This window comes from Glandiceps talaboti, chromosome 23 (genome assembly GCF_964340395.1).
Source record: "Glandiceps talaboti chromosome 23, keGlaTala1.1, whole genome shotgun sequence".
Classification (NCBI taxonomy): Eukaryota; Metazoa; Hemichordata; class Enteropneusta; family Spengelidae; genus Glandiceps; species Glandiceps talaboti.
This window is the reverse complement of record NC_135571.1, coordinates 11,077,698-11,221,876: the sequence shown is the minus strand read 5'-3', so window position 1 is coordinate 11,221,876 and position 144,179 is coordinate 11,077,698. Positions and strand designations below refer to the sequence as shown.

At 34.9% G+C, this 144,179-nt stretch overlaps 9 protein-coding genes across 11 annotated transcripts in view; 4 read left to right on the top strand and 5 right to left on the bottom strand.

The window, feature by feature from the left end:
- Positions 1-2,111: 2,111 nt before the first annotated feature.
- On the top strand, positions 2,112-24,872 carry LOC144452590 (synaptotagmin-7-like). Its single transcript, XM_078143711.1, has 8 exons — positions 2,112-2,287; positions 8,562-8,856; positions 11,187-11,325; positions 19,406-19,557; positions 19,898-20,016; positions 22,894-23,063; positions 23,391-23,505; positions 24,304-24,872. The coding sequence occupies exons 1-8, from the start codon at positions 2,251-2,253 to the stop codon at positions 24,612-24,614; spliced, it is 1,338 nt and encodes a 445-aa protein (XP_077999837.1). The 5' UTR covers positions 2,112-2,250; the 3' UTR covers positions 24,615-24,872.
- A 10,433-nt stretch (positions 24,873-35,305) lies between these two features.
- LOC144453087 (ADP-ribosylation factor GTPase-activating protein 2-like) lies at positions 35,306-55,575 on the bottom strand. 2 transcript variants are annotated; one of them, XM_078144363.1, is made up of 14 exons: positions 55,283-55,575; positions 52,556-52,674; positions 51,412-51,484; positions 50,827-50,958; positions 49,749-49,953; positions 46,760-46,890; positions 45,988-46,124; positions 45,086-45,214; positions 44,119-44,259; positions 43,658-43,798; positions 43,131-43,242; positions 42,313-42,522; positions 40,626-40,680; positions 35,306-39,332 (listed from the first exon to the last, which is right to left on the bottom strand). In XM_078144363.1, exons 1-13 carry the CDS (start codon positions 55,349-55,351, stop codon positions 40,663-40,665), a joined length of 1,617 nt encoding a protein of 538 aa, XP_078000489.1. In that variant the 5' UTR covers positions 55,352-55,575; the 3' UTR covers positions 35,306-39,332; positions 40,626-40,662. The 2 variants fall into 2 exon arrangements, with proteins under 2 accessions (XP_078000489.1, XP_078000490.1); XM_078144364.1 differs by lacking the exon at positions 40,626-40,680 and having other exon boundaries at positions 55,283-55,571.
- On the top strand, positions 54,517-65,413 carry LOC144453088 (periodic tryptophan protein 1 homolog). The gene is made up of 12 exons (XM_078144365.1): positions 54,517-55,707; positions 56,404-56,781; positions 57,430-57,515; positions 58,981-59,077; positions 59,690-59,797; positions 60,101-60,219; positions 60,860-61,024; positions 61,621-61,682; positions 62,464-62,575; positions 63,338-63,508; positions 64,459-64,606; positions 65,042-65,413. Exons 2-12 carry the CDS (start codon positions 56,529-56,531, stop codon positions 65,248-65,250), a joined length of 1,530 nt encoding a protein of 509 aa, XP_078000491.1. The 5' UTR covers positions 54,517-55,707; positions 56,404-56,528; the 3' UTR covers positions 65,251-65,413.
- Positions 65,414-70,428: 5,015 nt separating this feature from the next.
- LOC144452734 (E3 ubiquitin-protein ligase TRIM45-like) lies at positions 70,429-72,777 on the bottom strand. Its single transcript, XM_078143882.1, has one exon. The coding sequence runs from the start codon at positions 72,775-72,777 to the stop codon at positions 70,429-70,431; it is 2,349 nt and encodes a 782-aa protein (XP_078000008.1).
- An 8,269-nt stretch (positions 72,778-81,046) lies between these two features.
- Positions 81,047-83,398, bottom strand: LOC144452733 (E3 ubiquitin-protein ligase TRIM45-like). The gene has a single exon (XM_078143880.1). It carries the CDS (start codon positions 83,396-83,398, stop codon positions 81,047-81,049), a length of 2,352 nt encoding a protein of 783 aa, XP_078000006.1.
- Positions 83,399-85,767: 2,369 nt separating this feature from the next.
- Positions 85,768-93,599, bottom strand: LOC144452625 (uncharacterized). Of its 2 annotated transcripts, none has more exons than XM_078143746.1 (8): positions 93,456-93,599; positions 92,748-92,905; positions 91,740-91,905; positions 90,582-90,802; positions 89,870-89,980; positions 88,823-88,952; positions 88,012-88,120; positions 85,768-87,267 (listed from the first exon to the last, which is right to left on the bottom strand). In XM_078143746.1, the coding sequence occupies exons 2-8, from the start codon at positions 92,861-92,863 to the stop codon at positions 87,128-87,130; spliced, it is 993 nt and encodes a 330-aa protein (XP_077999872.1). In that variant the 5' UTR covers positions 92,864-92,905; positions 93,456-93,599; the 3' UTR covers positions 85,768-87,127. The 2 variants fall into 2 exon arrangements, with proteins under 2 accessions (XP_077999872.1, XP_077999873.1); XM_078143747.1 differs by lacking the exon at positions 93,456-93,599 and adding an exon at positions 93,167-93,407.
- A 371-nt stretch (positions 93,600-93,970) lies between these two features.
- On the top strand, positions 93,971-106,969 carry LOC144453025 (T-complex protein 11-like protein 1). Its single transcript, XM_078144290.1, has 10 exons — positions 93,971-94,079; positions 98,727-98,919; positions 99,411-99,543; positions 100,045-100,165; positions 100,624-100,844; positions 101,550-101,692; positions 102,474-102,703; positions 103,142-103,317; positions 103,835-104,001; positions 104,492-106,969. The coding sequence occupies exons 2-10, from the start codon at positions 98,748-98,750 to the stop codon at positions 104,791-104,793; spliced, it is 1,665 nt and encodes a 554-aa protein (XP_078000416.1). The 5' UTR covers positions 93,971-94,079; positions 98,727-98,747; the 3' UTR covers positions 104,794-106,969.
- A 1,378-nt stretch (positions 106,970-108,347) lies between these two features.
- LOC144452942 (wee1-like protein kinase 1-A) lies at positions 108,348-120,652 on the top strand. Its single transcript, XM_078144174.1, has 9 exons — positions 108,348-109,045; positions 110,726-110,792; positions 115,165-115,334; positions 115,861-115,982; positions 116,687-116,833; positions 117,324-117,452; positions 117,930-118,015; positions 118,890-119,203; positions 119,873-120,652. The coding sequence occupies exons 1-9, from the start codon at positions 108,435-108,437 to the stop codon at positions 119,988-119,990; spliced, it is 1,764 nt and encodes a 587-aa protein (XP_078000300.1). The 5' UTR covers positions 108,348-108,434; the 3' UTR covers positions 119,991-120,652.
- A 20,146-nt stretch (positions 120,653-140,798) lies between these two features.
- Positions 140,799-144,179, bottom strand: part of LOC144452621 (deoxyribose-phosphate aldolase-like) — an 18,850-nt gene continuing 15,469 nt past the window's right edge. Inside the window, exon 8 of the mRNA XM_078143744.1 lies at positions 140,799-143,636. Within this exon, the coding sequence (XP_077999870.1) occupies positions 143,430-143,636 (207 nt within the window). The 3' untranslated portion in view covers positions 140,799-143,429. The remainder of the gene's footprint in view (positions 143,637-144,179) is intronic.

Sequence of the window (144,179 nt, the reverse complement as noted above, 5' to 3'; positions counted from 1 at the left end):
ATTCGTGGCGCAAACTCTTTTCTCATCATTATGCTGTAAAAATATTTCTGATGGAAAAAAACTTTCATGAACAGTAACTGTTGACAAATAACCGAGGCCCACAATATAACAATATGTAATATTATGCAAATGAATGTACTACCAAACAAGAGTGACTTCTCACATAACATATTTTTTGTTGCGAAGTAAAAAGTAAAAAAAAACAGGGACACCCTTATTGCCTTGAATCCAGACTAGCTCGGATTGAGGGAAGTTCTAGCGACGTTAGGAAAAACGGCGTTTTTAGTTGAGGGTCCAATCTAAGAATTGACATCGGACATGCTCCTGTACGGTTATTTGTTTTTCTGATAAGAGGCGATCGAAAAATGTACTACCAGCGCCTGTATGTATATTGGCGATCGCCTTACATCAGTCATGGCGGCGGCGACAACACTTGTTAACAAACGGAGTATTTCTTTCATCACGGAAGTTATAAAAATAGGGAGGGTTGAGAGCATGCAAACTGTATAGAGAAGCTGGGAAAGGGTTTGTTACCAGGAATCCAATAAAAAGAAGATAGAGAGGAGGAAAAGGAGAGGCAGAGAAACATGAAAAAGATGATTTTTCTTTTACAGTTTTTACTTCTTCTTTTTTTTAATCAACCGACCGACCGACCGACCCAGAGTTGCAGAGAAACATAAAAAATAGGATAACCCTTAGGTCGGTAACGGATACTCACAAAAGAACAATATACGTACGTAAGAGCTTAAAAAATCGTGCCGAGTACGCTACATCGGATTTTAATCAGATAGGGTTCAACGAATCATTTATGACACTTAAATGTACGGCTCTAGCCCTCTAGACAAAGTTGACTCTTTGAACCCGTGTTCATGTAGTTGTAGTATATTGAATGGGTCGGAAGCGGAGGGGAACACATGAAAAATTAATAAGCTTAATTATGGGCGAGTGACAATTAAAAGTATATACTTAGGCCAAAACTGTATTTTGAAAAGTTATTCAACGGACAACAAGCCAAACACTTTGGGTAGGTAGGTAGGTCGATTTTTTTAAAATAAAAAACAATGGTTGGAAAAGTGTGTATATGACAATTGGTCATATTGTAACACAGTCTCTACATATATCCCGGTTGTACTTTATTCAGTCATTTTGATATTTCATCTTTCGTTTAGTTGACTATCTGGCAAGAGCTTCCTTGCCACCATTCTACAGTTCGTGCACAATGGATATCACAACAGCTTAGCTAGCTGTATATGTAAATCCGCTCATGCATGCACCATCACAGTTTAGTAAAACAAAGTTGATAAAAATGATATATTAATCAACTCCTTCCTCTTATCCGGGCGGATCCTATGTGTTTATCTGTGTGTGTGTGTGTGTGTGTGTGTGTGTGTGTGTGTGTGTGTGTGTGTGTGTGTGCATGTGTGTGTGTGATGTATGTATGTATGTATGTATGTATGTATGTATGTATGTATGTATGTATGTATGTATGTATGTATGTTTTATATCGTAATTACAACATGTTACACCCATTTCTTTTTAGTTATACAATTCCTTTTCCCATTTATTTCAATAATGGGTTCGTGTTTACTTTGCTTTTTTATACAGATTTGTAATGCGCCTAATCTCTGCAAGCACTGCTCGAGGCACTAAAGTAAAAAAAACAACAACATTACTGTGTGGTGGAGGGTCTATGAGCACAGCATATGAGAACGAGTCGACTGCAGCTGCGACAAACGGCTTCGAATTCTCGTCTGCGTTTCGTTCTCGTAAGCTCTGCTTATTCTCGCTACTCAGTTTGATATAATTTAATGGATACCTTATATTTGTGGCCTTTTCTATCTTACCCCCCCCCCCCCCCGCGCTTACTTATATGGAAATGTATCTAACATATAACGTTTAGTTTTAGTTGTGTATCCTGAAAACCAGTTGGATAACAAAAATATTTGTTCTTGCAAAATTGTATTCAAATTAGAATAATCAAAGAAATGTGACATAAGCTTATTCTTGGCCAATAATTAAAGATGAACTTTGCCTTGTGGCTAAACACCAGAGGGCGTTCTATTGTGAACCGCACCCGAGCATCTTTGAATCTATTGAAATGGTCAGCTAACGTCTGAAAAGCGTACAGGTCACATTTTGACCCCTCAACAACTTCCTTTGAATCCACGTCACGACTGTCTGGTTAAGTCTAACGTTATGGTGAACCCTACAAAATTGTCTCGGAGGTAATTTCCGTCTTGAAGCGCCAAAATGTTGGCCGTGGCCGAACAGGACAGTGAACTCCACGGTAAGTTATAGTTTTACTATATTCACGTACACAGCTTGGACAATCAGTAATCATGTTGATATCTTTCTCGTAATGATCACGCCTGTGGTCGGATTACTTCAACACTGTTGTGTTTTTATACGGTTAACAATGTATACACAGAGAATTGGGACGAGATTGGTAAAATTCACTAGCACAGCAGTGGTGACAAATCACGCCATAAGTTGGCTGCAGCCACCGCAATCGATACCGTTGCAAATTCTGTGAATGGATGCATGTTGTCGCTTGCATTGTTTTCGGCATGCAATGCCGTCTGACTGGATTGTAACCAAACGTGACAGTTCCTATAATATTGTGTATGTCACCAACAATGTTAGACGTTACATCTATAAATTGGTAGATTTCCTGTACGTCGAAATCACAGCCGGTATTAGCGTATAATATCAATAGTTTGGAGGTCACCTTTCGCGAATCAATACCCGATTGTGTTAATTACATTACTAGACACCTTGTTGTTATGACGCACGGTCTGTCGAATGCCGTGGTAATTTGATTATGGTTGGGCGATAACAACACGACGAGAGTCCGGATATTACTACCACGTCAAGGGTTATTTGATAACATAAACCTGGTATTATTTTCGTGCCCGTGGTCAGGTAGCCACATCGTACAACAGGTGTTAATACACTTTCAAACGAACTTTGCACTGTTTCATTTTGAAAATAGTCTTGAACGACGCGACGTCCACTTGAAAACATTTTGAGGTATTCTATGAATAGCCAAGCAAGGGAGAAGAGATAACACCCGGATAGACACCCATGTGGATACCAATGCTTAATAAATAAATAAATAAATAAATAAATAAATAAGATAACCTAGAATACCACAATTTTTACTGCAAATCGATCTTCTACTTAAAAACCAAAAACTTGTCAATCAATACTGTGTTTGTTTGTTTTTTGTTTGTTTTTCTTCCACCTGTGTTGTTTTTTCTGTTTTAACCCAATCTGATTAAAATCTAGTGTGGTAAGACAACTTTATTTTTTTGATTAAATTCTATTTCCTTCATTTATTGTAGTTTGTTTGTAGTTTCCCCCCCCCAGGGGGGGGGGGGGGGGCTGTTACAATGGGCTCTGTCCGTGTGTCTGTTTGTCCATCCATTCATGCATCCTTCGTAATACATTATTTCTAAGACATGCAATGTCCATTTTCTTTCAAACCTGGCACAAAGGTGATATATCATATTGGACATATGCACATCAATTTGTTTTTTGATATATGCAAATTTGACCAAATGGCCACCATATTAGTAGTTTAAAAAATCAAGTTAACGGCATTTATACTAATACATAGACACTCCATTCAAGTGTCTACCCCTATATTATCAGATGCAAGCTATCTTTGGAGACCTTGACCTTTGACCTTGACCTTCAAGGTCAGTTATCAAAATCAAGCCAATTTCTGCTTATCATAGTATCATAGCAGTATTTATATATTGTCAATTCTTTTAAATTATGTTTACAAGTGATATGCCTTGACCTGGATCTTCAGGTTCAGTTTCTAAATATTCAGTATTTATTTTTGGCCATCGCTTTTTTCTTAGCAGTGTTCCCTCTTAGCCAATTTGACGCACCACTGACACACACAATTTCTAGTGACACACCAAAATTTGGTGTTCTCCTATCTCTTACTATGTGGTGACTCACAAGAAATGCCAGTTTTTCTCATTTTGACTCACAACAACAAAATTTGGCTAGCATTAGAGGGCACACTGTAATGAGGGGGATGTGTCTTCTATGAAGACTTATCAGTTTTATTGTTTTGGGAGTGAGCACCTTCAGTTCATGTTTGTTTGTGAAGTCAAGATTCTAATTAGCACTTGTTCATTCCTGCAATAGGGGGAATTGGTAGTGAAAGTGTTAATTAAGGAAAATCAAGAAGAAATAACGAGGAAACACCTTGGGGTCCACTTTTTATAGTCACCCATGTGGACAGCCTCACTGGTGTCAAAGCTGAATTATGAAGAAATAGATAAATAAATAAATAAATACGTAACAAGCTAGAACACACATCAACTTTTATTGTAATTTCCATAGTTGTAAGGTAATTCCTTACCAGATGTAAAATTTGGTTAAGTACAGATGGTATATATTTGGTTTCTCGTCCAGAAAATTTAGGCAAACAGTGTAAGTGCAGTAGACATATTTAAAAGTGCACTTCATAGTACAGTGTAAACATAGTTATGGAAGCTGAATGCCTTCATCCCATCATTTGCATAATTGCATTTTTTAATTAAATCTACAGGAAATTAACTGTCAAAAACTAACAAGCAAAATTAAGTAGTGTGAACTAATAATGTAATCGCTGACATCAGAGCATGGAGAATGGAACCTGTCATAAACAGAGAAAATAAACACCAGAATTGGATTAAGAACACTTGGTATGTACAGCATGCTGGAAGTAGGCAGACTTGTATTACATTTCACTTTTTGATGAGAACAGTTTTATGGCCTCTTTGCATAATAATTCATGTACACAAACAAATTTAAAGGTCTGTCATGTACATCAGGAGTGAACAAATCATTTTGTGAACTGGTGGTCCCCGGACCAGTGCCTTAAAAAATCCAGTGGTCCTGCTGAAAGTCGGAATTAGTGGTCCAAGGTCTCGCTAATGTGAAACATTAAATCTTACCTATGAATCTGTATATTCAGATGACTTTTTAACATAGTTACGACGGACCAGACAAGGTGAAATTTGTGTGGTCCGTCCAATAAAATTGCTAGTCCTGAACCCAGGACCAGTGGATTTCTTCACCCCTATACATGAAATGAGGTTATAAAATTGTTATTACCAAACCATGAAATGTAATACAAGTCTCTGCTGTTCCACCATGTTGTGCCAATTAATCCATCTCATTTGTTCAACTTTCCCTCTTTGTAACAGATTCTGTTTATCCACAGTCTGATGTCTGAAATTGTAGATGGTTTAAAATCTACAAGACATTGGTTCAATTAAGTTTCGTCACTACCGTCTATTCCTGAATGGCTGACGTCTTTGAGTAAGATTTGAACCACAAATATGTGCCACTGTATAATTAGGGAACTGTTAGGATAGAGGTTTCAATGTGAAGGACCTTAATCCTATGTGTGCCTTAGTTAACCCAGCTGTATAGTTGGGGATCTGGTAGGATAGAGGTTTCAATGTGAAGGACCTTATCCTATGAGTACCTTAGTTAACCCAGCTGTATAGTTGGGGATCTGGTAGGATAGAGGTTTCAATGTGAAGGACCTTATCCTATGTGTGCCTTAGTTAACCCAGCTGTATAATTAGGGAACTGTTAGGATAGAGGTTTCAATGTGAAGGACCTTATCCTATGTGTGCCTTAGTTAACCCAGCTGTATAGTTGGGGATCTGGAAGGATGGTTTCCCATATGAAGGATTTAGCCTTATGTGTTACAGAGCTGCAGTGGATGTATGCCCCCCCCCCCCCCCCCCCCCCCCGGGGGGGGGGGGATTGAATTGATTGTGTCATTGGGTTGGCATAGGCCTTTGCCAGGGGATATACTTGTACAATCAAGACCATGGAAGACTGGAACCTGTTACAAACAGGGAAAGTAAACAACTGAATTGGATTAATAACACTTGGCACAGCATGTTGGAACAACAGAGACTTGACTACATACCATGGTTTGATAAGAACAGTTTTGTGGTCTCTTCTGTACCAATTGCCAGGGGAAGTTCAAATTTGTTTGTGAACATGAACTATTAGGTAAATAGGCCACACAACTGTTCTTATCAAATGATGAAATGTAATACTTGTCTCTCTGTATTTCCACCATGCTGTGCCAAGTGTTATTAATCCAATTCATTTGTTTACTTTCACTGTTTATAACACAGTGGTTCCATTTGTCCATGGTCTGATGTCTGTGATTGTACAATGTTCTGAGAGTGCATCGTCACAAACCAATGGCCTATTTTACGGTACCGTTTTTATTTCGAAATGTAGCAGAAGAAATAACAGCTCTGGTTTGCGAGAATGTGAGAGTGAGTTTCAGCTGGCATGAGAAATGAACAGAGTGAGTCACATCTAAGTCTTTTATGACACATAGATTATGTAACAGATACTTAGGATTACCTGAATAGCAAGGTATTGACAATGTCAACAACGCTACATTGTCCACAAGAATTTCTCCTTTGTTTGGTTTCACAAGGTCTTTATCCAGGATATGACGTCTGTATGTGTATTTTAACATAATGATAAAAAACAACCATATATTTGTGAAGTTGTGAAGTTCTTTGTAGACATTGGTCCTAGCTCCAATAAGTTTTACAGTGTCTATATTAATGTACTGTTTAGACCCTCATATTTCGCCTGCATAGTTTAAAATAGGTTTGACCAGGGAATCAAATAATTTGAAGTATTAAGAGATAATGAAGTATATTTTGACAACTATAACAAAATTTATGCAAAAATAATCATGTTTTTGTTGGCTTGTTGTAGAAGCTGACACTTTAACTTTTGTCTCTCATAAAAGCATGTTTCTCTCTTAGCCAGTGTGCAACCAACTTTAAAAACGTCTGTTTTGGTTTTGTGTCACACTTTCAATATTAGCCAACCTGTAGACTTGTTACAAACAGGAAAAGTTAACACTTGGCACAGCATGTTGGAAGTAGAGAGACTTGTATTACACACCATGGTTTGATAAGAACAGTTTTATGGCCTCTTTATGTGTACATGAAATGCCAGGGGAACTTCATATTTGTTTGTGAATGTGAACTACATGTAAAAGAGGCCATAGAACTACATGTTCTTATCAAATGATGAAATTTAATAATCAGGCATGCATGCTGTGCAAATCCAATTCAGTTGTTCACTTTCCATGGTAGTAGCAGATTCCCCATGCTTTGATGTCAGCAGTTGCAGTGTTGACTCAAATAATTCTATAGACAACTTTCACTGTCATGTAAAGTTGACCCAAATAACAGAAAGGTTGCCACTAACAACAACTTGTATTGTAGCAAACCAAAGCAATGACTCACATCTCATGTTTCCACAAATGAATGGTGTATTTATAAGACGATATTTTTCTGTAGTAGTTGCAGACTATAAGAATGAGTGGGTGCCAGTGTGAGATATTTGCATTCATGCTTGCAGTATTTTCTGCTGTACTTTCACTTGTTACACTTGTGAAAATATAAAGGCAGAAAACACTGCAAGCACTCATGCAAATACAATGTACCACACTTGCACTCATGTGTCATGGGGTTCTGTTATATCTTACAAGCCAAGTGATGATTTCAATATTGAAGTGGGGCAAGTAAGCTACATAAACATTTGTTTAAAAATAGCTGATTCAAAAATTTAACATGTAATTATTTAGTGAGGTTATCTTGCTATTAAAGTTTCACCAGTATGTGACATTTTTTCAATAAACAATAAAACCCCACTACCATATTTAATATCATTCAATGTTATATACATTCACCAAGTCTGCAACTGTTTTGTGAGCTCTCAAGGTGAAATTTGAACAGTAAGTTTAACCAGTGTTTATTTTTGTTGTGCTAAATTTTTCACTGATGAATATCGAAGATTGATGTTTATTAAGAAAATGGGATTTAATTTTGATGATTTGATAATTTGGGTGTTTTTATTTGAATGACTTTTTCTGTCATGTCTACTCAAGTAGCTAGGCTGCAGAGTAAATAAATAGTTACCACCAGAGAGTCACCTTTTTGGTGAATATTTGTTGCGAGTGAATTTTTCCAGTATCAGAAGCTAAACAATTTGTTGCTTTCTGTAAAAAGATTACTTGGGAAGATTTACCTTTTTTAATGATAAATTGATATTGTGAAATAGCTGTTGTGTGTATAGCCTATGGAATAATTAGTGCTGTCACCCTAAAATCAGACATTGGTAAGGCAAAAAAAAAATTGTTTCTGGTCAGGACCTTTTATCTAAAGTGGTGCGACGACTCAATTTTTAAAATCTCAACAATCCTGTCACTCAGTCTACTTTTTATGGCAGTTACTGTTCTTTTTATTCAATACTTTAGAGCAAGTGTGTATATGGGGCAGATGTCATTTTCTTGTTCATAATTGACTGCAGTTGTCTTCACTGAAGTAGGGAGTGTTATCTTTGTGTTTCCCCTCAGATCTGCAAACTGTATGGGCTGGACAAACACAAAAAAGAGCGGTGTCACGAAGGTATTTAAGTGATGCGCACTGACCGCAAACAATTCTTTTCTTTTTTTGCCAAGTGAATGATTTTTTTTTCTTTCTAATTGTCTCTTCTAGGTTCCTTTTCGACGCTAACTATCGTTTCATCGGTTGGATTTCTACTATGTCTGGCTGTCTCACTTGCAATCTGTGGAGGGTGTTTTAACCGTATCAAACATACATTCCGACGTTTCTTTGCCAAACGTCATGCTCCAAAGTTTACATTTACAAAGGATGAAACAACGCATTTGAAATCAGAAACACAGGGACATGTTTCTGTTGAACATGAACATACAACACCCCAGCCTTATTTACATGTCTATCCACAGAAACCTAAACACAAGTCTCCAGTTTTATCAAGGAAAAGTATAGCGTAAGTTTCCATTTTATCACTTTATCCGTATTTATACCAGGGAGGGGTACCAGTGGCCAGCTCTGATAGAGGTTTGTGGCCTCTGGAGATGGTACCAGTGGCCAGCTCAGATAGGGGTGTGTGACCCCGGGGTGCACTAACAGTGGCCAACTCTGATAGGGATGTGTGTCCTCTGGGGGTGGTACCAATGGCCAGCTCTGATAGGGATGTGTGGCATTCGGGGGTGGTACCAGTGGCCAGCTCTGATAGGGGTGTTGTGGCCAGTGCTGGAAACCCCAGGCCCCATTTTAGACCCGCTTTGACCAAAAATCAATACCCCATTTAGACCATTACAGGATTCTAAAAGATGGAAGTTTAGACCTAAATACATTTTCCTTATGAAACAACATTTTGGGGCAATTAATGGTAGTTATGATTTGGACAATGGACCACATTTCAGACCAAGCAAAATAAAAAATAATGCAAAGTGGAGGCTGTTTTAGACTCTTCAGCTCATCAAAAAAACAACAGATCCCATTTTAGACCAAAGGGCTAGAAAACACACCCCAAAGGACAGCATATACGTTTATTCAAATGAAGGGAGTAGCCCCCCTCCACCTGGGATTTATACCGTACGCAAGCCAAGTTATTGTCTTTGAACAGAAAATATGGATTATACAAAATTTATACCCAGGTCATTCTACATCATCACACCCTGTGTACATCATCACACCCTGTGTACATCATCACACCCTGTGTACATCATCACACCCTGTGTACACCATCACACCCTGTGTACATCATCACACCCTATGTACATCATCACACCCTGTGTACACCATCACACCCTGTGTACATCATCACCCTGTGTACATCATCACACCCTGTGTACATCATCACACCCTGTGTACATCACACCCTGTGTACATCACACCCTGTGTACATCATCACAACCTGTGTACATGTACATCATCACAACCTGTGTACATCATCACACCCTGTGTACATCATCACAATCTGTGTACATCATCACACCCTGCATATATCGCACCCTGTGTACATCATCACACCCTGTGTACATCATCACACCCTGTGTACATCATCACACCCTGTGTACATCATCACACCCTGTGTACATCATCACAACCTCTCTACACCATCACACCCTGTGTACATCATCACACCCTGTGTACATCATCACACCCTGTGTACATCATCACACCCTGTGTACATCATCACACCCTGTGTACATGTACATCATCACAACCTGTGTACATCATCACACCCTGTGTACATCATCACACCCTGTGTACATCATCACACCCTGTGTACATGTACATCATCACAACCTGTGTACATCATCACACCCTGTGTACATCATCACACCCTGTGTACATCACAACCTGTGTACATTGAAGGTTCTGTGGTGCTTGAAATGCAAGTTTAAACATTCCAAATCACCATTATTTTACCTGATTTACATACATCATGTTTGAGGAAGTATATATTATATTATTCACAAATATTTTTTTTTATTCTGTTGAATATTTTCATAACCTAAGGGGTTATCATTACTCGTCTAGTGACTCATAGTGACAAGACCCCTCATGAAAAAAAAAATATTTAGGAATACCATCTAATTATAGATCTGTGACTTTCAATCTGTCTAATTTTTTTGCGTGTTTGTGCACTTGACAGTTCCATTGAGGGTGTGCACTCGACAGCTCCACCCCTGCTATCGAGGATGCAATAATGTCATTAGTTTACAACATCACTTTTTCTCTGAGTGCACTTAAATTTAGCACAGCTTGTGATGGCATTCAACACATATTTCAGCACGAGTCACGGCCTGCTATTTAAGGCAAACAACATTGTCAATCCTAATAGTCAAGTCCTGCTACAATATTTATAAAACCATAGTTTGGGTCTTAAGGTCACAACATATCGCACCCTTCTGGTGGTTAAATGCATGTGAATAGAATTGTTTAAAATTGACTTGATAGCCCCACCCCTGATTTTACAACATCAGTTCGAGTGCAGTTAGATTTAGCACAGCTTGTGATGGCATTCAGTATATATTACAGTGTGAGCCAAGGCTATTTGAGGCAAACAACATTGCTTTTATCCTAATAATCAAGTCTTTTGCCAATATTCATAAAACCTTCACCGCATATCGCACACGTCTGGTGACATGGCATGTTAACAGAAGTGTTTTAAATCTTCACCATTTCAATCCGCTCTCTCTACCAGTGGGTATTTGTTTGTACACAAATAACTGCAACTTTTATAGCAAAAGATTATTGAAATGTTTCCATCTGAAATAACAAGTACATAAATATTCACACGTTTAGGTTTGAGAGTCCATCGAGGAAAGCTACTTCTTTAGAAAACATTCCACACAATACAGACGGTATGGACGATGGGTCAACATCAGACACGTCCACTACGCCAAGTTTATCACTCGCAACACTCAGGGAATCTCTTGGTCTGGTAAGTATTTGGAACAATTCTTGCTATCGTAAACATTCTTGACAAAAAACCCAAAAAACCTAGATTTGATAATTCATGAACACAGTTCCTGTATTAATAAGTATTCAGAGATTTTGAGCAATGAAGTATTTTACACAGATTTTGAGGCAGTTACCAAAATACAGTACATATACAGTCATAGTTCTTGAACCAACCGTGATGGTCCTTTTCAAGAAACTTAAAGTCCTACATATATAGCATTTATAAAGAAATGCATAAGGATCTTTTGAGACAGTCCGATAGATGTAATCCGACGTTTCGAATAAAAATTCCTTTTCAAGGTATAAGGCAAGACATAGTTGGTAAATACCTGACTATATCTGGAATAGAACGACAACCGCGTGAAATTAACGGTTAAACGTGTAAAAAGTTCTAAAATTCTCACACCAAAAAGAGCCCAATAGAACACACTTGAAATATAAAACACACACACGCACACACACACACACACACACACACACACACACACACCAGTATGTACGTACGTACGTACATACATACATACACAAACAAAAAATAATAATAAAATCACAAAAATTGTGAAGTCTCGCGAGAAATAGTGGATGTGAAAACTGACATCAACTTAGAAAGACAATATAAAACTATTCTTCCAATCTGTAAGGCCAAATAAAAACTGTTGTGTGGTTCTGTGGTTACCCGACCCCACCTAGTGTTTCACACCGACCCTAAACTTTTTGGACGTATTCAAAAGAAAATAATAAAATTGCAAAAATTGTGAAGTCTTGCGAGAAATAGTGGATGCGGAAACTGACATCAACTTAAAAAGACAATATAAAACTGTTCTTCCAATCTGTAATGGCTGTACATCTGATGAGAAGAAACCAATAACACAGAGACCATATGGAAAACAACGGAAAACATAACTACCTGAACTAGACACTCACATATGAAAAAAAATATAATAAAATAAACTATCTGCCTACCCCACCTATTCTAAAATTGAGTGAAATCAGAACTACACAATTTTTTTTAGGCCTGACTATAACAGCTAAATACAGTTGTGATGTGACATCATTGTCGCTATTTTTGACATAACTGATGTCTAATTATTGGTATTTTAACAATTTTCAGTGAATATATTGTTGGTTGTCTGATCCAAAAAATTAAAAAATAAAAACTCCAGTTATAGCTACTAGCAGCTTTTATGTTTTAATATCAGAATATGTCTAAGACTTGGTGCCAGTACAGAGCATATCAGAAGGATGTCGAATGTTACATTTGAGTGAGAAAAAATGCACAGAAAATAATAAATATTAAAGTGCAAGCTGCTGTTTTCAGGCAATCCAAATATTAGGTGAGTGACTTCTGGTACGAAATGTCACACTGTGATTTAACATTTCAATAAGTCTGACAAAAATTTATGAACAAAGTGACAATATGAAGCCATCGCTATTGTTAACTGCTTTTCAAATGTTTTATGTGTGTAGCCAAAAGAAGATTACGAGAATATGTAAAAAAAGGGTGAGATTACGGTGTGATGAAATGGCTAAACAACATCTGCATAATATTATTTATTAAAGTCATTCAAACTGCTTACCCTAAACATGGTAACAGATGCAACACGCATCACATTGTTAAGAGTTCGCTTAATAAAATGAAAAAGCGTATTCCAAAGTACGTAGTAACTTTATACCAGAACAGCATAAATTGAATGACATGTATATTTTGATCTTACGTCAGCTGATGATTCATAAGCCTAACAAATGAAATTGTTTGGTTCCAATTACGCTCGATTTTAGAATAGGTGGGGTTGGTACATTTTTTATTTTAAATATTAAAAAAAAAAATGTCATATGTGAGTGTCTAGTTCAGGTAGTTATGTTTTCTGTTGTTTTCCATATGGTGTCTGTGTTATTGGTTTCTTCCCATCAGATGTACAGCCATTACAGATTGGAAGAACAGTTTTATATTGTCTTTTTAAGTTGATGTCAGTTTCCGCACCCATTATTTCTTACGAGACTTCACAATTTTCGCGATTTTATTATTTTTTTCTCAAATACGTAAAAAAAATGTTCAAGAGCCGGCAGTAAAAAACTGGATGTGGTCGGATAACCAGAACCAAATAATTTTTTTAGGCCTTGTTCATCTGCTATTTAATGGATTTAATAACTAAATTAGTTGACAGATTTCAAGAAATTAATTTATCTTTACTTTTTCATTTTCATTTAAGATTTTTTTGTGTGATTTCATTGACAACACAATGTGTATGAGTTGGATGGTTTAAAAACTGAGGTAAATTCATAAAATTTTTAAAATTTGTCAAAATTTTTGGAAATTTCCTGCACTCCAAAAACAGAGGAGGTACTTAAAGTAGAGACACCGAGGAATGTTATTTCCTACTACATGTACTACAATGCCTCCCTCTATGGTGATGACTTGATCATGGTTATTACACAACAGTCATCTGCATCTCTTATTTCACAAATACACTTACATTTACATTCCAACCAGGTCACAGTGGTTGGTTGTCAGGGGCAACATACTATTAAGTAAAATATTTACATCATCCAATATATTTGACTGACAGTTGCCTCACGCTATGGTCCTTATATGTAATGATAAAGAGTGAACACAATGACAATCTTTCAGCTTAAAATTGTGGAACCAGATACAAAACATAGTCTGGCTTGACAAAAATCTAACTAACAGTGTTATATTTTGTGACCTGGCTCCAAATCTTACTAACATTGCTGCATTCATTGTCTGGCTCAACAAAAATCTTACCAACACTGCTACATTTTATCGTCTGGTTCAACAAAAATCTCACCAACACTGCTACATTTTATCATCTGGCTCAACAAAAATCTTACCAATATTGCTACATTTTATCATCTGGTTCAACAAAAATCTTACTAACATTGCTACATTTTATCATCTGGTTCAACAAAAATCTTACCAACATTGCTACATTTTATCATCTGGTTCAATAAAAATCTTACTAACATTGCTACATTTTATCTTCTGGTTCAACAGAAATCTTACCAACAGTGCTACATTTTATCATCTGGCTCAACAAAAATCTTACCAACACTGCTACATTTTATTGTCTGATTCAACAAAAATCTTACCAACAGTGCTACATTTTCTTCACTGGCTATACAAAATTCTTACCAACAGTGATATTTGTCTAGCCAGATGATAAAATGTAGCAATGTTGGTAAGATTTTTGTTGAGCCAGATGATAACAATGTAGCAGTGTTGGTGAGGTTTTTGTTGAACCAGACGATAAAATGTAGCACTGTTGGTAAGATTTTTGTTGAGCCAGATGATAAAATGTAGCACTGTTGGTAAATTTTTGTTGAGCCAGACAACTATTTGTTTCTTTTGGGTTTTGTGATTTTAATTGTATATATAGTACAAAATATTTTAATGAAATACTCTAGCATTTTTTTATCCCCTGTAATAAAGCAAGGTGATATTTGGCTATATAAAAAACAAGCCATCTCACTGCTGTCCACAAGTAGGTGTTAAGTATGTGTCAGCTACTAATGTGTGTCTTTATGGCTTGTTAAAATAAATATCAAAGTTCAGACACACAGATGTGTGGGATGAGGTGTCTGTGATTTAAGACACTTGTCATGTATCTACATGTATTTGAAGCAAAACTTAACAAACATTGAAAATATTGATGTGTATGCCAAATCATGATTGTGATTCGCTGATTAATCTCTTTCAATTTGTATTCAAGACAGTGGCGTGGAGAGTTTCCGTTATCAAATCAGTATAGTGATATGTAGACTATTTCACAGCATCGGGAGCATCGCTAGTAGAAAACTGCTGTTTTGCGTGTATACCGATATCTACCACATACTTGTACACTATCTAATATCCTTGTACTGTGCTCCCTTATCGAGTACGTAAGACTAACTATTCGTTGACATGTTATCGCGACCCACTGCTTTATTGTGATGGTCCCGTCGGTCCCGTTGCAATAACACGTCAAGGAATGGTTTGTCAAGCCCAAAGGGACTGTCGCAATAAAGCGGTGGGTCGCAGTAACACTGTGGGTTGCAGTAACACAGTGGGTCACAATAACACGTCAAGAAATGGTTTGTTGGGCCCAAAGGGACTGTCGCAATAATGCGGTGGGTCGCAGTAACACGGTGGGTCGCAGTAACACAGCAAGGAATGGTTAGCCCTATGTATTTGATAAGGGCAGACAGTACACGGATATTAGATAGAGTATTAGTATGTGGTAGATATCGGTACATACAAAACAGCCGATTTCTACTAGCAACAATCCCAAGGCTGTGAGTGAGCCTAAGTGAAATGTAATACATTTTTTTCACTTGTCTTTCTGTATTTTCACTGACAATTATTCTTTTTGCGCATGGGTCAGTGGCCAAAAAACAAAATAAATTGTATGTATATATAGGTCCATAAAATAAAGTTTTGGTATTACGTTAGGTGAGATGTAAGAAATATTGTGTTGCCTAATTGAAACTCTATAGTCACCCTGTTTTGGAAGTACGTTAGGTGAGATGTAACAAATATTGTGTTGCCTCATTGAAACTCTATAGTCACTCTGTTTTGGTAGTACGTTAGGTGAGATATAACAAATATTGTGTTGCCTCATTGAAACTCTGTAGTCACTCTGTTTTGGTAGTATTATGGCCATCATACAAAGGCAATGTAGGCCCTCCTTTGTAAAGTTGATAGCTAGCCAGCTAGCATTCAAGGTTTATTAAGCATGTCAAAATGCCACCTCTTTAAGTATATTGTTAAAAGTATGGGTGAAAAAAGAAATATGGGGAACTCTGTAATATGTGAGCATAATAAACACAATCACCCATCCCCCACCCACCCCCACCCCACACCACACACAGAAAGCAGTTTATTTGTATTTAGTTCAGTTCAAAAAACTTTATTTTTTGCATGTAAAATTATTAAAAACATGGAAAATTGTCTTCTGTTACCCGGACAAGTCTCCTGGCAATTTATTTTTTCATATTTTAATTTGACTTCATTCTGTATTTGTATGTTATTTCTTTTTGTACCATGCTAGCATTGGACATTTATCATTTGGTAAGAATGTGTGTGTGTGTGTGTGTGTGTGCGTGTGTGTGTGTGTGTGTGTGTGTGTGTGTGTGTGTGTGTGTGTGTGTGTGTGTGTGTGTGTGTGTGTGTGTGTGTGTGTGCATTTATGCGTGTGTGTGTGTTTGTGTAACAGAAAACACCGCAAGCATGAGTTCAAATACCCCTGAGACACACATTGGCAATAATGTACCATGAGATTCTGTTATTAATATTATTACACAATTTCCGTAAAATATTCACTGTCTCTTTGCCCACTCATTTGCATATCATTTGCATATAGGTATGCAATAATATTGATATTGCGCTGCAGTGCAAATACATTTAGTATGTGAGTGCACTGTTGCAAGTAATCAACTACTTATGTCATGAATATATTTTGGCTGCTTTGTAGCGTAATATTTACCTGTTATCTAGTGTAGTATTTACCTAATACTTACTTTTACAGCAATATGTAAAAATTAACATTTTTATCTTATACAGCATTTAGACTAAATACAGCACTTGTATGTAACTAAGTAACACTGTCTGTGGGTTGTCATGATTCAACTATAATGGGGGTAAAATCAATTTATAGTTGCCAAGGGACATATTATTATTATGAAATGGTGTGTGGGTTTTTTATTTTATTTTATTTTCTTGTTTTTTGATTGAAGTAATTCAAAAAATGAAATGTAAAATGAAATAAAATCCTGACCTTACCTACCCTATTTTCTCAAGTCATGTTATCGTAAACAAACTATTATTTTTTTTTTTTTATTTGGCCTTGGCATGCAGTAAGTTGATTTGTTGAATAATGAGGCACTTTGAGAATAAAATAATCTCTAATAGAATAACTACCAGATTACATGCATGTTTAATATGCATGTATTCAATTATAGTATTTTATCTATTTGGCTCATAATTGATTACCATGACAACATCTTATTTAAATGATCACTGCTATATCTATGAATATTTCATAGCTCATTAAAGTTCCTGTTTATCAAATGTTAGTCATTATAGTGTGCATGGTTTAATGATACTAAAATGATGGTAAATTTCCGGTCAATATGTTGTATGTGAATTGAGTGTGTTTATAATGTAGATCGTCAGTCACTCAGCTAGTATTGTGGTGCATTTACTTTTAAAGTCACACTGCCCTCTACATGTATGGTAGACCGGAGATTTGGCTATCAGGCTTGAAAATGGCATTCACAGTATGTTGAATGAGTCAGATAGCTAAGTTTTTTAGCTAATATTGAACAAGGTTATATATTCTGCTGGTGATAAAATGGCCTTCATTTTAAAATATTATAAACCAAACTGAGGAATCTCTTCAGATGTACACCCCTAAGCTGACTGATGCACCACTGATGCACACAATTTCTAGTGATGCACCAAAATTTGATGTTCTCTTATCTCTTACTGTGTGGTGACCAGTGTGCCCTCTAAGCCAATTTGACCCACCACTGACACACACAATTTCTAGTGATACACCAAAATTTGGTGTTCTCCTATCTCTTACTATGTGGTGACCAGTGTGCCCTCTAAGCCAATTTGACGCACCACCGACACACAAAATTTCTACTGACACACCAAAATTTGGTATTCTCCTATCTCTTACTATGTGGTGACCAATGTGCCCTCTAAGCCAATTTGACATGTCACTGACATACACAATTTCTAGTGACTCATCACCACAATTTGGTGTTTTTTTCTACCCCTTACTATGTGGTGACTCACAAGAAATGCCAATTTTATCATTTTGACTCACAACAACAAATGTTACCTTTCATTAGAGGGTGCACTGGTTACTAGCATAATATTAAAACTTTTGTCATTTTCTGGGTTACACCTAGTGAGGAATGATAATGTAGAATGCACGCAATAACAAACACATCTAATGTTAGTTCTACTAGTAACCCTCTTCAATGCCATATAACATTACACCATATTGGATTTTGGTGTTGTACAAATCTTTTGATTGATTGATTGAGTGAGTGAGTGACTGACTGACTGACTGACTGACTGACTGACTGACTGATTGATTGATTGATTATAAATCTGGTTATAGAGCTTGGTGTCACAGTTTTGCTGAAGTTAAAGTTCCTTAATTATTCATCTTATTGGCATTTTAAGAAAGCAATATTTTTTTTAATTTCTCGGGGTATTGGGTCACACTTTGTCTTCTCCTTAATTTGTAGAGTATGAATGTAAAGTCACATGCATATCTAATAGACTGGTTTAGTTTATGTCGTAGAACTTAGGGAGACTGGTTTAGTTTATGTTGTAGAACTTAGGGAGACTGGTTTAATTTATGTCATAGAAGTTAAGGGGAATACCACTCCAGGAAATAAGGTGTCATTTCATCATTTAAAATCACATAAATTTCACACAATTGCCAAGAAACGCTAATCTGTAAGGTACCGTACGCCGTGATGGGGCGCCCTCACACATCAGTTAATCCCTCCCACAGAGGAGGCTGGTGAGGGCAGAATGACACACCGTATCTACTATCTCACAGTTCAAATGAAACTCCATTTGGTGTTTCTTTAACTTTAGACAGTGAGATAGTTTATACATTGTGTCATTCCACCCTCTTTATTTTACATTAGTTTATAGATTTGATATATGTAATGCATACATGCAATGTATTTGTTGATATCTAAGGTGAAAATTATGAAATACTTACCGTAGTGGTTTATGTGATATGACCATAGAGGGCACTATATAATTCATGTACATTCACATATATGTTACATACTTGTGTTTCCACTATAATAAACAAAAAAGAGAAAATAAACTGCATTGTGACCATAGCTGTCACTATTTTAGTCATGTGTACATTCACATATTGTTATATTTTCTGTGATGATGAACAAAAGAAACCATGACATGGCTTTAGAGCACAATATGAGTCATGTATACATTCGCACAAGCGTCTAGTACTGAACAACGCATCTAATTCAAGCGTCTAGTATTATGTTTTTCCTTCATTTCACAGACAAAAGAGCATGAGGGTAAGGATGAAACGGATAGTGCAGCTGTAGATCACGGCCTGGGAAGAATTCAGTTTCAAGTTTTCTATGACTTCACAGAACAAACCTTAGTTGTTAAGATTTACAAGGCAGTGAATCTACCTGCAAAGGATTTCAGGTAAGTCATATCTAGAGGTCAGAGGTCAACAGTTACTATCAGAGTCATGTAATTTCTTAGTATGTGAAACAGTTGTGAAAACAATGGCAGTTATTGGTAGTGTTCCACTACCGAAAAGAAGTGTTTTCAAAAATGGTAACTTTAACTCTTTCTCTTTCATTTCTATATCATCAAAAAGTCGTAACGCAGTAAAAATAATAATCTGTTTCGATAAGTTTGAATGAACTGAAAATACAAGAATGAGTCATTTTTGTTACAGACTTAAAAGTCTTTCTTTCCTGAAGTGGTGTTCCCAAACTTCACTAAACTTATAATTTAATTTCTTTATTTTTTATTTCAGCGGCACGAGTGATCCTTTCGTTAAAATCCTACTCTTACCAGATAAAAAACATAAACTGGAAACAAAAGTGAAAAGGAAAAAACTAAGTCCAACATGGAATGAAACGTTTCTGTTTGAAAGTAAGTTTGATTGTTAGATACGATAACTTGCTCGTAATATCATACACAGCTCGTAATATCGTACACAGCTTGTAATATCGTACAGCTCGTAATATCGTACACAGCTCGTAATATCGTACAGCTTGTAATATCATACACAGCTCGTAATATTGTACACAGCTCGTAATATCGTACACAGCTCGTAATATCGTACACAGCTCGTAATATCGTACACAGCTCATAATATCGTACACAGCTCGTAATATCGTACATCTCGTAATATCATACACAGCTCATAATATCGTACACAGCTCGTAATATCGTACACAGCTCGTAATATCGTACACAGCTCGTAATATCGTACACAGCTCATAATATCGTACATAGCTCATAATATCGTACACACACCGTGAAGAGTGCCGAATTTCCAGTGTGTAAATATATTTTGTAGCTGTATACATGACAAATCAAATCAAATTGAATTTTAGGTCCACACCCAAAAACAGCGCCCTCAGTGGCGATCATGACTGCAATACTTATGGATAAGATCGACCACTGATTAACATGTACAATATCTCATTATTAGTATTTTAACACTTTTCAGTTCATATATTGTGTTTGGCTTATTGAAAAACGATACTACATGATAACATTTGAGTCCGACTGTTACTGTTACTTTAAAAGCTTCCACCACAGACAGTGGAGAAGAAACACTGTCTATCCTTCCATAGATATAAACAAACTGATAAAAGCATCATGTGAACCTACATTAAAGGCACCCGCTGTTGTTTTTGTATCAGTTGTATCATTCTTTTTACTAAAGTTTGTCTGTGCGTGAAGTCTCTACTCAGCTCACTTCATTCAAGTAAATGCACCGGTGTTTTTTCACAGGTTGTAAAATAATCTCTTATCAATTCCACGTTCTTAATACCATGCTGTAGATAGCTTATTTGCATAATGATGACAGAATTCATGTAGGGCTAAAAATCTTTCACATTAAATCATGCAAATGTCTGCCCAGACATAAAATTTGTTCGACATACCTAGTTACTGTCTATATTTTTGTTGCTAGGGATCTGAGGTTGGTGTGTGAAGTTAACATCTGGTGCATTTTAAATCCACTCAGTGTAATATTAAATATTCCTTGCGTTATATTTTGACAACAGCTTGCATAAAATCTTGAAATCCCACCCGGATTTAATCATCTGACTGGCACATCATGTTTTGTCTCCATGCATTTCATGTTTTGTATAGTTTATTTTTCTCAGTCCAGAAATGCCACGCTAAAAATGAATCTAATTGCTAAATTTATAAAAATTTTAGAGTGATGTGTAATATGGGAGAGAATTTTTAAATAGTGTTCTTCTAATGCCATGTAATTAATTTAATTCAAAGAAATATGACTTCACCAAAATTAACATGTAATAATATAACACATGCAGCAGTTGTCTGCAACCCTTGTAGCAGTTGTCTAGAGATGCTGCGACACATGCAGATGTTGTGTAGATATGCTGCAACCTGTGCAGCAGTTGTGTAGATATGCTGCAACCCTTGTAGCAGTTGTGTAGAGATGCTGCAGCCCTTGTAGCAGTTGTGTAGATATGCTGCAACACATGCAGCAGTTGTGTAGAGATGCTGCAACACGTGCAGCAGTTGTGTAGAGATGCTGCAGCCCCCGTGTAGCAGTTGTGTAGATATGCTGCAACCCTTGTAGCAGTTGTGTAGAGATGCTGCAACCCGTGCAGCAGTTGTCTAGAGATGCTGCAACCCTAGTAGCAGTTGTGTAGATATGCTGCAATCCTTGAAGCAGTTGTCTAGAGATGCTGCAACACATGCAGCAGTTGTCTAGAGATGCTGCAACACATGCAGCAGTTGTCTAGATATGCTGCAACCAGTGCAGCAGTTGTCTAGGTATGCTGCAACCATTGCAACAGTTGTCTAGAAATGCTGTTGATCAGAATGTCATTTTGTCAGTAGTAGAGAATTAATACTGGCTTTTAAGGTGCCGAAGTCTTCTTGTCATCACACTACCAAACCAACATGTATTTGATACAAAATTTATATTGGGTGCCTTTGATGTAGATTCACGACATGCTTTTGTCACTTTATGTCTGTGAAAGTTAGTAATATGGTGTACCAACAGGAAATTGATAATACAGCGACCCTCGCTCAAATTGGGGGTATCATCACCTCATAGTACCGCTTTGTTCCTAGTATTCTGTAGACGTATAAATCAGGTATGTTTTTTGTATTGTTCAGACATCGAGGAAAGCAGCAGTGCTCTATGATTAACCAAGTAACCTATACCATGTATACCTGTCTAAGCTTTGACAGACATAAACAAACTGATAAGAACATGATATGAACCTACATTTTGTATTAGTGTACATGTAATTGCCAGTAGGCCTTGCCATGGTGGCGCTCTACTTCCTGTCTGTGTGTACCTTGGGGGTATACATAGTATAGATTACTCAGATTAATCATAGAGCACTGCTGCTTTCCTTGATGTCTGAAATATACAAAAAACATCCCTGATTTACATGTCTACAGAATACTAGGAACAAAGCTATTAAGAAGAGGTACTATGAAGTGATGATACCCCCAATTTGAGCGAGGGCGCTGTATTCTCAATTTCCTGTTTGCAGTCTGAAATGACCTGTTTGGTAGTGTGATAGCGAGAAGACATTTCGGCACTTTCAAAGTCAGTTTGAAATGTCAACCCCTAGTAAAACAACATTCAGATCAGATACATCTCCAGACAACTGCTTGAATGGTTGTAATTTTAGTTTGTGTTAGCTTATCAGTTTGTGCTAGCTTGTTAAAAATTGACTTGCTATCATTGTACTCTTTGTGATACCCTCAATTTTTATGCCATATATTTTGTACATTTATTTATAGAATTTCCTTACAATAAACTACAAGAACGTGTTCTTCACCTCCAAGTTTTGGATTATGATAGATTTAGTAGAAATGATCCCATTGGTGAAGTCAACCTTCCATTGGCTGAACTAGATCTCACTACTCCAACCACACACTGGAAAAGTTTGGTCCCATGCAAAGGGTCAAAGGTTAGTATTCATATGATTGATTGTGATTGGTCAATATTTTTTGAACATTGTCTCTAATAGGGAACTTGCAAACCCGCCATGTTGAATGTTGCATCATGGGAAATGAGATAATAAATACTAATCAAATAGTATTGTAAACAATAATGTTACATTGTTTGTAACCACAAATAATCAATTCATAGTTACCCTGACCATTGTGGGAGGTTAATTTTATCAGTAGCTCCAGATTAGGTATTACGATAACCATAGATAATCCCATAGTCCTTTGCGTCTGAGCATGCTCAGTCTGTTTTATGAGATGCTCACTTGGATTTCTTGTATTTTCAGGACCCCCTAGGTGACTTATTAGTATCACTATGCTATGCACCCACTGCAGGAAGAATAACCATTGTTGTAATGAAATGTCGAAATCTCAAATCCATGGATATAACAGGAAAATCAGGTAATGTTGGAATCTCAAATAATGGGAAAATCAGTTAATGAAGTGTCGAAATCTCAAATCCATGGATATAACAGGAAAATCAGGTAATGAAATGTGAAAATCTGAAATCTATGGATATAATGGGAAAAGTGACTTATGAAATGTCAAAATCTCAAATCCATGGATATAACTGGTAAATCATTGATTTAAGTTACACTTCATCTCAGCTAAAGAAAATCACATATTTACAAGACAAATTAAATTTACCTAATGCACTCACAGGTAAAACAGCGAGGGATCGCCGAACGTCTGTGCGTATCATACACACTTTATGTTCCCTACGAACAATTTAGATAGACAAGAAACAGGCTTCCCACAGACCACTCAATACAAAAACAAACAACACCACATTCCTGCCGACAAGCAGGCACTGTATGTGTACACACATATCACTTGTAACTTTGAATCAATACACTTGTACTTGTATGTGTCAAAATCTGAGCCTGCAATGCAATGACTTTCAATAGCTTCTTTGTTCCAAGGACGATGTGTGTGTGTTTGTGTATCAGTAGGGGTCAGATGATGTTGTTTATATTTGTATTGAGTGGTCTGTGGGAAGCCAGTTTCTTGTCTATCTAAATTGTTCGTAGGGAACATAAAGTGTATGATACGCACAGTCATTCGGCGATCCCTCGCTATTTTACCTGTACAGTATGGTAGCTGGAGTTCTTACCCAGAAAGTTTTTTGCATATGTATGCAGCTACAATAAACACAGTGCAGAAATAGATAGAATCCTTGTATTATTTTTTGTATTACAGACCCTTATGTGAAGATATGGCTGATGTATAAAGGCAAGAGGGTTGAGAAGAAAAAGACCCAAACCAAGTACCGTAATTTAAACCCTGTGTTCAATGAGTCCTTCATTTTCAATATAACAGTAGATAAGTTAATGGACACTGCATTCCACATATCAGTCATTGACAGAGACAGACTTGGACGCAATGATTTGATAGGTGGGATCATAATCGGACCAAAAGCCGGCCCTCAGGAAACAAAACATTGGAATGACATGCTGTCCAAGCCACGAGCTCCAATCGCAGAGTGGCATACGCTGAAAGAGATGGCATAATGAATGTTAAGCTGGAAGTCTCAGAGCAGCATATGTAGTGAGCTGTGATCACAGAGCAGTATATGTTAAAAGAGATGGCATTCGTTTGGAGTTGTAAAGTTTGCAAACTGGAAAAACAAAGGAAATCAGCAGACGACCATAGAGGGCGCACTTAATGTTGTGGAGAAGTAATTAGGCAACGAGGAATTGAACAATTGAGTACAGAGGCATTTGAGGGCACAACTACTAGGTGGAAAAACTATAAGCGTCGCAAAAGAAGGAAATTCCTTCCTAATGGAAAAGACTTCAGACGTGAAATGCAAAAATAACTAAAACTACAAATCCAACTCATTATGTAGCCACAGAAAGCATACAGTTTGGAGTCAGGGACTAACAAACATTTGAAGACTTGGCCACTGGGCATATGAACTTAAGGTCAAGAGAACAACTTTAAAAAACAACAGAATTCAGTACATTGCCATAGAGGGCGTACATTCAGGAATTGACTTAATTTTCAAATGTGTATAAGCTGAGTTTATGTCCTGTATTTTCTACTTGTAATAGTGTACTTACTACAGAATACTTAACCATTACTTGCTATCGACAGCACTCAATTTATGGTACATGTACTTTGGCATAATATATTAACATAATGATAACATAATTTGGGCATAGTTTTTAGGAAACCTTGCTATTGTCATTAAACCTGCTGCGACATCAGAAGATTATTAAGATGCAATTGTATGGCATGTATCAGCATTAATATTACACTGAAGGTTTCAAATGAAAATTCATCTACGTATCAAATTGAATTTTTGTTCCAAACACAAACACAAACTTGAAAATTGTACCATAATTTTTTGTCAGCACACTTCAGTCTTTGTCAACAGATTGACCCACTATTTGGTACACTTGACCTTATGGACACGTGAGCCTAATAAAGGGGTCATAGATTCAAAAGTTCAATTCGATGCCATGGTTTACCAACACAGATGAATTCCATTTCAAGTTACACTGTGCTTTCAATAGGGAACTTGCAAACCCGCCATGTTGAATGTTGCATCATGGGAAATGTGATCTCATGGGGGACATGTGAGTCTATATTATACTGTTTTCACAGAAGGTAATAGATTCTTAGGGGTAATGAATATTCATTGTTCAACCATTGCGTAAACAGGTCTACTTACTCCCATGATGCAATGTGGCCTAAGGCAAAGATGCACAAATGGAGACAACTTCAACTTGATGTTTCTCTGAAATTGAATATAATATAGGTGATGTAAAACTATGATATGACTCTCCAGAACCCAAAGTTCATGAAAATGCCTTTATTTTGTGGAGTGGTGTTCCCCTTTAAGTTATAACCCAGTAGTACATTCAAATGGTCATAAACTCAGCCTGTGCCACTTTATAAAGTAACTTTTAAAAGACAAGAAATAAACCTAACACAATACCAGCACCACTTTTTCACGTTTTTATATTGTATAGTAGACCACATGGTAAGACATTACCGAACACATAGAGCCATTATTTAAATTTATTTTATTGTACTGTGTATTTTTTTGTATATTATATCAGTCTTAGAGATTATCAATCTTTCCTTCAGTTCCTAGTTGTACATTATAGGAGCAATAATTTGTATTTTGCTGAACTTTGGGTAAAATATGATTTGTACTTACCACTGGACTATAAATACAGGATATTTCTAAGAACTTGAATCAGGTTTCTTACTATTCAGACATTGAACAAAATAAGGAGATTTGTTTGCAAAACCTGTACAGCACTGCCCATGTGTGTATTGATCATTTTACAGTAGTGCTTCATTCAGTCTACCCAACACTAACATTTTACTGTAGTGCTACATCCAGTCAGCTACACTGTAACATTTTACAGTAGTGCTACACCCAGTCAGCTACACTGTAACAGTTTACAGTAGTGTTACATCCAGTCTACCCTACACTAACATTTTACAGTAGTGCTACATCCAGTCAACACTACACTAACACTTTACAGTAGTGCTACATCCAGTCTACCCTACACTAACATTTTACAGTAGTGCTACATCCAGTCTACCCTACACTAACATTTTACAGTAGTGCTACATCCAGTCAGCTACACTGTAACATTTACTGTAGTGCTACATCCAGTCAGCTACACTGTAACATTTACTGTAGTGCTACATCCAGTCTACCTTACACTGTAACATTTTACAGTAGTGCTGCATCAAGTCTACCCTGCACTGTAACATTTTACAGTAGTGCTACATCCAGTCTACACTACACTAACATTTTACAGTAGTGCTACATCCAGTCTACCCTACACTCTAACATTTTACAGTAGTGTTACATCCAGTCTACCCAACACTAACATTTTACATTAGTGCTACATCCAGTCTACCCAACACTAACATTTTACAGTAGTGCTGCATCCAGTCTACCCTACACTGTAACATTTTACAGTAGTACTACATCCAGTCTACCCTACACTGTAACATTTTACAGTAGTACTACATCCAGTCTACCCTACACTGTAACATTTTACAGTAGTACTACATCCAGTCTACCCTACACTGTAACATTTTACAGTAGTGCTACATCCAGTCTACCCTGCACTGTAACATTTTACAGTAGTGCTACATCCAGTCAGCTACACTGTAACATTTACTGTAGTGCTACATTCAGTCTACCCTACACTGTAACATTTTACAGTAGTGCTACATTCAGTCTACCCTGCACTGTAATGTAGCTAGTCCCACGCTAACATTTACATCTTGTATACAACACTTTGGCAGTATGTAACTTTATATACAACTTCAGTCAAGGTCAAGACTAACTATTAAACGGTATCTAAGCAACCATGGAATCACGTCACATGCTGTAAATGGTCTTTTTATTTTGTTCTGAGAGATAGTATGACAGAACACCATGATGTGCAAGTGTGGCATATTAGTCAAAGTATTTGCACTAATGCTTGCAATGTTCTGTGCGGGCGTACTTTCGTGAGTTTACCAAGTGAAAGTGAAGCAGAAAACATCACAAAGCACAAGTGCAAATGCTTTTGAGTACACCATACTGGAACTCATGTGGCATGTGGTTATGTTATTATTACATATGTTTATCCAAAACATGAAACGATTGTGTCCTCATTTGCATATCATTTGCATTCATGTATACAATAATGTTTTCAGTATTAAACTGCAACGTAAATACCATAAGTATGCAAGTGCACCAGTACAAGTAAATGATATGTAAGTCTACAGTTAGGCTAATTTCTGTCTGCATGTGCATGGACCCAATATCTGAAAAACTTCTGCATCAATATTCAAATGAAACTTGAGACCTGCTTACCAAGAGTCACAAGAACTATTTATTTTATTTACTATTTAGTTTTGTTAAATATTGTATGCACTAATAATGATAATTTGCATGAATAATGATTTTTAGTAATTTTGCATTCTCTCTCTCTCTCTCTCTCTCTCTCTCTCTCTCTCTCTCTCTCTCTCTCTCTCTATCTCCCCCCCAAAAAAATTTTGTGTTATTTGCTAATTAATTATAGCAAAGTGTGTGTTCTAAGCTTACAATCTTTCGATTTAATGGGTAATTTGTTATAATAAACGATATGCTCAAATCAAGGGATAATTCAATCATGTATTGTAGCTGGGAATTCACTCTAACGCACATACGTTAAGCCAGCTACATGCAGCGCTACATGCGCCAGCTAGTTGTAGGGAGCCCTCTAAGGGCAGCTGGGTATTTCTTTCGTTTGCCGTGGCGTCCATCAATTACCCATCATGCTCTGTGAGCTGCCGCTCGCACTCTTCAAATGCAGCGCCACCTTGCGATAATTTCATCCCTCCACTCACAGCGCCTCCATCCATTGAAGAAATGACCGCAAGGAGGCGCTGCACATGGCGAGTGGTTCAGTCGATGTGTTTTCGGACACTTTCACCCACTTATGCCACCCTGTGAAATGTCGGACAGACCAAGAAGGGAGTATCCAGCTTGCCACGTCCACCTAGTCAACCACCCGGGCCCGTCAAGTATTTTTTGTTGCCATATCAGGACTAATCCACACATTTTTGACAGCATGAGTGCCAACGGTAACTGTGTGACCTCATCATCTAGTATCACCCCAGGCTCAGACCACTTTGTTAGTGGTTAGTTGTCTGAGCCCCAGGCAGGGATCCGGGACCGACCCTGCTTCCCGGGCCACAAGTTCGACTCCAGTCGCCAGTTCCTCTATCTCTAGTCAAAGGACAGAATTCATTCAAATTGGGGTGATGGCATACTGAAATGAATAGAACTGAAATGTGAAATCGCTACAAATAAGCCAACAATCGACTCCCTTCGCAAAGAAAAACTTATTACCAAGAGTGAAAGGATTAGGAACTCAAAAAGAGCGTACTACTTCTACTTGATTCTCTCCAGCCTCTTCAACTACTAGGCCACTGGGTCAGCAGAATGAATGTGACTTGGACCATGCTTGGACAAAGCCATTTCAACCAGTTCAGAAAGGAGAGGTAAGCAGTTCTAACTTCCGGTTCTTACTAAACTTAGTACTGCCCTTGTCATTCCCGTAAGAAAAGGATGCCTACATCTGGTGCAACAAGAATATCAAGCAAACAGGTGTTCTGCAATATCCCCTGGCCCCATGAGTACACTCACAGTCACAGCGAGTAATTCATCATTCACTAATATTTCTATTTCTTAGTGACCTAAGGGGCCTTTGTCAATACGAGTCCCTAAACGAGTAGTGGCAACCCTTAGGTCACGAGTATTTTCCGACTGAAATTTCAGAAGAAAAATATTGAAGAATAACATAATTATACCAGCATCAGTAATATCAAAGAAAAGTCGAGAAAAGTAATGGCAATTTTGAACGTTTTAACTCGTGTTTCGAACACAGCAGATCCAGTGACATAGATACGTGTTATCATCAACAAGAGTATACATTCCATATTTTTTGTTAAACTTGGCTTGTGCATGGTATGATATCACATATATACATAGTTGACATTAAACTTGAGCATTTATGTTGACAGGTTGATTTGGTAGCTTGACCTAGCTTGACCTAGCTTGTCATAATCTATAAACTAATAGAGTGCCTCATTACTTACAGTGTGGTTATAGTGCTGATAGTAATTCCTCCGTTTGCTTCTATTAAACAATATTTTACTATAGCTAGCGAGTGATTCAAAATTTCTTTAAAATTTAAGATTCAGCTCTACATAGTAAATGTTTAACATTAATACATCTATATGTCTACCAGCTCAATTTATAAAAGTTCTGTAAATATGATCTTTCTGTGATATTTTTGCTTGAATAATTAGGTGTGGTCGAAGTCACGTGAGAATCTGTTCCAAATTGAAATATTAAATAAAAACTGCGTTTGTTAGATATTGAATTAACTGCTGATATCTACTCCTGGGTGTAAAATTTGTGTGACATTACTCAATTTACTGATATTCAGTATCTTGAAATCAAATAATCATGGAACCATTAGTTGGGGAGCCAAGGGTAAGCTGGTGGAAATTTTGGAAATTTGACAAAGACAGAAGATATCGATTCATAACCGTGACTGTACTTTTTGCTGGACTAGTTGCCATAGCAGCAGCAGCAGCAGTTGCAGTTGTCATGGCAGGTATGGGTTGACAGTTAATCTATCTAGGTCTCTGTATATGTGTGTGTGTGTGTGTGTGTGTGTGTGTGTGTGTTTGTGTGTGTATGTGTCACATTGTGTGTGTGCATGTTGTGTGTATGTGTGCATGTGTGTGCGTGTATGCGTGTGTGCGTGTGTGTGTATGTGTATGTGTGTGGGTATGTATGTATTTGTGTGCATGTGCACGTGTGCATGCATGCATGCGTGTGTACGTGTGTGTGTATATATATATGTATATTTATACACATGCATGCATGTATGCATAACTTTCTTCTTTATAACTTAAAGTTTAAACTCTGATAATGATATCATATCAGATATCCCCAAAAGATAAAGGTGGAGAACATAGTAACTCATAAACAAACAAACAAACAAAATATGGCACCGTAGTGTGTCACAGTATACAACAGATATTTTTGGGGACATTAATAACAGAGCAAAATGTTGTGTTCAGTGATCTTCAACATACCCTACACTCATAACTATAGTATTGCAGTAGACAGACAGCGTACTTCAATCAATATTACGTTCTACTTCTAGAGAAAAAACATCCTTGGTCTATCAAAGAAACACTGTTTGGAACTGAGCCATTGAATGATGAAGACGTAGGAATAAGTCTAATGACAACGAGACCAACAACAGAGTATCTGATACCTCGTAAGTTACTCCTCTCTGAGTATAACTATTACAACTGTTGACATCAGACCATGGATGAACAGAACCTGTTACAAACATGGAAAGTAAACAACTGAATTGGATTAATAACATTTGGCACAGCATGTTGGAAGCACAGAGACTTGTATTACATTTCATGGTTTGATAAGAACAGTTTTATGGCCTCTTTACATAAAAGCTCACATTCACAAACAAATTTCCACTTCCCCTGGCATTTCATGTACACATGAAGAAGAAGGTGTACGTGCGTCAGTGGCGCTTCAAATTGGCTTAGATTCGAGGGCACACTGCATGAGAGGTATATTGTAAAACCAATATGGTATTGCCTTGAATTTCAACTCTCTAGTCTCTCTGGGTGAATCATTACACTGCCAGGAACTAACTTGGCATTTTAATACAATTGAAAATACTTCTGCCTTTTTACCACATGACCAATTCATCTTATTTATTTTCTTTTAGTAAAAACAACGTCTCCAACATTTGCCCCCATTACCACAAGTACGTCAACTATTAATGAGAAACATGTCGGTGAGTTTCCCATCTTGTTTTTTATTTTGCCACATTTGTCATTGTGTTTTGCTTGATTGTTGCCAGGTTGTTGAGATTTAGACAGAAATAGACTGATTCTCAGTACTGTGATTGGTTTATTACTTGAGTATTCCGCAACAGAGTGACAGAGACATGGTACTGACACGGTCTTTTGATCAGAGAGGGACCACGGTGCAGACTTTATATGCAGTGATAGTACAGTTTTGTTTACTTAACTTGTGTCTGCCTTAATCTCAAACAAAGTGATGGTGTGATTGATGCTGGAGTACTTGGTGTATTGGCATATTCCACAAAAAGAAGAAATCGGACCATGATGCAGACTGGTTCAGTGTAGATTTGTACAAAATATGATTTGACTTCTCTGTTTTCAGAATGCAAGGAATGGAGTACAGTGTCATACCCTATAGCTGAGTTTGAATACAAGTTTTTAAAACCACCATCGTCATCTATCAAACATGTCGTGTTCAGAGAAAAGGAGGCAGAAGAAGCAGAAATGAGTGTACCTGATAAGAATGTACCAGTAGAGTACGCCGACGAATTGCAGGAACTGGCGCATGGAAATGGTGTCGTGGGTGAGAATGTGGTGAATAAGGTCGCAAAGCCACTGCCGCACAGAAATGACGTAATTAAAGAGGAGAAGCACTATGCAGAGTACGCAACCCAGTTGCCGCATGGACGTCATATCGCTGATACGAGTAATTACGCAAAACAAAATGTGCATAGGAGTAGCGTCGACAAGAAGAATATTCTCATGGAATATATCAACCAACTAACACAAGAATATGGAGACACTGGGGAAATGCCGGGAAAGGACGAGAAGCAATTGCTGCATGGATATGGAAACTATCCCACTGAAATGAATATGTATGCAGAAAAATTAGCACATATGAATGACATTATTAAAGCAGGGAGTCCATTCGAGGAATATGTCAATCAACTAGCGCAAGAATATGGAGTCTCTGATAGGAAAGTGCTCGCGAAGTATGCAAATCAACTGATGCGAGAGAACGAAGACAAGGATACGAGTTTATTACGTAATTATGCGAAGCGACTAGTGAAAGGAAATCACATGGTTCAAGACGAAAGTCAATTTTCGGATTATGGATACGTTAGCCATCCAGGATACAGAGATGATGCATTTGATATGAAAGGGTTATTGGCGAAATATGCAAAACAGTTGGCAAAAGGACATGAAACTCGTGACAGGAGTTTGTTGGTGAAATTTGCCAAGCATTTGGCAGGAAGAAATGATGGCTTTCGAGAGAAAAGTCCATTGAAGAAATACGCCAACCAACTAGGGAATGGAAACAACTTCTTTGACTCGAGAAACAGAATGTATGCCAAAAACGGCAACAGGTGGGCTAAGAGGAAGGACTTTTTTGAAAAGGAGAATCCGTTTTCCGCATATGCCAAGCAACGGGTAGAAGGGAACCACCAGTATGGTAAAGAAATGTTAGGGAAGTATGCTGACCAAACGGTCCAAGAAAATGACATGTATGGGAAAAATTTGTTGGGAAAATATGGCAGCAAACTGGTGCAAGGATACGACTCTGGTGTGAAAAATCCATTGGAGGAATACACCAACCAACAAACATATGGCAAAAGTGACCTGTCTCCAGAGAAGAAGCTGCCAGCAGACTATGTCAACCAATTAGCTGATGGAAATATTGCCACAAAAGAGGAATTGTTTGGAAAATATGCGAATCACTTGGCCCACAAAAATGATGCCTTGAAGGAAAATTTCTTGGCAAAATATGGAAGAGATACACCAATCACTAGTACATCAACCAAGAAATGGCAGGAGTTCTGGATCACGTACGACTATGGCACCATCAAAGTTGGCGATAGCGCCATCGACGTTGGAGATAATGGTGATGATGCATACTCGGAGTGGAGTGATGAAAATCCAAAACCGATCATATACATTGGTTATTTCACAGGCTTAGAAGTAACCACTCACTATAAGTTATGTCGAAATTAATGCCACAATATGTAACAGCCAGTACATTTGAGAAAACTGTCAAAATATTACCATAGTCATGCCGAGAATACTTCCAACTGAAATTACCATATTCAGTGTAGATCAAATTTGACTTTAGGGAGTCATTCTCTTTCTCACCTATAAATCATTAAATGGTCTCGTCCCTCAATATCTTACTGAAGTTATCGTAGTTAACAACCCTGCAAGATCTTTACGCTCAAGTCATCAAACAACACTCAAGGTTCCCGTGCAGTGCAACACTTAAATCATACAGAGATACAGTGTGCCCTCTAAGTTTTGTTGTTATGAGTCAAAATGAGAAAAACTGTCATTTCTTGGGAGTCACCACATAGTAAGAGATAGGGGAACACCAAATTTTAGTACGTCACTAGAAATTGTGTGCATCATTGGCATGTCAATTTGGGTTAGAGGACACACTGGTCACCTCATAGTAAGAGACAATCTGATTAAAATCCGATGTAGATGTCGGCTAATCGTGCATTGCTATCTTACCATCGTTATTTAGCTTGAATTGACCTTCGTAGTAGATGTTTACGTTTTTAGCCGGATCGCCTCCTCTACGCTAAAAACTTAAACATGTACTACGAAGGTCAATTCAAGCTAAATAACAAAGGTAAGATAGCAATGCACGATTAGCCGACATCGATATCGGATTTTAATCAGATTGAGTAAGAGATAGGGGAACACCAAATTTTGGTGCATCACTAGAAATTGTGTGCGTCAGTGGCATGTCAAATTGGCTGAGAGGGCACTTTTAAATTGAACACTGTGGAGATAGGTCTTTCAACCACACCGCCACAATTAATTCTGTGGAACCAACTACCAAATACTGTCCGCTCTGCACCAAATATTGAGACTAGCTTTCAAGTCAAAACTAAAGACATCTTTTTGAGAGAGTTTATTTGTGACAGTATCTATTGTGACGTGCCAGTTAGCATCACTTGATAAAACCTATATTAATCTGTTTAGCATATATCAAAATTAGAATTTTACTATTTGTTCAGAATAAACGCAGCTATTTAAAAGTACCAGCAACATTTTTATTAGATTCTTGTAACCGATGAGAGATATGAGGTTAGAGTAGGCCTTGCTTACAGCTACAACTACCGACATCAGACCTTGGACAAACAGAACCTGTTATAAACAGGGCAGGTAAACAATTGAATTGGATTAATAACACTTGGCACAGCATGTTGGAAGTACAGAGGCTTGTATTACATTTCATGGTTTGATAAGAACAGTTTTATGGCCTCTTTATGTGTACATGAAATGCCAGGGAACTTCTAATTTGTTTGTGAACGTGAACTATTATGTAAAGTGGCCATAAAACTGTTCTTATCAAATGATGAAATGTAATACAAGTCTCTGTACTTCCAACATGCTGTACAAAGTGTTATTAATCCAATTCAGTTGTTTACTTTCCCTGTTTGTAACACGTTCCGTTCATCTACGGTCTGATGTCTGCAGTTGTAAAATGATATAGGCTTGGTTTTTCACTCTTGCAACATGACACTCTCAGACAACTTCTAATGCTAAAGAAACAATTACTTAGGTGCCGTGCACAGTGGGAATGTAGAAGTAGTCAAGTTGAAATGTGGATTATCAGTTAGAAAATAAACAATTGCAACCATTAAAATCATCAAGTCCATATGTAATGTTTTCATTAGAAGCCTGTTTTACTGCACTGTGAACAAGTAGCAATGCTTATCAGTGTTCAATGTGATTGGGTAAAGGATCCTGCTGTGTTTGTGCCACTTTAAGTACGTACACCCTTATCCCATTTATAATTTTTTCTGGTAGTAATATAGGCTGGACATACACAAATAGATGTTGAAAATCATTTTATTTACTCTTCAGAAATACTGTGAAGCAGACAATAACTAAAATACATTGCAAGAGTTCAAAGTTCAGTATCTGATTTACAAGCCCATTTTGCCAATGAAAACAATAAAAATTAGTATTTGTACAAGATTATTTCATTGAAATTTCCATCCATGCTTTATACTACCACAGGGCCAAGATAACATATACAGATGATAGAATTACTGGTCTGAATTTATGTACAAAATTACAGCAGACTCAGGGTCGGTGTTGTGTTTCATTGATGTTTTTTGTACATAAAGTTAGGCATATTTTTTTACCCAAACCATAGAGAGTGGAAGGCAAACCTTCCACTGTCTATGCCCAAACTAACAATAACAGAGGTACCACATACACAGCAAGATTTTGTACCTCATTACATTGATGTTGTCTGTGTTTGTATAAAACTGTTGTGTGTCATTCGTGAAGTGTCATGCCAAGCGCCATGCCAACTGTCACAGCAAGTGTCATGCCAATTGTCACATGAAATGTCACACCAAGTGTCATGCCAAATGTCATATGAAATGTCACACCAACCCTTTTTCCCCTGTTATTGGTACACTTATTGGTTAAGGGAAAGATACTTTGTAAAAACTTGGAAGTGTGAAAGGAGATTAAATGCATTGGTTTCACTCACTTTTACTTATCAGTACACAGCTGGCATTAATCAGAACTTAGATGGAAGTGACATATAGACCTTGGCTGGCAATTTGCAGTAAGTGTGTTGCCTTAACTGTTTCTATTGTTGTTTTAGTTGTATAACAGTATAAGCAGTTGACAATATGTTTAACCCCTTCAATACTGAAAACATTCCCACCAAAATTTGTTTGGACAAAATTCTAGTTTTATGTAAGTTTTTGGCATATATCAACTTCATTTTAGACTGAAATTAAAGATATGTTACTTCCTAATAAAAGTAATATTATTGTAATTATGAAAATATTCATATAAATTGGGTCCCCATATTATTTAAAACTCGTCTCTAGTCATGGAAGGGTTAATGGAAGTTCCCTAGCAAGGCCTATACTTCACTTCAACCTAAGTTCTGGTCGACATCAACGCCATACTGCTAAGTGAAAGTGAATTAACCCTTACATTCCTAGAGACGACATTGGAATAAATAGAAACTTGATTGTAAGAACATTTTCTAAAATTTAAGAATATTACTTCATTGGGAAGTAATATTTCTTGAATTGTGGTCTAAAATAAAGTTGATCTTTTTGCAAAAATTACAGAGAAACAAGAATTTTTGTTCAAAAATTTTGGCGGGAAAGTTTCTAGTCCTGAAAGGGTTAAGCCAATATATTTTATCTGGTTTAACATCTAAAATTTTATTAAACATAGTGAATTGACAAGGTAGCCTTTCCCTTTAAAAGTTGCAAAAATATTGATAACGTAGTTGTAGTGGTAGGAATGATTCAATCTAATGATGTGATATGTAATAAAATGTTTAGTCTGCATTTAAGTTGATAAGAAGGAAAGTTAAAAACATGTTACTACCAAACTAGAGAGACTGTAGTTTCAATTAGGCGACACATATTTTTTTTACATCTTGCACGTCTTAACGAATTATATAACAAAAAATAAACATTAATAGCACACTAGCATTTAAAGATATAATAAACCGATAACATGCAAGCATGTACAATGATACATTTTATCTCACTGTGAACACAAATTAACATTACGGTTAGATGAAACAAGGAAGATTCAAACACAAAACTTTGTGTTCACACTCCGATAATATGTAACATTTCATATGCATGTGCACTCAATATCTGTAATTGGAACGAAAATATGACATAAAAACATTGTGTCATCTCATTGAGACTTTATATATTTCTCTGTAGTTTGGTAGTATACACTGATATAAATCTCTCCAAATCAAATGTTTTCTGGCACCTGTGACATTTAAATCCATTCTGCATCAAAAAAAAAAATAATTCTCTACCAGTTTGTTTCAGATATCGGACTCTTTAAAATATAATAAGCAAAAATTAAATAAAATCCTAAAAGATTGGTCTTAAATACAGTTTGTCTATTTTTTAGTGTATGTTTAGCAGTAGGTTACCTTTCTAGGCTAAAATTTCTGCATAGAATAGAAATCAGATTTGGTAAAACTTGAATTAAAAGATAGTTTCTATCAAAGTTCTCATACCCTGCTGTATCAAGCAATCTTTTCCAAATGTCACCAAAGCTATGTTTGGATAAATTTCATAATGTTATGCCACTTTCCTGTGCAAGTATAGACCAAACACTACACAAGGTCTATCGCACAAGAAGGACACAAAATTCTGTCATTTTTGGTGATTTTTTTAACTTTTTGGAAATTTTCATCCTAATTTTGGACAGAAATTTCAAAAATGTTACAACTGTATGAATTTATGCCAAAATATTTGTTCAAAGCGTTCCCTGCCGTGATATCATCAAAAATTCAATATTCTCTTTCATGACACTGGACTGAGGTGGTTGTTTGATACGGAAGGATATAACACAATATTTATCTGGTCTATCGTATTCGACCACTGTGAAAAGGAATATACTCTGAAGTTGATGTCGTACAAGAACCAAAAATGCAAATATGTATGTGTAGACAATGTAAATTTTCTTTCATGCACCCAATTTTTTTTTCTTTTCTTTTCTTTTCTTTAACAAAATGAAGTGAATAGATCAATACATTCTATCAAAAGATCTCTAACTTGGGTTCATTGACCTTGCTGTCAGAGAAAATACAGCAAAAGTTTCAACAATATTTTGTATATTCTTTGTGGGAAATTATACCAAGAAAAATTAATGCTGGAATATCCCTTCAGAATGATGTCTCATTTGTATGCAAACTTGACAGCAAACCCTGTAGTTATAAGAAAAGATTCTATTGGCTATCCAGGTCAAAAATTCATAAACACTATCCATTTTTGACCAATGAACATCCATCTTATATGACACAAAATTATTCAAAGTTGCAGACTTTAGATAGAAAAGATTCTATTGGATATCCAGATTCTGAATTCATAACCTTGGCCAGTTTCAACCAATGAAAATTCATGACACAAAATGATTCAAAGTCGCAGACTGTAGAGATACACAAGATTTTATTGCATATCCAGGTTTTGAATTCATTACATTGTCCAGTTTCAACCAATCAAAAGTTATTTTATATGACACAAAATGATTCAAAGATGCAGACTGTAGATAAAAAGATTCTATTGGCTATCCAGAGTCAGAATCAATTTTGACCAATGACCATCCATCTTATATAACACAAAATAATTAAAAGTTGCAGATTGTAGATAGAAAAGATTCTATTGGCTATCCAGGGTCAGAATTCAATATATTGTCCATTTTTGACCAATGAACACCCATCCCATACAACACAAAATGATTCAAAGTTGCAGACTGTAGATACAAAAAATCCTATTGGCTATCCAGACTCAGAATTCAATATATTGTCCATTTTTGACCAATGAACATTCTTTTTATATGACACAATTTTTGAAATGCACACACAATACATGATGAAATAAAATACATAATATTAATAATTCAAGTATTTGACATTAAAATGATAATCCCCCTAAAAATATATACCTTGAAATATTAATTTAACGTTGGCAATATACCCATACAATACAAGTAACATTAAAATTTTAAATAATCGACCCAAATGTTTCTTATGATATTTTTTTCAAAATCATGGAAGCCGTACATTATTTAATAATGGGTTTTCTTTCAAAATAATATATATTCTGTGAGGTCTATTTAATTGTACCAGCACAAGGCCACTTGTTCTCCTCTTACCCCTTTCCCCCTCCCCCTCCCTCCAAATGCCACAGGATTTTTAAATTGAATCTGTTGATTCCTAATGAGTTGAGTCTTTCCCTCGTTACTATTAAACCATCCATCTTGTTCCTGTTTGACATAAACAAAAGTATCTTCTTGTAATGATGTATGAGGGCAGTCTTCAATGATGTTGACAAGTGTTATGCGCCATAGTCCTGCAATAACAGAATCACGTGTTGTAGAAGTCGTCAGAAAGTCAAAATACAATCAATACAAGACATGAATTGGTGCTTGTTGACATGACAAGTGAGTCTTGTTGGGTGAAGTTTTGAGTAGCGATGATGAAGACAAAATTAAATCCTAGGATATGACTGAATGGCAAGGGTAGGTATGTGAGGGGAGACTGACAACTAGCAATATTGTGCAAACTTTATCATAAATATTAGGGTTGTGTTAAGCTGTCATAACTATATGGATTCCCGAGTTCTGCATCATGTTGTACTAAGATGATTAGTATGTAAATTATCTCATTAACATTCAAACTTTATCGTATTTTTGCATCGATCAGTAACATATGAATTCCTTTCATTGGTACTTAGACTAGTATGCAAATCATCACATTAATATGCAAACTCATAGTATTATTGCATTCATCAGTAATCGATGGATTCGTAAGTTCAATATTTGGTACTTAGACTAGTATGCAAATCATCACATTAATATGCACACTTTCTCAATGTTATTGCATTCTTCAATCCATTGATTCCTTAGTTCAATATTTAGTTCTCAGACTAGCATGCAAATCATCTCATTAATATGCAAATTTGTTATAATGTTGTGGTTGCATATCTAGATTATATAAATATGTGAATTCCTGAGTTCAATATTATTTGGTAGTTAAACTAGAATGCTAATAATCTCATTAATATGCAAATAATCTTATCAATATGTAAATACCCTCACTGACGGTGTATGTATGTGAATTAGTAATCCACGATGCAAACAATCAAATAATGCAAATCAATTTATTTCAAAATGTTGGCATCCTTCGACTGACAACATAAAATGGAATTCAATTAAACAAGAGCCAAGATACAAAATATTACAAACATACATACATAAGGGAATAACCATCCATAACATTCAGAGAAATTAACATTGACCCGTTATACCGTGTATCCAAGTTTTATATCAAGTACGGTACTCCATACAATAGTAACTAACATAAATACTACAACAAATATGTAAACATGCAAACGGAATATCGAAAAACTGACAATTTGACCTTACATGCAGAAACGATCGAAACACAAACTATGAATTAAAACGTACACTAGAAATTCCTTGACCCCAAATCACCTATAGTGAATTCTAGAATTCCCTGTACATGCCATTTATACATAATTAAATGCATTTAATATGCAAATTAATTAAATACGCATAATATACAAATTAAATCTAAAATCATTGGAACATATAAATTACACTGCATTAATTGCAATAATTACTTTGATCTTCTGGCAGAAACTACAGAAAAGCGATTGCTCAGCTGCCATAGCGATCCTAAAAAGGTAAATTAATAGGAAATGGTCAAATTAACTAAGGAGATTAGACTAAAACTATGCAAACTAGGGAAATCTTTAAAAAATAAATGTTTACAGCAAGCAAAGGAACATGAATGAGTTGGGTTCTTGTAATCTGATATGATCTTTAGCCCTGCCAACCCCTGTATTGCTACAATTGACCAATCCACTAACAGAAAAGTAGACCAAACCATTGGCATACAGGGAATGACATGGCCAAAGCTTGTTTGACTTCCAATTCCAACCTCAGGTAGATAGGGTTTGCATTTATGCATATGATGTAAAGATTAGTGACTTGAATGAGTAAGACAGTGCTTTGGGAAATATTTGATGAATTCTTCAGACTCAAAGAGTTCCAGATATTTTTGGTATTTTTTAAAATGCTGGATGGGGTTACAGATGATTCTGTATTTTTGACAATGCTGGAAGGGTTATGATTTAGAGGTTGTTTTGCAGTTTTGAAACTGTTGTAGATATCGTAGCTGAGGTAGGAGGAGATCCTAGAATGCATGGATTACATACTATTAGAATGAGTAACACTGAAGTAAAGCACTTTCTCTATGTGCTACACTCATTTATAGCATTCATATCAAGTGTAAAAGTATATTGTTTCAATTGGTTTATTTAGAAGCCTAGCATGTGGCCTTTCTAATGTGGACAATTAGGAAATGAAACAGTATACTTTTACACTTGATATGGATGCTATAAATTACTGGTACATACAGAAAATGTTTTAATTTGGTGTTATGGGTTGTAAAATTTCTAGTTACAGCAATATGAGCATAGAGCAGATGCAAACTATACCAAATGCCAAAAAAATGGCACCAAAAAAGTAGCATGGAACTAATATTACTACGAGGAAATGTACATGACAGTGAGGGGTAAGAATTAAAAGTTTGATGCCCATATCATCATGTAATGAAATGTCAAACTTTCTGAAGTAAATTTACAACAGTCAATGAAACATCCACATGCTTGAGTTCATCGATAGAATGTTGACATGCTTGGGGAGTTCATAAAAAGAATATCTCCTTGCTTGGGGAGTTCATAAAATGGAATGTTTACAGCATCATAAGTGGAAGGTTTACATGCTTTGAGAGTACATGATAAGGATTGTGACACACTTGGGGAGTTCATAAATGGAATGTCTACATACTTAGGGAGTACATTGTATGATTACATGCTTGAAGAATTAATTAATGAAATATGTCCATGCTTGGGGAACTGATTGGATAGAATATTACAGGTTTTGGGAGTACAAAAATATAATGTTTGCATAGTTAGGGAGCTCAGTCATAAAATATACTCAATAAATACTTTGGAAAAACTATAAATCATAATTATTACTGCATATATCTGGACAGTTTTCTGGATGAAATTAAGTAATCAACATTTTGGAGGTTTCAATCATCTAGGTATTTCATCTGGAGTTTTTTATTTCATGATTTCTAAATCATAGCAAATTATGAGGCCTCCTCAAGTACCTATAAATAGTTGTCAAGATTGCTAACTGAGCCCCCTTAGTTTCTGATGAGAATGACATGAATACATGAACTGCTGATTCCCATTTTGACAAAGCCCCCTATGTTTGTGATTAGAAAGACATAGGTACCTGAATTGTTGTCATGACTCCATTAGCTAATCTAGATAGTTTTCCAGCCACTTGTACCACACCTTCTTTCATGCCATCTTTAATCTCGGATAAATTAGCTCCCGTTGAGTATGATGAAGCAGAAGATCGTGATCTACCATCACCAAAATAGTCATCACTGGATATACTACTACTGGCCTCAAATCTTGACAAGTTGGCTCGTTGTTCATACTGTCAAAATAAACATGTGCAAAGTTAAATTCTCACTGTATACTATATTAACAAGTCATTGAGAATGACATAGTCCCCACTATGATTGGGTTTTAAGGAACTGGCAGTTTATGTTGTCATTTTCTTGATATCACTACTCTGATCACACAACAACACTTGTGAACCTAAATCAAACAGACTTAGATATGTTGTGGCTTTGGACATGAAAACTGCGCCAACAAAATCGCTGCCAGGCAGCCATATCGGATTGTATAATGATGAAAATGGATATACTATATTAAAAATACTGTCATATATAGCCAAGTTGGATTGTTGCTCAGTCAAAAACAGACACACTCACTCTCTCACTCTCTCTCTCTCTCTCTCTCTCTCTCTCTCTCTCTCTCTCTCTCTCTCTCTCTCTCTCTCTCTCTCTCTCTCTCTCTCTCTCTCTCTCTCTCTCTCTCTCTCTCTCTCTCAATAATAATTAACATCATTCACATACATAAATACAAATTAGCCTTGCTTAATGTACTACTAGATTCAAGCTGTTAATGTGGACAAACATATTTGAATAACTTGAAAAAGAGAGGCATGGATTCTGTGATAAGTCTACGAAAGACACTAACCGATGATTCTCCTCCAAAGTACTGGTCTGATGATATACCTTTAGCATTACCAAATTTCTTTTGTGCTTCAGTGGATGTGGAAGGTGGATCATATTCCTTCTTTGTCCTGGATCTAAAATATCAACAAATATTTTAGAATTTAATTATTTAAGATTAAATTGAATATGAAACATGAACCCTTAGAATTCCACACTAGTGTACACACTATGATGGCAGTGAGGGTCTTGATGTCATGCAAGTCTTCTCACTATCACAAAATACTGTAATTATTAACCCAGCTGACTTCCATGATGCAACAGCCGATATCAAAGATACCCTAGAAGGCACAAAATCAACTTGATGTATCTCTGAAATTGCAAGTAATTGTAGGTGATGCAAAATCATGAAATGACTCTCCAGACCCCATAGTTTATGAAATTGTGTCTATTTCATGGAGTAGCGTCCTCCTTTGAGCAAGATATAGTACACAGCTACATCACTGCAATTACATCACACAGATGTATGCATTAAAAGATTTGTAAACTTACTTGCTATCTCTGTCTCGGTCTCGGTCTCGTTCTCTATCTCTGTCAACTTCTTCAAGTATACTGTAAACTCTGGAGCTTGAACTTTCTACGACTTCCCACTCATCTCTAGGATTAGACCTATCAAACGGTGTGTCTGTATACCTGGTGTGAAAAATGAAGAAAAAAATATCGTAAGACGTAATATGAGTGACCTATGGGGCCTTTGTCACAAGTCTCTAGATTTGAAGTGACAATCCTTAGCTCATGATTTCTAGGCTGAATGAATATTGGAGAATAACATTATTATACCAGCACCAGTAATATTAAAGAAAAATCGTGGAAAGTAATTACAATTTTGAATGTTTTGACTCATATTTCAAACACAGCAGAACCAATGACGTAAACATGCGTTGTCGTGACATATTTTGGGACAACTCTGCATATGAAGGTCTTAAATTTGGTGGGCAATAAATACCACTCACCTAGGGGGTCCACGTGTGAAGCCAATGTCGTATTCTTCTAGTATATCGGATCGTTTGTCATATGATAATCTTTCTCGTTTGTTGCCAGGATTTTCCTGTTGTATAGTTGACATGTCACTTAATGCTGAGTGAGATATTGCACTAGAGAGGGGAGAATATAAGAAGTGTTCATAAACCATGGTTCTGCAAAATTTTACTGTCTCTCTATTGGGGGATGAGGGTGGAGATTTGGGTATCTGTTTGTGCACAGAAAATCGTGATTGAATGGGGGGGGGGGGGGGTGTGATGATTTTGGGGTGAGGACCCAAAGTTCAATTTATTGCACTATACTATATGTACAACTACACAAATACATTTACCCACAGGTGATTCAATACTGTTCAGGGTGTACACATTATGACTAAGTTATTATATCTATCAAACAAAAAAAATTTCAAAAAATGTTCCAGTTGCTGCTAGTGCAGCTTTTAATATCACAGGGTGGATCTTTGTTTATGTGTTATAATATCATGCCATATCTATATTTAAATTCATTTTCATGATTTTGCTTTTTATCTGGAATGTATCTTGAGCTGTATTATCCCCCTACCCCCTTCAATTCACTATAACATCAGATTCCACTGAACAGTTTTAAAACTATATTCTAGTTGCAGCTAGTACATCTCTAATAGACAACCAGGGGTGAACGAATCATTTTGTGAACTGGTGGTCCCCGGACCAGTGCCTTCAAAAATCCAGTGGTCCTGCTGAAAGAATTAGTGGTCCCAGGTGCCGCTAATGTGAAACATTAAATCTTGCCTATGAATCTGTATATTCAGACGACTTTTTAACTTAGTTATTCACAGTAAGGTACTGGTCCGACAGACCAGACAAGGTAAAATTTGTGTGGTCGGCCCAAAAAAATCGCTAGTCCCGGACCCAGGATCAGTGGATTTGTTCACCCCTGACAACCATATATTATACATACCTTCTGCCACCAAATCCCATTCCTAACCTTTCCATTTGCTGGGCTTTCTTAGGATTCGTAGTCTTCAGTTTCTCTTCCTGTTTCTTTTGTTGGACACTCAGATCTTGATAAGCCAATCTCATAGATGTCCTGATTACATAAATCATAATTATCAATATTAATTATCAATCACCAAGTAATCTATCATGAAATGGGGAAATTCATCTGTGTTGGTAAACCATAGTACTCCATTTAACTTTTGTTCCAAACGCAACTTTGAAAATTTTACCCGAAATTTTCGACTTCAGTCTTTGTCAACAGATTGACCCACTATGCACTCGAAAATTTCCGGTAAAATTTTAAAGTTAAATTGAATACTAAGTCAATCTATCACATTCATGTATATCACTTTATACTGTAACCATATTTATTTTAGCTGTATGAAAAATTTAGTGGAATAATTATTCTGTATGTGTGAGGCATACTTTACTTTGGATAAGAATGCAAGGTGAAAATAGACACAACTTGAAATATCTCGTCAATGAGTCGTTATTCATTCTGCATGAGTTCCAGTATGGGGTACTCCAGGGTATTAACACTCATGCTTGCAGTGTTTTCTGCTGCACCTTCACTTCCTACACTTATGAAAGTACAACTGCAGAGAACACAGCAAGCACTCATACAAATACCCCAGATATGCCATACTTGCACTCTCGCATCATAGGATTCTGTCATATTACTGTCGCATAAGGAACTTGCAAACCCGCCATGTTGAATTTTGCATTACGTGAAATGTGATTATAAATACTAATCAATTAGTATTGTAAACAATGCTGAGACCAGATTAGGTATTACCATAACCACAGATAATCCCAAAGTCCTTTGCATCTGAGCACGCTCAGTCTGGATTGGCAAGTACTTACATTTCAGCCTCAGCTTCTTCCTTAGACTTAGGTTTAGCAGCTTCTTGTTTCCTCTGATCTTCTTTCTGTGCTTGTGATTCAAGTGCGTCAAAGTCCAGCTTTACTTTCTGTGCACCAACACCTTTCTTGGCTCCAAGCTGTATAAGAATAAATGTTATCATTAAACAGTGTACATACAAAGATTGGCCATGAGGAATCAACAGCCATGTCTTGTCTTGTATAGTAAATTCCCCCTTTCAATGGAAGCACCTCTAGCTGAGTATCGATTAAATGCCTTAGTACATCAAACAGCTGAAAAAAAGAGAATGCATAAAACAAGGATTTAAACATAGACACACAAGAACGCAGTAAGAGAGATCAAAGTAACAACTCGACGTCCAATCCATAGTAGCAGTTATTTGTCAGTTTAGTGTACTGAGAGATCATCAAACAGGACAGTTCTGTGACGATGTAACAGTACGTTAGCAGCCTGATTCAAACATAGGAATACTGATTACTAATATTATATTAACAGTACAGTAAATGCAGTAAGCATGTCTTTGTTGTAAGAGCTACGTACAGAGGGCTATGCCAAAGGAAAACCTGAAGGGAAACCAAGGGAAACTAAACAGAGATATATGCTTAACTGTTGACTGAGTACAAGTACGTATTAAACTTTCCACCTCTTCCTTTGCTAGACTAAATGTGCTATAGCATATTTAGTTACAAATCACTTACCCCTTACTTTGCTAGACTAAATGTCCTGTAGTGTATTTAGTTACAAATTACTTACCCCTTTCTTTGCACTAGCAGGTTTACGTTGTCCAATAGTTGATTTTCTAGGTTCAGCTTTAGCTACAGCTGTGGTAGGTGACATACTGAGTGCTGCCTCTACATTGGGTGCCCTCTGGTCTACATCATCACCTGTATAGAAGAAACATGACATCACATGACATCTTACACATAGTGTAACGAGTGTGAGTTCACTTTCGAAGTTTCCAACATAATTATCAGCGTTTGAAATTTACTGAGTTCACTTCCAGGGTTTGATGTTTACTGTGTTGCCTACCAGTTTTAGATTGTGATGGTTCACAGCATATTGTTGGTCATACATATTTTAGTTATTATAATGTTTGACTCGTAATATCTGCATTTTTGATAACTTTCATTTTTATGTGTATATTTTCCCATAGAAATCTCCAAAATTTTAGAACTAAAGTTTCCAACAGCTATCTTTCTCTGCAAAGAGAGTTGAATAATGTACACTTGTCCTATGAATAATGGATACTGGCTACTTTAATGCTATTAATACTATTAGTTCTGTCAATGTGTCAAGCTTTGAAAATAATATGGAGTCTGAAAGGACAACTCAAAATTCAATCTGATGATCTAAAACCAATTAAAAGATCAAGGTTTTTTTGTTTTTTGTTATTTCCATAGAAGAATTCAAATAATCACTTTTTTTTAATTTCAATGAGTGCGAATCATTGTGCAATATGATGTAACTCTCATTTGTAACAAAATTTATTTCACGAAATGAATAACTTTGAAACTTTCACAAAAAAAAGTTTGCCAGGCTAACATATTTTGTCTGAAAACTCATTCATGCATATTTGTGAAAGTGTAAAAAAACACCAAGAAAAGTGCATAACTTTATGATCATAACATTTGTGCATGCATGTATATATGGGAGTTTGTATTTTGAGGATTAAGCATGCAGAAATTATGACGAATAGAAATAAATTCACCAACATGCATAGAAATGTAACATTGGCAATATGCAGGAAATTATACACAAGGCACTTGCATGCATAGAAACTTAGCATTGCCTGTACATTTGTCATTTACACCATATGTTGAATGGAAACTGAATTTTGTCACCACAAATTTTAAACAGATAATTGAATTATCCATGGTACTCTTAATATATGTATACATGTACACCATGCAGAAACTGGAGTCAGATTCAAAAACCAGATGTTCCATTTGCAAACATGCAAATTAGCTGGAAAGTATACTTTGAACATGCAATTTTTTTCTGACCTTTATGGAAACATTATTTGAGAGAGTTCATAACTATCGAATTGAAATAAACAGTAAGTCAATATGGGTATTACTTTCATACATATATGCATTAATGTCTAGGAGTGGAAAAACTGATCCAAAAGCAACTATGAGCATTTCAGTTTTTTAAATTTTATTGACATTTTTCTGTAATGTTGAGGTATTGAGATAAAAGTTAAAAATAAAGTTAAAAATAATTCAGGTCTATCTCTTCCTACATCAGCATTTCATGGAAATAGCCTTGGTAAACTATCACCTTATAAGTTATATCGTTCTACACTCAATGGTCAATGTGTTACTGATATAGCCTTGGTAAACTGTCACCTAATATTGTTCTAGGCTAACACATGAAATCCAGACCTTGTGAGCACTACAAAGTGATAACACAGTCTGTGAATTTTTTTCAAAACTTGATAAACTTCCTTTTATCTGAAGTCAAATAAATGATATAACACTGTATACATAATTTTGACACTTTAGAGCATTTCAATTCTCACTTTAACTTTCATGTTTTGTTCAGTGTGTGAAGTAATGTAAAACCTTTCATGCGAAAAACACAGATTACAAAGATATATTCCGATGGGTAGGTGATAATTACTAGTGATGCATCACACCATACTGTATTACAGGAGCTGCCGATGTTGCCCCAGCAACCACCTGCTTATTGCTATGACAACTACCATAGGTCAGTTTCAAGCTAACTTCATGAATATTATTATTTCTTGATTTGTTTTCAAATTTGATAAAAACAATTCCAGTATGTGAATTGTATTTCATCTTACTACTAAAGTCATTGGTTTGTTTTCAAATTTGATAAAAACAATTCCAGTATGTGAATTCTCTTTCATCTTACTACTAAAGTCATTGCTTTGTTTTCAAGTTACACTAGGTCCAACTAGTATACTTTATAATTGACTTCCTTGTATAGCCATACACCCTGAACAGTATTGAATCACTTTTAGTACACATATTAAAGCAGCCATATGGATAAGGATTGGGTATTTATTTTTGATTTTTGATTTATGAAACAATTTTATGATGGCTTACGACTTGAAAAATCAATGTGAAACAACACTGACTAAGTCTGTTTGTAACTCAATACATTTCAAAAAGCTATAAAAAAAATATGTAAAAAAGTTTGTTATTGTATGTACAATAACAAAGATTTTACATGATTATGTTAGACTTTTGTAATTACCGAGTTATAAACAAGGACTTGGGATTTTTAGTCTGCACTTAAAGTCACAACCCAAACACAATCATGATTTGAACACGTTACTGTACTAATTATGGATAAAATCAACTCTCCAAGTCTAAAATGTACCCTGTTACAATATCTGTTTATACATTTATCTTCACTGTGAAGACACTACATATTTGTTTGGTTGAGTAAATCTACAGAAAAGGAATGTTAAACTTGTGGAAGTCATAAACTGTTTAGGAATTTTACTAACAACTGTGTTGTATGCGCCTGCCAAGTTTCAGAGTTATACATTTTGAGTTGAGTAAATTTGGACAAAAGGCTTCTTGTGAACGTTAAAATTATAGAAATGGTAAATTGTCATGTGATAATGAGAACCACTAAGAAATTTAATACTAAAAACCGTTTTGTACACGCCTGTTAAGTTATAAAGTTATGATAATAAGTAACGTTTTACTCTAAACATTTCTAGGCTTGAAACTGACCAATCTCCCTAGCACACCAACCAAGTACAAACCTTTGTCAGGGGTAAGCTTTGCAGCACCACTAAGCCCGTTACTATTATTTATTGCTACTGGTGTGGAGGATACAAAACGACTACCATTATTTAGTGAATCATCTTCTGGAATTGTACTTGGTATATTCTCTATCTCAGTGTGTTCCTTGAAGAAATCAACTTCTTTTGCTACAGGAGAATGTGATGCTCCTCCATCAATGTGAAGCTATAAAACAAAACACAAATAGATAAGTTAATGCCCCTGCATCAATGTGAAGCTACAAAACAAAACACAACTACTATGGACTTTCATACATGATTGTGATTTTAGAGTCTTCAGCTAATTCTCAAAAACTAATTTTCGCTAAATACCAGACTGGTACATTGTGTTCATGTACAAGAATTATTTTAGTCACTACTTATTTTTACTAATTACCAGACTGGTACATTGTGTTCATGTACAAGAAGACATTTTAGTCACTACTTATTTTTACTAATTACCAGATTGCACATTGTGTTCATGTACAAAAAGGTATTTTAGTCACTACTTATTTTTTCTAATTACCAGACTGGTACATTGTGTTCATGTACAAGAAGGTATTTTAGTCACTACTTATTTTTTACTAATTACCAGACTGGTACATTGTGTTCATGTACAAGAAGGCATTTTAGTCACTACTTATTTTTACTAATTACCAGACTGGTACATTGTGTTCATGTACAAGAAGGCATTTTAGTCACTACTTATTTTTACTAATTACCAGACTGGTACATTGTGTTCATGTACAAGAAGACATTTTAGTCACTACTTATTTTTACTAATTACCAGACTGGTACATTGTGTTCATGTACAAGAAGGTATTTTAGTCACTACTTATTTTCACTAAATACCACAGACTGGTACATTGTGTTCATATACAAGAAGACATTTTAGTCATTACTTATTTTTACTAATTACCAGACTAGTACATTGTGTTCATATACAAGAAGACATTTTAGTCACTGCAATTTTGTTTTTAGCAAAATATGCGAAAGTAAGTCTTTATGAAAATTTCCAGGTTCACAGTAATTTAAAAATGACCAATCCATAAAACCATACCTGTGTTCCAAATTTCCTCATTGCATCGTTGGCATTCTTCTTAACTTTCTCTTTGTACATCTGGGCAGCTCTACTGTTATATTTAGCATTGGTGTCGTTGGTGGTACAACCGTGTTGACGGAAAAACACCATCTACAATGGGTAATGACATAAAAGAAAATAATTAATTAAGATGAACGACTGACAATGATTGTTGAAAATATGAATAACTTTAAAAACTTGGCATAACTACACTTGGGAAGAAAAATCAAGGAACCATAAAGATACAAGTATGCCAGTGGTTATATTAAATACAGGGGTAATCTGCAGTAGGTGACAAGACTTGTTATTTTAATTCATAAAAATAAATGCATAATTCAGTGTCCTTGACTGTTCCTCCAGGAGTGCACCCGAATTCATGTTCTTCTTGTGAGACACAGCTGTCTTGTGAGGGACACAAGGCAGTCTTGAGAGTGAAATGACTGTCTTACAAGTGAGACAGGCAGTCTTGTGAGTGAGACAAACATGCACAGCTGTCTTGTGAGTGAGACACAACTGTCTTGCAAGTGAGACATGGCTGATTGCTACAACAAATACTATACTTACTCCATTGGCATTTCCTCCAACTTGCATTGCACGTAGTTGAGGCCATGTCCAGCTGGTATCAAGTTGAGTAGATCTAAAAATAAAACAAATATATTCCTATGGTTAACTTTCATAATTGTCGTACAAACTCTTTAAGTATTCAACCTAGATCAACTATGACAGGATCTTGTGAAATCTAAACAACAAAAGAAGACATCTAGAGAGGGGTTTAGATGGACGTACAAATGTATTTATGTGTGTCCTATATGCGTAGCATCAGAGTAACGTAATTCGAAGGCAACCCATGTGTACTGTAGTAGACGTTGCTGTAAATCTGTGTTAAGTTTTATATTTTTTTTTTTTAATTTCATAATTTTTTTTTAAGAGTTGATAAATGTAAATGTACACTAAATGTTTTTTTCCCCCTTTGGGCATTTGTATGAAAAATGTCTAAAGTACCAGACAGTTTGGAAAATAAAGCTATGTGTTCAGCCTTTTAACAATAGATGCCAACACATATGTGCCAATTCCACTGTCTTTTAAGTTTGAGTTCTGAACATGTAGTTAAGCACAACTTTGTACATGTATGCGTCATTACCTGCATGATCACACTCCTGTGTGTGTGTGTGTGTGTACACGCTCTAACATGTATCTAAACCTCACTATTGTCATACTGACATTATTTGCATATTTTATACGATTCCATATGGTCGAACGAACAACTTACAAAATGCTGCCAAAAGAACCAAGCAATGATTACCTAAATGATCACACTCCTGTGTGTGTGTGTGTGTGTGTGTGTGTGTGTGTGTGTGTGTGTGTGTGTGTGTGTGTGTGTGTGTGTGTCTGTATACATGCTCTAACGTGTATCTAAACCTCACTATCGTCATACTGGCACTACTTGCATATTTTATACGATTCCATATGGTTGAACAAACAACTTACAAAATGCAGCCGAAAGAACCCAGCAAGACTACATATTAGTGGACACACTTTTTATGTTCACCATTGAACTTGAAGCAGATGATTAATACAGAAGTTCTCTTCTTCCACATTTTGATTAAGAAACAAATATGTCTTGAATAAATTATCATCCATATGGCCATGTTAACTTCCATGTGGTATATTTCATAATGAAGGAGTATCAAAATAATGATATTATTACCTGATAAAAGAAACATGTACACCCAATGACCTGTGTACTGCTGAACAGTCAATACATAGAAAAACACCATATGTGACTGTTGCCCATGATGGGTTTTTTGCACCACAGTCAAAGCAAATCTGTAAAACAATAAACAAAACAAGTAAAGTAGATAAACTGAGTTAACATAACTTACAAATCACTAATTTTGAAAATGACAAAGGTTACAATGTCAGATTTAGAAGTGATGACTAAATATTTCATTTATAATATTCAAAATCTCTTTTCCAGGATGGTGATCCAAGCTCTAATTCAGGAAAACAGAGGCCATTATTTGGTTTAAACGTGTACCACTGTTGTTAAGAGTCACTCCGTAAAACATATAACTGTTTTTTGATCTCATTTATTGCAGGAGACATATACAAATACAATGTAAATACAAATTGTATCTTTTGGACATGGAGTCCTTGTGATTGTGTTCATTCATGTAAGTATGTTCTCAGTTGTTGATACTTGTTTATTTGTATACTATAAAATACATACATTCCACACATACAACATACAGCACTTTTCAGCTAAAAATAATTATAGACCATAGCCAAAATCATGTAACTTTTACAAGGTCACCCCTGTTGTCACCTGAGTTCAAATAAATTGGATATTCACTATTTTTCAACATTTAGCACTATTCAGCTCAAAATAATTATAGACCATAGCCAAAATCATGTAACTTTTACAAGGTCACCCCTGTTGTCACCCGAGTTCAAATAAATTGGATAATCACTATTTTTCAACATTTAGTACTATTCAGCTCAAAATAATTTTAGACCATAGCCAAAATCATGTAACTTTTACAAGGTCACCCCTGTTGACACCTGGGTTCAAATAAATTGGATATTCACTATTTTGGAGAAAAAGTGAATATATTATTAGTCTATGTCTTCCCTAGTACTGTCTGTACATGTTCTGCAAATGAATTAACATATTTATGATTGACAGCTTGAAGAAATTAACATATTATATGATAAATATATATATAAATGTATATATATATTTTTGAACAATTACATTGTCTGGCTCATGGAATCCTACCTTAGACTATGTTATACACAGTATGCCCTCTAGTGATAGCCAACTTTTGTTGTGAGTCAAAATGATAAAAACAGGCATTTCTTGTGAGTCACCACATAGTAAGAGATAGGGGAACACCAAATTTTGGTGCATCAGTAGAAATTGTGTGTGTCAGTTGTACGTCAAATTGGCTTAGAGGACACACTGGTCACCACATAGTAAGAGATAGGGGAACATCAAATTTTGGTGTGTCACTAGAAATTGTGTGCATCAGTCAGTGGTGCATCAAATTGGCTTAGAGGACACACTGGTCACCACATAGTAAGAGATAGGAGAACACCAAAATTTGGTGTGTCACTAAAAATTGTGTGCGTCAGTCAGTGGTGCATCAAATTGGCTTAGAGGGCACACAGGTGATACATACTAATATGATTAAAAATGAAATACAGTTGAGGGTTTGTGATCTTGTGTTGTGGATATATCTAGCCCATTAACACAAAATAATGTCCAATTTTAACATAACCTTGACAAAATAGTGAGTGAATGGATGGATGGGTGCCACAACACTCAAATCTATATATTGGATACAACAGTTCTGTGAATGAATTCTACATCAATAAACCAACACCAGGTGAATATTTTTTGTAATAAAGATAAATATTTCAGACCAATTTTCTGAGATATATAATACATTTCAAAAATTGCTTCGAAAACAAATGTATTTGTGATATCCTTACAGGTATATATCATGACTGAATGATCAATTCAAAATTTGGTATTTCTCTTTGTTTTACTATGGAGATGGGCGTAGCTTTCCAGGACTTTCAAAACAGGAAGTCTGTTATGATTCTTAATGACAATATTACATGTTCTTCCACGAAATGGTTCTATTTTATTCACTCACAGCTCACACTCCGTGGTTTTCATATCTCTAACTTCATCACCATAACTGTCATTTGAGACTTGCAGATCGCATTGACAAACATTAATTATCCTTTCACTCTTTAAACATGTGACGTATTTGGATTATATCCACAGATGTTACGAACAACATGTACGTACGATTATGAATGAATTTTTCAGTGTTCACGTTTTCCTGGCCCCCTCTCTTGACGACACTTCCCGTTTGTAAAATTATCCACAGGTTTCCATTTCTTCCTGTTTATCAAATGAGTAACTGGTCAAATCTGATTTTTATTTTTAAAATATTTTTCTAACAAGGTGTATTTGTTCTGTACGAATTTGTACACGAGTTGGTCATCCACGTCGAACACTGAGAAAAATGCCGGTATCAGCTGTTATGAAAAGTACTACACCAGATCGCTCGACCAAGGATGTACCAGACGTTAGAATAGTTTCCGGTTGAAATTTCTAAACTTACAACGAAATTGACCAAATATCGCGAAATTCCGTGCGTGTATAATAACAAGAGGTTGGATTTCTCTAACAAGGTGTGAATCACTGCTTTACTACGGAATAAATCGCAGACTTTGCCCTGATACGGCCTCGAAATGAGAAACTAAAGGCAAAGCGATAAATGTTGACGGGTTTTCTGTGGGTGACAGATTGTTCGCTTTCTCGTTATTTTGACGGTCTTAAACGCGACACAATCCCAAGTCGACCGTTATTTTATCAACAGTGCTTTCATTTTTGAACAATAATTAAAACTATCCCTACCTTATTTGTTTGAATTGAACGGAGACGCTTGAAAATCGTTTGGATATCTGTCTTCGTAGGATCCGCCATTTTGATGGTAGGCTAGTGACGTAGGAACCACGTGATATTCAGCTACGTGGTCAAGAATTACGTCACAAAAATGTTGTTGGCAATCCCTCCTTTCGAGAGTTTTCGATCAACAAGGAATTTGCCTTTATGTCCTATCTGACTTCAAAATGCCAATAAACTAATAACTTCTCGCTCCCCTACGCAATTCCTTTGTACTGTAAACTGGTGATTTCGAATCAATCGAGGAAAACATTCGGAGAGCGCCCTCATCGTGGATGATTACCATAAGTAAGTGCTTCCGGTGCACAGGTCATCACAAAAACACATGTGTACGATCGATCATCGGTTAAGTGTGTGGATGACGTTATAAGTGAAAGGTAGGTTAATCCCAATCACTAAATCTGATATATTTCCGTCAAAAAATGTAGCTTAAGATTTGATGTAGGCTGAGAAATATTCATATTCACTGATTGGAAGCAACCTGAATAACTGTACTGAATGGTCATTGAAATATTGCATGTAGACTTGAAGTGATGTACACATACTCCATCTCGTATGATCCTATCACATATTCTCACCTACATATAATCCCAATGAATGGTAACACTGACAATCAAACTAAACCAAGAGTTTCTGGTACTGAACACTTAACTCAATATACAATACTACAAAAGACATTTTTGTGTGAAGCTAGGGAGCTAGGTTGAGTGTTTAATATTGAGCAAGAAGAGAGTAGACCCACTAACCATGCATGTATTAGTGAGATTAGTACATCCATGCCCCAAGTCTAGCATGGTGGCAATACCCACTAAACAAGAACTTATTGAACTGTGTGATTTATTTGTCAAAAAATGTCCAAAGTAGAGAATATCATTGGTGGTGAGTGTCAAAAGCCATTCCAGTAAAGGGGCGACTGTTGCCACTGTGGTGTTACTAGACACTTTGTAACTTAAAATTGATTTGTAGACCAGTATTGGATATTAATATTTCCTTGAAGTTTTAAAAGGTAATTCACTTTTCAGAACAACCGTTGTCATGGTAATCCATATTTTTGTGTCAATTTTGATTCATAGGATAATCCAGACACCCAACTTCGACAATCTCAAAACTTTCCATGGAGTAGTTTATCCCTGACTAATCATTCAACTGTAAAGAATTAATTTCAAGAGAATTGTTGTAGAACAACACCATCACCAGTATGACCTCAATCATATCAAGCATTGCTTGGGTACAAAGAGGAGTTGCCAAGGCAACACCTGACAAAGTAGAACTTAGCAAAGAACAGCTGGAGAATCTTTTGAAAGAAACAGAAGGAAATTCAGAAGATGTAGCTGGAGATGGAAGTGATGAGGAGAAAGAAGGTGATGCAGAAGATACTAAAGATGAGCAGGAAAACAGTGATGAACTTGCAGAATATAATCTTGATAAATATGATGAAGAACCAGATATAGGTGAGAGAAATATCCATCAGATGGGTAGATAAAATGAAGTACAGTATGCTATAATCCACAAGAAAGTCAACTTACAGGGCTCGAAATTAACAGTAGTCTAGTGTCCACAGACTACCAATTCTTGTCATGGGACTACCATAATTTGCAGCTGGTAGCCCACTCAGGCTACCATTGATTATGTGATGATTTACAGCTGGTAGCCCACTCAGGCTACCTCTGATTATGTGATGATTTAAAGGATGGAAGATTTACGGACATGAAAGTATTTTGATAACACAATGTTTCCAATAGAGGAACTCTGTTTTCAGTTCAGGAATATAGGACTATTGTCACCATCCTTGGACTAACAATATCTGAAATTGGTAGCCCACTGGGACTATCAAAGAATTAATTTTGAGCCCTGACTTAGTAAAAGGCATTGAGCGTATGAGTTGTCTCAGGATTAATCTGATTGCAATTGATATTTAGTTCAGCTTATAAATCACCAAATTGGTAAACTAGGCTGTGATATTTTTGTTTGAAATTTGTTGATTTGCACTTATTACCTTTAAATTTGCCTGATTTATACTTTATAATTTATATTTACTAATGTGATCATTAACACTTTCAAAGATGTTACCTAATGTCGTTTTATCTTTCACTCTGTAGAGGGCGCTAGTCTAGCTGATGCTTTAGCCTCCCTAGCTGTGTATGCAGATGATGGAGAGGATCCCTATATTACAATGAAAGATGAGGTAATTGGGAAATCACTGATCTGTGATGTTTTAGTAATTTATAGACATTCAATCACCTGTGTTGTTGTCATGACAACCCAAAGTTATGTTTTCTCCTGTTTCAGAATTTCCTTCAAAACAGATTGTATTAATAGGAAACTTGCAATCCAGACTGAGCATGCTCAGACGCAAAGGACTATGGGATTATCTGAGGTTATCGTGAAACCTACCGATAAAATAAACCTCCCACAATGATCAGGGTGACTATGAATTGATCATTTGTGGTTAAAAACAATGTAACAATATTGTTTACAATACTATTTGATTAGTATTTATTATCACATTTCCCATGATGCAGCATTCAACATGGCGGGTTTGCAAGTTCCCTATTGGTACTTTGATAAAGAGAAAGTGAAAACTACTTGCCTACAGATTGTTACGTTCATCTAAAATACATTCCTGACTGTCAGTATTGCTATTTGGTGAAAATTGAGTACCAAATGGTTAAATGCTAGTAGGTTCCAATCACAACCACTTGTACTAATTTGTTAATTTCAACTATTCCCATATATTTTAAAGTTTTGAAACTCAATATATGACCACAGGGTGCAGTGAACATGTAATTGATTGATCAGTCGATTATATGCTCACTGCACCCTGTGATATGACCCCCAATCTCAACCATTTGTACTAATTTGTCAATTTCAAATATTCCCCTATATTTCAAACTTTTGAAACTCAATATATGACTACAGGGTGCAGTGAGCATGTATTTGATTGATCAGTCGATTACATGCTTGCTGCACCCTGTGATATGACCTCCAGTCACTACCATTTGTATTAGGAGATTGTTGGTGCCCGAGTAGTTAGCTCATGCGCCTCTTACCTTTGCAGTCTCGGTTCCCACCAAGAGTCAGCTGGGTTGTATCATAATTAGTAGAGGTTCCCTCGACTGTCTACATGTATGTTTGTTCTGGTGTGCATACATACTAATTATATTTGCAAGTTGCAAGAGTGCAATAATGAAAACATTATTACATACTTGCATGCACATGATATGCAAATGATATGCAAGTATGCAGATGCGATTTCCTTACCCATGAAATTGTGTGATCACACAGTATGAATATTACAGAAAGTTGCTGTGTCGGATAAACATATATAATAATGACAACCGAATGCCAAGTGAGTTCCAAAGTGTGGGTACTCGGGGATAATTTCTCTGTTAATTGCAGTTATTATCACATTTCCCATGATGCAACATTCAACATGGCGGGTTTGCAAGTTCCCTATTGGTGCTTTGATAAATAGAAAGTAAAAACTACTTATCTGGTGAAAATATGGCTGCAGATATCGCTGCAAGCACGTATGCAAATATCCAAGAGTACGCCACACTTTCACACGTGTCATTGAGGTTGTCATATTATTAAATAAGACTATAATTATGTATTTTAAAGACGGTAAATAAATAAATATTGTTACGCAGGATGAAGAAGACATAGAAGATTTCACCATCAAACCAACTGATAATTTGATATTAGTGGGCAAGGCTGAAAAAGATTACAGTAATCTTGAAGTATATGGTAAGACATGATATATAATATTGTATGCACTGTTTTATTATATCATACACAAGCCAAGATATTACCTTTCAACAGAAAATATGGATATATACCCTGGTCTAAATCATGACAACCTGTATCTACGTCACTGGTTCTCCAGTGCACGAAATATGAGTCAAAGCCTTTATTTTCCCATTTTTTTTATGAATTATACATCAAGAGTTATAATTACATTATTCCCCAATATTTTACATCATTCAATCACAATACTTGCGACCTAAGGGGTTTGTCACTACTAGTTGCTACAGACTCATAGTGACAAGGCCACCTAGATCACTCATATTTTCCATAGCTGAATGAAGAGAATATCTATTATCTTATTTTAAATTCCCAAACTGAAGTCATATATTTCTGGTGTTCGCTGACAAAAATGCTGAATTGTGGAAAGTTTACTGTCCTGTTAGCTTTCTTGAATGTATAACACTAGTCTCATCAAACCAACAAGTGAAGTAAACTTGGATACAAATTTTACTTTTGTTCATTTTCATAATTTATGTAGAAAATTTTGACAATTATTTGAGTTATTCTCTTGAAAAAACTATAAATTCATCAAATCTTTATATTTTCTTTCAGTTTATAATGAATCTGATGATGAGTTATACTGTCACCATGACATTCTGTTACCAGCTTTCCCATTGGCTGTTGAATGGATGAACTTTGACCCAGCAGAAGACAAACCAGGTAATACATACCATAATATTCATATCAAAATGTGTAACATTTTCCAATATCACAAAGAAAAGTATCCCTTGGACATTTGTAAATATGACTTAGCCTTTCCCAAATGAATAGGCTACAAACCCATTTTCTGTAATAAAATGATTTTTTTAAACGACATGGCACTACGAATTCTATGATGATAAATTCAAACTGCTTCCTAAGGATCTGACATTAAATTTTAGTACAGGTAATTCTGTAGTTGTTTTTGTTTTTGTGTTCAGATAACAGTTGTAAGATTGACATCTAAGTTGTTTTTATTGGTAGGTAATTTTGTTGCAATTGGTAGTATGACTCCTGTCATTGACATCTGGGATCTTGACCTTGTGGAGTGTTTAGAACCAACATTTTCATTAGGAACGCATAAAAAGAAGAAGAAAAACAAGGTATGGGAAGCTAAGTGTTTTAAACTTTGATACTGAACTGAGGTTTAGGAGGGCTAAGTCTTGATAGAGTGTCTGCTTGTCTAGTAGTCTGTGAGTGTGTGTGTGTGTGTGTCTGTATATATGTATGTATGTGTGTATGTAAGTATGTATGTATGTGTGTATGTATGTATGTATGTATGTATGTATGTATGTATGTATGTATGTATGTATGTCAATCTGATTAAAATCCGATGTAGATGTCGGCTAATTGTGCGTTGCTATCTTACCTTCGTTATTTAGCTTGAATTGACCTTCATAGTACACGTTTACGTTTTTAGCCTGATCGTAGAGGAGGCTATCAGGCTAAAAACGTAAACATGTACAACGAAGGTCAATTCAAGCTAAATAACGAAGGTAAGATAGCAATGCACGATTAGCCGACATCTACATCGGATTTTAATCAGATTGGTATGTCTGTCTGTCTGTCTGTTTGTTGTGTTTTTGTGTCCATGGTGTGATAAGATGACAAGATGATCTCATCATTGATATTTAAGATTGGTGTGAGAATTAACTTGTTAAGTAAAAATCCAAGATCGATAGAAATACTTGTACATTTAGTTGTAAACCATACCATTAATTTACACATTTTTTACTTCCCCAGAAATCAAAAGACAAACATGACGGCCATACTGATGCCGTCTTGGATTTATCCTGGAATAAACTTGTCAGAAACGTCATTGCAAGTGCGTCAGCTGACCACACAGTTGCATTGTGGGATATGTCAACAGGCAAGACTGTCACAAGACTTAAACAACACACAGATAAGGTAATTTTACCGTACTTAGTTTGAAGATTTTTATACTATGTACTGTGTAAGATGCAGATGTAAAACTGTTCAGTTTGATTTGAAATTTTTTTGGAGTATGCGACCACTTTTATTTCCAAATTTTGTGATTAATTCATTAAAGGTATTTATTTGTATTGTTTCAGTCCAAAATAAATTCGAATTTCATCAAAAATTTTCTGAAATTAACTTTTTTTCAAAACAACTTTGGTCGAAATGTCATTGTCCAAGTACTTAAAAAAAGGTGTGACACCAACTACAGTATAACATACAATGTCAGAGTGATTTTTTTTTCTTGATTATTATGATTTCATTTGACAGGCTACATTTTGTACCTGTACCTACATCAGGTTTTAACTACTTGTAAGGGTTCAACTGGTTGGAATGCAGGCATAGCTTTAGTTATCATTAAGAATACAAGCAACACTGCTTCCTGGCCAATCAAAATGATCTCTGTCACTCTGTGAAGATACAATATATCCCTGCAATTGTGTTATCTGTTTCGTAACGTGTTTTCCTTTGCAGTTTTTCCAGAAAAAAAGGAAGAAATAAAAGAAATTTTTGTTGTTACATTACAGGTTCAGACATTACAGTGGCATCCATTTGAAGCACAGTCTTTACTTACAGGTGGTTTTGATAAGTAAGTTTAAATTGCTTCAATTTTATTGTAAAAACAATCAGGATATTTCTTGCAAATATTTCCTATACAGTGAGACAAACATGCCTGTAGTGTTCACACATCCGCACACTTTAGGAAGTCCTATAGAGTAGAATGTATCAAAATAGGTTTCTGACTCCAAAGTTTAGTAGTTTTGTTTATGGATTATCTAAACCACAACTGTTGGTGTAAAATTAGTCAACTCTAATTTTGTCCTCGATTGAGTGACTGCAAACTTAACCCTTTCACCACCGATTCCTGATATTAAAGGAACACTCAAGTGCTAAAGGGGGAACTGGCCACCCTTGTGATTGTCGTTAACACCTTGACGTCTTATCTTGAGTAATGAATAGTAACAGCTTTTCAGTACCAGTAATGAAATAGCCCCAGTTCGATAATACTTTGTTCAGAATTGTACATACCATGTATAAATATCAAATTTCTGTAACAACACATGTGGTTTGGATAATGCCATTCCCAAGACATTCACACATCTACACTTACCAAACGTATTACCAGAATCACCAACTGCTCATTGTTGTCATGCATTTTCATAGCGGAATCGCTGCGTTATTCACTGTATGCTTTCAAGTTTGATGATAACCCCCACAAAGTTAGGGGGCCTTTTATACCCATGTCTCGCCTTTAAAGTATTTAGAAGTCTTTAAAATTATTTGTGAAAAGATCAGAAGTGTGAACAGTTGTTTAGGTTTGTAGTAAAATTTCAATGTATTTAACATCATACGATGAATTTTTTTTTCAGATGTGTGAAAGTCTTTGACTGTAGGAATCCCACCGATGGTCATAAAAGTTGGGTGTTTGACGGAGAAATTGAGAGAGTTCTTTGGAATCACTTTTCACCTTATAATTTTTTGGTGAGTGAAAAATATTTTGGCCACATACCTAGACTGGTAACTGTAAAGTTGTGTTTTTGATTGGTCTGTTTATTTGTAGTGTTTTTGTTATCGATATGAAAACAAAAAGTGAAATCTTGTAAGACTCTGAAATCTCACCTGGTTGTGTAACATCATTTTAGTTAGAATAACAATGGGGCTGTCCTATATAAATGTCATGCTATAAATTGCCAGTCTTTTTGCTAAGGATTGTAACTGGGCAAAATTACCAGGGTTCCCATGTCATTTTACCAGGGTTCCCTACCAATGTTTTGCTAAGGGTGGTGACTAGGTAAAATCTACAGGGGTTCCCATGTCATTTTACCTGGGTTCCCAATCAAAATTACCCTTGACTCTATAGGGAAACACTGCCATTTTTACACCTTTCTCCCTTTCTGTTACTGGGTTCCCATGTCATTTTTCCAGGGTTCCCAAACAAAATTACCCTTGACTCTATAGGGAAACACTGCCATTTTTACCCCTTTCTCCCATTCTGTTATCGGGGTTCCGCAACCTTAGCAAACACACTGATTGTTGATGAGACATGATTGATGTGTAGTCTAATTCAACAAGATGTGTTCTATACCATATTTTGATTCTTCCATTCTCTAGCCAACACTCAAAATCTGGGCTTTCTTTGAAATTGATAAAATAAAACCCAAAATGAACGTAAAAAGAAGCTTTATTTAAATAAGTGTCTCTTGACCTTTAACCTCACCACTCTATATTTCTTGTCCATTTCAGGCCAGTACAGATCAAGGTTTTGTATATTACGTTGATGTCAGACAAGATAAACCACTATTTACATTATCAGCTCACACTGATGCAGTGAGTGGCCTTACCCTCAGTAGTCAAGTACCTGGTTGCCTAGTAACAACATCAGCTGACAAAAGCATCAAAGTATGGGATATACAGGTAAGAAACCGGTTGCCTAGTAACAACATCAGCTGATAAATGCGTAACAATCTTGTCAAAACAGGGGGGTACTAGTATTCCTGCATTTTGGTGAGTGTGCTTTCATAGTTCTAGTATAATTAGGATTTTACAAGGTACACATGACACCGATACATATAAACTACTGTTTAAATCGTTAGTAATGAAAATTTCTACTCGCAGAGTCAAACCATTTCTTTGGAAACAATTCCCAAAATTTCTTGAAAGCAAATCTCAAATGTTCACATACATCTCATCAGTATTATCAGGGGGGTGTACTACAATGTGCTATAGTCACATGTCTCGGAAGAGACACATGAAATGAGCTTGAGAGAAACAGGTGTATTCAAATGCTGATAACTACCTGGCATGGATTTACCCATATTGTCTTCCCATAACAAACAAGGGCTTTCCATTGCATCGTTGCAGCACATACACACACCTAGGAGCCCACCTAGGCTAGTGTTTTTTTGCTTCTGTAGCTCGGGCAGTGCATTATGGGCTTTAAAGGGACACATGCTGAATGTATATGTTTTTAGGATGTCATTATTTTTTTGCAAATTAAAAAGTACTCACAGTATTCAACTTACTGATGTATAATTAACCATCACTTGCAATTGACTGAACTCAAACCTGGTATTAATTGATGTAACTTATAAACGATCCGATGATGTAATTTTTATACATATCAAAAATATACAAGAACTCCCTACTATATAATCAACAGTTCTAACAATGCCAGAACACAAATTATAATGTCATAGAAGGCATGCATTGACATTAACATTATACTAAGAAGAGTTTTATCGAAGTGTTTTCACAAAAGTGAAAAAGCTCAGGCTCAGCTTGTGCCACTTTAACTATTACATATCAAATGTACACAATACTCAAATCTAAACGATAACAAATTTTCTTCAATTTTTCCTCTTCAGGATAATAAACCAGAGTGTGTAATATCTAAGGATCTTAAAATGGGTGCTCTCAATTGTGTATGTGGTTGCCCTGATTCACCATTCGTCATGGCAACAGGAGGTGAAAAGGAGGGACTCCGAGTGATCGATATAATGTCATATAGTGTTGGTGAGTCATTTATACAAAAACTTTGAATTTCACATAGTAGTCATGACAACAAGTCAAGGAAGTACAGTGTGATTTTGTGTAAAGTTCTTTTACGAGGAAGATGAACAAAATTGTATACATAGATGTTGATATATTACTGATAGGTACAGGTCAGAGGTCATTTAATGGTTTTAACAGAACTCTTGCATTGTGGGTAACCCTTCTGTTATTTTGTCTTTAATAGTACTGGTGGTGGTATAATTATGTTATTCTCCAATATTTTCCTTTCATTCAGCCAGAAAATACTCATGACCTAAGGGTTGTCACTGAGTCATAGTGACAAAGACCCCTTAGGTCACTTGGATTTTCCTTGGCTGAACGAAGAAAAATTTGGAGGAATAACATCTAATTGTATCTCTCAGTTTTGGTAATAATATATTTGCCTTTTTTTCTTAGTTTCTAGACACTTTGGCAATAGGGAACATCTCATTGTAGACACAGCTGTCCAACCATCCTCTCAAAATGCTGCCATGGCAACAGAAGATACTGATTCTGTTGCCAAGGAAACAGATGATACCATGGAAACAGACAGTGTTGATATTCCAAAACATGTGTCTCAAGTTGTTGGTGGAACAAAGAAAAAGAAGAAAAGGAAAAAGAAATAGAAAAACAGTTTGGATTTTTTTATTTTACAACCGTCTTGAACTTGAACTTGAATGGAGAGAGAGAGCTTTTGAACTGAACTTCATGTGTGAATTATCAGAAAAGAAGTTTTCATTTGGATATTACAAAATGTCACCGAAATAAAACTAAATACAATGTCTATACAGCCATATCAGAGTTGTCTAAGTTTTCTGTTTTTTTGAGATATCGGTTATTTCCACTAAGAAGGTCTGTACTGACCTCCCAATTTTTAATTATTCAAATTTGAAAATCTCCAACCTGAATGATAACCAGTTAATATAAAACTTAACCCCATGACCATTTTTGTGACACTCACACAGTCACACACAGACAGACAGACACAGTCACAGACACACAAAGAAAACTCGTTAAACTTTGAAGTCCAGAAGCTCATCTATGTATGCCTGTGTATATATACATATATATATAGTCTACAAGCTGATGGTGCTTCTTGAGGACAATTCCAATGAATAGCGCCCTCTATAGACTCATAACGGGGGGGGGGGGTATCTAATTTCTATAGGCTGTATTGTTTTCTTCACTCAAGTCGCATGATCACTGAGATAAACATGGATAAGATTATGGTGACCTTTGACCCCACCACTCTATATTTCTTGTCCATTGCATTACAGACCAGCTAGTACAGACCAAGGTTTTGTACATTACTTGAATATTAACCTCTGTTTACCTTATCAACTCAAACTGATGCAGTGAATGACCTTTACTCTCTGTAGTCAAGTACCTGGTTGCCTAGTAACAACATCAGCTGATAAATACATCACTCACTCACTCACTCACTCAAATAAATACACATCACAGTATGCATGTAATCTGAATCACAGAGAATGAAATTTAATAATCAGTTATATGAATATATTAAACATTGTCTAAATATCTACTCTCATACCATAGTAAGGGGAGACATCTAAAGATTGGTGTAGAGTAAAAACTAATTACTGGTACCCTTAGTTGGTGTGGTGGGGTGAGACCAAAAATAAGTTTTCATCACAAAATATATTAGTTTCAACAAAGCCAAAATGTAAACACTTTATATTGGGCAAAATCAAGTTATTACAGGGAGATAATATTGATATTATTGTTTTACCATGAGAGAAATTCTTCTCTAATAATTTTTTTTTTTTTTTTTTTTTTTTTTTTTAATCAGATTAAGTATGACATAGTTTTGAAATACTGCAAATAAAATGTACAAAATATCCCCAAGTGGTGGGCCAGGTCTGAGTTAAAACTGAAATAATTTATTTGTTTTCATGTAACACCTATCTTTTGAAGTCTACCCTAAGCAATTCATTAATTTCTGTGTAAAAAATACAAAATGTAGTACAATAGATATAGTAGTCATCTCGGTTACCCAGAATCCCACTGATGGGGGCTCATGCAGCTACTACCACTCTAAGCAATTCATTAAGTTCTGTGTAAAAAATACAAAATGTAGTACAATAGTTATAGTAGTAGTCTTGATTTCCCAGAATCCCACTGCTGGGGACTCATGCAGCTACTACCACTCAGATCAGATGAGAGTCTTGGGAAATGGAATCCAAAGATGCCCACACCAGAAGTCACAGCCATGTAAAATGGACTTACAAGTTACAAGGCATGTTAGTTGTTATTAAGATGTATCAGTCACTGGAGACATGATAACCTGTCGTGAAGGTACCTGGATCATTCAGCCTCCACTGTTGGACTTGAAGTATTCCCCAGCATGCACTGCTCTAGGAAAGAGATCTGGTGTGGGGGACTTTGGATCACATTTCCTTCGACTCTTTAAGACATTAAGTGTCTGGGTAACCAAGACTATTATGTACAGCAGAGTTCTGAATCAGGAATACACAGTGTAGTTGTCTTTCCAAAAAGAACCATTCCCACCATTGAGGGCGCTGTTCTGCATTCTCTGTCAGTTGTCATTCTTGTCAACTTGTCTGCATATTCACTCTGCTGGTTTGTGACATTTTTTGTAGCAAATAATCAGAATTTAAAACCTAAAATTTTATATACAATTTCTGAATGATTAATCACATTTCTTTCAAAAAGGAACACATATTTAACACTTTTTGACATAATAATTTATATTTCAATACAAGTACAAGTATTGACCAAAAATCAAGAATTGTTGAAAATTGTGCTGAAGTTAGTAGATAATCACCGATAGTGATTTTCTACTCACTTTACCCCTCCCCACCTGATCCACCCCACCTCCAGTGAAATGGTACAGCTCAGTAGTAAGGCTATCAGTGAAGATATAGATGTCTAGGTTACTATGGTGATAGCTAAGGAAGTTTCTGAGTAATAAGCGTAACTTATGTATATATATATATATATATATATATATATATATATATATATATATATATATATATATATATATATATATATATATATATATATATATATATATATATATAGTTTTGGTAGTACTGGAACTCTTTCTTGGGTGTAACTCGGAGTTTCACGCATATTGCGATCATCAGACACTCATATATATATATATATACGTAATTCTTAAAGTGACCATATGGATGAGGATTAGGTATTTATTTTGGATTTTTAATTTATAAAAACAAATTTATCATGGCAGCCTACTTGAAAAATCAATGTGAAACAACATATGCCAAGTTTGTGTTTATAACTCAATAAATTACAAAAACTTAATGAATGTGTGAAATCTTTGTTATTGTACGTACAATAATAAACTTGTTACACATTTTTTTTTTGCTTTTTGCAATGAATTAGTTACAAATACACACTTTGTCAATGTTGTTTCACATTGATTTTTCAAGTAGGAAGTCATGATAAAATTGGTTTTATAAATCAAAATTCCAAAATAAATACCCAATCCTCATCCATACTGTCACTTTAATATGAAATAAGGAAACGTTATACTTTCAGTGATGTTAATGTCTAGGTTACTATGGTGATAGCTAAGTACGTTTCTGAGTAATACAACAAATAATTCTTAACTTGAAATAAGGAAACATACTAAATTTAGTGGTGCTATAAATGTCTAGGTTACTATGGTGATACAGGAGTTAACAAATCATTTTGTGGACTGGTGGTCCCCAGACCAGTGCCTTAAAAAAATCCTGTGGTCCCAATGAAAGAATTAGAGGTCCCAGGTCTTGCTAATGTGAAACATTAAATGTTGCGTATAAATCTGTATATTCAGACGACTTTTTAACATAGTTATTAACAGTAAGGTACTGGTCCAACGGACCAGACAAGGTAAAATTTGTGTGGTCCTCCCAAAAAAATGCTAGTCCCGGACCCAGGACCGATGGATTTGTTCACCCCTGGTGATAGCTAAGTAGGTATCTGAGTATTATAACAAATAATTCTTAATTTAAAATGAGGAGACAATACTTTCAGTGATATAAATGTCTGGTTACTATGGTGATAGCTAAGTAAGTTTCTGAGTAATATAACAAGTAATTCTTAACATGAAATAAGGAAACATGCTTTCAATGATGCTATAAATTTCTAGGTTACTATGGTGATAAACTAAGTAAGTTTCTGAGTAAGAACAGTAACATAAGTAAGTAGGCAGATCTACCATGAATATTAGTTATAGTAATTTTTTTTCTAAAACCGTAAAATTAGAAACAATTACACCACCTTAGGCTTGGGGTCATGACCCCAATAATTTGGGTACCAGCCTTATATTTTTAGATTATGATGGCTATCATTGAAATATTGGAAGTATTGATCAAGTGATTGATGAAAAAAACTATGAAAGATATTTGGCAACTAAATGTCAAGTTTTACTACTACTGAAATAATGTGTTGATTGTCATTAGAATTCTAACATCATTTTTTCATAGGTTTCAAAGACATCTAAAAGATGAAGAATTTTTTTATTTTATTTTTTATCTTAATGAATTATATCAAAGTTGCCATATGTAATTAGTTTGTAATCTGTTGCCTTGATATTTGTGAGAAAAGAGTTTCACAGTTCAATGCACAGGACATTGTCAGGCTGGTGCTAGAAGCCAAGGATTTTATAATTGTTACAGATGTCTAAGTGTACACACATATAAGATGTGAGCAGAGTGTTCACCTTGGTAATCAAGTTCTAAGTGTACACACATATAAGATGTCAGCAGAGTGTTCACCTTGATCAAGTTCAATGTCAAGTATCTGATCAATGTCATTTTTTTGAAAACTTTGTATGACATGCAAATATTGTCTCTTTACCTTTGTCATTTTATAAGTGACTTGTCATGATTGGATGTAAGGATCATAATAGTCATTGTAGTTTTGTTTGTCAGGAGTCAAAATGATGATAACAATATCGTACCGTACGTCCACTGTAGAAATTCAGGGACATTACAAGCAAAGAATTCCACCAGTTGAATTCTGTTAGCATGTACGTACAACTTGTGTAAGTTAATAATGTGAATCAAATTTGCAATCATATGTGGGTACTAAAATGTTAACCAATATACATAACATATTTTTGATACGGTGAGAACTTTTGACTGCAAGCTGTTAGTTTTGTTCAATCTATGATAGAGGGCGCTATTGATAAGCTGAGAGCTTTTGACTGCAAACTGTCAGTTTTGTTCACTCCATGGTAGATGTAGATGCTGTTTATGATCATTGGTTTTGAGAATCAAGAATTCCACAGCTGAATTCTACATCTGGTAGTTACTGTCAAAGTATTGGTACTACTGCATGCACACAATGTGAAACTGTTAATAGTTCACAGGATCTTGTAATTTTCAGATAGTGGTGATGTCTACATGTTGACTCAGGTGTTCAAGTTAAGTGTCAGCAGGGTATAATGGTATAGATACTTTATTCAGTAGCAGTTGAAATAGTGATTGTACAATGGAAATAACAATTTTGGATTAATTTAATTCGACCTGGTTTGGCAGTCTAATGGAGGAGTTGCCATGGTTATTTGAGTTCCATAGAAGCTTGAAGATATGTTCATTTCTAGTCATCAGGAATCTTTAAGTTTCTTCCATTGGTATAACATTGTGGTCTCTGTATATATTTATATTGGCTACAGTTTGACAACATTTAGGAATGAAAGTATCTCAATAATCCTCTAAGTCTTAGATGTGTGGTTGTTACAAAATATTGTTTCTGGCAATGTTCATCACATACAGATGAGATTGATGTTGACTTTATGGTTTCTTTCTTCATTGAGTGAAGACCTTCAGACAGTCACTTTTAATGTCTGTTACAACAACTTTGACAGGCCAGTCATCAGTTAGTGTCACAGAACATGGTGTCACCAATCCATCTTCTTCATTATCAATACGACATATGAATTCACCATTCTTGTCAAATTTCTGAAGTCTCTTATTGCCTTGTTCTGCAATGTACAGAAATTCATCCTTGTCTACAGCCACTGATTCTGGCCATTTCAGGTCACCATCTTCTTTCCCATAGTCACCAAACTGATAAAGGAAGTGACAATCTTGATTGAAGACATGGATACAATTGTTGTTGATGTCTGCTACATACAGTCTTCCTTGTCTGCTGACACAAAGACGTGTTGGTCCATCAAATTGAGCTGGCCCAGTTCCATAGCTGCCTACTGTAGTGATGTATATACCATTCTGGGTGTATTTACAGATACAGTGTGTTGTCTTGTCAGTGTCATCACCTTTACCATCCCAGTCAGTCACATAAACAGCGCCATCTACAGGACTGATAGCTATACCAGATGGTGACTTCATTTCTTTCTGTCCAAAGCATCTGATAAGGTTTCCATCTTCGTCACTTACAACTATCTGCTTATTACCATCATCTGTCATGAAATAATTTCCATCATCTGACACTGCTACATCCCTTGGTAGGAATTCATTCTTGAACTGAGAGAATGTAATAAATCTAATATGATTCCCATCCCCATCTATGACTTGTATCCTATTATTCCATTTATCAGCAACAACATATTGTCTTCTTTTGTTCATGATGACACTAGTTGGTCCATAAAAGCATCCTTTCCTACTACCTTTCTTCCCCAGTATCTTCACCAATCTTTTGGTGACAGGAATACTGAAAGGTGATCCTTGTATTAGTTGATCTCCAATTGCCATGGTAACTTGATGTCTACCTTCCATTTCTCCTTTGACAGTGAATACTAGTGTACCATCTCTGTTGTCAGTTACTTTGACATCTTCTCTTGTTCCATCTGGTTTTCTCATCTCAGCCTTCACAGCTGGTGTTGGTATGACTTGTCTTCCCTGGCTGTCTTTGGTTCTGATCACTATGTCACCTGACTCTCCTTCTAGTAGCTTTGATGGAAGTTTGTCAACAGTACACTTCGAGGCACATATCTCAGACGTTGTTTTCACTCTACCAGTATCACTGGGATAACTGCTTGACCTTTGACCCCTGTAGGAGCCTACCACATTTCTGGTGTCAGTTGCCATGTCACTGTTCTCTGTCTTTCTGCACAGCAATCCCAGCATGCCATGTCCTGGAACTTCTGTAACTGGCTTAAATTCAATTAATTCTGGTTTAATGTTTGGGTTTGTTTCCATGGTGATAAGGGGTTCAATATGCTGCACTGTTTGCTGTTTATTGGTCATCAGCTGAGCAGCACTCCCATGATACATCAGTGCTTCTAGATAACCACATGTACTTGAAATGTTGCCATGTTTCATTTCCCATTCATCTATTTGGACTTCAGCAGTTTTCACTTTCTGTCCATACTCTGACTTCAACTCATCTACCAATCTCTTCTCTTCCTTCCTTATTTTCTGTACCATCTCTTCTGCTTTCTTTCTCACCTTCTTTTCTTCTTCCTGACACTGTACCTGAAGTTGGTTTCTGGTCTGTTTGGCATCTGATTTACATCTTTCAGTTTCCTTTTCTTTCTTTCTCAGCTTTGTCACCATCTCCTTCAACTGTGTGATGTACTTATCTGCTGCCTCTTTGAGTTCTTTGTGGACATGTTTCTCACTGCGATGTTTAATCATGGCACAGTCGGTACACATAGTGACTTGACAGCTCTCACAGAAGTATTTGATTTCATTCTCTGGGTGAACATTGCAGTAGACTTTTTGTGGTAGTAAACGATTAGTAGAACTTCCTTCTTTATACTCTTCTACTGTAATAATGGTATGATTTCTACTCACTTTAGCTCTTCTATGGGCCTTAGTACATGAAGGACAAAAATTGATATTACAATCTACGCACCTGTTTGTTGCTGTGTTTTCATCACATCCTTCACAAAGCCCTGGTTCTGACACATCAGTTGGATGACACCTCCCAACTATGTCAAGCAGTGAGTTCATAAAGAAGTTGGCTTTAAGTCCAGGAACTCCATTTTGAGGTAATTCACAGGGTGTATCACAAACCGAGCACTGCAACCTGCCTTTTCTTTCAACAATCTTGATCAGACATTCTTGACAAAATGTATGATCACATGTTAGCACTTTAGGATTCTTGTACTCCTCTAAACAGATTGTACAGGAAAGGTAATCATCTCCAAGTTCTTTTAGAAATGTTTCCAAATCTGGAATCGCAGTCGCCATGACGGACTTAGTCAATGGTATGTATATTAAGATTTAATATCAGTAGAAACTTCTCAAAGAACCCCCTAACTTGTGAGAATTTTACAGCTACAATCAAAGCTACTTTGGATTATTTAGTGTGTTGCCATGGTTTACTGACAAAACTTCAAACACTTAAAGGTTCCTATGAGAAGATCAAGCATTGTTCAACTGGGCACAGTGACACAGGTGATAAAATTTGGTACTCTGGATCTGTTACTATGTACAAAAGTCAAATAGTTCATTCAACTACTAGTAAATCATTATTTAAATTGTGTCTGGTGTCTAATTAACAGAATCCATCAGATGCTAAAATATTCTCACTAATTTGCATACAAATACATATATTCTTACTACATTCTCACTGTATTCTTGTTATTTTGCATGCAAATATCTCAATAGATAAACTAGATTCTTACTAGTTCCTTAGTAGATTCTCAGTTTTCTTGCTAATTTGCCTATAAATATCTAATAGATAATTTACTAGATTACTTGATTCTCACTAATAAATTGCATACAAATATCTAATATCTAATTCACAAGATTCTCACTATATTCTTCCTAGATCCTGTTTTCTTGCTAATTTGCATACAAATATGTAATAGAGAATTTACTAGATTTTTATTAGATTCTCATTGATTTCTCGCTAATTTGCATACAAATATCTAATTGATAATTTCCAGGATTCTCACTCTCTTCTCAATAAGTTGCATACAAATATCTGGTAGATATTTACAAGATTTTTACTAGCTAGATTCTCACTAGATTTATGTATGTGCCTGTACGAACTAGACTAAATACTCAATATAGAATTATGAGTTATCATAAAAAAATGATTTTGACAAATGTCAAAAAAAAAGTTAACTCAACTATATCATGATTTGTATTGTACCTGGCATAGCAAATATACAGTAAATGTATTTAGTTTAGTTTATATACACCACCTATTTTGTGTCCAAACTATTGACCAAAATATGTACTCGTTTCTTTAACTGTACGAATGAGATTAGATACTGTGATAATGTGTTATCATAAAAAGACAATGACAAAAGTCAGAGTTCATTCAGCTGTAATGATTTGTATATTCATGTAACTTGTGATGTCTAGTGATGTAAAAATTCCTAATGTACAGTTTGTGTTTGTCATACTTTAGTAGATATTTCAGTTCAATCCAGTGTTTGTGTACAAAAGTCAAGTAGTTTTTTCAACTCAGTAATGATTTATATTATGTCTGGGGTGATTTTCAAGTAGGAAGACGTGATAAAATTGTTTTATAAATTAAAATCCAAAATAAATACCACATCCTTATCCATACGACCACTTTAACTTGAACTTGAATAGACTCGAGAGCTTTTGAACTGAACTTCATAAAAGAAATATCAGAAAAACATGTTTTCATTTGGACATTACAAAATGCCACCGAAATAAACTAAATACAATGTCTATATAGCCATATCAGAATAGCCTATAGTTTTCTAGTTTTCTTAGATACCAGTTATTTCCACTAAGATCTCTACTGACCACCAAACTATAAATTATTTCGACTAAGAAGATGTATACCAACGACCAAACTAGAAATTATTCAAATTTAAAAATCTCCAACCTAAATCATGACCTGTATAATTGAAGATTTTATGATATTGGTTCACTAACATAAAGTCTCCTGTGACAGGTCAAAGGACATTACAAAATGTCACCGAAATAAATCTAAATACAATGTCTACAGCCATATTAGAGTTGTCATAGATTTCTAGTTTTCTTAGATATCAGTTATTTCCACTAAGGAGATCTATACTGACCACCAAACTAGAAATTATTCAAATTTGAAAATCTTCAACCTAAATCATAATATGATAGAACCCTGTCAATTTTGTGATTATTACTACATGTATAACTATTATTGCCTCTATTTAACCATGGTAAATTATTGAGCCGTAAGCTTTATACAATGTGAGGGAATGTGGAAAAGACTGGTATTTATGGATCAAGTTAGCAATTGAAAATTTATTTCAAATAAGCCCCCAAGATAGCCAAAGTTTGTGTTTTTCATTTTGTATCATTTACTTGTAGTTAGTTGTTTCCAGGACATTAAAGCTTAATTGTTCAGACATAATTTCCTTTCACTACTTCATTGTACTTTCACACATGACAGTAACAGCTACCAAATATGTAAGATATTTATTGCTAATTAAACTTAAATAAGCTTAGGGTATGGGCAAAGTTATGTAGTTATAGAGTGATAGAGTCTTCAATCACCTCAGGGAGAGCTTAAAGTAAATATAGCCAAGACTTACGTAGCCTCATGTATGGAGGAGCCGAGACAGAAGACAGCAGAGCCTTTGTATTCACAAATCCAGGGTGGACAACAGCTGGATGTCATGTATGGAGATTCAGGACAAAAATACAGCCTTCAAACTGTTGACAGTGAACACTATATACCATATCTATGGCCTTAATCCAAGTATTCATATCCATATCATAATACAAGTGTATTACACTGTCACAGTGTAGCCTGGCATTGTGTTGTACATATATCTCAGAACCAATGACAACAAAAATTATAATTACTTTCATATTATTGAATTTTATTTCATTTGACGTCTCTGACCACTGACACTGAGAGAGTCATGTTTAATTTTCACTGTTCTACAAAAATTACACATGATCACATTCTAAGATACTAACTGTCTGTCTGTCTGTCTGTCTGTATGTACACTACCATAGTAATTGAGTACAAAAAAAAGCTTACCTAGTTTTGCACAAAAGTTTTTTTTTCAATGAAATTGTAGCTATATGTCTGTACATAACTACACTTTTATTCACTTTTACTCATCTACCTAGGGATGCTTCACTGTTTTGTAACTAAAACATACAAATTTCACTACAGTTGAATTATGAGTTGAGCAAAGAGAAAGATGAAGATGTTTGAAACAAACTTGTTACAAAGATAAGGAGTGACAATTAAGATAGCCTTTGTGGTATTACTATTACTTCAGTGTTTTTGTTAGGGGCAGTACGTAGGTGAGGTTTACCGGATATCCTCAGTCAGGGTTCCTGAACAGTGTTTTCGTACTAGTCTAGATCATCATTTATTCATGGTTTTGAATCCAAAGATCTCTCCTCACCCATCTAGCTAAATGAGAAATAATGAACCAAAAGTTGTTTATGCAAATGAGTAAACCCTAGTGAAGAAGATCTGTACTGACCACCAAACTATAAATTATTCAAATTTGAAAATGTCCAACATACCTGATCAAATCATCACAATTAAAATAAAACACAAACCCATGACCATTTTGTGATGCACACACACACCACACACACAACTTGTAAACTGAACTCCAGAAGCTCATCTACATATAGTCTACAAGCTCATGGTGCTTCTTGAGGACAATTCCAATGAATAGCGCCCTCTATAGACTTGTACCAGAATGAGCCAGACTATTAGTTTGATCTATTTTGCATTTCTTCACTCAAGTCACATGATCACTCACATCACATGATCACTCAAGTCACATGATCACTCAAGTCACATGATCACTCTGAGATAACTGAAAGGATGAATATTCAAACTATTTATTTTGACATTGATAAAAAGAAAACCAAACATGGATAAGATTATGGTGACCTTTAACCCCACCACTCTATATTTCTTGTCCATTGTGTTACAGACCAGCTAGTACAGATCAAGGTTTTGTGTATTACTTTCATATTAACCTCTGTTTACCTTATCAACTCAAACTGATGCAGTGAATGACCTTTACTCTCAGTAGTCAAGTACCTGGTTGCCTAGTAACAACATCAGTTGATAAATGCATCACTCATACACTCCAATAAATACACATCATAGTTTGCATGTAATCTGAATCACAGAGAATGCAATTTAATAATCAGTTATATGAATATATTAAACATCATCTAAATATCTACTCTCGTACCATAGTAAGGGGAGACATCTAAAGATTGGTGTAGAGTAAAAACTAATTACTGGTACCCTTAGTTGGTGTGGTGGGGTGAGACCAAAAATAAGTTTTCATCACAAAATATATTAGTTTCAACAAAGCCAAAATGTAAACACTTTATATTGGGCAAAATCAAGTTATTACAGGGAGATAATATTGATAATATTGTTTTACCATGAGAGAAATTCTTCTCAAATAATTTTTTTTTTTTAATTTTTTTTTAATCAGATTAAGTATGACATAGTTTTGAAATACTGCAAATAAAATGTACAAAATATCCCCAAGTGGTGGGCCAGGTCTGAGTTAAAACTGAAATAATTTATTTGTTTTCATGTGACACCTATCTTTTGAAGTCTCCCCTAAGCAATTCATTAATTTCTGTGTAAAAAATATATATGTAGTACAATAGATATAGTAGTAGTCTCAGTTTCCCAGAATCCCATTGCTGGGGGCTCATGCAGCTACATTACCACTCAGATCAGATGAGAGTCTTGGGAAATGTAATCCAAAGATGCCCACACCGGAAGTCACAGTTATGAAAAATGGATTTACAAGGCATGTTAGTTGTAATTAAGATGTATCCGTCGCTTGAGAAGTAATAACCTGTCGTGAAGGTACCTGGATCATTCAGCCTACACTGTTGGACTTGAAGTATTCCCCAGCATGCACTGCTCTAGTAAAGAGAGCTTGTGTAGGTGAGTTTGGATCACATTTCCTTACACTCTTGTCTGGGTGGTCTTGTAGTAGAGGCCCAACATTCAAAATCTGGGTAACCGAGACTATTATGTACAGCAGAGTTCTGAATCAGGAATACACAGTTGTCTTTCCAAAAAGAGCCATTCCCACCGTTGGGGGCGCTGTTCTGCATTCTCTGCTAGTTGTCATTCTTGTCAACTTGTCTGCATATTCACTCTGCTGGTTTTATGACATTTTTTGTGGCAAATAATCAGAATCTAAAAAATTGTATATTCAATTTCTGAATGATTAATCACATTTCTTTTGACAAGGTATACATATTTTATATTTTTTTTACATATATATTTGAATACAAGTATTGACCAAAAATCAAGAATTAAGTTCAAATTTGTGCTCAAAAGTTTGTAGATAATCATCGATAGTGATTTTCTACACACTTTACCCCTCCCCCACCCAATCAACCCCACCTCCAGTGAAATGGTACAGCTCAGTAGTAAGGCTATCAGTGATGATATAGATATCTAGGTTACTATGGTGATAGCTCAGTAAGTTTCTGAGTAATAAGAGTAACTTATTTATATATACTTCTTAAAGTGGCAATATAGATGAGGATTGGGTATTTATTTTGGATTTTTAATTTATATAACAATTTTGTCATGGCTTACTACTTGAAAAATGAATATGAAACAACATATGCCAAGTCCTTGTTTATAACTCAATAAATTACAAAAACTTAATGAATGTGTGAAATCATTGTTATTGTAAGTACAATAATAAAGTTGTTACACATTTTTTTTTAGCTTTTCGCAATGAATTAGTTACAAATACACACTTTGTCAATGTTGTTTCACATTGATTTTTCAAGTAGGAAATCATGATAAAATTGTTTTACAAAATAAAAATCAAAAATAAATACCAAATCCTAATCCATATTGTCACTTTAATATGTAATAAGGAAACATTATACTTTCAGTGATATAAATGTCTTAGTTACTATGGTGATAGCTAAGTAGGTATCTGAGTAATATAACAAATAATTCTTAACATGAAATAAGGAAACATACTTTCAGTGGTGCTATAAATGTCTAGGTTACTATGGTGATACAGGGGTGAACAAATCATTTTGTGAACAGGGCGTCACCAGATAAGTGCTTTAAAAAATCCAGTGGTCCTGCTGAAAGAATTAGTGGTCCCAGGTCCCACTAATGTGAAACATTAAATCTTACCTATAAATCTGTATATTCAGACGACTTTTTAACATAGTTATTAACAGTAAGGTACTGGTCCGACAGACCAGACAAGGTAAAATTTGTGTGGTCCGCCCAAAAAAATCGCTAGTCCCTGACCTAGGACCAGTGGATTTGTTCACCCCTGGTGAGCTAAGTAGGTATCTGAGTATTATAACAAATAATTCTTAATTTGAAATGAGGAAACATACTTTCAATGATGCTATAAATGTCTTGGTTACTATGGTGATAAGCTAAGTAAGTTTCTGAGTAATAAGAGTAACATAAGTAAGTAGGCAGATCTACCATGAATATTAGTTATAGTAATTTTTTTCTAAAACTGTAAAGTTAGAAACAATTACGCCACCTTAGGCTTGGGGTCATGACCCCGATAATTTAGGTACCAGCCTTATATTTTCAGATTAAGATGGCTGTCATTGAAATATTGGAAGTATTGATCAAGTTATTGATGAAAAAACTTTGCGATAATTTTGGCAACTAAATGTCAAGTTTTACTACTACTGAAATAATGTGTTGATTGTCATTAGAATTCTAACATCATTTTTTCATAGGTTTCAAAGACATCTAAAAGATGAAGAATTTTTTTTTATCTTTTTTTTTTATCTTAATGAATTATATCAAAGTTGCGATGCGTAATTAGTTTGTAGTCTGTTGCCTTGAGATTTGTGAGAAAAGAGTTCCACAGTTCAATGCACAGTACATTGTCAGACTGGTGCTAGAAGCCAAGGATTTTATAATTGTTACAATTGTCTACGTGTACACACATATAAGATGTGAGCAGAGTGTTCACCTTGGTAATCAAGTTCTAAGTGTACACACATATAAGATGTCAACAGAGTATTCACCTTGGTAATGATCGAAGTTCTAAGTGTACACATATAAGATGTCAGCAGAGTGTTCACCTTGGTAATCAAGTTCTAAGTGTACACATATAAGATGTCAGTAGAGTGTTCACCTTGGTAGTCAAGTTCTAAGTGTACACACATATAAGATGTCAGCAGAGTGTTCACCTTGGTAATCAAGTTCTAAGTGTACACACATATAAGATGTCAACAGAGTGTTCACCTTGGTAATCAAGTTCTAAGTATACACACATATAAGATGTCAACAGAGTGTTCACCTTGGTAATCAAGTTCTAAGTATACACACATATAAGATGTCAGCAGAGTGTTCACCTTGGTAATCAAGTTCTAACTGTACACACATATAAGATGTCAACAGAGTGTTCACCTTGGTAATCAAGTTCTAACTGTACACACATATAAGATGTCAACAGAGTGTTCACCTTGGTAATCAAGTTCTAAGTGTACACACATATAAGATGTCAGCAGAGTGTTCACCTTGGTAATCAAGTTCTAAGTATACACACATATAAGATGTCAACAGAGTGTTCACCATGGTAATCAAGTTCTAAGTATACACACATATAAGATGTCAGCAGAGTGTTCACCATGGTAATCAAGTTCTAAGTATACACACATATAAGATGTCAGCAGAGTGTTCACCTTGGTAATCAAGTTCTAATTGTACACACATATAAGATGTCAGCAGAGTGTTCACCTTGGTAATCAAGTTCTAAGTATACACACATATAAGATGTCAGCAGAGTGTTCACCTTGGTAATCAAGTTCTAATTGTACACACATATAAGATGTCAGCAGAGTGTTCACCTAGGTAATCAAGTTCTAAGCGTACACACATATAAGATGTCAACAGAGTGTTCACCTTGGTAATCAAGTTCTAAGTGTACACTCATATAAAATGTCAGCAGGGTGTTCACTCCATGGTAGAGGGCGCTGTTTATGATCATTGGTTTTGAGAATCAAGAATTCCACAACTGAATTCTACATCTGGTAGTCACTGTCAAAGTATTGGTACTACTGTATGCACACAATATGAAACTGTTAATAGTTCACAGGATCTTGTAATTTTCAGATAGTGGTGATGTCTATATGTTGACTCAGATGTTCAAGTTAAGTGTCAGCTGGGTATAATGGTATAGATACTTTATTCAGTAGCAGTTGAAATAGTGATTGTACAATGGAAATAACAATTTTGGATTAATTTAATTGTTCCTGGTTTGGCAGTCTAATGGAGGAGTTGCCATGGTTATTTGACTCTTGAAGATATGATCATTTCTAGTCATCAGGAAACTTGAAGTTTCTTCCATTGTTGTAACATTGTGGTCTCTGTATATAGTTATATTGGCTACAGTTTGACAACATTTAGGAATGAAGTATCTCAATAATCCTCTAAGTCTTAGATGTGTGGTTATTACAAAATATTGTTTCTAGCAATGTTCATCACATACAGATGAGATTGATGTTGACTTTGTGGTTTCTTTCTTCATTGAGTGAAGATCTTCAGACAGTCACTTTTACAGTCTACGACAACAACTTTGACAGGCCAGTCATCAGTTAGTGCCACAGAAGTTGGTATCACCAATCCATCTTCTTCACTATCAATACGGCGTATGAATTCACCCTTCTTGTCAAATTTCTGTACTCTCTTAGTGCCTTGCTCTGCAATGTACAGAAATTCATCTTTGTCAGCTGCCACTGATTCTGGCCAATACAGGTCACCATCTTCTTTCCCATAGTCACCAAACTGAAACAGGAATTGACAATCTTGATTGAAGACCTGTATACGATTGTTGTTGAAGTCTGCTACATACAGTCTTCCTTGTCTGCTGACACAAAGATGTGCAGGTGCTCTGAAATGAGCTGGTCCAGTTCCATAACTGCCTACTGTAGTGATGTATTTACCATTCTGGGTGTATTTACAGATACAGTGCGTTGTCTTGTCAGTGCCATCACCTTTACCATCATAGTCAGTCACATAAACAGCGCCATCTACAGGGCTGATAGCTATACCATATGGAGACTTCATTTCTTTCTGTCCAAAGCATCTGATAAGGTTTCCATCCTCGTCACTTACAACTATCTGCTTATTACCCCAATCTGTCGTGAAATAATTTCCATCATCTGACACTGCTACATCATTTGGAATGAATTTCTTCTTAAACTGAGAGAATGTAATAAATCTAATATGATTCCCATCCGTATCTATGACTTGTATCCTATTATTCCATTTATCAGCAACAACATATTGTCTTCTTTTGTTCATGATGACACAAGTTGGTCTATCAAAGCATCCTTTCCTACTACCAGACTTCCCCAGTGTCTTCACCAATCTTTTGGTGACAGGAATATTGAAAGGTGATCCTTGTATTAGTTGATCTCCAATTGCCATGGTAACTTGATGTCTGCCTTCCATTTCTCCTCTGACAGTGAATACTAGTGTACCATCTCTGTTGTCAGTTACTTTGACATCTTCTCTTGTTCCATCTGGTTTTCTCATCTCAGCTTTCACAGCTGGTGTTGGTATGACTTGTCTTCCCTGGCCGTCTTTGGTTCTGATCACTATGTCACCTGACTCTCCTTCTAGTAGCTTTGATGGAAGTTTGTCAACAGTACACTTGGAGGCACATATCTCGGACATTGTTGTTTTCACTCTACCAGTATCACTGGGATAACCTCTTGACCTTTGACCCATGTAGGAGCCTACCACATTTCTGGTTTCAGTTGCCATGTCACTTTTCCCTGTCTTTCTGCACAGCAATCCCAGCATGCCATGTCCTGGAACTTCTGTAGCTGGCTTAAATTCAATTACTTCTGGTTTAATGTTTGGGTTTGTTTCCATGGTGATAAGAGCTTCAATATGCTGTACTGTTTGCTGTTTATTGGTCATCAGCTGAGCAGCACTCCCATGATACATCAGTGCCTCTAGATAACCACATGTACTTGTAATATTGCCATGTTTCATTTCCCATTCATCTATTTGGACTTCAGCAGTTTTCACTTTCTGTCCATACTCTGACTTCAACTCATCTACCAATCTCTTCTCTTCCTTCCTTATTTTCTGTACCATCTCATCTGCTTTCTTTCTCACCTTCTTTTCTTCTTCCTGACACTGTACCTGTAGTTGGTTTCTGGTCTGTTTGACATCTGATTTACATCTTTCAGTTTCCTTTTCTTTCTTTCTCAGCTTTGTCACCATTTCCATCAACTCTATGGTGTACTTATCTGCTGCCTCTTTGAGTACTTTGTGGACATGTTTCTCGCTGCGATGTTTAATCATGGCACAGTCAGTACACATAGTGACTTGACAGGTCTCACAGAAGTATTTGACTTCATTCTCTGGGTGAACATTGCAGTAGACTTTTTGTGGTAGTAAACGACTAGTAGACCTTCCTTCTTTATACTCTTCTACTGTAATAATGGTATGATTTCTACTCACTTTAGCTCTTTTGTGAGGTTTTGTACACGAAGGACAAATATTGATATTACAATCTACACACCTGTTTGTTGCTGTTTTTTCATCACATCCTTCACAAAGCCCTGGTTTGGATACATCAGTTGGTTGACACCTCCCAACTATGTCAAGCAGTGAGTTCATGAAGAAGTTGGCTTTAAGTCCAGGAACACCATTTTGAGGTAATTCACAGGGTGTATCACAGACCGAGCACTGCAACCTGCCTTTTCTTTCAACAATCTTGATCAGACATTCTTGACAAAATGTATGATCACATGGTAAGACTTTAGGATTCTTGTACTCCTCTAAACAGATTGTACAGGAAAGGTAATCATCTCCAAGTTCTTTTAGAAATGTTTCCAAATCTGGAATCGCAGTCGCCATGTTGGCCAGTCACAGGTGTATAAGACTAAATCTCAGTAGAAACTTCTCAGAGAACCCCCTAACTTGTGAGTATTTTACAGCTACAATCAAAGCTACTTTGGATTATTTAGTGTGTTGCCATGGTTTACTGATAAAACTTCAAACACTTAAAGGTTCCTGTGAGAAGATCAAGCATTGTTCAACTGGGCACAGTGACACAGGTGATAAAATTTGGTAGTCTGGACCTGTCACCGTGTACAAAAGTCAAATAGTTCATTCAACTACTAGTAAATCATTATTTAAATTGTGTCTGGTGTCTAATTAACAGAATCCATCAGATGCTAAAATATTCTCACTAATTTGCATACAAATACATATATTCTTACTACATTCTCACTATATTCTTGTTATTTTGCATGCAAATATCTCAATAGATAAACTAGATTCTTACTAGTTCCTTAGTAGATTCTCAGTTTTCTTGCTAATTTGCCTATAAATATCTAATAGATAATTTACTAGATTACTTGATTCTCACTAATAAATTGCATACAAATATCTAATATCTAATTCACAAGATTCTCACTATATTCTTCCTAGATCCTGTTTTCTTGCTAATTTGCATACAAATATGTAATAGAGAATTTACTAGATTTTTACTAGATTCTCATTGTTTTCTCGCTAATTTGCATACAGATATCTAATAGAGAATTTCCAGGATTCTCACTCTCTTCTCAATAAGTTGCATACAAATATCTGGTAGATATTTACAAGATTTTTACTAGCTAGATTCTCACTAGATTTATGTATGTGCCTGTACGAACTAGACTAAATACTCAATATAGAATTATGAGTTATCATAAAAAAATGATTTTGACAAATGTCAAAAAAAAAGTTAACTCAACTATATCATGATTTGTATTGTACCTGGCATAGCAAATATACAGTAAATGTATTTAGTTTAGTTTATGTACACCATCTATTTTGTGTCCAAACTATTGACCAAACTATGTACTCGTTTCTTTAACTGTACGAACGAGATTAAATACTGTGATAATGTGTTATCATAAAAAGACAATGACAAAAGTCAGAGTTCATTCAGCTGTAATGATTTGTATATTCATGTAACTTGTGATGTCTAGTGATGTAAAAATTCCTAATGTACAGTTTGTGTTTGTCATAGTTTAGTAGATATTTCAGTTCAAACCAGTGTTTGTGTACAAAAGTCAAGTAGTTCTTTCAACTCAATAATGATTTATATTGTGTCTGGTGCTTTTTCAAGTAGGAAGATGTGATAAAATTGTTTTATAAATTAAAATCCAAAATAAATACCACATCCTTATCCATACGACTACTTTGACTTGAACTTGAATAGATTTGAGAGCTTTTGAACTTCATAAAAGAAATATCAGAAAAACATGTTTTCATTTGGACATTACAAAATGTCATCGAAATAAATCTAAATACAATGTCTATACAGCCATATCAGTTTTCTAGTTTCCTCAGATATCATTTATTTCCACTATTAGATCTATACCAACGACCAAACTAGAAATTATTCAAATTTAAAAATCTCCAACCTAAATCATGACCATATGATAGAATCCCCATGTCAATTTTGTGATTATTATTATTATTACGATTATTATTACCATGCTTGCTATGGCATATTGTTATGCTATAAAGATTGATTGATTGATTGATTGATTGATTGATTGATTATTGACTTTATTTAACCATGATAAATTGTTGAGTCATATGCTCTTCTTGTACAATGTCAGACAATGTTGAACAGACCGGTATTTATGTATGAAGTTAGAAATTGCTAATTAAACTTAAATAAGCTTAGGGTATGGGCAAAGTTACATAGTTATAAAGTGATAGAGTCTTCAATCACCTCAGGGAGAGCTTAAAGTAAATATCGCCAAGACAACTGAGCCTTATGTATGGAGATCTAAGACAGAAGACAGCAGAGCCTTTATATACACATCCAGGATGGGGTGATCATGTTCATAATATATGTATTACTGTAGTCTAGCATTGTGTTGTACATCTCATTCTCAGATTCAACAAGTTATAGTGTTCATAATATGTGTATTACTGCATGTAGTCTGGCATTGTGTTGTACATCTCAGAACCAACAAGCTATAGTGTTCATAATATGTGTATTACTGTAGTCTGGCATTGTCTTGTACATCTCAGAACCAACAAGTTATAGTGTTCATAATATGTGTATTACTGTAGTCTGGCATTGTGTTGTACATCTCAGAACTAACAAGTTATAGTATTCATAATATGTGTATTACTGCATGTAGTCTGGCATTGTGTTGTACATCTCAGAACCAACAAAAAATCTTATCAACCAATGACAACAAAAATCAAAATTACTTTTAAATTATTGAATTTTATTTCATTTGATGTCTCTGACCACTGACACTGAGAGAGTCATGTTTAATTTTCACTGTTTTATAAAAATTACACATGATCACATTCTAAGATACTACTGTCTGTTTGTCTGTCTGTCTGTATGTACACTACCATAGTAATTGAGTACAAAAAAAAAGCTTACCTGGTTTTGCACAAGTTTTTTTTTTCAATGAAATTGTAGCTATATGTCTGTACATAACTACACTTTTATTCACTTTTACTCATCTACCTAGGGATGCTTCACTGTTTTGTAACTAAAACATACAAATTTCACTACAGTTGAATTATGAGTTGAGCAAAGAGAAAGATGAAGATGTTTGAAACAAACTTGTAACAAAAATAAGGAGTGACAATTAAGATAGCCTTTGTGATATACTTCCTCAGTGTTTTTGTTAGGGGCAGTAAGTAGGTGAGGTTTACCGGATATCCTCGGTCACGGTTCCTGAAGTGTTTTTGTACTAGTCTAGATGCTATCCATGGTTTTGAATCCAAAGATGTCTCCTCACCCGTCTAGCTAAATGAGAAATCATGAACCAAAAGTTGTTTATGCAAATGAGTACACCCCAGCTTGTAGAATGATGTAAACAATGTATAAGTAGCATCCTGATATGGCAAATATACCATATATGGACATTATGTAAATGCCCTCAAAAAACACTGACTTACTATTGGGTAAAATTCTGTGATTACCATATTTGGACATTATGTAAATGCAAAAAAAAAACTGACTTATTATTGGGCAGAATTCTGTGATTACCATATTTGGACAATATGTAAATGCTCCCAAAACACTGACTTATTATTGGGTAGAATTCTTTGATAACAAAGATATGTGACTGTGTGGGTGGGTGACTTTGAAGTTGAAATTTCATCTTGGACCTCAATGAGTTAGACGTGAGATGAGATTTGAAGCTATTGATTGCATCATCCATTTGTAACCTTCACATTACAGGATTCTGACGACTCGATCATTGACCTTCACACAAAGAAGGTCAAGTTAGATCATTCCGCTGATGAAAGCTGTAGTGTTGACAGCTGAACGTTTCGGTGAAAAAATATTCGGTATTGAGAACAAAAGTTCAATTTGTGACAATATGTATTACCAATACAGATGAACTTTCATGATAGGATTCTAACATGTTTTCAGAAACCCACAGTGACTAATTAATGAAATTACCACAACTGAACCGACCTTGAGATACAGTTTATCAAAGAAACAACACACAAAAAACTGTATCACCATAACTTCACTCTACTTAGGAAAAGATTTTAAAAGATAAAAATTAAAAGCGTTGAAATACTTAAATAAAAGATAGAAGAAATTTATTATTCTAAGAAATCTACAACTTCAGCAAGTTCTCTTTTCCTAGCTTCATGATGAGCCCACCTGTCTTCAGCTAACTTTGGTGCAATATTCCATTCTCCATGGTAAATTCTATTATTGCAGCCTGGACACAACTTTCCACCTACAAATCAATAAAATATGCAAGTATGTTAGAAAAAGGAACTTGCAAACCAGCCACCTTGGAAAGTGTATCATGGGAATTCAAATCAACCATTTTGAATGGTGCATCATAGGAAATGTATGCCAGCCATTTTGAATGGTGCGTTATGGGAATGCAATACCATTCCATGAATTTATCATGTTTGTAAACAATATGTCACACTGTAACCACATGTATCCTTGTCTCTGTTGCCATAGTGACAGGACTCTCCTCATCACACTAGTAATACTGAAACTACCGGTACAAATAATCCCAAAGTCCTTTGCATCTGTAGTCTCGGTTACCCAGCCTCTACAAGCTGAGAGCTATGCTACGAGACCATCCCAAACAAGAGTCTGAGTCCAACTATTCCGTGCAATTAAGTAGCCACAGATAATCCCATAGTCCTTTATGTCTGAGCATGCTCAGTTCCCTATTAAGTAGCCTCTGGAGTGGTGCATCATGGGAGTACTTTATGTCCAACATTGCAGGGTGAATGATGTTGGATGTTATACCCCAAATATTTCGATTCATATCATTCTGATATATATTAATTACAACAAACAGGCCACTTTTTATGCTTGGAAGAAATATACTCTGTGACTTCTGTTGTGGGGTAGTTGGAACATGGTTTCCCCAGACTCCCGTCTGGGAGGTCTCGTAGCAGAGCCCTCAGCAGTGAGAGTCTGGGTAACAAAGACTATTGCATCTGAGGAGACACTTTACCTGTAAATGGTGGTGTTTTCATATATTTATCTAGACAACCACGATGATAGATATGTCCACAGTATACTCTTTCAAGAAATCTCTCACTGCTTGGATCACTAACAGCACTCTGAAAGGCAGAAATGATAATCAGTCATAATATTTTGTGAAGTACAGTACAGATGCAGAAGTAGTATGTTTAATTAGAGACTATAATCTGGAAAGGATTGATGAAAATTGGGTAAAAGTAACGGGAAAAATGAAGTTTTGAATTGAAAGATTGTTTTACTACACATTTAATTATATGGGCTATCTCTGGTTACAGCATATATCGTACCATTCACGAGCCATTTAGAACAAAAATTATGGAATATATACTCTGGTCATTCTACGTCACGACAACATGTGTCTATGTCACTGGTTCTGCTGTGTTTGAAATATAAATCAAAATGTTCAAAATTACCATTACTTTCCCCAATTTTTCTTTTATATTACTGGTGCTCATATAATTATGTTATTTTTCAATATTTTTGTTCATTCAGTTGGAAAATACTCATGACCTAAGGGTCGTCTACGTCATGACAACACGCGTCTACATCACTGTTCTGCTGTGTTTGAAATCTAAATCAAATGTCTATCGACTCTTAGTGACAAAGACCCCTTAGGTCACTTGTATATTTCCTTGGCTGAACGAAGACAAATATTGGGCAATAACATCTAAGTAGACTCAGTGGATTAAGTGGTCTAGGGTTAACACTAACCTGTAACATGCTGTAGTATATTGGGTAAGTGTACGAAAATAATTGTTAATATCTTCCCTTCCTGTACATACCTTAGGATCTGGAGGAAATCCATTTTCTTGACAAACTTGGCAAGGTTCTTTGGGATACTTTCGTATACAATCTTCTACAAGAAATTTTGCTACTCTTTTCAGTGATGGCTTGGGTTCAAAAGGAGGATCTCTGTAAAGACATCAAACCAAGTCAGATATTTTGTATGTTGGGTTCCTTCTGTATAAATTAAGTAATGTTGGATTTCCTAAAGTACATAAGTATTTCATGGGGAATTCCTGGCTAAATCATAGAGCGCGTGCCTCCATCAACATTGATGGAGGGTCTATGATTTAAATTATATAAACATAATTCTCAGGGCTTTTTTTATGACTATTTCGCAGTTGTACATTTTATTTCAGATTAATTATAAAGTCATAATATTTCTCATTGAATAGTGGATTGTTAGGTTTCATAATGTAAAATACAGTTATAGTGCAGTGCAGTGTAATACAGTACAGTACACTTCACAGCACTATAGTACAGCACAGCACAGCAGAGTACTGAGTGCAGTACAGAATAGTGCAGTGCAGTGCAGTACACTTCACGACACTATAGTATAGCACAGCACAGCAGAGTACTGAGTGCAGTACAGAATAGTGCAGTGCAATACACTTCACGACACTATAGTATAGCACAGCACAGCACAACAGAGTACTGAGTGCAGTACAGAATAGTGCAGTGCAGTGCAGTACACTTCACGACACTATAGTACAGCACAGCACAGCACAGCAGAGTACTGAGTGCAGTACAGAATAGTGCAGTGCAGTACAGGACAGTACACTTCATGACACTATAGTACAGTACAGCACAACATGGCAGAGTACAGTGCAGAATAGTGCTGTGCAGTGCACAGTACATTTTAGCAGAATTGTTTGTAGTAATTTAATTTCAAATTCAGTGTTCCATGCTTCTAAGGTCAGAAACCTTGACTTGGAGTAAATATCTTCATGAGATAGTAACACTTGACAAATCTCTTGGCTCAGTGTAGAGAGCTTATTCAGATAGCAACATAACACAAATTTCTGGGCTAAGAACATACAACTTACTTTGGTTTCTTTTTAAGTGGTGGAACAACACATTGTCGTGCTTTTTCTACAGCTTGACTGATAAATGCTGGACAAAAATGTCTGGGGAAGTTGTTACCTCTTTCTTCTATACTGTAAAAGGTAAGAAATACACATATAAATTAATATAAAATTAACACTAAATTTGCTTATCACAAAATTCATTCTTGTTGCCGTGTTCTGAACACAGCGCCCTCAATAGACAACTCTTAGAGTAGCTGTGAGTAACATTATAGGACTTTGACACTGATGTACATTTTTCAGTTTTTTAACTCCCAAGCAGTTTCAAGTACAAAATTTTCCTCCTTTAAAAAAATACTTGATCAGATTTCACTGATAACAGTTCAGTCTTAGGAGAGGAATATGTCTAGTGATGATCGACTAACAACCAATGTAGCCCTGATCCAATTCATTATACAACAGATGTAGTTATCCCATACAATAATGACTCGCAAGAAGTGTGTTCTCTAGGCCAATTTGAAGCACCACTGACACACAAATTTCTTGTGATGCACCAAAGTCTGGTACTGTGCATGGCATCTCACAGCCAGTACAACCCCTCAGTCAACTTGTTATGGCATAATGCAACACAGCAGGCTCTTGCAATACACAGTACACCAAATCTGCTTTATCCCTTGCTGTGTAGTGGCCTGGGTCAGAGGTCAGAGGTCACAGGTCATATCATTTCACTTACCTAATTTGTGTCACTGGATAGTCATCAGGGACTGTAAATTTGAGTTGACAGTAATAATTATCTTGATTAATCGTCATGGAGATCACACCAGATTTTTGCTTAGTTTTTAGTTCATCTTTTGATGTGATGAGGTCATTTTTGATAAAACTGAGTTCGTCACTGCATACAGTAAATGGGTTGTCATATAAAAGTTGATTTAGAAACTGTAAAACGGGTAAAACCTGTAGAGAAGAAAAGAATGAAATAATGAAATAAAAGTACAAGATATTAGGGAAATGAAAAGTACATTTTAAAGGTTGAGTCAGTGTTTTTTGTTTGGAGCAGTCACCAGGAAAAATCTTCATGAATTCCCAAACTATTTTACTGGGATCTCAAATTAACCAAAGATTTGATACAATTTGTATTTGAATCAATGCAAGGTTTATATAGGACTATACACACAAGACAATGATATTCAAGTTAGGGATTTCCAGGGTAGGGATACAATGAGAACACACAGTAACACTCACAAACCCAATAGGGAACTCGCAAACCCGCCATATTGAATGTTGCATCATGGGAAATAGGATAATAAATACAAATGAATTTGTATTGTAAACAATACTGCTACATAGTTTGCAACCTGACCATTGTGGGAGGTTTATTTTATCAGTAGCTCCAGATTAGGTATTACTATTAGGATAATTAACCACAGATAATCCCATAATCCTTTGTGTCTGAGCATGCTCACTCTGGATTGCAAGTTCCCTATTGTTACAAATGAAAATTTGCACTCACAAAGTACAAATAAATAGCAATGTGATTCCCAAATTGTTTTGAATTTGTAAATATGAATTTTTAATTATAACTGTGAACCCTGAGTGAGGCCATTAACATTGATTCTCACAAACCCAATTATACTACTGTGATATTAACCACCAATGCATGCTGACCATTCTATAGTACTATTGCCTTGATCAATTTCTCATCAGGAACCTAGCTTAGTTTTTAGTTTGTGTATTAACTTATGTTGGATTACAATTTGATCATCTTGCCATTGTAACATCTTTCAGCTAAAATTTAGCTAATATTTCACCAGGAAATTAATTTACTGTTTTGAACTACTATTTCTGGGATAGATGCTAAATGTAACAGGAAGTACATACATTTCAGTCTTACCTGTTTTTTTCCTTTCAATTTCTTTGATTCTTCTTCGGCTAATTTTGTAACTCGATCTAACAACTTTTCAGGAATTGTTTTACTTTTTAATTCCACAATTATGTGATTTTCGGGGTATTTAGGTGAAAATTGCAAACAGGCATCAAACTGTCTGTGTTTGGTTTTTCTGTAGATGAAAACAATGTGGGCGATACTCAGTATTTATCTTAACATAAATTAATCAGTTTATGATGTACAAGTTTCCAAGCCATGACACAGAATTCAGTTAAAAGACTCACAAGAACACATAAGTTTTCAAATTTGTTCTCAGTAAAGGAGACCACCACTCCAGGAAATAAAGGTATTTCATAAACTTCGGCTTCTTGAGAGTGATTCAACATTGCATGAATTTCACATAATGACAAAGACACACCAAAATGAAACTCTAAAACTTTATGAATATTCACAAAGACTATTCATTAATCCTAAGTGCTTATTACCTTCAGATAGTCATGAATATTCATTGTTCATCTGCACACACACACACATACACATACACACACATACATACATATATACATACATACATACATACATACATACATACATACATACATACATACATACATACATACATACATACATACATACATACATACAATAACATACATACATACATATACACACACATACATACATACATACATACATACATACATACATACATACATACATACATTATACATACATACATGATACATACATACATACATACATACATACATACATACATACATACATACATACATACATACATACATACATACATACATACATACATACATACATACATACATACATACATACATACATACATACATACATACATACATACATACATACATACATACATACATACATACATACATACATACATACATACATACATACATACATACATACATACATACATACATACATGCTGTGATACTTTACAAATCATTCTCCAGACACCACTTTGTTACTTACACAAGCCGTACTCTAACAGACACAGGATGACATGCTATAAGGGTACTTCCTTCTAGCTCAGAGTGACATTTCTTCTTTAATTCTTCTAATTCGGACTCAATAAATCCACTTGCCATTTTGGGACTGTTCAAAAACTACTCATCCAAATCAAAGGTCACCTGTAACATAACCCAAAACACAGTTGCACTGGTTATGAAATCTAACTGAAACTTGGGAAAGAACATAGTAAATAGTACTAATTTATTTCTGAAATGGTACTGTTACTCACTTTACTAAAACAAATTTTCTCTCATCACGATCACGATCACAGAGGAAGACAAATGGTCGGGCAATAAAGTTTCTCTCTCTGAATAAAATTCTCTGTGTGGTAAAAATCAATGTCTGTACGAAGCTGAACAGTTTTAAAAATATCTACACACGTTTTTGACATATTTTGAAGAAATGATCACATCGGCAGCGGCATAGCAATCGCGAACTCTAGGGCTAAGGCCCTAACTGGGGCAGTGGGGTGACATTCGGCCGACTCGTAGCTCTGCCATTACAACTACATCGCAGATTTGTGATCTCAGTACTTCTATTCCTAAATTATATATACGGGGACATCTACAAGAACTCGATATTGAAAGATCCTGATGTCAAATTAACCAAGAAGCCATGATATCAACACAATATTGAAGTGAAGTGAGAAATACACAGCAGAAACTTTACCTGTCGTCCATATTGTAAACTAAACCCCGTAGGTTTTAGGGAAAAAATAATTATGGCAGCATTTACACTACTATTCTGTTTACATATTTATTTGACAAAAGTATCCTCTTCATTATATATTCTGGTCTTTATGTAAGACAAATTTGTTTCTATCGTACATTTACGTTGCTGTGAAATTGTTCATTTTGAAAAAATATATGATTTTCATTGTTGAGTTTGTGACAAGAATAACTTTTGATGAGTTAGGGGTACTTAAACTCCTAATTTTTTTATGTAGATTTTAGGGTGGACTGATGTGAGTATATTATGTTATTTTATAAAATAAATGTGTCATTAGACCGAAAACAACAAGAATGGAGTAAATAGTAGTGATAAAAATAAAATATAAAAATGATACAATCAACATATTAACAGTAAAAATAATTGTTGTACGAGGATGCATGATGTCATTTCCGTAAACAAAGAATGAGCTCACCAGCTGACTGATCCAGCAATTTCCAGAAACTTCCATTCAATAATATAGGTAGAACAGGCTAGAAGTTTGCACACAGAGTAAAATAATTCGAAGTAGAGAGGACGTGTCGCTCAAAGTACCCGAATCTACTCAAAAATCAAGTAACGAGGGTGAGTTTGTGGTGTTTATAAAGGGATATGAGGTGGTGGTGTACGGTTCAAGTTGTGTCGATTTTCAAAGTTTGTAACACTAACACTTTTCGCGATCCATATCTAATTTCTTTATAGACTGGTATAGTATACTGTTTATAATTTCGACCACAGGTTAGATTTTATGTTCGTGTTTTTCAGTCAAGTCGGCCGGGTTTCCACAAAAATAACGTTTTGTGTAATCCACGTGAGATTTTCCAAAAACGCGACTTATTAACTTTGCGTCCCAAGGACTCCCTTACCAATCATTGCATTGCTGGCCGGCTGTTGGAACTTGTAGAACATGTGCGCACTTTTGGAAAGTGTCCAAAATTTAATACACATAAATATATACCCTTATAACTCACCAACCAGCACTATAACCTTCATAGGATTTATATCGACGCGTTCGTTTGTGTTAAATAAATATAACTTTCCTGAACTCAAAGTGGCCATATAATATTTAAAAATTTTTATCTATATACATATTATATAAGTACAGACAACAGATAAACAGACGACTGTGAATAAGATAAGTCTAGATCAATTTCTTTAAAAAAATTAAGTCTGAAGTTCAAAGTCATATAGCATGTAAGAAATGTAACACTTAATATAATCAATATGTGATGCAGAAAAATATTAAATTGCTTAACTATTAAGAAATAGAGTTTTTGTAACTGTTGATAACATTAGCTCAGACAGTCCACAAGTATGTTGAATGATTCATCAAACCTAGGGCTCTTAAAATGTAAACACTTTGCTCAAGGTATCATTCTCCACCCCTCTATACAAGTGGACTAGTCCATATTATTTGTAAACGTATGTCAGCATCTGCTCCAGAAGCCCAGCTGATTTCTTTGTTTATCATTACACTGGTATATATACTGAAAATCAGCAGCCGAAATTTTTTACAGATTTGACTGAAAGAGACATATAAATAAGGTAGGGAATCGTTTTGACTAACTCTTCTCTTGAATTATTGAAGGAGAAGTATTTGTACATGTAATATACATAATCGCTGCGCCTGTTCAAATGTTTGGGAATTTGTTGTCTGGAATTTTATTAGCCAGATTTGAAGAGAGATTGTTATTTTGTTGAACTAATTTTAGAACAAAGAAAAGCTACTAGAAGTAATTGCAGTGCTAACTAAAATATTGAAGTACATACAATTTACAGTCATTTTGTGTCTCATAGCAAATTTCAGCAATAAGAAAATACAATTTGGATATGTATTTCGAGAAGAATTTTGAAAGTTTCAGTTAGAAATAGTTCTTAAAGCCATATGTGTTACTTTCTGGAATGTCTTTGTGTGAAGTGATCATGGTTTCTGCTGTGGAGATTAGCAACTGTGTGACAGAGGTATTTAATATATCAGTTTCAATACCTTGGATCATCCCTGAAAATTTAATGTATAGAAATTTCTTTTTTTTGTAAAATTTTTGCTACAGTGACTGTTCCTTTTAGATTGGAGTTGTAGAAATAGTACTAATTTATTATTTGTTGTCAAAATTTAGGTTTAAAAGTGAGCTTATTTATGTCAAAAGTCCTAAAATTGAAATCTCATATTTTTTCTTTTGTTCTAGGTAAGGTTTGTTGTGTGTTCTATTAACAATTCTGTTTAAATGAATAGTTTTTAAATTTATGTAAAGTTTGTATTCAATAATTTAATTGTTATATATTAATGATATTCAGATATTTCAAATGAAAACAATGTGTATGAATTATGTGTAAAGTTTTTAACCGATTCATGAATTGTGGAGAAATAATTGAGAATGTATATCTCAATTTAGTTAAAATTTTGTTATGAATAAATTGTTACCACAGTCAGTTTCAGGATTCACTCACTCACTTTCCAGACAAAAATATTTGAAGAAATTCTTACAATTTGTTGACTTTTCCAATTATTTCATTAATCTAAAACTGAAATCATTTAATATTCCAAGATATATATATATATATATATATATATATATATATGTTGGAATATTAAATACAGTTTCTGAAATTATCTTGTTTTGCCATCACTAGATACTTAATTCTTCCTCCCCATTTTCTGTGAACTTTTGGTTTGGTCCTGTATGTTTACAATACATGGTCTATTCCAAGTGATTTTGCAGGGGTGTTATTTATAGTCAAATCTTGAACCATGTAATGGATAGTACAGGCATACACTTATTTATACCTGGACCAGAGCCAATTACTGTCATGTATGATAGGGCTTTAGAGTGATGACCTTTTTATTGGGATGTGAAGGTCAACTTTGTTTACAACATTCAGCTGACTCTGGTAATAATATTCAGGGAATGTTTTTGCCAAGATTCAAAACCCAGGTAACTCAGAAGATGAAATCTCATAAAGAAAACAGTTCATTCACTCTAAATCTTTAAATTTGAAGGAGAAACCAGATAAAATTAAGGGCCAATAAATATTGTAAAATTTAAAGATTCCAATATGCAGTACTGTAAACTTGGACATTTTCACTAAAGAATTATTTTCCTTTTTTCACTGGAAATCAAATGCGTTAAAATAAGTAGTGACTAAAATACTTTCTTGTACATGAACACAGTGTTCCAGTCTGGTAATTAGTAAAAATAAGTGGTGACTAAAATGTCTTCTTGTACATGAACACAATGTACCAGTCTGGTAATTAGTAAAAATAAGTAGTGACTAAAATACCTTCTTGTACATGAACACAGTGTACCAGTCTGGTAATTAGTAAAAATAAGTAGTGACTAAAATACCATCTTGTACATGAACACAGTGCAGTGTACCTGTCTGGTAATTAGTAAAAATAAGTTGTGACTAAAATACTTTCTTGTTTATGAACACAATGTACCAGTCTGGTAATTAGTAAAATAAGTTGTGACTAAAATGCCATCTTGTTTATGAACACAATGTACCAGTCTGGTAATTAGTAAAAATTAGTAGTGACTAAAATGCCTTCTTGTACATGAACACAACGTACCAGTCTGGTAATTAGTAAAAAATAAGTAGTGACTAAAATGCCTTCTCGTACATGATCACAATGTACCAGTCTGGTAATTAGTAAAAATAGTAGTGACTAAAATACCTTCTTGTATATATATGAACACAATGTACAAGTCTGGTAATCAGTAAAAATAAGTAGTGACTAAAATACCTTCTTGTACATGAACACAATGTACCAGTCTGGTAATGAGTAAAAATTAGTAGTGACTAAAATACCTTCTTGTACATGAACACAATGTACCAGTCTGGTAATTAGTAAAAATTAATCTTTGAGAAGTACCTGAAGACTGTAAATTGCCAAATGTTGTTTTTAAAATTCTCGTATGCTTGGGTCTCTGAAGGAAATCTGGTAAAATATATATCTGGTAAATATAAATTGACCCCTATATTATCATAATTATGATATGATCTCTGAGGGGAATAGTCAGAGGGAATCATGCAAAATTCTTAATGACCTATATATATAATTTGTATTGGCACAATAACAATAGTGATAAATACAGGTATGTATATAATACCTAGTCACTATTATTCCTGGTTATGCAAATTTGAAGGTCCCCATTGTTTACAAGTTATACCTAACTCCGGTTATTTATGCAGGGATAAAAATACTTCTGTGATGTCAATTGTTAACTCTCAATGTGGTATCCTTTGTAATTTGTACCTGTTTTGAATTGAATTCAAAATGTAAATTTTTGTGATGCATAAATTAGCATATATATAGATTGTTCTGTGTAGTTATTGTATTTAGATGTACTCCTCTAACACAAGTCTGTAAGGTACACCTCCTGTAGGGCGCCCTCACACATCGGCCAACCTCTCTCACCAGTGAGGGCGGAGTGACCTAATGTACTCTTAACACCGAAAGTTACTTGTATTGTAGAGTTTTGTTTGGATTTGGCATGTATGCCAACACTGTCAAGGAATGTGTAGTCTAATATAAAAAACAGATGTTTTGTAAATTTATGGGACAAAATGATAAAAAACTATGTTTTCTCATGAGGTATCCTTCACATAGGTCTAGGGGAATATCAAATGTTGATGCATCACAACTTTACAGAAATTGCTGTGTTTCTCATTGGCACATCGAATTGGCTTAGCAGGCATGCAAACCATGGCAAGATATTTGTATTTGTAGAATTTAGGCAAACTTATTTCAAGGCAGAATTATTTTTCCCTATTTCATTTATGATTGAGTACAAACTCTTTGAAGCACCAGCACAGTACAATACCATGGTTATTGACTCTTAAAGTTGAACTACATACTTCAAAGTGGAGACTTAAAGAATTTAGTACCCACAGTACTTAAGTTTTAGTACCAATATATACCTCCATACAGAAGATGGTATAAACGATAGCTCTTGAAACATGTGAAAACAGCACACATTATTCTGTGAGAAAATACGACAAAGTGTCCTATTAAGGGCCTGGTTATTAGTGAAGCAATAATAATTCAATAGGATCATTCTATTTTTCTGGACCACCTTTTTCATTACTGTCACCATGACAACTGTTTTGTACACCTAAATTTGAATCATATTCCAAACCGTAATTTTGAAAGTTTTCCGAGAACTCTTTATTAAATAAACTTTCCATCTGTTGCCATCACTAATTTAAGCCTGTCTTTCTCAATCATTGCAGAAAAATATAAAACAATCAAAGATGCCGCTAGACAAAAAGACTGATCCTGAAGATATTGATCAACAAGAAGCTAGGGGTGCTTCATCTGATGACTCACATGACTTGAACTCCTCAGGTGAAGGGGAAATATTTAGGAAAAGACAGAGGCTGAGAACACCAAGTCCTGGATTAAGTCCAAGAGGAACCCCACAAGGTAAAAACAAAGGCTTCCTTTGTTTTACAAGACATTTGTCTCAGAAATTTCACTTCTGGAAATTCATGGAAAATAACATTTTTATGTGAAAGATTATCTATAAAAGTTCAACATTCCCATCGGCTGAAAAGTAGAATTTGGTAGCAACAAGTCAAAAAATGCTCTATACTTGGAAAATTATTTGAACACTCTTTGAATTGTCTTGACCATTTCAGTGACTTACAGTGTATGAACACAGAATGCTTTCCAGTAATATTACTACACACAGCATTGATTGTCAGAATACCTCTCTCAACTGTAATAATAATAATAATAATAATAATAAATGATAAATAATAATCCAAATAATAATAATTTAATGTTTAAAGACCATTAGACGACACACATCTCAACGGTATGTACATAACAAATCACAAAATTTAAAAACATGATTCAGAGAAAAAAAAAAAAAAAAAAAATTAATGTACCTACTTCTATAACTATTTTAACAGCATCTCCACCAAGATTTGCCTCAATGGAACAAATCATGGCAGCCGCCAGTGGTGTTGGTAATATGGCATTGGCTCATGAAATAGCCGTAGATAAAGACTTTGAACTCAAACCAATGGAACTGCCAGAATACTCGTAAGTAACACAATGATATGAGATGGTCTATCCTTGGAGACAAATAATAATAATAATAATAATAATGTTGGTTTCTTATATAGCGCTTTCCCACTCCGTGCTCAAAGCACTTTACAATTATTACCCCTGGCTCGGATCAGAACGGCACAACAGCCCTTTAGTCTTCCTCAACTCCCCGGGGAGCATACAATCCATTGCAGCCATTTAAGCGCATAGGATTAAAGCCTTCACATTGCAACCTACATCCTACAAATGATAGGGTATATCCCTGACACAATTCTCAATTCTCGAAATACATACTTTGCACTGTTGCACTCCCCGGCAAACCTATAGCCCAGGTTTCCATCCTAGGTTCTTACATGTAGCTATCTTATCAGTGCCACCATAGGACCTTGCATTCTTTTTTTCTGGACCAATCTGTTCTCACTCCTAAATTTTAATTCTAAGCTAAACTGAAGCTACAAAGAAGCTAAACCTATTTTGATTTATTTATTGAATTAGATTGGAAAAACAAATCAAAGAGATTGTTCACAAGGCATTCTGGGATAATTTACAATCAAGTTTGAGTGAAGATCCACCAAGCTATGAACACGCCATAGGAATGCTGGGAGAAGTTAAACAAGTAAGTACTTTTCAACTTTTTAATTTCTGATAGAATCTTGTGACTTTCTTTGTACTCTGAAATTTCTGTCCTATTTTAAGAAAACTGGCGGAAGTGTTATTAGACTGTAAGATATTGTTGCCCGGGGATACGTCTATGTCATGTGATCGCTAGATGTTTTGGCTAATCTGCATATCTGATTGGTGTCCCTGTGAATTGTCTGTTCATCGCATCCATAAACTTCAGATCTCTCACGATGCTCTGTGCTCAGTTGTAGAGTCCGAAACTACGACAGTCATCACAACCATCTGAGTGTGTGTAGTGTGTGATGTGGGTATATTTAGGCGCCATCTCTCTCAACTACTGTGCTGTCTTCTAATTAGGCTTTCAACTTATGAATGTTTTTTTTATTTTATTTTTTTACTTATAAATGTTTTTTGTTTTTTTTTATGAATTTTTTTTTTGTTCTTTTCTTGTAGGAGTTGTTGTCTCTCTTACTACCGCCACACAATAAAATAAGAACAGAGATAAACGAAGTATTGGATCTTGAATTAATTAAACAGCAGGCTGATCATGAATCCATTGACGTCCATAAATATGCTAATTTTGTCATCTCTATCATGTCGAAACTGTGTGCTCCAGTCCGAGATGAGGAAATTCAGAAACTGACAGATATTAGTGATATCGTCGACTTATTCAAGTAAGTGACAGAGCATTAGATGTCTATTATTCAGCCTCAATTTCTTATCAAACTAGTGGGTCACACAGTCATGAACAATCAAAGTTTCTAGAGCAATAATAATCTAAACTGTGTGCTCAGGTGCAAGATGACGAAATTCAGAAACTGACAGACATTTGTGATATCGTAGAATTGTTCAATTTAGTAAGTGACAGAATATCAGTTCAGTTATATGTACAGTATGCAGAATAGAGGGGCCTAGCTGCCATATTTATACACCTTCATTGTATATACATGTACTGTTCTACCATGGAGGTAAGGAAGAAATAGGTTCTACCATGTAATATAAACACAATGACAAAATCACATCAGCAAAGAAGTTTAACCCTCATACCAAGGTTTCATACACACCTTTTTAGCTTCAGTGTTTTGAGATATAATAAAATTCTTGTACAGGTATCATTTCTCAATAGAGTCATGTTACACTATACATAGCAATTGATAATTACACTTCTTCACTTTACTACACCAATCTATCCTACACTACTCAACACTACTGTCCAGTATTGGAACAAAATTATGCATTCTAATAATGATTCAAATAATGGAAGGCCCCAATTTCACAAACAAACAAACATACAAACAAACACATTAGAATGTAAAAGATAGGTTTTTACACCCAAAAAAGTGTTAGATTTTAAAACTACCATTTTCTCTGTCCTACAGAAATATCTTCCATATCCTAGAACTGATGAAGCTAGATATGGCTAACTTTACCATACAAAGTATGAGACCACATATCCAACAACAATCTGTAGAGTATGAACGTAAGAAGTTTGAAGACTTTCTCAAGACACAAGATGAACAAGGTTAGTCCTTAGATAAATTGTTATTGTCTTAACTAAAAATGAAAATGACAATTTAGCATTACTGTAACACCATTTACTTGCCAGTCAGCCAGTTGTCTAGTTCACAGTATCAATGAAATTATGACTTGTTGCAGTGTTTATTTGCCAGTCAGTTTGTTGTCAAGTTTGCAGTATGTGAATGAAATTATGACTTGATAAATTGTTTACTTGCCTGTCACTATCAGCCAAGATCAAATTTATACAGATGATATTGTCTAGAGACAATATTATGACAGAACCCAGTGACGCACGAGTACAAGTATGGTGTACTCACGGTATTTGCATGAGTGCTTGCAGTGTTCTCTGTGCCTGTACGTTCATGAGTATTGCGAGTGAAAGTGAAGCAGAAAACACTGCAAGCACGAGTGCAAATACCCCTGAGTACCCACACTGGCACTCACGCAGCATGGGGTTCTGTTATTATTACATATGTTTATGCGAAACAACAAAAATGACACTATACGATGATACGCTTTTGTGTAGAAGGAACAATTACATCCTCATTTATATCCTCATTTGCATACCGGTATGCAATAATGTGTTTGGTATTGTACTGCAGTGCAAATACCACTAGTATGAGAATGCATCAGAATGAAAACAAAATAAAAAAATTAAACTATCATTGAACATTCATATTTAGCATGTTCTGGAGTTCAAAGCAGTTAAAATTAGCTACAGATCAAAGTTAGCAAACTTTGACATTTCAACTTTAACCTTTGAACTGTAACTCCTTCATTTACAGATGGTTTAGAGTTCACTAAACTATGGTTAAAATCAGCTACAGATACAGCTGTCAAAGCTCAACAAACATTCCAGTCAGTTGCCACTACCAACGCAAGTACATCTCCATCAACCACAGTGGTTGACGGGCCAACCGCATCTAGTCTCATAGCAACAGTACCTCCAGCAGTGGTTCTGAATCAGGGATATGTAAATCTACTGGAGTGGGATAACTCACAGTTATATCCAGAGGTAAGAAACTTTACACTCATCAAAATATATTATACTTAAAGTATACTTGAAGTATATTTAGAAGTATACTTATTTGCAGCAAGAATGATTTAAAGGGAAACCTGGAATCCTTATAACAAAATTGAAAATTGTTTTGATAAATGAAAATTGTTGAACGTGAAGTCATAAAAGCCATTTATATCAGTGAGCATACAAGTTATGATTAAACAGAGACGGGGGGGGGGGGGGGGGTGGGGGGGGGGGGGCAATACTAATGACTATGATCCGTTATTAAACTCACATGTGCATAAGGTCACATGTCCTGAATAGTGAGTCAATCTGTTGAGTGTGCAGTCAAAAATTTAAAGTTTGTGTATGGAATAAAAGTTCATTTTGAGTCACTGGTTTACCAACACAGAGGAATTGTCATTCAATAAATGTTTATAATTTATTTTACAGACATTACTGATGGACCAAAGTCGTTTTTATGACATCCAAGACAAAGTTGACGAGATGGTATTAATGTCATCGGTTCTTCTCATCACGTACACCACAGCAGGCAATGCTATAACAGGTATACAGGGTTTCATGGACAAACTTAAAAATGTCATCAAAGTTCTACTAGAAGGAGAAGGGTAAGTCTTACATTTTAAGAAAGTTTATGTATTATTTACTATTAGTAATTATAATTGAATTCAAATTGAAGAAAGACTCCATCCACAACCTCTTTAACGACAGATAGCTCAGGCCGTAATGGAGTGCCCTCACACATCGATCAACTCCTTTCACGACAGATAGAGCCAGCTGTGTCAGGGCACCCTCGCACATTGGTCAACCCCATTAGTGACAGATAGAGCAGGCCATAATGGTGCACCCTTGCATATTGGTCAACCCCTTTGACGACAGATCAGGCCGTAATGGAGTGCCCTCACACATTGGTCAGCCCCTTTCACAACAGATAGATCAGGCCATGATGGGGCACCCTTACACATCATCAACGCCATTCTCAATAGATATAGCAGGCCATGAGGACAGAGCAACAGACATAGCTTACAATCTAATCATACTATGCATGGTTTTAAACTCAGATAACAATGGTATATGAGAGATTGATCATTGAAAATACTAACTTTGATGTGTTGTTTATTTCAGTGAACTTGATGTTAAACTGATTGGTATAAGTGAACAGATCTGTAAAGAAGTCAATGAATGTCTTACACAACATCAGTTTCCTGCCATGGATGAAGCTAGACAAAATGCACTCAAGAAACAAATACAGAATATGAAAGACAAAGATGACAAAGTCCGCAAACTTTTAGGTAAGTTTACCGGACTTGGGTTGTGGTGCCCTAACACACACACACACACACACACACACACACGCATGCAGGCACATACGCACACACACGCATGTGCGCAGGGACATACGCACACACATGCACGCTCACATGCACACACACACACACATGCATGCATGCACACACACGCACGTGCACACACATGCACACATATGTGCATACACACTTATGTATGCACACACACACACACCATGGCACACACACAGTTTACACATGGACATACACATACACACACATCTGTATACCTACCTACACACACACACACACACACACACACTATGAAAATATTTACACATGTAAACACTCATAGACACAGTAGATCCATATACAGATTCACATGTAAACAGATAGTCAATCAAAGAATACATCTTGTATATGTATTTCAAAACTAAAAGTTTCCCCTTGACTTAAATACATTATTAAAAGTATATTCAACTTTGTTTCATTACAGATGCAAGGACAAAAGCTTTCTTCCGATTGGTCATCTCAGCAACGGTGCCCTTTGACCCCAAGACTAAGATCCCTCCAGGTTTAGGACCAGTACACAAAGAACTGATAGATCTAAGTGGTCAGTTTCTTAGGATCATAGCGCATAACAGAGCTGTGTTTGCACCGTTTTATGCCGACATTATCAAAGAGCTGAAGACACAGGGATTAACACAGGAAGGAAACAAAGACATGAAGACCAACACAGACAATAATGAAGATTCAGGTTCACAGAAAAATACAAATACTGATGAGAAATCTGAGTAAAAAAATTTAGAGTTATTTATATATCAAGATGTATATATTTCTGTTAGTGTTTTAACCAGAAGAAATCAACAAATGATTTTTAGCTGATAACTTAGAAGAACAAAAACAGAGCCAGATTGCAAAAACATTTTGTTGCTTGTTAAAGCAATATGTTGTATATAGCAAAGAGTGCCGTGTGCAAACATTTACTTTTACCTAGATAGTGTCGTGTGCCTTGCTGCCGTGGATATTTACGATGGGGGTGTTAGAGCGCCCTCTAGAGACAATATATAGTACAGGCCTGAGAATGGCAATTTTGAGTTCAAGTGACACTTTTAACAGATGTGAAAGCATGACAGTGTTGTCTTCTTTATGTAGTGAGAATAGTTTAGATAGGTTCTGTAAACCTGGGAATTTTTGCTAATCTCCTTCGTTCACAGAAAAATATAAGTCGTGACTAAAATGCCTTCTTGTACATGAACACAAGGTACCAGTCTCGTAATTAGTAAAAATTAGTCTTTGAGAACTACCTGAAGACTCTAAAATCAAAATATTTTCTAGTAGCAAAAATATCTAAGTTTACAGTATAATATACCTATCCACAAATATTCACTGATCTTTGAATCTGGTTGTATTTGGTACATTGTTGAGTTAGGGAGACAATATCAAAGGCTGATAGAACAACTTTTTTTGCCAATGGCTGAATATAAATGACAACAAGAAGGTTTGAAAATTGTCAGCAACTATTTTCCATGTGCTATTTTACATTTTTAGACATCTACATTGTAATATGCTTTCCTTGATATTCATATTTATTTACAAATATGATTATGTTTTTATATTTCATCCTTTTTAAAAAATCAACGTGTGAAGCTAGCATTCACAAATTAAAAACTGTCAGTCAGTCCACAAAATTTCTACTGAGATACACTTGTATCACTTTTTGTTTTCATTTTTAATTCTGTTTCTCTTTTATTTTTCAATCAATCAATCAATCAATCAAAAGCATTTCTGTAACGCCAAAATCCAATATGATGTAATGTTCTATGGCGCTGAACAGGAACAATAGTAGATCATTTGTTGTAAAAAGATATTTTTAATTCCATTTTTCTGATGTTCTCATATTTCTGAGATTTTACTTTTACATCAGAATTGATAATATCATGATATCACAGCATATTGTTGTGATCCTAAAATTCGATTTATTTCTCAAGTGTTCTGAGATTTGTAATCACATTTAACATTACTGTTTGGTTTGTATAGAGTTTTGTCTGTGTTTGATAAATATTTATGCCACCATATCTGTGAAAATATTTATTTGTCAAAATTTGACTGTAAATGTAAAATGTTACTTTTAACTAAGATTTCATTCAAACAAGTGACTTTTTCATGTTCAGAAAATGTGTCACTATTTGTCCATATTTCAAATTAAAGGGGCACAAGCTGTGTTTATACTCTTTTTAACTCAAGTGAAAATATTTAAATAAAATTCTAGTATAATGTTAATGTCAATGCATGTCTTCTATAACATTACAATTGTCTTCTGACATTGTTAGAACAGTTGATTGCATAGATGGGATTTCCTGAACATTTTTGGTATGTACCATAAATTATGTCGTCGGATCGTTTATGAGTTCTATCCTAATACCAAGTTTGAGTTCAGTCAATTACAAGTGATGGTTAAGTTTGCTGCAGTAAGTACAATACTGTGAGTAACTTTTAAATATGCAGCAAAAACTACGCCAAAATATGTATAAACTCAGCTTGTGCCCCTTTAATAACTCCATATTAGGAATTATTTATGTCATTTTTGATAGTATTGATTCCTTATATGGAGTTAGTGACTTTATACATTTAGAATAATTCCATATTTGGAAATTATTCCATATTTATAATAAGTACCTTCATTATTCAAAAAAGAATCTGCATGTGAATTTTGAGATTGTCCATATCAAAAATACTACTAGCAAAAACTTACAATGCAAAAATTATTTACACACTAATAGTGATTAATGTTTAGAAAAATCTCTATTGGAAGAAAACTGTGAATTCAAAGTTGATGTTGAATGCACACTTACTTTCCTTTGTTAAAACAGGTTATGCAAATTGACTCTCTTTGAGTGTTGTTATAGCAACAGTGTGTGTTATGCATTTATTTCATCCGAAATAAAGATATTTATTGAGTATGTAAAAGAAATGGTGTTTTTTCAGAATTATTTAAAGTACCTGATGTTGCTGTGTTGAGCGTAATAATAATATGGATGGAAATCTTGATATGTGTATGTATGTATGTGTATGTATGTATGTGTGTGTGTATGTATGTGTGTGTGTATGTATGTATGTATGTATGTGTGTGTGTTTGTGTGTGTATGTATGTATATATGTATGTATGTATGTGTGTTTGTATGTGTGTGTGTATGTGTTTGTGTGTGTGTGTGTGTGTGAATGAATCTAGACCACTAAGATATATGTGAATATCAGATACAATACAAAAAATGTACATTTCTTTCAAAAAGTGTTCCACAATATTGTTGCACTAAATGTTGTTCGTTTTAGAAATATACATGTGGAGAGTTACTGTGGAAAAGTTTAATGTTTTAACAACTGTACATATGTAGTTACTGTTTTACCATGGAAGTATCAGGGGGTGTTGTTAGTGGTCTGTGGTTCAACAAATTGAGGTATAACTATATAGGTTTATGTCATCATTGTGATATGCTATGGAAATTTCCCGGGGGCGGCTGCCCGGGGGAAGTTTCAAGGCCCACTGTACTGTACTGTGAGTGGTACCCCGCATTTAAAATATAGCATAGTAAAATGACAACATAGTAAGACCATTTCACATTGTCGACTTTTAATACTTAGACCAGAATCCAGTATGAATTTCTGGGTAGGAAATAACGACAAATACCACAAAATAAGAATAGAATAATGAGATATTTAATTTAGACCGACTTGAGTTTTGGTATTACTTCTAATAAATAATGAGTGTAAAAGTTCCTCTATTTTTCTGTAATAAGTTATCTTGAAAAAGTTGTGTTATTCTACAATGATTATGGCATGTAAGTATACTTCCATGATTATAGCAAACACACGAAACGTTTCTGTTTATACTACAATGTCCGTGGTCAAACATTTATCGCCATCATCAATCAAGTTTGTGAATTTGGAGTTTGTTTATAACTTTACGCAGCAGTCGGTGCCCAAAACACAAAATACTGAAGACTATTTTTGAATGCGTAGCTAGTTTCTTACTGAATACTGGGCATCCTCAGTTTGTCGTCACAAAATCAAACAAAACAATAGTATTTACTATTTGACAGTCATGCTGACTTCACGACGGAATCAGGTGTAAACAACCAGTAAACAACAGCGTGAAATGTAGCGTCTTGCTTTTGTTTATGCAGGCGCCAAGGACGCCTTTCGAAGTAATTTGCATAATTGCTGCCCATTCATCGAGCATGTGACATGCAGCGACTGTTTAAAATTACTATACTATTCTATGATTGGTCAACTGTGTCACGTGTTTAACCGACGCGCCAATTTTCTAATTTTAATGCGTGATCAGGTGTGAACGCAACATTCACAACACCAACTTTTTACCGTTTCTACACCGAAACTTGCCGAAAACGGGATCGAATTTTTCTTGAAGACGACACGTGATGGCGTCCCCATCCCCATGCAAGTTTGGCTTAGCGACAAGATGTGGTCGATCGCCGGTCCAGAGGTTAGATTTCCGAGACACGTTCGACTCATCCGGAGAAGAAGATGTCCCAGACGGTCCTTTCGTCAGCCCTGTACACGTTCTACTCAACAACAACCGGGATGATACGTCGCATTTATGGGACCCAGATTTTGCCAGTCCTCCAGCAAGTCCAATCACCAACCGACCTTACAATTGTTCAAGAAATGCATCACCGATGGATATTGCAAGAAAAACATCATCACCGTCGCCAGATTCAGACTTCGAGTTCAAACGTCCGACAGCAGTTCCCGACACACCCATCCCTCACAAACGGATGAGAAATCTCAGACTTTACGATACTCCACATACTCCGAACACTTTATTGAAACGAGCTACAACGAGTAAAGGTACACCAGAAACCAAACGGAATCTCATAGGTGCATTATTTTCTGGAGCAAACAGAGACTCTGAGAAGCGACGACCACTCACTGCTCCGAGGGTCCAAAAGAAACACACTGCAAATGTCAACCCATTTACACCCGATGCACTGGGAAATGTTTCCAAAAAGAGAACCAGAGCTGATTTAAGGTATAGTAATTTGTGATTTTAATTAATTAATCAATTTGGCGTACCTATTTTCATGAATCCAGGATAACGAATTTAAAGTCGACATCTAGGGTGTGAAGGTCAGGTCGAGTTTGTGAACAACTGCCAAAAATGGGCATGTTGATGAGTCATGACTTGTCTCCGATTTCAAAGGTGAGATATATGTAACGGTATGTGCAGGAAATGAAGCTTAGGTGAGTCATAAATGTTTATGAAATGACAAATTTGTTATTTCCACACAATATACATGTAGACGTGGCCCCACAATCCATCTTTTAGTATGAATCACACAAGTTGAATTATTTGGAGATCAGATTTAAATGGGTAACTGATCACAGATTACAGTTAGATAAGTGCTAAAGTCTGGGTCAGTGTTTATAGGTTGTACTTACAGGTAGAATTTAGGTCACAACTCACAATGTTACCCAAAATTATATTTGAAGTTTGTCTAACCATGGAATTCCTGTTGCCTTCATGGTCTAAATCACAGACACTCGAATCAATGTATGATTTTTTTTAAATGTATAGTGAATAATAACATTCACTGTACATTTTTCCCCCAAATCATGATTCGAGTGCCTGTGGTCTAAATAAGAAATCGTTTCCATAAATGTCCAAGAAGTATGTTTCAAGAATTTAGAAATGAAATCACTTGAGTTTTTATTTATTGTTGGGTACATCACAACATCATAGAAAATATTGCACCATTAACATATTACTAGTAAATAACAAGTTTGCTAGACAAATTAAAGATATACCACCATGAATTAATAGATCTATGCTTGGGTAAACTTTATATCATGTTTTATGATGATGAAATTCAACATTTTGCATATAAATTGTAAGATACATTAACATAAATTCTTCCACACTTACCAGCTTCATGGATCACTGTCAGTGTTACCTAATAATATCACATTACAGTATACGCAGACTATATTTCATCTTTCTGTTCTTTAAATTTGTGTTAATGTAGTCTTTCTGAGGGTAAAACTTGTCTTCGAATGTCTTTGAAAAATTTGGATTCTAATAATATATTACTATTTCATCAGAAATTGATCATGGATATATACATGGGATATTATTTGATTGAAATCATGTATGTTTCCTGTCTCTGGCTCTGATGGTATATAGGAAAAATTGTCACTGGCCATTCTAAATTATTAGTACATTTTACTCTACATGCATGTCAGTCCCCCCCCCCCCCCAAAAAAAAAAAGGAAATAGGAAATATTGTCAATGTAGATATTTTAGCTTCTGGAAAATTTTGTGATTTTACAGTCGTCTGCTAGTTCTCAAAGACTAATTTTTGTGAATTACTAGACTGGTATATTGTGTTCATGTACAAGAAGGTATTTTAGTCACCACTTATTTGTTTTCCAGCACAAATACGTCATTAGCAAAAATGACCAAGTTTCGATAGTTCTCGGCTTCAATTCATACATATTCCATTTCTAGTGTTCTGTTAGTCTGTAGTCTATTAATTAACTACACATGTATGATGTATGATCTCGCTCTCTCTCTCTCTCTTGTGGAGAGATATCATAGTACACATAGTGACTAGTCTTTTGTGGAATATCAACTCTTATCAACATTTACCTTAGATGTGTTCTCATATTCTTGTTGCTTATTTTAAACTCGTTTTGTTTTGTATGTTTTCAGGACTGTTTTAGACAGTGACAGTGAAGACGAAGAGTTTGATGGTTTCTTCCTTGGCAATCCTTCAAAGGTAAGAAAAATAGATAAAGGTGTAAACAAAGAAAGCTTTAATAAAAAACAAACATTCCACAGTGTAATCACAAACATAAATAGAATTTGGAATGTTTTCAAACAACTGGGAAGTGGTGTAGACATTTAGGATGAACCAGAACTCTAATTGACCACCATTGATACACAATTTCTAGTGATGCACCAAAATTTGGTGTTCCCCTATCTCTGACTATATGGTGACTTGCAGGAAATTGCAGTTATTCTCATTTTGACTAACAACAACATTTGGCTATCATTAGAGGGCACACTGGTTATGGCCCATGGTACTTTCATGTTCTCATCTTCATTCATTCATTCATTCATTACACCACCACACCGTAAGACATAGTTATTTCCTGAGGCTGGGTTTGTCTGTCAAGCAAAACACTTATTCCCATTATGGCAATACATGTAGACAGAGTAGTAGTTATTCCCTCTACCATAGTACCATGCTCTGATACAATTTTTGTACTCAAGTGGAAAGCATTTGTTGTCACTTAAGCTCTTTGTTTGCAGTGTACACAGCATTTCCCAGGGTCTATGTTTGGGGTGTACTCCATGTTCAAGGTCTCCAATGTTTTCAGTTCTTCCACCAACAGGTCCTGTTGATGGAGTGTCTATGGCCAAATAGGCAGAAAGTTTGTAACTTGATCCAATGTTAAGATTTTGCAAGGTTGATTTTTGTGAAAATGACAGTTGACATTTGCGACAGGACCTTTAATAATGGTTGCATGGGGGTTGGTTGCAATTAAGTTTGGTTGTTGAATAAATGCATTTTCCCAGGTCAGGATTATGCTGATGCTAAGTAGGTGATAATTAGTATTGTTTTTATTCAAATTTATGTATAATATTGTCTCTTGTTATAGTGTCTTTGAGAAATAATGTGTGAATTACGTCTAAAGAGAGGGTCACTTTTCAGAAAATGTGTCTTTTCTTGTGACCAGACAGAAGATTTTTTTGTAAATGTTAACTTTGACATTTACATGTGATCTCACAAAAGAAAAGGAAAAACTTTCGAGTACCTAAAAAGTTGAGGGTCAGTAGTTTATTGAATTAGAAAAAAAGTTGGTGTTTTTTTTTGTAACAGTAGGGTTTCCTGTAATTTGGTAAAACCTTGGTTTGTTTGGTTTTTCTTGTAAAATTCTTTGGTAAATCTTTTATATGTATTTTATCGTAAGAAAGCCATTGCTGCAAACCACTGCCTGTTTTACGGCATTGTTCTAATCAAGTCTCCCACAGGTAATTTTTAGAAATAATAACTCTGGCTTGTGAGATTGAAGAAAATAAAATAATCTCTCTCCAATGTTTGATGAGATAGAACTTAAGTGAAGCAAATCATTTTTTTTGGTGGAAGGTTAATAAACATTATTTTCTTGGTAATTATTATGGTCTCGAAATCCCCAAATGATATAGAAGTTCAAACTGGTGTTTCTCTGAAATCGCATGTAAGTAATATAGATGTCAAATGATGGAGTGACTCTCCAGAATATCTAGTTTGTGAACATGCTTTTATTTCGTGGAGTAACTTTCCCATTTGATGACTCAACAATCATGTAGCCTTTTGAACGTTTGGCAGATGCCCTACCAACTGGCTGTGCTGCCTAGGCCAACATCTACTGACCCTACCACAGCATCTCAGCGATGATTTGTCTCAAAAGATATTTTGAAACCAACCCAGAATACACTAATTTACTTTTTGGAAGAAGGATAAAAAAACTGTTCATTTTTCAGTCACAGTTATAGTGAATAAAACAAAGACATTGGAAAATAACAAGACCAGTTCAGTGTCTCAAACATGAGCTGGGTTTTCAAACACAAAACAATAAAGTAAATCTCACATTGTTGTGAGATTACACAATGAGAAATCCCTGAAGTGTGCCCTCAGTGAATGGACATGAAATCACCTTTTGTTTTTATTCATATCTTTCACATGGAACAATTCAGACAGACTTAATTATCACCTATTTGTTAACTATCAATAAATGCCTATACACAGGAGATGAGTATATGCCTTGTTTAGATTTCAGCCAATCAGAATGCAGAATACTAGATTTGTTTTGGAGACAAGATTCAATTTTAAAAGACTTATTTCGGACATATAACAGTAAATTCACACAAAGTAAGCACAAAAGAAAAACCACAAACATGTAACCGAATTACAACAAAAACATGAATATGTTATGCGCTATTTAGATTTCAGCCAATCAGAATGTAGAATACGCGATTTGTTTTGGTGACACATTTCGATTTTAAAAAAACTCCTAACTTGAACCATGGATGTATTTGTCCACATACTTGGACACATAGTAGTAATTTCAGATGAATTCATATGAAATGAAAAAAACAAAAAACTGAATTACAAAAAAAAAATTCAATTTTTGAAACACAGTCTTTACTTATATAAATGACTGCAACAAGTTTTTTAAACTTAAAATAAGGATTACGAAGGGAAAGAATCGGGGAAAATTTCAACTTTAATAATAAAACTACCATGGATATCCAGTATACTACATAAATCAGTCAGTCTTCTTTAACTTCTCCATTGTTGAACCATACGTTAACAACTAAAATAATTTTTTGTTTTAGAAGTTAGAAGTTTTGAAAATTAAAATGATGTGTAACAGAAGTCAACCTGTATCATAATGATGATGATGATGAAATTATTTCTAGTCTTGTTATTGTCAAAGTTTGTCATTCAGTTTTAGTTTTGTAAAGGGAAAGGTGCTCAACTTTTTTTTCTTAAATTGTCTCAGTATTAGTCATTTCCCAAAAACTATAATGCATTCACCTCACTTTTACAATCGCTCAGAACATATAAAAGAATGAGAAATGACTTAAAAACACTAAAAAAAATATTATATTCAATAAAGAATTTTACAAAGCTCAGAGATATGAGCAAGGCTAGCTCAGTTTTGTGGTTCACTTTGTAAACATTTGATCACTAAAGAGAGTTTGGTAGAAAATTGACGAAAACAGTGGTCCCACATCTGATCAGGCTATTCTGTTGTCCTTCCGATCAATGGCTAAATGTTTAGTTTTTTGACATGTGTATCAGTGTATTTAAATTGATAACTTCAATGGTCATTTTTTAGTTACTGACGCTTCCTGTAAGACAAAACAACAATGCGTCTATCTAGCGTTGGATTGATGTCATTATTGTGTTAAATATGTTGGCATATTCTTCACAAACTCATTATGTTTTGTTTGTGACACGTGCAACCTCAATTTGAGGATTTACCATGTATTCCCCCAAGGGTTTCCAATCCTGTTGTGATGATTTTTAAGAGTCTTTGTTGAATTCCAACACACTGTGATGGCATGCCCCCTCTAACACAATACAGTCATTAACTTTACTAGACCCAGCTGCAACCAGGATTTAACCAGTACAGCATCCCATTGTTACTTTTGTCTCAATATTGTTCACTAGACCACATTTCCATAGTTTTTGTCTCTAAAGTGATTTGTTTTGGCGTTTGTAGGACAGTATGCTGGTAGGGACAAAGAAATTGAGTTTTTAGATTTTTTCGTTGGTTTTGTGTTTTTAACTGTTTTTACTAGTTTTTAGCCTGTATGTGATTACTTGTCAGGGACATGGAAAAAATTCTGTTTTTTACCAGGTTTATCTTTGTATGTGGTAGACTACTTTATATATTATTGCAGTTTTAACAAATTTCACACAAAAAACAAAAAATTTCAGTTCTTTTTTCTTGAATCAATAACAGAATGACATTTGAACACAACATTTAAACAGCACTTTTGTGAAATTGAGTGTGGTAGCTTTTGCCACTTTTAACACCCTTAACAAAACATTAATAGGGAACGCTGGTAAATGCTGGAAAACTGGTAGATGTTACCACTTTTAACGCCTTTATAATAAACATTAATAGAGAACTCTCCTAAATGGCTGGAAAGCATTCACCTCTTTTTAACACCCTTAAAGTTAAAAACACTGGCGGGAAACTTTGGTAAATGAGTGGAAACTTTCTGTAAATTTTTGTATTTGCAATCACATCAGATTTACTTAAACATAGCAATGCTATACGAATACATCCATACATTGTGACAAGATAGGTAGATCTTTGTACGTCAGTAGAGAATAAAAGTAGGCAGGAAAATAATTTAAACACATTAAAAAGGAATATAGTAAATAAAGTCCAAAATATCAACAGATAGTAACAAATTTAAAGGCAGACACACTGAAAAATGAAACAACAACATTAATAGTCATTCCAGACACTTCAATCAGAAAATACTTTTGGAATGAATGAATATTTAGCTCTGATGTTTTTCGTCTTTTGAACTCTGATTACCAGCTTGATACTGAGCTTCCCTTTATTTTATTTGATCCACAGAAAGTAGCACTTAGAGAAAACAACATATCCAGGTATAACGAAGAGTTTGTTGAAATATGTAAGATCGGATCTGGAGAGTTTGGTTCTGTCTACAAATGTATTAATCGACTAGATGGCTGTTACTACGCTATCAAGAAATCCAAGAAGCCAATAGCTGGATCAGTTGATGAGTAAGTACTTCCTTTATTCTCTACATTCTTTGATGAGTCATGATGGTTGAGTGGTTAGAGTGACTGGCTTGTAATCTGTGCATTGCTGGTTGTGGAGTCATGATGGTTGAATGGTTAGAGTGACTGGCTTGTAATCTGTACATTGCTGGTTGTGGAGTCATGATGGTTGAATGGTTAAATTTAGAGTGGCTGACTTGTAATATGTACTGTACATTGTTTGTAATCTGCACATTGCTGGTTGTGTAGTCATGATGGCTGACTTGTTATCTGCACATTGCTGGTTGTGTAGTCATGATGGCTGACTTGTTATCTGTACATTGCTGGTTGTGGAGTCATGATGGTTGAATGGTTAGCAATTGTAGCTATATAATTGGGGACCTGGTAGGATAGAGGTTGCAATGATAATACTTTAATCCTATGTACTTATAGAGGCTGCAATGGATTGCAAACCCCCCCCCCCCCCCAACCTTCACATTTTGAGTTTATTTTGTGTCAATTTACAAGTATTTATTTGTATCTTTTACAGAAAAATGGCTATGAATGAAGTGTATGCCCATGCAGTGTTAGGAACACATGTACATGTAGTCAGGTATTACTCAGCTTGGGCTGAAGATGATCATATGTTGATTCAGAATGAATATTGTAATGGTAAGTCTGGTCACCATTTAACAGCACATTTCATGTTAGTGTTCACTGGCTGTAATGGTAAGTCTGGTCACCATTTAACAGCACATTTCATGTTAGTGTTCACTGAATGTTTGATACAACCACACAATACAGAACTGCACAGCTATACTTTAAGATAGCAAGATTGAACGAATACAGTTTCTTGCTACATTTAGTATATAAAATGAAATGAACTAACGTTTCACCATACAGACAAATATTGCATTTAGTTGCAGTACATTGAAATGGTTTATTTCACTTAGACAATATGCAGCAAGAAATAATGATCTTACTATTTTAAATGTAGAATGTACAGATATCTGGAATATGACATATTTAACCAATTCAGATTATTAAAATGTGTGTGTCAAAAACAGTTGTCTGGCAAAGCTATGCAAAAATTGGACCAAATCTAAAATATTTCTATGTATGGCTTCGCCTTAAGGATTCGCTGATAAGATAACACTAATGTGAGAACCTTGGATTGAAACTCAGGCCTTTAATTCACAGATTTGTTCTACACATGTTTTCTGTGTTTTTTTTTCTGGTGGCATCAATATTTCAGAAATATGTAAATGAATATCAACACTATCAATTCAAGTTTATTAAGAAAATAAAACATTTGGTGTATGGCTATTAGATGTTTTTGGTGTGATAATGTTACAAATGTGTATGTTTTCTAACAGCTGGTAGTCTTGCTGATGTGATCTCAGACCAGAGGCGGAGTGGTAAAGTGTTATCAGAAGCAGAACTCAAACAAATATTAGCACAGATTATACAAGGACTACGGTATATACACTCACAGGGATTGGTCCATATGGATATCAAACCAGGTGAGTTAGCCAATCAAATGGACTTGTAAACGAGAAAGTTCTCCCACTGGGAAGACAATGTGTGCTTGTTAATGGGAATATGTCCTGGTAGAAAGGTTGGGTTACTAAGAAACAACAAAGTGAACTAAGTAAACAAAAAAGCAGTACACAGCTGCTCTAAGATACCTATCACTACACGAAAAGTCAAATTTACCCACCTTTACCCAACCCTTAACTACCTGTGATCCACCTAACCACCATCTATGTCCAGGGGTAGTACGAGACGCAGTACCACTTTTGACTGTCTACAAACCCCAAGTGAGAGATTACCAGGGGTAAATTAAGTCAAAGGAGGAACTTTGTCTCATACTCACCACATTTACACATCCTCTGCTCAAGATTTAACCCTGGTGGAAAGACATGGTCAAATGTGACTTTTCATATAGTGTATATGTATTATATTCAATTTAAAAATATGAAGAATTAAAATCGATTTCATTTTTCTCCATAGGAAATATTTTTGTACATAGGAAAGAAGCAATAAACAGGTCACCAGGTAGCGACGGTTGTCAAAGTGACAGTTGTGATGATGAAGACGATTATTCAAGTTCCGATAGAAATGTGACAATCTATAAAATTGGTAAGAATTGATTATATTTATTGAGTTTACTTACACTGGTAACCCATGTCATCTTGTTATTTGTAACAGAGACCCTTGTGTGAGACGTAAAAAAAACCATTGTCGCGTAATTGAAATGCTAAAGTCACTCTAGCTTGGTAGTAATGCATGTACCGTACTGGACTTTTCTCTTGCTAGGTCCCAAGATAAATCTATAAAATCTATGAATGTGTGTGTGTGTATGTATGTATGTATGTTGTATGTATGTATGTATGTATGTATGTATGTATGTTGTATGTATGTATGTATGTTGTTTGTATGTATGTATGTATGTATGTATGTATGTATGTATGTATGCATTTGTGTGCATATGTATGTGTGTGTGTATGTATGTATGTATGTATGTATGTGTGTATGTATGAGTGTATGTGAAAGTGAAATTAATTGAAAACATAGTGACTGACAACTCAACATTAATACATGTTTCATGTTACACAGGTGACTTAGGTCATGTGACATCAATAGCCAACCCCAGGGTAGAAGAGGGAGATGTCCGGTTCTTGTCCAATGAAATCCTTCAGGAGGTAAGACTACTAGCACAGTTTTCAAACACATGTACAGATTGGTCAGTGAAAATGTCAGACTGTTGGTGATTGGTTGTTGAACATAGTCAAAGCCTATCAGAATGATCCTTTCATTAATTTCTAGTTTGGTAGGGTCACTAAAAATGAAATTTTGAAAATGGCATTATTCTGATATATCTGTTTCTGACAATAAAAATAATTAGATTTTCATGAAATTGTAAACTTTCATTTGTATTATTACAATATTTAAATTTTTGCCCTTTTTCCAATAAGACAAAGTTTTTGCTAAGGGGGTAAGTAGGTAAAATCTACTGAGGTCCCCATATTATTTTACCTGGGTTCCCAAACAAAATTACCATAGACTGTAGACTCTATGAGGAAACACTGCCATTTTTACCCCTTTCTGTTACTGGGTTCTCCAACCTTAGCAAAAAATACTGTAAGAGGACTTGATATATGCAATCATCATTAATTGAATAGAAGTCTTTCATTTTCTTCAAATCATTTTAAATCACTTCCACTTTCAGGGCTCGAAATTAACTTTTTTTCTTTGTAGTCCTAGTGGGCTATCTATTTCGGAAATTGATAGCCCAAGGATGGTGACCACTAGTCCTCTATTCCTGAACTGAAAACAGATTTCCTCTATTGGAAATATGTGTGTTATTCAAAATTGTAATACTTTTATATCTGTGAATCGTCCATCCTTTAAATCATCACATAATCAGTGGTAGCCTGAGTGGGCTACCAGCTGCAAATTATGGTAGTCCCATGACAAGAATTGGTAGTCTGTGGACACGAGAGACTACTGTTAATTTTGACTGATTTTCTTCACCCAAATTGATTTGTAACTGTAATTTGATTCCTTTCTGTGCAGGACTATTCCAATCTTGCAAAGGCGGACATCTTCTCTCTAGCACTTACCATTATAGCATCTGGAAGCAAAACACCGTTACCAATGAATGGCGAGACGTGGCATAGGATACGAGCTGGCAAGTTACCACGGTTACAGCAGTGTTCTGAGGATATGAACCGATTGTTATGTAGTATGGTACATCCTGATCCCCGTGCTAGGCCATCATCATTGACGTTAGCACAACATCCGTTACTCTGTCCACATGCAAAGAGATCTGTCATTCAACTCAGGAAAGAACTGAATGCTGCCAAATTTCAGAATGCAATACTTACAAGGTATGTACTGTTTATCTCAATAACTAAATATATTCTTTTGTAGAAACTAGTATACTGAGGTGTGCAGATGCATGCCACTTTGTTTGTGTATGTAGATATATGCTAATTTGTGTATGTATGCAGAGGTAGGGTAATTTATGTATGTATGCATATATATGTTAATTTATGTATTATGCAGATATATGCTAATTTATGCATACATGGAGATATGTTCCAATTTATGTCTGCTAATATATACAGGTATATGCTAACTTATATCAGTATGGCAAGTTACCACGGTTACAGCACTGAGCAGTGTTATCAGTTATATCAGTACTAATATATGCAAATATATGCTAATTTATATTGATGTGCTAATGTATGCAGATATATGCTAATTTATGTATATGCCAATGTATGCAGATAAAGCTTCTTTATATCAGTACTAATATACGCAGATATATGCTAATTTATGTTAGTGTGCTAATGTATGCAGATATATGCTAATTTATGTTAGTGTGCTAATATATACTGAAATATGCTAATTTGCAATACATGCAACATTTCTCATATGTACAGAATCTTCTAGTAATACTATCAAAAGAAAACCTCACTAATAACCTTGTATTTGCTCATTTTTCATAACTTTATCTCAAGATATAATTTTCTTTACTTACATTCATATTACAGAGAACTTCAAGAAGCTCAGAAGCAAAATGAAAAAGCAACTTTTCCACGAGTATCCGATAGAAGTTCCCGTCTCATAGGCAGGAAAATTAACAGGAGTATGAGCCTCACAATGTACTGAGAGAGAAAAAAATAACAAAATGAAATATTTTCTATAGTTTAGATAAAGTTGTGAAATTTTAATATTCCCTCGTTTTGGAACTCTGTAAATAAGAATTTAATATGTTGTCTTACAACAGGTGCACGCTAGAAATTTCAAATTTTGTAAAGAAAAGTAAATTGATTTTTTGTTATTTTCCTATCGTTTAATTTTTTTTTAAGTTTATGGTCTTGCCTTTCCCCTTAGTCTGTGCACTTTTCCTGTTATTTGAAAGTTTGGCTGATTTTATTTCTTTTCTCAAAATTTGAAAGTGGTTTACTCGTACAGATACATTTTATTATGTTTTGTTAAAGATTTGTAACCATGGTAACTCTAGGGGTGGGCATTTGGAGATTTCATTTCATTGTCAAAATATTGCGGTTTGTTTTGATGGGAAGTATTTTGGTTTGTTTTGATGGGAGACATTCCTCTGTAAATTTTGAGGAATGAGTGGATTTGTATATCTTTACAAGAAATACTATAGAATCGAACTAACTTGAAACGGAATGTCGTCTGCTGACATTGTTACATTTTGTTGTCTTGGCTACAGTTGTTACATTTTAATCCTTAAAATTGTTACATTTTATTTAAGTGGCCATATGGATAAGGATTGGGTATTTATTTTGGATTTTTAATTTATAAAACAATTTTATCGTGACTTCTTGGAAAATCAATGTGAAACAACATTGACTAAGTCTGTGTCTTGTAACTCAATACATTGCAAAAAGCTAAACAATTTGTAAATCAAGTTTGTCATTATACTTACAATAACAAACATTTTACACATTTATCAGTCTTTGGCAATTTATCTAGTTACAAACAAGGACTTGGCATATGTTGTTTCACATTGACTTTTCATATAGGAAGCCATGATAAAATTGTTTTATAAATTAAAAATTCCCAACCCTCATTCCTGTGACCACTTTGATCCATATAATTGTTATATTTTATTTTAATTCTTAAAAAGATTGTAGTTCATCTCGAGGTAGATAATGTAAAGAAAATGTATCAGTACCGGTGTTGGTCAAGAATTTGTCTCACCAGATGTTCAAATATTTCAATTTTAGTAAGATTTTTGTCCAGCCTGACAAAAAATTTAGCAATATTATTATTAAGATTTTAGTTGTTTATGCAGACGATAAAATGTAGCAATGTTTGTAAGATTTTAGTTGTTTAGGCAGACGATAAAATGTGGTAATGTTAGTAAGCTTTTTGTCAAGTCCGGCAACATTCCGTTTCAGGGTAAATGTCAATCTGATTAAAATCTGATGTGGTGAATACAGCGCCATTTCTTTATTTACCTCTGTTTTCTTTGTTTATTGTTTGTTTTCAATTCTGTTGTTCCGGAAGTGAGCATCGTCACACCCCAGAATAACAAAATCAAAAACAAGCAACAATAAAGGAAGGAAATTGAGATAAATAAAGACATCCAGGCATAGTCACCACATCAGATTTCAATCAGTTTGGGTGACTGGCTTATTTCGTGAAAACACTGCCTGTTTTTAGACAAAGTTACGATAATACTAGTAATATTCAATATCCTTGGTGTATATAACATAACAGACTGAAATAGTTTAAGTGCGTTTTATTACATTTTTATAACTTATGATTTTAATCATAGACAGAATTTGTTTAAACAAGATTATTTTCATCTCACTATTTCGTCTTTCATATTACAAAAGAACTGTCAAACTTTGTTGTATTTTTTCCCCAGTTTGAAAAGTTTTTGGTGAATATTTCAAATAATGCCAATTTTTTGGAGTACAATTTTTATTTTATTTTTGACAGGTTAAGTCTGTTTTTGTAAATCATGTTATGAAATTTTTGTCTTTCAGTTAAATTTCCTGACAATTCAAGATTTTGTTTCATTTTTAGTTTTTTTTCAGTTACACGGTAATACACAGTCGTTCATTTTGAAGTTTTTTTTTAAATGACTGTGCTCTCTAGTAATAGACAGATTTTATTTTTTGTTAGTCAAAATGTGAGTCACCACCATAGAGGAAGAGATAGGGGAACACCAAATTTTGGTGTGTCACGAGAAATTGTGTCCATCAGTGATGGTGCATTTAATTGGCTTAGAGGGCACACTGGTCACCACTTAGTAAGAGATAGGACAGAACCAAATTTCAGTGCATCATGGGAAATCAGTCCCTGTACTTTTTATAATTTGTAACAAAAAACATTGTATGAGATGTAAAAAAATATGTCGCCAAATTGAAATTCTGTAGTCACTCTGGTTTGGTAGTAACATTGTGCTGCCTAATTGAAACTCTATAGTCACTCTAGTTTGGTACATGTAGTAACATTGTGCTGGTGAAACTCTATAGCCACTCTGGTTTGGTAGTAAACATTTCAAGAGAAACAAGATTGTTATTAACATTTAAAAAAAAAAAAATTGTCCAAGTAAGATTTTTCTACAGATATACATGTTGTCCATTTCAACATTTGTAAATTAACTTTAAAGGTACACCAGCTGCAACTGAGGCATTACTTTTCGATCAGAAAACCAGATATTTTATTGACTGAAAATTATTGTAATACCAATAATTAGGGATGTTAGATGTAGATTTTTATCAAAAAGTGGTAGAGTATCAGTTTGAATCACTTGCATTCAGTGTGCTGATTTTAAGGTATGGACCTAAAACTCAATTTGATTGGATTTTTTTTGTACCATACTATGTGTACAGCTTCACAAATATGTTTACCCACTGGTGATTCAATACTATTCAAAGTGTACAATATCATGAGTAAGTCATTAGAGCTAACACAACAGTTTCAAAGAATGTCCCAGTTGCAGGTAGTGGAGTTTTAACAGGATATCAGGAAATAGTAACATTCAGTTTTGTAATTTGGTAAAACAGACAATTTGATATTTTTTGTAAAAAAAAAATATTTTTTTTTAATTTCTTTTAACTTGTGGAGTTTTATATTTAGATTTCATTTTCACCAGTCAGCCTCTGTATTTTATTGTTGACCTCGATTTCAGTTATTTTTACGATAACGCCAATTTTTTGTCCTCTTCAAACTGATGGTGGATTTTAGTTTCTTAACCCAAAGTAACAAAAAGTCTAAAGTTATTTCTGAGACATGTACTGCTTTAATAATTGTAACAAATTTGCAAACTTAAGATAACAAATAGAACATTATTGTAATGACGATTTTGAACTTTTTCTTCATTGTGATGTTTATTTTCTGTTAGTATTATTTTTTTATTTTGTGTTTTTCAAAGTTTTATTTTATACTGAGAATTTCTTTTAAAAGAAACATCAGTTTCATGCCTGCAAAACTACTTAAGTTTCTATTATCAAGTCGTGATGTATTTCTGTCATTTTGTTGTCAACTTGTGTTTTACTGGACTGCAAGATACATTGTGTTGTACCGGCTTCCTTCTGTTGACTGATGTGTGAGGGCGTACCTCACAGACTAGCGTTGAGGGCGCACCTCACAGACTAGCGTTTTACTTGAGATTATATTCTCATTGTATATAGAATTGATCTTCTAATTATTCATTGATTAAAAAAGTATCATCTATTAGTGCAAACCAATCAGTTGTGTATGTTGCTTTCTTTCTCTGGATCGAGAAGTTTAGCTGCACGTTGTGTGTGTATGAGAGTGTAATCTTATAGGCAGTCACGTAAAGATGGGTAGCAGAGTTCATTGAATTGGAAGTTTTCATACTTGAGATTTATAGGAAATTATACATTAAAACTAAGTTGTATCATTAACTATAAAAAAGTTCCCAAAATTAAAAAGACCTCAAGGGCACCAAATTCCAGATACAAATAACCCAAAATAGAAAGCTAATGAACAATTCACGAAGAGTAAATCATGATTCAGTCGGTAACTGTCGGCATAAGTTTGTGTAAAAGAGCCCCTTGCAAACTACCCAAGATGATAACAGAGCTTGTCATCCCCCTATTAACATCTCGGAACAATACTCATTGCTGATCTGTTCCTTTCTTATCTGTGCTGCTAACTAATACCCGCAATTTTCATGAATACAAAAAATAAAAATTTAAAACCTTTCATGATTAGAGACCTATGTGTGAGGGCGTCCCATCATAAAATATTATTTACTTGAGCCATGGACACCTGTTGCTATTGTCAATACAAAGAAACTGACATTTTTCAACTGTTACATAATAAGTCGTTTTCACTGCACTGTGGAAAGCAAATACCGATGGTTCCCGAAGTCGGCGAAGAGCAAATCACGAAATTCTCGGTAACTGTCGGCGTATTTTGGAACAAAAGAAATCCTTCAAACTTTCTCGAGACGATAGCAGAGCTTGTAGTCCCCCTATTAACATGTGGGAGCATTATCTGCTGTGCATGGCTTTTTTCAACTTTTATCTACAAATAAGTCGCAACACTTTAATTTATGCATTTATAATGATAGGTCAACTGCAGAGGGCAGTATACAGCCCAAAAGTGCGATTTCTTCACATAGGTCAAAAAAGGCGAAATTGGGGTACTTTCGACTGCAAAAACGCATTATTGCGTAATAGTTGAAAAATGCGACTTTTTTGTATTTAACCGATAATAACGTGTCCACGGCCAAACCAAATCATCTCGTTTACGTTTCACAATATCAAACACGTCATTTAGAGTGATTTTTGAAAAATAAAAATCAATATTTCTGAAAATATTAATAAAAAAATTATGAAAAATGCCATACTTTCGTTATAAACTTAACTTCAAGATTTCTTTCAACTCGCAACACTTTAATTTATGCATTTATAATGATAGGTCAACTGCAGAGGGCAGTATACAGCCCAAAAGTGCGATTTCTTCACATAGGTCAAAAAAGGCGAAATTGGGGCCATTTGGACTGCAAAAACGCATTATTGCGTAATAGTTGAAAAATGCGACTTTTTTGTGTTTAACCGATAATAACGTGTCCACGGCCAAACCAAATCATCTCGTTTACGTTTCACAATATCAAACACGTCATTTAGAGTGATTTTTGAAAAATAAAAATCAATATTTCTGAAAATATTAATAAAAAGATTATGAAAAATGCCATACTTTCGTTATAAACTTAACTTCAAGATTTCTTTCAACTCGCAACACTTTAATTTATGCATTTATAATGATAGGTCAACTGCAGAGGGCAGTATACAGCCCAAAAGTGCGATTTCTTCACATAGGTCAAAAAAGGCGAAATTGGGGTACTTTCGACTGCAAAAACGCATTATTGCGTAATAGTTGAAAAATGCGACTTTTTTGTGTTTAACCGATAATAACGTGTCCACGGCCAAACCAAATCATCTCGTTTACGTTTCACAATATCAAACACGTCATTTAGAGTGATTTTTGAAAAATAAAAATCAATATTTCTGAAAATATTAATAAAAAAATTATGAAAAATGCCATACTTTCGTTATAAACTTAACTTCAAGATTTCTTTCAACTCGCAACACTTTAATTTATGCATTTATAATGATAGGTCAACTGCAGAGGGCAGTATACAGCCCAAAAGTGCGATTTCTTCACATAGGTCAAAAAAGGCGAAATTGGGGTACTTTCGACTGCAAAAACGCATTATTGCGCAATAGTTGAAAAATGCGACTTTTTTGTGTTTAACCGATAATAACGTGTCCACGGCCAAACCAAATCATCTCGTTTACGTTTCACAATATCAAACACGTCATTTAGAGTGATTTTTGAAAAATAAAAATCAATATTTCTGAAAATATTAATAAAAAAATTATGAAAAATGCCATACTTTCGTTATAAACTTAACTTCAAGATTTCTTTCAACTCGCAACACTTTAATTTATGCATTTATAATGATAGGTCAACTGCAGAGGGCAGTATACAGCCCAAAAGTGCGATTTCTTCACATAGGTCAAAAAAGGCGAAATTGGGGTACTTTCGACTGCAAAAACGCATTATTGCGTAATAGTTGAAAAATGCGACTTTTTTGTGTTTAACCGATAATAACGTGTCCACGGCCAAACCAAATCATCTCGTTTACGTTTCACAATATCAAACACGTCATTTAGAGTGATTTTTGAAAAATAAAAATCAATATTTCTGAAAATATTAATAAAAAAATTATGAAAAATGCCATACTTTCGTTATAAACTTAACTTCAAGATTTCTTTCAACTCGCAACACTTTAATTTATGCATTTATAATGATAGGTCAACTGCAGAGGGCAGTATACAGCCCAAAAGTGCGATTTCTTCACATAGGTCAAAAAAGGCGAAATTGGGGTACTTTCGACTGCAAAAACGCATTATTGCGCAATAGTTGAAAAATGCGACTTTTTTGTGTTTAACCGATAATAACGTGTCCACGGCCAAACCAAATCATCTCGTTTACGTTTCACAATATCAAACACGTCATTTAGAGTGATTTTTGAAAAATAAAAATCAATATTTCTGAAAATATTAATAAAAAATTATGAAAAATGCCATACTTTCGTTATAAACTTTACTTCAAGATTTCTTTCAACTCGCAACACTTTAATTTATGCATTTATAATGATAGGTCAACTGCAGAGGGCAGTATACAGCCCAAAAGTGCGATTTCTTCACATAGGTCAAAAAAGGCGAAATTGGGGTACTTTCGACTGCAAAAACGCATTATTGCGCAATAGTTGAAAAATGCGACTTTTTTGTGTTTAACCGATAATAACGTGTCCCCCACGGCCAAACCAAATCATCTCGTTTACGTTTCACAATATCAAACACGTCATTTAGAGTGATTTTTGAAAAATAAAAATCAATATTTCTGAAAATATTAATAAAAAAATTATGAAAAATGCCATACTTTCGTTATAAACTTAACTTCAAGATTTCTTTCAACTCGCAACACTTTAATTTATGCATTTATAATGATAGGTCAACTGCAGAGGGCAGTATACAGCCCAAAAGTGCGATTTCTTCACATAGGTCAAAAAAGGCGAAATTGGGGTACTTTCGACTGCAAAAACGCATTATTGCGCAATAGTTGAAAAATGCGACTTTTTTGTGTTTAACCGATAATAACGTGTCCACGGCCAAACCAAATCATCTCGTTTACGTTTCACAATATCAAACACGTCATTTAGAGTGATTTTTGAAAAATAAAAATCAATATTTCTGAAAATATTAATAAAAAAATTATGAAAAATGCCATACTTTCGTTATAAACTTAACTTCAAGATTTCTTTCAACTCGCAACACTTTAATTTATGCATTTATAATGATAGGTCAACTGCAGAGGGCAGTATACAGCCCAAAAGTGCGATTTCTTCACATAGGTCAAAAAAGGCGAAATTGGGGTACTTTCGACTGCAAAAACGCATTATTGCGTAATAGTTGAAAAATGCGACTTTTTTGTGTTTAACCGATAATAACGTGTCCACGGCCAAACCAAATCATCTCGTTTACGTTTCACAATATCAAACACGTCATTTAGAGTGATTTTTGAAAAATAAAAATCAATATTTCTGAAAATATTAATAAAAAATTATGAAAAATGCCATACTTTCGTTATAAACTTTACTTCAAGATTTCTTTCAACTCGCAGCACTTTAATTTATGCATTTATAATGATAGGTCAACTGCAGAGGGCAGTATACAGCCCAAAAGTGCGATTTCTTCACATAGGTCAAAAAAGGCGAAATTGGGGTACTTTCGACTGCAAAAACGCATTATTGCGCAATAGTTGAAAAATGCGACTTTTTTGTGTTTAACCGATAATAACGTGTCCACGGCCAAACCAAATCATCTCGTTTACGTTTCACAATATCAAACACGTCATTTAGAGTGATTTTTGAAAAATAAAAATCAATATTTCTGAAAATATTAATAAAAAAATTATGAAAAATGCCATACTTTCGTTATAAACTTAACTTCAAGATTTCTTTCAACTCGCAACACTTTAATTTATGCATTTATAATGATAGGTCAACTGCAGAGGGCAGTATACAGCCCAAAAGTGCGATTTCTTCACATAGGTCAAAAAAGGCGAAATTGGGGTACTTTCGACTGCAAAAACGCATTATTGCGTAATAGTTGAAAAATGCGACTTTTTTGTGTTTAACCGATAATAACGTGTCCACGGCCAAACCAAATCATCTCGTTTACGTTTCACAATATCAAACACGTCATTTAGAGTGATTTTTGAAAAATAAAAATCAATATTTCTGAAAATATTAATAAAAAAATTATGAAAAATGCCATACTTTCGTTATAAACTTAACTTCAAGATTTCTTTCAACTCGCAACACTTTAATTTATGCATTTATAATGATAGGTCAACTGCAGAGGGCAGTATACAGCCCAAAAGTGCGATTTCTTCACATAGGTCAAAAAAGGCGAAATTGGGGTACTTTCGACTGCAAAAACGCATTATTGCGTAATAGTTGAAAAATGCGACTTTTTTGTGTTTAACCGATAATAACGTGTCCACGGCCAAACCAAATCATCTCGTTTACGTTTCACAATATCAAACACGTCATTTAGAGTGATTTTTGAAAAATAAAAATCAATATTTCTGAAAATATTAATAAAAAAATTATGAAAAATGCCATACTTTCGTTATAAACTTAACTTCAAGATTTCTTTCAACTCGCAACACTTTAATTTATGCATTTATAATGATAGGTCAACTGCAGAGGGCAGTATACAGCCCAAAAGTGCGATTTCTTCACATAGGTCAAAAAAGGCGAAATTGGGGTACTTTCGACTGCAAAAACGCATTATTGCGCAATAGTTGAAAAATGCGACTTTTTTGTGTTTAACCGATAATAACGTGTCCACGGCTAAACCAAATCATCTCGTTTACGTTTCACAATATCAAACACGTCATTTAGAGTGATTTTTGAAAAATAAAAATCAATATTTCTGAAAATATTAATAAAAAAATTATGAAAAATGCCATACTTTCGTTATAAACTTAACTTCAAGATTTCTTTCAACTCGCAACACTTTAATTTATGCATTTATAATGATAGGTCAACTGCAGAGGGCAGTATACAGCCCAAAAGTGCGATTTCTTCACATAGGTCAAAAAAGGCGAAATTGGGGTACTTTCGACTGCAAAAACGCATTATTGCGTAATAGTTGAAAAATGCGACTTTTTTGTGTTTAACCGATAATAACGTGTCCACGGCCAAACCAAATCATCTCGTTTACGTTTCACAATATCAAACACGTCATTTAGAGTGATTTTTGAAAAATAAAAATCAATATTTCTGAAAATATTAATAAAAAAATTATGAAAAATGCCATACTTTCGTTATAAATTTAACTTCAAGATTTCTTTCAACTCGCAACACTTTAATTTATGCATTTATAATGATAGGTCAACTGCAGAGGGCAGTATACAGCCCAAAAGTGCGATTTCTTCACATAGGTCAAAAAAGGCGAAATTGGGGTACTTTCGACTGCAAAAACGCATTATTGCGCAATAGTTGAAAAATGCGACTTTTTTGTGTTTAACCGATAATAACGTGTCCACGGCCAAACCAAATCATCTCGTTTACGTTTCACAATATCAAACACGTCATTTAGAGTGATTTTTGAAAAATAAAAATCAATATTTCTGAAAATATTAATAAAAAGATTATGAAAAATGCCATACTTTCGTTATAAACTTAACTTCAAGATTTCTTTCAACTCGCAACACTTTAATTTATGCATTTATAATGATAGGTCAACTGCAGAGGGCAGTATACAGCCCAAAAGTGCGATTTCTTCACATAGGTCAAAAAAGGCGAAATTGGGGTACTTTCGACTGCAAAAACGCATTATTGCGCAATAGTTGAAAAATGCGACTTTTTTGTGTTTAACCGATAATAACGTGTCCACGGCCAAACCAAATCATCTCGTTTACGTTTCACAATATCAAACACGTCATTTAGAGTGATTTTTGAAAAATAAAAATCAATATTTCTGAAAATATTAATAAAAAATTATGAAAAATGCCATACTTTCGTTATAAACTTTACTTCAAGATTTCTTTCAACTCGCAGCACTTTAATTTATGCATTTATAATGATAGGTCAACTGCAGAGGGCAGTATACAGCCCAAAAGTGCGATTTCTTCACATAGGTCAAAAAAGGCGAAATTGGGGTACTTTCGACTGCAAAAACGCATTATTGCGCAATAGTTGAAAAATGCGACTTTTTTGTGTTTAACCGATAATAACGTGTCCACGGCCAAACCAAATCATCTCGTTTACGTTTCACAATATCAAACACGTCATTTAGAGTGATTTTTGAAAAATAAAAATCAATATTTCTGAAAATATTAATAAAAAAATTATGAAAAATGCCATACTTTCGTTATAAACTTAACTTCAAGATTTCTTTCAACTCGCAACACTTTAATTTATGCATTTATAGTGATAGGTCAACTGCAGAGGGCAGTATACAGCCCAAAAGTGCGATTTCTTCACATAGGTCAAAAAAGGCGAAATTGGGGTACTTTCGACTGCAAAAACGCATTATTGCGCAATAGTTGAAAAATGCGACTTTTTTGTGTTTAACCGATAATAACGTGTCCACGGCCAAACCAAATCATCTCGTTTACGTTTCACAATATCAAACACGTCATTTAGAGTGATTTTTGAAAAATAAAAATCAATATTTCTGAAAATATTAATAAAAAAATTATGAAAAATGCCATACTTTCGTTATAAACTTAACTTCAAGATTTCTTTCAACTCGCAACACTTTAATTTATGCATTTATAATGATAGGTCAACTGCAGAGGGCAGTATACAGCCCAAAAGTGCGATTTCTTCACATAGGTCAAAAAAGGCGAAATTGGGGTACTTTCGACTGCAAAAACGCATTATTGCGTAATAGTTGAAAAATGCGACTTTTTTGTGTTTAACCGATAATAACGTGTCCACGGCCAAACCAAATCATCTCGTTTACGTTTCACAATATCAAACACGTCATTTAGAGTGATTTTTGAAAAATAAAAATCAATATTTCTGAAAATATTAATAAAAAAATTATGAAAAATGCCATACTTTCGTTATAAACTTAACTTCAAGATTTCTTTCAACTCGCAACACTTTAATTTATGCATTTATAATGATAGGTCAACTGCAGAGGGCAGTATACAGCCCAAAAGTGCGATTTCTTCACATAGGTCAAAAAAGGCGAAATTGGGGTACTTTCGACTGCAAAAACGCATTATTGCGTAATAGTTGAAAAATGCGACTTTTTTGTGTTTAACCGATAATAACGTGTCCACGGCCAAACCAAATCATCTCGTTTACGTTTCACAATATCAAACACGTCATTTAGAGTGATTTTTGAAAAATAAAAATCAATATTTCTGAAAATATTAATAAAAAAATTATGAAAAATGCCATACTTTCGTTATAAACTTAACTTCAAGATTTCTTTCAACTCGCAACACTTTAATTTATGCATTTATAATGATAGGTCAACTGCAGAGGGCAGTATACAGCCCAAAAGTGCGATTTCTTCACATAGGTCAAAAAAGGCGAAATTGGGGTACTTTCGACTGCAAAAACGCATTATTGCGCAATAGTTGAAAAATGCGACTTTTTTTGTGTTTAACCGATAATAACGTGTCCACGGCTAAACCAAATCATCTCGTTTACGTTTCACAATATCAAACACGTCATTTAGAGTGATTTTTGAAAAATAAAAATCAATATTTCTGAAAATATTAATAAAAAAATTATGAAAAATGCCATACTTTCGTTATAAACTTAACTTCAAGATTTCTTTCAACTCGCAACACTTTAATTTATGCATTTATAATGATAGGTCAACTGCAGAGGGCAGTATACAGCCCAAAAGTGCGATTTCTTCACATAGGTCAAAAAAGGCGAAATTGGGGTACTTTCGACTGCAAAAACGCATTATTGCGTAATAGTTGAAAAATGCGACTTTTTTGTGTTTAACCGATAATAACGTGTCCACGGCCAAACCAAATCATCTCGTTTACGTTTCACAATATCAAACACGTCATTTAGAGTGATTTTTGAAAAATAAAAATCAATATTTCTGAAAATATTAATAAAAAAATTATGAAAAATGCCATACTTTCGTTATAAACTTAACTTCAAGATTTCTTTCAACTCGCAACACTTTAATTTATGCATTTATAATGATAGGTCAACTGCAGAGGGCAGTATACAGCCCAAAAGTGCGATTTCTTCACATAGGTCAAAAAAGGCGAAATTGGGGTACTTTCGACTGCAAAAACGCATTATTGCGTAATAGTTGAAAAATGCGACTTTTTTGTGTTTAACCGATAATAACGTGTCCCCCACGGCCAAACCAAATCATCTCGTTTACGTTTCACAATATCAAACACGTCATTTAGAGTGATTTTTGAAAAATAAAAATCAATATTTCTGAAAATATTAATAAAAAAATTATGAAAAATGCCATACTTTCGTTATAAACTTAACTTCAAGATTTCTTTCAACTCGCAACACTTTAATTTATGCATTTATAATGATAGGTCAACTGCAGAGGGCAGTATACAGCCCAAAAGTGCGATTTCTTCACATAGGTCAAAAAAGGCGAAATTGGGGTACTTTCGACTGCAAAAACGCATTATTGCGCAATAGTTGAAAAATGCGACTTTTTTGTGTTTAACCGATAATAACGTGTCCACGGCCAAACCAAATCATCTCGTTTACGTTTCACAATATCAAACACGTCATTTAGAGTGATTTTTGAAAAATAAAAATCAATATTTCTGAAAATATTAATAAAAAAATTATGAAAAATGCCATACTTTCGTTATAAACTTAACTTCAAGATTTCTTTCAACTCGCAACACTTTAATTTATGCATTTATAATGATAGGTCAACTGCAGAGGGCAGTATACAGCCCAAAAGTGCGATTTCTTCACATAGGTCAAAAAAGGCGAAATTGGGGTACTTTCGACTGCAAAAACGCATTATTGCGTAATAGTTGAAAAATGCGACTTTTTTGTGTTTAACCGATAATAACGTGTCCACGGCCAAACCAAATCATCTCGTTTACGTTTCACAATATCAAACACGTCATTTAGAGTGATTTTTGAAAAATAAAAATCAATATTTCTGAAAATATTAATAAAAAATTATGAAAAATGCCATACTTTCGTTATAAACTTTACTTCAAGATTTCTTTCAACTCGCAGCACTTTAATTTATGCATTTATAATGATAGGTCAACTGCAGAGGGCAGTATACAGCCCAAAAGTGCGATTTCTTCACATAGGTCAAAAAAGGCGAAATTGGGGTACTTTCGACTGCAAAAACGCATTATTGCGCAATAGTTGAAAAATGCGACTTTTTTGTGTTTAACCGATAATAACGTGTCCACGGCCAAACCAAATCATCTCGTTTACGTTTCACAATATCAAACACGTCATTTAGAGTGATTTTTGAAAAATAAAAATCAATATTTCTGAAAATATTAATAAAAAAATTATGAAAAATGCCATACTTTCGTTATAAACTTAACTTCAAGATTTCTTTCAACTCGCAACACTTTAATTTATGCATTTATAATGATAGGTCAACTGCAGAGGGCAGTATACAGCCCAAAAGTGCGATTTCTTCACATAGGTCAAAAAAGGCGAAATTGGGGTACTTTCGACTGCAAAAACGCATTATTGCGTAATAGTTGAAAAATGCGACTTTTTTGTGTTTAACCGATAATAACGTGTCCACGGCCAAACCAAATCATCTCGTTTACGTTTCACAATATCAAACACGTCATTTAGAGTGATTTTTGAAAAATAAAAATCAATATTTCTGAAAATATTAATAAAAAAATTATGAAAAATGCCATACTTTCGTTATAAACTTAACTTCAAGATTTCTTTCAACTCGCAACACTTTAATTTATGCATTTATAATGATAGGTCAACTGCAGAGGGCAGTATACAGCCCAAAAGTGCGATTTCTTCACATAGGTCAAAAAAGGCGAAATTGGGGTACTTTCGACTGCAAAAACGCATTATTGCGTAATAGTTGAAAAATGCGACTTTTTTGTGTTTAACCGATAATAACGTGTCCACGGCCAAACCAAATCATCTCGTTTACGTTTCACAATATCAAACACGTCATTTAGAGTGATTTTTGAAAAATAAAAATCAATATTTCTGAAAATATTAATAAAAAAATTATGAAAAATGCCATACTTTCGTTATAAACTTAACTTCAAGATTTCTTTCAACTCGCAACACTTTAATTTATGCATTTATAATGATAGGTCAACTGCAGAGGGCAGTATACAGCCCAAAAGTGCGATTTCTTCACATAGGTCAAAAAAGGCGAAATTGGGGTACTTTCGACTGCAAAAACGCATTATTGCGCAATAGTTGAAAAATGCGACTTTTTTGTGTTTAACCGATAATAACGTGTCCACGGCTAAACCAAATCATCTCGTTTACGTTTCACAATATCAAACACGTCATTTAGAGTGATTTTTGAAAAATAAAAATCAATATTTCTGAAAATATTAATAAAAAAATTATGAAAAATGCCATACTTTCGTTATAAACTTAACTTCAAGATTTCTTTCAACTCGCAACACTTTAATTTATGCATTTATAATGATAGGTCAACTGCAGAGGGCAGTATACAGCCCAAAAGTGCGATTTCTTCACATAGGTCAAAAAAGGCGAAATTGGGGTACTTTCGACTGCAAAAACGCATTATTGCGTAATAGTTGAAAAATGCGACTTTTTTGTGTTTAACCGATAATAACGTGTCCACGGCCAAACCAAATCATCTCGTTTACGTTTCACAATATCAAACACGTCATTTAGAGTGATTTTTGAAAAATAAAAATCAATATTTCTGAAAATATTAATAAAAAAATTATGAAAAATGCCATACTTTCGTTATAAATTTAACTTCAAGATTTCTTTCAACTCGCAACACTTTAATTTATGCATTTATAATGATAGGTCAACTGCAGAGGGCAGTATACAGCCCAAAAGTGCGATTTCTTCACATAGGTCAAAAAAGGCGAAATTGGGGTACTTTCGACTGCAAAAACGCATTATTGCGCAATAGTTGAAAAATGCGACTTTTTTGTGTTTAACCGATAATAACGTGTCCACGGCCAAACCAAATCATCTCGTTTACGTTTCACAATATCAAACACGTCATTTAGAGTGATTTTTGAAAAATAAAAATCAATATTTCTGAAAATATTAATAAAAAGATTATGAAAAATGCCATACTTTCGTTATAAACTTAACTTCAAGATTTCTTTCAACTCGCAACACTTTAATTTATGCATTTATAATGATAGGTCAACTGCAGAGGGCAGTATACAGCCCAAAAGTGCGATTTCTTCACATAGGTCAAAAAAGGCGAAATTGGGGTACTTTCGACTGCAAAAACGCATTATTGCGCAATAGTTGAAAAATGCGACTTTTTTGTGTTTAACCGATAATAACGTGTCCACGGCCAAACCAAATCATCTCGTTTACGTTTCACAATATCAAACACGTCATTTAGAGTGATTTTTGAAAAATAAAAATCAATATTTCTGAAAATATTAATAAAAAATTATGAAAAATGCCATACTTTCGTTATAAACTTTACTTCAAGATTTCTTTCAACTCGCAGCACTTTAATTTATGCATTTATAATGATAGGTCAACTGCAGAGGGCAGTATACAGCCCAAAAGTGCGATTTCTTCACATAGGTCAAAAAAGGCGAAATTGGGGTACTTTCGACTGCAAAAACGCATTATTGCGCAATAGTTGAAAAATGCGACTTTTTTGTGTTTAACCGATAATAACGTGTCCACGGCCAAACCAAATCATCTCGTTTACGTTTCACAATATCAAACACGTCATTTAGAGTGATTTTTGAAAAATAAAAATCAATATTTCTGAAAATATTAATAAAAAAATTATGAAAAATGCCATACTTTCGTTATAAACTTAACTTCAAGATTTCTTTCAACTCGCAACACTTTAATTTATGCATTTATAATGATAGGTCAACTGCAGAGGGCAGTATACAGCCCAAAAGTGCGATTTCTTCACATAGGTCAAAAAAGGCGAAATTGGGGTACTTTCGACTGCAAAAACGCATTATTGCGTAATAGTTGAAAAATGCGACTTTTTTGTGTTTAACCGATAATAACGTGTCCACGGCCAAACCAAATCATCTCGTTTACGTTTCACAATATCAAACACGTCATTTAGAGTGATTTTTGAAAAATAAAAATCAATATTTCTGAAAATATTAATAAAAAAATTATGAAAAATGCCATACTTTCGTTATAAACTTAACTTCAAGATTTCTTTCAACTCGCAACACTTTAATTTATGCATTTATAATGATAGGTCAACTGCAGAGGGCAGTATACAGCCCAAAAGTGCGATTTCTTCACATAGGTCAAAAAAGGCGAAATTGGGGTACTTTCGACTGCAAAAACGCATTATTGCGTAATAGTTGAAAAATGCGACTTTTTTGTGTTTAACCGATAATAACGTGTCCACGGCCAAACCAAATCATCTCGTTTACGTTTCACAATATCAAACACGTCATTTAGAGTGATTTTTGAAAAATAAAAATCAATATTTCTGAAAATATTAATAAAAAAATTATGAAAAATGCCATACTTTCGTTATAAACTTAACTTCAAGATTTCTTTCAACTCGCAACACTTTAATTTATGCATTTATAATGATAGGTCAACTGCAGAGGGCAGTATACAGCCCAAAAGTGCGATTTCTTCACATAGGTCAAAAAAGGCGAAATTGGGGTACTTTCGACTGCAAAAACGCATTATTGCGCAATAGTTGAAAAATGCGACTTTTTTTGTGTTTAACCGATAATAACGTGTCCACGGCTAAACCAAATCATCTCGTTTACGTTTCACAATATCAAACACGTCATTTAGAGTGATTTTTGAAAAATAAAAATCAATATTTCTGAAAATATTAATAAAAAAATTATGAAAAATGCCATACTTTCGTTATAAACTTAACTTCAAGATTTCTTTCAACTCGCAACACTTTAATTTATGCATTTATAATGATAGGTCAACTGCAGAGGGCAGTATACAGCCCAAAAGTGCGATTTCTTCACATAGGTCAAAAAAGGCGAAATTGGGGTACTTTCGACTGCAAAAACGCATTATTGCGTAATAGTTGAAAAATGCGACTTTTTTGTGTTTAACCGATAATAACGTGTCCACGGCCAAACCAAATCATCTCGTTTACGTTTCACAATATCAAACACGTCATTTAGAGTGATTTTTGAAAAATAAAAATCAATATTTCTGAAAATATTAATAAAAAAATTATGAAAAATGCCATACTTTCGTTATAAACTTAACTTCAAGATTTCTTTCAACTCGCAACACTTTAATTTATGCATTTATAATGATAGGTCAACTGCAGAGGGCAGTATACAGCCCAAAAGTGCGATTTCTTCACATAGGTCAAAAAAGGCGAAATTGGGGTACTTTCGACTGCAAAAACGCATTATTGCGTAATAGTTGAAAAATGCGACTTTTTTGTGTTTAACCGATAATAACGTGTCCACGGCCAAACCAAATCATCTCGTTTACGTTTCACAATATCAAACACGTCATTTAGAGTGATTTTTGAAAAATAAAAATCAATATTTCTGAAAATATTAATAAAAAAATTATGAAAAATGCCATACTTTCGTTATAAACTTAACTTCAAGATTTCTTTCAACTCGCAACACTTTAATTTATGCATTTATAATGATAGGTCAACTGCAGAGGGCAGTATACAGCCCAAAAGTGCGATTTCTTCACATAGGTCAAAAAAGGCGAAATTGGGGTACTTTCGACTGCAAAAACGCATTATTGCGTAATAGTTGAAAAATGCGACTTTTTTTGTGTTTAACCGATAATAACGTGTCCACGGCCAAACCAAATCATCTCGTTTACGTTTCACAATATCAAACACGTCATTTAGAGTGATTTTTGAAAAATAAAAATCAATATTTCTGAAAATATTAATAAAAAAATTATGAAAAATGCCATACTTTCGTTATAAACTTAACTTCAAGATTTCTTTCAACTCGCAACACTTTAATTTATGCATTTATAATGATAGGTCAACTGCAGAGGGCAGTATACAGCCCAAAAGTGCGATTTCTTCACATAGGTCAAAAAAGGCGAAATTGGGGTACTTTCGACTGCAAAAACGCATTATTGCGTAATAGTTGAAAAATGCGACTTTTTTGTGTTTAACCGATAATAACGTGTCCACGGCCAAACCAAATCATCTCGTTTACGTTTCACAATATCAAACACGTCATTTAGAGTGATTTTTGAAAAATAAAAATCAATATTTCTGAAAATATTAATAAAAAAATTATGAAAAATGCCATACTTTCGTTATAAACTTAACTTCAAGATTTCTTTCAACTCGCAACACTTTAATTTATGCATTTATAATGATAGGTCAACTGCAGAGGGCAGTATACAGCCCAAAAGTGCGATTTCTTCACATAGGTCAAAAAAGGCGAAATTGGGGTACTTTCGACTGCAAAAACGCATTATTGCGTAATAGTTGAAAAATGCGACTTTTTTGTGTTTAACCGATAATAACGTGTCCACGGCCAAACCAAATCATCTCGTTTACGTTTCACAATATCAAACACGTCATTTAGAGTGATTTTTGAAAAATAAAAATCAATATTTCTGAAAATATTAATAAAAAAATTATGAAAAATGCCATACTTTCGTTATAAACTTAACTTCAAGATTTCTTTCAACTCGCAACACTTTAATTTATGCATTTATAATGATAGGTCAACTGCAGAGGGCAGTATACAGCCCAAAAGTGCGATTTCTTCACATAGGTCAAAAAAGGCGAAATTGGGGTACTTTCGACTGCAAAAACGCATTATTGCGTAATAGTTGAAAAATGCGACTTTTTTGTGTTTAACCGATAATAACGTGTCCACGGCCAAACCAAATCATCTCGTTTACGTTTCACAATATCAAACACGTCATTTAGAGTGATTTTTGAAAAATAAAAATCAATATTTCTGAAAATATTAATAAAAAAATTATGAAAAATGCCATACTTTCGTTATAAACTTAACTTCAAGATTTCTTTCAACTCGCAACACTTTAATTTATGCATTTATAATGATAGGTCAACTGCAGAGGGCAGTATACAGCCCAAAAGTGCGATTTCTTCACATAGGTCAAAAAAGGCGAAATTGGGGTACTTTCGACTACAAAAACGCATTATTGCGCAATAGTTGAAAAATGCGACTTTTTTGTGTTTAACCGATAATAACGTGTCCACGGCTAAACCAAATCATCTCGTTTACGTTTCACAATATCAAACACGTCATTTAGAGTGATTTTTGAAAAATAAAAATCAATATTTCTGAAAATATTAATAAAAAAATTATGAAAAATGCCATACTTTCGTTATAAACTTAACTTCAAGATTTCTTTCAACTCGCAACACTTTAATTTATGCATTTATAATGATAGGTCAACTGCAGAGGGCAGTATACAGCCCAAAAGTGCGATTTCTTCACATAGGTCAAAAAAGGCGAAATTGGGGTACTTTCGACTGCAAAAACGCATTATTGCGCAATAGTTGAAAAATGCGACTTTTTTGTGTTTAACCGATAATAACGTGTCCACGGCTAAACCAAATCATCTCGTTTACGTTTCACAATATCAAACACGTCATTTAGAGTGATTTTTGAAAAATAAAAATCAATATTTCTGAAAATATTAATAAAAAAATTATGAAAAATGCCATACTTTCGTTATAAACTTAACTTCAAGATTTCTTTCAACTCGCAACACTTTAATTTATGCATTTATAATGATAGGTCAACTGCAGAGGGCAGTATACAGCCCAAAAGTGCGATTTCTTCACATAGGTCAAAAAAGGCGAAATTGGGGTACTTTCGACTGCAAAAACGCATTATTGCGCAATAGTTGAAAAATGCGACTTTTTTGTGTTTAACCGATAATAACGTGTCCACGGCCAAACCAAATCATCTCGTTTACGTTTCACAATATCAAACACGTCATTTAGAGTGATTTTTGAAAAATAAAAATCAATATTTCTGAAAATATTAATAAAAAAATTATGAAAAATGCCATACTTTCGTTATAAACTTAACTTCAAGATTTCTTTCAACTCGCAACACTTTAATTAATGCAGAGAGAGAGAAAGAGAGAGAGAGAGAGAGAGAGAGAGAGAGAGAGAGAGAGAGAGAGAGAGAGAGAGAGAGAGAGAGAGAGAGAGAGAGAGAGAGAGAGAGAGAGAGAGAGAGAGATATTTTCATTATTTTTATTCATGAGGTGATAAAACAGAAAATTACGGGGAATCAGTTTGCACCACAGGCTAGAGGGGAACCCATGCACAACAGATAATGCTTCCAGGTGTTAATAGGGGGACTACAAGCTCTGTTATCGTCTCGAGAAAGTTTGAAGGATTTCTTTTGTTCCTAAATACGCCGACAGTTACCGAGAATTCTGAGATTTGCTCCTTCGGGAATCATCGGTCTATGCTTTCCAAAACGACTCAATATGCAACAATTGAAAAATGTCAGTTTCTTTGTTATTTCTGCATCTAAAACTTCTCAAAAATATTATTTACTTAGGCCATGGGCACGTGTAGCTTTTGGTAATACAGAGAAACTTTGAAAACGACTTATTACGTCGTAACAGTTGAAAAAATGTCAGTATCTTTGTAGGGGGGTTACTTTTTACAAATCGGAACCCAGGGGAAGGTATTATTTCATAAACTGGAGGGTCACATTCACTTTGACTCATTGAATAACACAACAATTGAACTATTTGATAAACTCTTTATTAATTTCACCTTGCACACAAGTAAATAAATTTGCATACATACAAGTAAACAAATTTGCATACATTTCTAACAACTTAGTGGTCTTACAGAATGTTATACAGAATGGCATGCAGGCAAACAAATCAGTGTTGCCATGGAAACAAAGTCTGAAATTAAATCACTTATTATCATTCTTACTAAATTGTCATATTAAAGATATACCTCATAATGGCAGTCCACAATTCTCGGTACCTATAATAGTATTTTACTTCATACTAGAGGGTTACAATCGAAAAAGAATGTCAACTTATGTTCATGTTTTTAGTAAGGCCAAATAAAAAAAAAGTGTGATTCTGCTAACTCAACTTACATTTTTTTAACAATCAAAAGGAAAAAACACAGTTATACTGGTATATTCGTACACACCTTCATGTCTTTGCGTCATCTGTGGTCACCTTAAAAAAATCATATTTCAGAGAGAAACAATTTTTTTATCCTATAACAGTCTACATATTATGCTTGTCTTCTTGACTTATAATTGTCGTCATTTACTTCTTTTGCTCCTCATCAAACAAACTCTCACAGAAGTATTATGACTGATTATGACCTTGGCATCTAAGCGTCTGCCCACTCAGAACATGTGACGTTATGGACATGTGAGCCTAACAGTGCCTAAAAAAAATTGTTGGTTCTGTTTACCCAATCGCATCTAGTTTTTAACTGCTGACCCTGAACTTTTTTATACGTATTCAAATAAAACATTAAGAAAATCATGAAAATTGTGAAGTCTCGTGAGAAATAGTGGATGCGGAAACTGACATCACCTTAAAAAGACAATATAAAACTGTTTTTACAATCTGTAATGGTTGTACATCTGATAGGAAAAAACCAATAACACAGAGACCATATGGAAAACAACAGTAAACGTAACTACTTGAAAACCCTATCTATCCAACCTATTTTTAAATTGACCGTAATCGGAACCACACAATTTTCTTTTTTACGCCTAGTCAGGGCATTATTTCTTGTGAGACTTCATAATTTTCACAATTTTATTATTTTTTCCCTCTCGAATATGCTACAAAAAAGGTCGGCAGTGAAAAACTAGGTGGGGTCGGGTAACCAGAACCAAACAATTTTTTTAGGAAGGCTTACCAGTAAATTACATTTTCAAAATAAAGACAGTTTTGAGTATTATAATATTTGTACAGGAACAAAGCTGATTTTATCTTAGCTCTAGTATTTTGTGTTTAAAACTGCACTAGCTTCAACTATTTAAAAAATAATATTTTTCTTAGATACAACAATTTACTCATGATATCATACACCCTGAACAGTATTGCATCACCTGTGGGTGAATATTTTCGTTAAAGCTGTATACATGATATGGTACCATAAATTTAACTAACACACCCAAAAATTGATTTACACCTGTTACTACAATACTTAAAGATAAAATCAACCACTGTTTCACATGTATAATGTGTAATCATACCAAAACAGAGTCATTGAATTTGGCAAATCTGGTGGAAAAGACGCCTGCTATACACAGGGTAAGACACTATGGAAAATATAGTCTTGGTTACCCAGACTCTCACTGCTGGGGCTCTACTACATGAGCACTAGTTTTGGTTACCCAGACTCTCACCACTGGGGCTCTACTACAAGACCACTAGTCTTGGTTACCCAGACTCTCACTGTTGGCACTCTACTACAAGACCATTAGTCTTGGTTACCCAGACTCTCACCACTGGGGGCTCTACTACATGACCACTAGTCTTGGTTACCCAGACTCTCACCACTGGGGCTCTACTACAAGACCACTAGTCTTGGTTACCCAGACTCTCAGTGCTGGGGACTCTACTACAAGACCACCCAGACAAGAGTCTGGGGAAATGTAATCCAAAGTCACCTACACCAGATCTCTTTCCCTGAGCAATGCATGCTGGGGAATACTTCACATCCAACATTGCAAGCTGAACGATCCAGGTATTTTCATAACAGGTTATCATGTCTCTAGTGACTGATACATCTTAATTATACAACAAACAAGCCTCATAAGCCCATTTGTCATGACTTGGAAGAAATGTTCTGTGTGACTTCCAGTGTGGGTGAATTGGGATTACGTTTCAACAGACTCTAATCTAGGTATTCTGGTAGTAGAGCCCCCAGCAGTGGGAGTCTGGGTAACCAAGACTAGTGGTCTGGTAGTAGAGCCCCAAGTGGTTAGAATCTGGGAAACCGATACTATGGAACATACAAAATGTTTGCTTTGCCTTTGTTCCTCTTCATGCTAGCCTAAATTCTCTCTATATAAGGAGGTTTATTTGTTTGTACACAAAAAATAAAAGTTTATCAAAACAGGATTAAGTTTCAATGAAAAAAGTAATTGGATGTTTTGCCTTGACCTAATTTTCACAAATTTACAAAGGAATACATTGAAATTATCTAAGTTTCATGTCGATTTCTGTGAAACAGTAAAAATAAAGTCCAGGAGAATATTTAGTATTGGGAGACTTGGGAAGACGACGTGAAGAATTAAGAAGACGATGTGAAGACTTGGGAAGACGATGTGAAGAATTGGGAAGACGATGTGAAGACTTGAGAAGACGATGTGAAGACTTGGGAAGATGATATGAAGAAAGTGAATCTATGCCATGGCAAGTTCATGTGATGCTGCATACCGACCAGTGACGTAATGGAACAGCTGTCGTTCTATATCACCGAGTAAACTACTTGCTCCGATGCGAAACATTGACGGTGTCAACCAATCGTTGCCAAGTTCTTCTTTCATCAAGGCCAACCATGAGCATGCATCTTTCGCAGTGCGTATACCACCAGCTGGTTTGAATCCAACCTATGAGGACAAAGGTTAAAGGTCAAAGGTTGAAGACAATATTCTTTTTGTCATAGGGTATCAAAAGGCAAACTCTACCTGATTTCATGAAACTTTAAAGGGGATCCCTATAAGTTTAAGAACAATATAGATCAGCATTTTTGCACGACTAAAAGGATGTGAGGGACTTTATTATCTTTTGATATTTGTCCCTATATGAACTGAACTGAACTGAACTGATATTTAAGGCACTTTGGAAACTTTCACCAGGTTTTGGGTATTGCGTAATTATGACTCTAAAAACCTTACCTGGAGATCACTGGTAATTGTACACTATACTAAATAAAGACATAAATAAAAACAGTTGTCCATATCACAAGATATACGTACAATAACAAACTTTTTATACATTTTTTAGCTTTTGCAATGTACTGAGTTACAAACAAGAACTTTGTCAATGTTGTTTCACATTGATTTATCAAGTAGGAAGCCATGATAAAATCTTTTTTTTTTAAATTGAATTCCAAAATAAATACCCAAAATTTTTTATACATTTCTTTATAG

Bases quoted from the DNA above. Each gene is read 5' to 3' on its own strand.
- LOC144452734 (XM_078143882.1), bottom strand. From the start codon at position 72,777: ATGGCGACTGCGATTCCAGATTTGGAAACATTTCTAAAAGAACTTGGA.
- LOC144452733 (XM_078143880.1), bottom strand. From the start codon at position 83,398: ATGGCGACTGCGATTCCAGATTTGGAAACATTTCTAAAAGAACTTGGA.
- LOC144453087 (XM_078144363.1), bottom strand. From the start codon at position 55,351: ATGGCGGATCCTACGAAGACAGATATCCAAACGATTTTCAAGCGTCTC. The intron at 46,891-49,748 runs GTTTGTACTTGG...TCTTCTATACAG, and splicing joins AAAGCTTACCCCTGACAAAG to GTGATGATGTAGACCAGAGG. The intron at 42,523-43,130 runs GTTAGTGTCTTT...TTATTTTGACAG, and splicing joins ACTTTGGAGGAGAATCATCG to TATGAACAACGAGCCAACTT.
- LOC144452625 (XM_078143746.1), bottom strand. From the start codon at position 92,863: ATGGCAAGTGGATTTATTGAGTCCGAATTAGAAGAATTAAAGAAGAAA. The intron at 88,121-88,822 runs GTATGTACAGGA...TCTGCCTTTCAG, and splicing joins GATTTCCTCCAGATCCTAAG to AGTGCTGTTAGTGATCCAAG. The intron at 87,268-88,011 runs GTAAAGTGTCTC...ATTGATTTGTAG, and splicing joins GAAAACACCACCATTTACAG to GTGGAAAGTTGTGTCCAGGC.
- LOC144453088 (XM_078144365.1), top strand. From the start codon at position 56,529: ATGACCTCAATCATATCAAGCATTGCTTGGGTACAAAGAGGAGTTGCC. The intron at 61,025-61,620 runs GTAATTTTACCG...GTTACATTACAG, and splicing joins TTAAACAACACACAGATAAG to GTTCAGACATTACAGTGGCA. The intron at 62,576-63,337 runs GTGAGTGAAAAA...TGTCCATTTCAG, and splicing joins TTTCACCTTATAATTTTTTG to GCCAGTACAGATCAAGGTTT.
- LOC144453025 (XM_078144290.1), top strand. From the start codon at position 98,748: ATGCCGCTAGACAAAAAGACTGATCCTGAAGATATTGATCAACAAGAA. The intron at 100,166-100,623 runs GTAAGTACTTTT...CTTTTCTTGTAG, and splicing joins TGCTGGGAGAAGTTAAACAA to GAGTTGTTGTCTCTCTTACT. The intron at 101,693-102,473 runs GTTAGTCCTTAG...CTTCATTTACAG, and splicing joins CAAGACACAAGATGAACAAG to ATGGTTTAGAGTTCACTAAA.
- LOC144452590 (XM_078143711.1), top strand. From the start codon at position 2,251: ATGTTGGCCGTGGCCGAACAGGACAGTGAACTCCACG. The intron at 19,558-19,897 runs GTAAGTCATATC...TTTTTATTTCAG, and splicing joins CTACCTGCAAAGGATTTCAG to CGGCACGAGTGATCCTTTCG. The intron at 23,506-24,303 runs GTAATGTTGGAA...TTTGTATTACAG, and splicing joins GGATATAACAGGAAAATCAG to ACCCTTATGTGAAGATATGG.
- LOC144452942 (XM_078144174.1), top strand. From the start codon at position 108,435: ATGGCGTCCCCATCCCCATGCAAGTTTGGCTTAGCGACAAGATGTGGT. The intron at 109,046-110,725 runs GTATAGTAATTT...GTATGTTTTCAG, and splicing joins AGAACCAGAGCTGATTTAAG to GACTGTTTTAGACAGTGACA. The intron at 115,983-116,686 runs GTAAGTCTGGTC...GTTTTCTAACAG, and splicing joins TCAGAATGAATATTGTAATG to CTGGTAGTCTTGCTGATGTG.